Source organism: Eucalyptus grandis, chromosome 7, assembly GCF_016545825.1.
Source record: "Eucalyptus grandis isolate ANBG69807.140 chromosome 7, ASM1654582v1, whole genome shotgun sequence".
Lineage (NCBI taxonomy): Eukaryota > Viridiplantae > Streptophyta > Magnoliopsida > Myrtales > Myrtaceae > Eucalyptus > Eucalyptus grandis.
In genome coordinates, this window is record NC_052618.1 from 26,802,067 (window position 1) to 26,946,245 (window position 144,179).

At 38.5% G+C, this 144,179-nt stretch overlaps 10 protein-coding genes across 13 annotated transcripts in view; 8 read left to right on the plus strand and 2 right to left on the minus strand.

Annotated features, from left to right (window-relative positions):
• The first annotated feature begins 26,154 nt into the window (after positions 1-26,154).
• On the plus strand, positions 26,155-30,438 carry LOC104453198 (abscisic acid 8'-hydroxylase 4). Its single transcript, XM_010067718.3, has 9 exons — positions 26,155-26,591; positions 26,707-27,028; positions 27,367-27,516; positions 28,066-28,326; positions 28,771-28,860; positions 28,994-29,072; positions 29,192-29,298; positions 29,766-29,884; positions 30,037-30,438. Exons 1-9 carry the CDS (start codon positions 26,383-26,385, stop codon positions 30,140-30,142), a joined length of 1,443 nt encoding a protein of 480 aa, XP_010066020.2. The 5' UTR covers positions 26,155-26,382; the 3' UTR covers positions 30,143-30,438.
• Positions 30,439-46,757: 16,319 nt separating this feature from the next.
• Positions 46,758-48,611, minus strand: LOC104455365 (putative disease resistance RPP13-like protein 3). The gene has a single exon (XM_010070165.2). It carries the CDS (start codon positions 48,609-48,611, stop codon positions 46,758-46,760), a length of 1,854 nt encoding a protein of 617 aa, XP_010068467.2.
• An 11,243-nt stretch (positions 48,612-59,854) lies between these two features.
• Positions 59,855-64,942, plus strand: LOC120296021 (putative disease resistance protein At4g19050). Its single transcript, XM_039317671.1, has 12 exons — positions 59,855-60,080; positions 60,188-60,339; positions 60,408-60,623; positions 60,805-61,076; positions 61,177-61,443; positions 61,531-61,534; positions 61,701-61,787; positions 61,862-61,979; positions 62,133-62,188; positions 63,145-63,487; positions 64,161-64,228; positions 64,832-64,942. Exons 1-12 carry the CDS (start codon positions 59,855-59,857, stop codon positions 64,940-64,942), a joined length of 1,920 nt encoding a protein of 639 aa, XP_039173605.1.
• A 244-nt stretch (positions 64,943-65,186) lies between these two features.
• LOC104453199 (LAG1 longevity assurance homolog 2) lies at positions 65,187-70,422 on the plus strand. 3 transcript variants are annotated; one of them, XM_018859800.2, is made up of 6 exons: positions 65,187-65,379; positions 68,470-68,678; positions 69,145-69,300; positions 69,527-69,712; positions 69,799-69,977; positions 70,121-70,422. In XM_018859800.2, exons 1-6 carry the CDS (start codon positions 65,359-65,361, stop codon positions 70,138-70,140), a joined length of 771 nt encoding a protein of 256 aa, XP_018715345.2. In that variant the 5' UTR covers positions 65,187-65,358; the 3' UTR covers positions 70,141-70,422. The 3 variants fall into 3 exon arrangements, with proteins under 3 accessions (XP_018715345.2, XP_010066021.2, XP_039173922.1); XM_010067719.3 differs by lacking the exon at positions 65,187-65,379 and adding an exon at positions 67,561-67,843; XM_039317988.1 differs by lacking the exon at positions 65,187-65,379 and adding an exon at positions 67,859-68,285.
• A 1,941-nt stretch (positions 70,423-72,363) lies between these two features.
• On the minus strand, positions 72,364-77,371 carry LOC108960891 (putative disease resistance RPP13-like protein 3). The gene is made up of 4 exons (XM_039317672.1): positions 76,947-77,371; positions 75,760-76,885; positions 74,027-74,078; positions 72,364-72,548 (listed from the first exon to the last, which is right to left on the minus strand). The coding sequence occupies exons 1-4, from the start codon at positions 77,369-77,371 to the stop codon at positions 72,364-72,366; spliced, it is 1,788 nt and encodes a 595-aa protein (XP_039173606.1).
• An 8,197-nt stretch (positions 77,372-85,568) lies between these two features.
• On the plus strand, positions 85,569-91,260 carry LOC104453200 (LAG1 longevity assurance homolog 2). 2 transcript variants are annotated; one of them, XM_039318335.1, is made up of 6 exons: positions 85,569-85,763; positions 89,229-89,437; positions 89,904-90,059; positions 90,297-90,482; positions 90,569-90,747; positions 90,891-91,260. In XM_039318335.1, the coding sequence occupies exons 1-6, from the start codon at positions 85,743-85,745 to the stop codon at positions 90,908-90,910; spliced, it is 771 nt and encodes a 256-aa protein (XP_039174269.1). In that variant the 5' UTR covers positions 85,569-85,742; the 3' UTR covers positions 90,911-91,260. The 2 variants fall into 2 exon arrangements, with proteins under 2 accessions (XP_039174269.1, XP_010066022.1); XM_010067720.3 differs by lacking the exon at positions 85,569-85,763 and adding an exon at positions 88,295-88,597.
• Positions 91,261-119,082: 27,822 nt separating this feature from the next.
• LOC104455366 (ethylene-responsive transcription factor ERF109-like) lies at positions 119,083-120,070 on the plus strand. The gene has a single exon (XM_010070166.2). The coding sequence runs from the start codon at positions 119,083-119,085 to the stop codon at positions 119,929-119,931; it is 849 nt and encodes a 282-aa protein (XP_010068468.1). The 3' UTR covers positions 119,932-120,070.
• Positions 120,071-136,186: 16,116 nt separating this feature from the next.
• On the plus strand, positions 136,187-137,377 carry LOC104455367. Its single transcript, XM_010070167.2, has 2 exons — positions 136,187-136,738; positions 136,874-137,377. The coding sequence occupies exons 1-2, from the start codon at positions 136,187-136,189 to the stop codon at positions 137,375-137,377; spliced, it is 1,056 nt and encodes a 351-aa protein (XP_010068469.2).
• A 2,222-nt stretch (positions 137,378-139,599) lies between these two features.
• LOC104453201 (protein disulfide-isomerase SCO2) lies at positions 139,600-143,238 on the plus strand. The gene is made up of 3 exons (XM_010067721.3): positions 139,600-140,150; positions 140,832-140,958; positions 142,903-143,238. Exons 1-3 carry the CDS (start codon positions 139,608-139,610, stop codon positions 142,974-142,976), a joined length of 744 nt encoding a protein of 247 aa, XP_010066023.1. The 5' UTR covers positions 139,600-139,607; the 3' UTR covers positions 142,977-143,238.
• A 149-nt stretch (positions 143,239-143,387) lies between these two features.
• LOC104453203 (calmodulin-like protein 30) overlaps positions 143,388-144,179 on the plus strand; it is an 865-nt gene continuing 73 nt past the window's right edge. The window contains exon 1 of the mRNA XM_010067722.3: positions 143,388-144,179. This exon is cut by the window's right edge and continues 73 nt beyond it. Coding sequence (XP_010066024.2) covers positions 143,539-144,096 — 558 coding nt within the window. The 5' untranslated portion in view covers positions 143,388-143,538 and the 3' untranslated portion in view covers positions 144,097-144,179.

The window sequence follows — 144,179 nt, forward strand, 5'->3', positions numbered from 1 at the left end:
AATGAAATCTCCAGGTTTATGATAAAAAAATTATCTTACAATTCAACCCGGTATCAAATTATGACAAAATAAATGCAAAGACAATACTATGAGATGAATAGATGTGATAACTTTCTACAATAATATGTAAATGATGTTAACTTGTCAATATGACATAAAATTATTTATTCCAATGCAAGCAGATCACATGTTACTTCACCGATATACGCACGTAAGTATCTATTGTTACTCGTCTCTGTTCAAAACTCATCTTGACTAGCAAGGCATACTCAGCATTAACTCATGGAGAACGAAATAATAAACTCATCCAATCACACCTTTATCCATCTGTCAAGGTATCTTCTACATTAGTAAAGATAAATGCTTCACCCTATAACTGCATGATGATGGCTATCACATTCTTATTTTGTTTTATTTCCTCTATTTTTTACTGGGACCTCAAGTCCATAATACTGCATAACAGTTTACTAACCCTACGACATCCCAACTGCAAATTATAGGACCTCGTATCCCCTCAACGTTATAGACACCCGTCCTAGACAATACGACACTTGTCTTTTTCTAGAGTCTTACACATATACAAAAGAGTTCTCTTTCTAGTGAATAAATCATGAAGATCATTCACATGTATTTCATCATATGACATTGGTGCAATAAAAGCACATTAATCTCTTGGCTTTTTCCAAATAAATAGTGGCAACAAAATAATTTATATAATTTAATATATGACGTAGATAACATCAACTTCAAATATAAATAAATAAATAAACTAGGTGACTGAGTAATCAAAGTTTACGAAAAGGACTCGTTCATGTTCCGCTAAAATAAAAGCAAGGTGCCTTACTTGATTTGAAGTTATAAGAGTACATTATATATCACGCTACTTAATTTCTATTTCAAATTTAATGACTACCTCATTATTAATTAGATATTAGGCATTATTTTAGCTGACTCTAATTATATCATTACCAAGAGACACCCTGATTAATTTTGCCTTAATCATAAAAAATTACAACTATTGATCCATTAGAATTACATAACTGCCCCTACAAAATTTCTCATTTTACATTTTTACCTCTAAATTCCTTTTATTTTTTTGGTAATCTACCTATACTAATCAAATTAATTAGCTAAGGCAATTCATTTTCTATCTAATCCATATGAATATTTAATTATATTAAAATCATGCCTCATATTTATAAAATTACCAAAACAACTCACATTTGATTAAGTCATGCAATCAAATCTAAATTTTGACTAGTCACGTCAATTGTCTAAATCAAGTAATAAATTCTATAAATCGATTTAATCATTTATCATCATAAGATTTCTTACAATGAATGCCCCCAGAATTTTCATATTTAGCATATTAGCACCCTAGCATAGTGCAGTTACTAGTTTGCCCTTAAAGATTTTACACTAGTTATTTTAGGCCGGTTTGATTCCTTTTATTAAGCTAACTAAATAATCCACTAATTTACACTTTAAAACGTAAAACTAAACTGTACAGTGAGCCGTTTTACATATATAATTTTTGCAAATTTTCTCCTAGTCGTGTCGAAAGCTACTAAAATGCCACTCTTAGACCTTCTTTTAATATTTTCACACTTCTCCCATCCAATTGCAATGAAACCTGGACAATTATTCAAACATATTATAGGTATGTAGAAAAGCCTTTCCATCCACTTGGTTAATATATTTTTATATTTTAATTCTTCCATACATCCGGCAATATTTTAATCTACATAATTATGGATAAATGGATTTCTCATGCTCAATTAATAGAGATGGGCTGTTGTCTGTCCTAGATGGGCCTAAATGACCCTTGCAAACATTCTCAGACTAATAGGTTAAAGGCCGGCCGGGCCCAAGTAAGAATGTATTTTTTTAGGCCTTCCATCTAAATAATAATAATAATAATAATAATATTCAAGTCACCTGTATGATGGGCGGCTCCACTGGGCTCGTTGGGCGGCTAGCCCGTAACCAAGGCATGTGCATGCCAATTAATTATTCATGAGGGACTTGCAAATTCCTGGGTGAAATTGAGCCGTGGATCATGAAGCTCACAATTTGCTGCTTCTAGATGAAGATTTATGCCTCAATATACCAAATTAATAAGGACATGATAGACCAGAGTTACTACCGCGAGACAGTGATTTACCTATGGATTACGTGATTTGTGGTGATGGAAGTCAATTGCAATATCCGTGCGATATATATGGCACGGTCATAGCCAAAACATAGGATACTTTTGGGAAGTACAAGGCACTAGACAGTGGCATAGGGTCTTCTTGCTTTGTGGCTAGAGCTTAAACAGGATATGAAACAAGAACTCATTGCGGATGTGCAGCGTAAAATCACCAAAACAATTAAGCACATGTACATTAAAATATCGTTCATTGTGCAAATTGACGAAAAAAAGGAGCCATATGGTAAATTCACTCCCTTTTAACTCTAATATAATGTGGAAAGAAGATTAGTATCGACGTTCTGTATGATCTAGTATTCGATAACTGGAAATTTCAGCTAAATGTTAAGATTCTGTCATATGCTCAATATGGAAGTATCGTAGTGTTTATTTGATCTTGTAATCTGCATTATGAAGCTCTATACAAATGTAGCATAGAACTGTTCACGTGAAAAGATCGGTGTATTAATAGATTGTCTATAGAACCTAATTAATTGGAATCTTTTCAAGAACGGGAAACACTAGACTAGCTTGGGAGTTCTCATGGCTAACCCTGAATTTCGAAAATTATTCATCTAAGCAACTCATTGAGGTAAAGAAAAGAATCCAATTTATTTCTCTCGCTCTAGTGGTGCAAAAAGAGTATCTTGTTTGCTAAATTGGATTACTGTAATGGGCTTAGGACTTACAGTCGTTGCATCGTACTTCTTTTGTTGATCATCATGCAGCCCAACTAAATGAGAAGGCCCTTAAGAAATTGAGAAACCCTTGCTCACAAAACTACTCGTTTCGACAATCGTAAGCTATGAGGTGAAATTGGTGGCCAACAATTAATTTCTAGGGTTCAAAAACCAGAATGTGATGAGGGTCAACTTAGCTTCGTTAGAATATTAGGGAATTACATAAATATAGAAGAACAAAAGTATTGTTGAAAGATCAGTTAGCCTTAGCAAGTCATACTTATAAATCAAATTACACATTATTTGAACCAGAGTTGGACAGAGCCTTTTTTTATTCATGAATTAATTTTCAATAATAGGTAGATTTATAAAAGTTTATGCATTGTTTTATTTACAATTGGATGACAAATACAAGTAAATATTATGTAATTTATGAATTTGATGAAACACAGGGGTTCTTGGGACTATGTATATAGGCTGAATCATGAAAGGTACGTATAGAAAATGGATTCTAGCATCACTTAGTAGATTCGTGGCATACATACTCGGATTGGATCGGATGGAATGGAATCGAATGGATAAATTTGAACCCAGAATGGATGAATTTTTGACTGTTCAACACGGAAATTGTTCCTTCGCGCCAATATTCCTCATCCTGCCGAAAGGTTAATGTTAGTTGTCAGGACAAAAATACAAAAGAAGGAAAAGAGAAAGGAGTTGGGAAGAGCTGAATGTGAGATATGACAGGTCTCTCTCAAGCTAACTAAATTAACGTCTGATCCAATTTGGAGTCCACATTAACCTGTTGAAGCTGTAATAAATTGTCCTAATTACCATTTTGAGCTTTAGCTTTTTTGGCAATTAGGGTTTGTGCCTCTCGCTTCGAATAGGCTGCTTTCTTCTTCCTTCCTCAGGCCAATACAAACAAAAAGGAGACATCTCTTTGGGCACATATTTTGTAAGAATAACTTTTTACTAGTACACTGAATCCAGAAAGAGAAAGGAAGAAGAAGTCATATACACAACCTCTTGCTGAAAAGCATGAGGAGTCTTTTTGTTTCTTATAGGTCAAGAGTATATGCATAGGATTCTCTAGGTGACCACATGTCAAATTTTAACCTTGATTGCAACCATAAGAGCTTCGAAAGAATATTTAATTCAACACTCTCCAATAGTTTCAGTTGTGAAAAAAGAGTGTCGCAGCTTGTAAAAGTGTTTAGTAAACACTACAATAGCTACAACAACTTCAAAGTTATGGCAACTTACAATAGCTTTGGGAAACTAACTCACCCAATTTTGAAGTACTATGAATTTGAATAAATGTATAACTTATAAATATATTTCAACTTAGGGAGTGAGCATGGTTCTTAATTTAACCTGGGAATTGACCTATCCAGGTGAACCTAATAAGTTCTTCAGGATAAAACCTTCGAACCGGCCAGGCCGATTGGTTCCCTAGTTATTGCTCTAAAATGCCGTTTACTTAAAGGAATAAAAAGTAGCAGCCTTAAGGAGTGGAACCCATGACGTCATGCTATGAGATTAGCATGCATTTCCACTCGGCTACCAAGAGATCACTTGACATGAGCTAATCTATAATTCAATTTTCACACAATTCTTAGGTATAACTTGGGAACTGATATAGAATTGATCAGTTCAATTCCGATCAGTTATAGGCTAGTTACAAGTGTAATCGATTAGAAGGCGTTTAGTAATTGTCTGAAAATTCTATTCCCAAAATAGAAATACATTTGATATGATCCTTAAATTTTTTTGTGACTTAGAATTTGTTTAATTTTTAGTACTTTTATTTTATTTTTATCTTTTACTTTTTAAATAAATTTATTATATAATTTATCATACTTTTAATTTTATTATATAATTTTATTATATTTTTAATTATTATATCATTTATTTATTTTATTATATAATCTCATCATATTTTTAATATAATTTTATTATGTAATTTTATTATATTTTTGCAACTGGCTAGAAGAAGAAGAAGAAGAAGATAAAAGAAAAGGAAAAGAAGAAAAGAAAAGAGAGAAAAAAAGAACATGATTGGGCTTGATTATGGAATTATTCCCAGAAACAGAGAAGCAGCATTTTTCCACTTTAATTCTGTTCTAATTCTATTCTTGGGAATAAATTTGTTCTCAAGAACAAAAAACTTATTAAATAGATTTTTGTTCTTTTTTTCTTGAGGGAACAAAAGAATAAAATCATGGTTGTTTACCAAACTCTTCAGTTACTTGATTCCAAAAAATTGGAACAAGGACTTTTATGGTCAATTCCAAATTCTAGCATTGAAATCAATCCACCTTGAAACTCATTACCCCTTGGTTCAACTACAACTCTACCAAGTAAGCACTTAATTAAGTTTGCATGTAAGTAATACACATGACTTATATTCTACTGATCATAAATATGATTCAAAGAAAATATAGCCCTAAAAGAGGAGGCAATTGTGAACACTTTGCATTTCATTGGCAAATGGAGTCATTATTGTTTCCATTATTATTTAGATACATGTATAAGTTATGGCTCTCTCTTGGCCATCTACCTAAATGAAGGTATTGAATTTCTATCGCATGCTTTCAACAAATGGCATTAGAATCGATGGTAGATTGGTGGACTTCCAATTCTAGGGGTGAATATCTTAAGAAAGAAATTTGGTGATCGACATAGTTTCTAGGTAGTGGGTGTTGTGATATAACAACATAAGCCTGATGACATATTTCATGGTTTGGTCTATAAAAAGAGACTGAGGATGAAGCTGAGTGTTGGAGATTCTAATTGACATAAGTTGATGCAAAAGATATTTGGACTAAACAAGAACAAACCTAACACTGACCTCCTGCATGAGGGGAAGATTGTTGAGATACACTTATAAGTTGTGTTAGAAAGTCCCACATCGGTGAATTGATAAGTTGTGGAGCAGTTGATATATATATCCTTGTTGACCAATAACTCATTAGCTTAAATTTTTTTAATAGAGGTGAGTCCATATGAATATGTTGATTAACTCGGACTTGGGTTCCCTCTTGGTCATCTCCTTAAAATAAAGATATTGGATTTCTGTTGTGCTCTCTCAACAATTATACTCTTCATTATTGAAGGCTTACAACTCTATGGCACTAGGTAACTAATCTTGCAATGATATCTATGACATATGTTCCACGAAAGTCAAGGAATTTGCATTTACTCAAATCAAATAGCGAATGACTGGCTATCAAGAATATGAAGTAACTTTGGAGAAACATGATTCCAATACCGTAGCATAGTTTTATTTACTAGTAATGATTAATATCTATGGTCATTATCACAAGGAAGTATTTATGTAGATGTTACGCTGCAATTCATGAAATAACTATTACCTAAACCTAATTAAATAGGTATTACATTACGACTTTATTCCATTATCTAGTTGAACAAGTCAATAATATCCATTGATCACACCTCAGAATATCCAAACCTCTTTTACGACCCATTTGATAGCTCTAAAATGCACAAAAAATTTAACACATTCAGCATTTAATGAAATTAGGTACATTGGATAAACATAGTTTATTTTGACTTAAAGTATTCAATTAAGTAGCAAAATACTTAATTTGCTAAGTAAGATGGGGTATTACTTGATTCATTCAATAAAATAACATTTGAAAAAGGAATCAAAATCTGACCTATCACATTGCTAAAAGCCTAAAAGCTACTAATAATATTCTTCATATATATGGTAAGAGGCTAATATTACTCAAACTCAATATCCAGCTCTTGCAAAAACTATTTATACTTTCACGCTCAGTGCTATGTTATCGGCAATTAAAATTCAATAATTAATTGTTAGGCAAATGCCAAAAAAAAAAAAAAAACCGGAACCCCTAGAGTGCCAAAAGTTGGCACAAATGGACACATAAGTGCCAAAGTTACGAAAGTGACATTTAAGTGTCAAAATTAGAACAAAATAGATCACTTAAATGAAAAATGCAACCAAAATCTAGCTAAAATGCTGACGTGGCAATTTTCCGGCAAAGCAAGTGCAAAATGACGTCATTTTGGTGCTCATGTCGTAAAAATTAATATAAAAATTAATTAAATGAAATTTAAAAATAAATTTATTTAAAACATTTAAAATTTAAAATTAAAAAATTAAAAAAAAGGAGGGAGGCGGCCGAGGGCGAGCCCTCATCACTGCCGCCTCCCCGCCGCTATCGGGAAGGGCCGGCGACGGAGGGGGAGGGTCGACCGAGGTCGTTGGGCCTTGGCCGTCGCCTCCCTCCTTTTCTTTTAATTTAAATTTTTGTATTTTTATTTTTAAATGTTTTAAGTAAATTTAGTTTCAAATTTAATTTAATTAATTTTTATATTAGTTTTTTACCACATCAGCACCAAAACGATGTTGTTTTTGCATTGTCTAGCCACATCAACATGCAAATGATGCCGTTTTGCACTTACTTCGCCAGAAATTGTGCACGTTAGCATTTTGGCTAGATTGGCACTTAAATGATATATTTTGCTCCAATTTTGGGACTTAAGTATCATTTTCTTATTTTTTGACACTTAAGTGTCCCTTTGTGCCAACTTTTGGCACTTGAAGCGATCATTTTGCCAAAAAAAAAAAACTCTGAATTATGCTTACTGTGACACAAATATTCAAAATCTTTTTGTATTACTGAAAATCCTAAACTTAGCCACTATGACACAAATATCCCTAACTTTTTTTTTTTGGTGTCCCAAGAAAACCTAAACTTATACATATGCGATATACATACCGTCTATTTTAATTCCATTCATGGTATTTGCAGGATTTTTTATGACACAAAAAAGTTAGGGTTATTTATATCATAATGGGTAAATTTGAGGTTTTAGTGACATAAAAGTTTGGATTATTTGTGTTACCGTAAGCATTATTTGAGTTTTTTTTTTTTTTTTTTTTTTTTTTTTTGTATTAACCCTTAAATTTTCAACACTTGTTTTCTCCGGTCTTACCAAACGATTTTTCAACGGTTCAGTAACTATATGTCTTTAGTTTAACTGAAGATCTAGACTTTAGAGAGTACTCTTCACAATTTCTTTGGGATGAAGATTAGGGTCCAAGTGTCCCCGCACTACTGCGAAGCGCCTGCAAATGGACCATCACAAAGATCTCACCTCCCGAAAGTAAAGCTCTTCACATCTGCATCAATGACTAAAGTTTAACTGAAGATCTACAGAAGATCTAGAGAGTGCCTTTCACATTTTCCTTGGGATAAAGATTAGAGTTCCAAGTGTCCACTCACTACTGGGAAGGGCCTGCAAATTGCCCATTACAAAGATCTCACCCCACGAAAGTGAAGCTCCTCACGTCTGCATCAGCAGCATCGTGTTCTGAAGAGGGGAAGACAGCAGCGGAGTGCCGTATGCACCAAAAATGGAATCAAAATATCAGTAGAGATGGGGCCTTGAATAGGTTAAAATGGGTAAGATATGGATATCATTGTGGGAATCTTGAAGCAATCTTCTCCTTCATCTCTTTCTGTGGGTTTTTGTCTTTACTGTATGCAGATTTTTGTGTGTGGATTTTTTGACTCGCCAACTCCTGCTCATGGGCCCGTAAGCTAGTGCATCTGGTTGACTTGGCTACTCGAGATCTTGTGGATTGTGAAGACTTTGTTCAAGAGAAGCTCTCTCACTTGTCATTCTCTTATCAGCTTTGTCGTAAAAGCAGAGGTGGCGAAATGAGTCGATGATCAATTCTTAACCCAAGATTTGTTAGGCCACAACGTGCATGGGTTAGCGAGCATCTATTATATAAGGTTGAAATGTGAGTTATGAAACGTATGAAAGCCTTGAAATTAGTCTAATGGCTCTAGAATGAACCATTTTTGACTCGTTTTGACCAATTTGGCGAAATTGAAAATGCCGGAATTAGATTAAAAAAAAGAAAAAAAAAACCCTAATGAAAGGACCATGATTGTCACTTGGACTTTGCCTAAGAACAATGACCTGCGAGCCATCCCATCCTCGATAATGACTTATTCACATCCTATCGGCCGACACACACATACATAGGTTGATGATCACCACAATATTGGTAGCCTAGATGGCGACCACGATAAGATGATTGATCGCGTGCAATGACCACCTTGGAATGGTTATCGAGATTGTAGCACGCAAATCTACACGAGGCAAATTTGCCTTTTTTTCCCTTTAAAATTTCTTTGTTTTATTATTTCGAACTTCTTTAGCCAACAATGTGATTTTCTAATCTAGACCTAACATTTTTGATTTGTTAAATTTGTGGAATTTACTGTTCTACTTTCTATATTTTGCACCGATACTAAAGTGAGGACGACAACACATAGAAGTGGCGATGGCGATGACGATGGCAGTGGCCATGGCGGTAGGGATAGGTGTACAAGGGTGGCGGTGGAAACATCATCAATGCACTTTTAACAAGTCGTCTTTTTTTTTTTTTTTGATCTGAACAAGTCGTTTGCAAGAACTTGGGTTGGACCTAGGGTTAGTTGGATCGAGTTAGGGTCACTTTTAATTTATCGTATATAAATGAGTCCAGTTAAATTAAATAGATCAGTTTGATCTTTAACTTAACCCAACCGCACCCCACGCGCACACACAAAAACAAGACTTGAGACCAATTAGAAAGAGTTATGTGGTCATTCCACCATGGGAAATATCAATAAAGAAGATGCAGCTCCCTTCGTGTCTTGGTATGAGTAGGGATGAAATGATAACGAAATGACGTCGGATTTCCATCGAATATTTGCCATACAATGTTCCTATGTGGTCGGTCGCTATCACGTAGTAACGATGAAACACACATATATGAGACACCTCAGCTCATAAACACGGCTTTTACGTAAAGGAAGCACGATTCGATATCGGGAAGTATTCACTATGTTCTCGACGACAATTAATATCGAAAAAGAAGCAATGAGCTCCAATATGGGTTCATAAGGAGAGAAATGGAATGACTATTTTTAAGCTTTGTTTATTTCGTGAAAACTGTTTTATTTTTGAAAAATATTTATTAGGAAATCATTTTCTATTAAAATGATCATTATTTCCTATATTTGAAAAACTTGAAAATGAATTAGAAAATATTTTTTGCCATTCAATATGAATAATCTAATCTTGCAAAAATTTATCAGAAAGTTTGAATTTTTAAAATTTTTAACTTTTTTTTTTTTTTGCTTCTTCTTTGATTGATTGTTGGCCATAGGCAAGCTCAAGCTCAAGGTTGCTTGTGGCTGGTCGCTAGCTAAAGGAAGCAAAAAGGAAAAGAAAGAAAAGAAGAAAGGGAAAAGAAAAGAAAAACGAAAACAAAAAATTTAAAAAATGATTTTAAAAAAGTAAAATCAAAAAATCAAAAGTAGCGCACATGGTTGGTCTAAGTGAAAGAAAGAGGAGGAGAGGAAATTATTTTCTTAGGAGAGGAAATCATTTTCCCCACTTTTGATTTTTTTTTCCATTAATGAAATTTTTTTTCTTTGACCATTTATTTTCTGTGAACCAAATGCTAGAAAATCAGAAAAACTTTCTCTTGGAAGTTATTTCTGTGAAACAAGTTGAGCCTTAAAAGTATCTTGGAAGCTAGTTTGGAATAGAGCTATTTAGGAAAGTGTTAAACAGTGCTCATTTGGCACTTGTTAACGGTCATTGTTGGCACTCAAAAATTCGATGACAGACATTGATCGAGCTAAAGGGAAGATTTCAGATTAGGATAAGTCAAGGCAAACCAGAGCGATCAGTGAAAGATTAGTGAGTTTAGACAGAGACCATTAACCATGCCACATCAGGAACGGATAACGTAAGCAGAGACGGTTACCAGAGCAGTCATCGAAAACTTGGGAGCGGATATGGATGGCAACAAGTATAAAAAGGAGAGTCGGACCAAGAAGAGGCACACGCAAACACCTGGAGAACTGGAATTTCTACTTTTGCCCATGTCCTCCAGTGATTTCCGGCGGTTCATTTAGTCATTTGAGTTGTTAATTTCCCTTAGTTGATTCAACCTTCGCTCTTTTGCATTAAAAACCAATTATGTTGCCGTCAATAAATTCTTTTCGTCAGTATGGGAACCCAATCATCAAGTTCTCGTTCCTTTCCTAGTGCACAATTGTCTGTCCATATCGAAGCACAGGGAGTGTGATGGTAGGTCAGGATCATTGATCAGTCAAGGCCCGGTGATTTTCATTGCCGAGTCGATAAATTTGAGGAAAGTGATTTTCGAGCGAAACAATCAATAAATTGCGCTTTGCGTTACTTTTTTGAAAATAATAAGTCGCTAGTCTTAACTAGTGCCCTTGGAGCATTTGTGACTTCAGTTAATGAGGTCTTTTACTTTATACGGATGAGAGAATAAAATCAGTAGCTTAGACGAAACTCGTCAAAGATAATATTTGCTGTTAACTTCCAGTTAGTCCTGTTAGAATGGGTCATTAACCCGTTTCTTCACTCATATGAGTATTAAATGGGTTATAAATGAGTTTCAATACAATATGGGCATTAAGTAGGTCATAAATGAATCATAAATGGGTTGACAACTTATTTAGACCTAACTTAATCTATGACTTGCTCTTCATTATTTATTGTTCTTGCTCGATCTCTTGTTTGCTCACTCTATATTCTCATCTTAGTTTGAATATGATTTTTCATAGATTGGGTTAAATGTTGAAATGTTTTAATAATATAAGTTGGGTTGGGTATGAGTCGGGTCGGATTTGAGTTACTAAACTTGCATTATATAAAAATGGGTTAAAATGGATTAAATAGGTCTATTTGGGTAAGACAATTTTTAACCTAACCCGACTCATCTGTTTGACGAGTTTACTTTGAAGATCAAGGGTATGATGTCGGCCAAATGATAACTAGCATATCCATGCACACCATTTAAGATGGTTGACTTAGTGGTAGACAACCACTTGTCTTTCAATAGATCATGATTCAAATTCACATTATGAGCGTACTTCTGAATAGTTTGTGCTCCATTGCCTAGTTGCTATATATACCTTGAAGGAGATGTTTTGTGATTGCTAGAATCTTGGTAGGGTTATAACAACCGGTTTACCAACCTCTAACTTTAAAATCATAAGTGATGTTAATTTAGTCATAAACTTTCAATTTGGTCAATTTAGTCTAAAACATTGTGACGATTTTCCAATGCGGTCATCCAAATCAATTTTGGCTAAAAATTGCTGATGTGGATATCAACTATCTTATATAGTATGATCGGCACTGAAGTTAATAATTTTAACAATTCTTTTAAAAAATTTCTCTCATTTTTCTTTTTCCCCTATTTCCCTTCATCGATTGTTGGGCATTAGCAATGGCTAGCCACAGGCAAAGGAAAAAATGAAAAAAATGAAAAATTTAGAAAATTTAAAAATTGCAAAAATCATTCACGTAACTCTAATCGTGCTGTGTAAGACGATTGATGCTGATTGGACTATCATGTTAGTAATTTCCTATCAAAATTGAGTGAAAAGATATAATTGACAAAGGTTAAAAAGTTTAGAATGAAATTGAAAATTTTAAAATTAAATTAACTGCCATATAATAGATGTAGGAATTTTTGGATAATTTTTCCCAAAATAGTGATGACTTAATCCGAACTTCCGTAATGGGTGCTAGATTCTTAAGTGAACGCTCAAATGGGGCTGCTAATGCTATTCTGAGCTGATAATCTCCCGACCCCTATAGAATAATTGTGCCTAACGAGGTTGGAGGGGTATTTAGCCTTGTCAAGAGCTGCTTGTAAACCAGAAATTAAATAGGCCATTCATCCGAACTGCGACGGAGAGTCATTATTGTGGCGTCAAGGACAGAGACATCTGTTAGAAAGATCCTCTTTGAAATCACTGTTTTCTTTTGAGGCTATTACATCTTTTCCACATCTCACTTTTTTACTAAAAGCTTGCCTACCTTCTTATATGTACGTTACGGATAGAATTTGTCGACTTCAGACTAGAATCCAAAAAGGAGCAACGTTCAAAACCCTAACAACATAGATTTCTTTATAGGATAGAGATAGGAGATGTGAGCGTGGCCGCAATATTCAGTGCTTTGAAGGAAAAGGCTGAAGTGACAGCGTGGTGACCGGCGAGGGTGGCGGCGAGGGTGGGTGGAGGCTTGACCAAGCAATGTGAGAGACAGAGAGACTTTTTATTGGGTTTTATTTGCGAGGATGAAAGTCATTATGTTGTAAAATATTTTAAAGAACCCTACTAAGAGTTTGCTCTAATCAGGGAAGTAGGAAAATGGATAAGTGTATTTGAAGTCCTAAATTTATTGTGAAAGTGCAATTAAGTGTTAGAACTTTCAAAAGTACAATCAAGTTCTAAAACTTGTCAAATTAATACAATTATGTTATTTCATTAACTTCGTCCATTTCAACAAACGGAAAAAGTTAATGTTTTAGGATTTGATTGCACTAACTTAATAAGTTTTTAGATTTAATTGCAATTTTTGAATGTTTCAAGACTCAATTATATTTTTGTAATAAGTTTTATGACTTCTAATATATCTATCCCTTAATTAAAAGGTCATAAGTTTCTTAACTCCACAAGCAAATTTATTTGGGCATGCTTGAGCACAAAGTGAGCTTTTGAGTGTTGTTTTACTTCCCTTTAATGGTGTCAAAATTTCTTATTTAAAAATGTAAACTATTTGTTGGAGGAACATTATGTGCATGTAAAACTTATTGAATTCTCATATTTACGCAATGTGGGAGCGTATTTTAGCAGTCTAGTGTGCAAATTGGCTTGAATTCTTTGAAGAACACACATATTGAAGAATGAGAAACCCCGCACGAAATAAACCTAGAGGGAGCATGGCAAATTAGAACCTAGCCTTGATAGTATAGTAGAAACTCTAGACTAGAAGTTTAAAAAATTTGACGAAATGAGACTATATGTACAAGATTATGACCATTAGTGAAATATTCTATCTAAGTTTTCTTAGATATCATGCTACTAGTCTTGATGCAAAGTAGATGTATACTCGTGCATTCTGTGGATTATCATACCATATATAGTCAAAATGGCGTATGAAATATATAAATTTAAATACGTGTTATATTAACATATCATTAGATGATAAAACTGTAAATATTTTGATAAATATCATACCAATTCTATTGGATGTTTGCAAAGATAGATGGATATGTAATTATTAGAATAGAAATTAATTAGTGTACAAAAAAAACCAAGAACGTGATATGAACTATTCCATTTCATACATTATTTCCTATGTCAAAAAAGCATATGAGATAATCTCCATAGAAGCTTTGGTTTGCTAATTAAGAGGAAAACCTTAAGTTTTATTATGAAGTTATAGTAAATAATGTGCTAGCTTAGAGAGGGAGAGATAAGAGCATTAATATTGCCTACTAATCAAAATGGCAAGGAAATCGCTCCAAAACTCTAAACTGTAACCTACTGAATACACATGGCGCAATCATTGAGACTTTTTTGAAAGAACTTGTTCTCATATCATATATAGATATGATAATTGCTTATTCTTCATGAGGAAAAAAGCAAAACAATAATGCCAGATGTGTCGATCTTCTCATCATTTACTTGAACAAGCGAGATCTAATGCCAAGTGATGTGTCCATCTTCTCATCATTTGCTTGAACAAGTGAGATCCATACTTTTAATGATTGGCGTTTCCAAAGATCCATCGAAACTTGACACGTCTTTAAAAAGCAAGCTTTGTAAGAAATCTTAACGTCTCCCATGTCGCTACTAAAGAAAAAGGGCTCATTCATTCAGGACGACACAGATATCTATCTTCGGGAAAGTTACATTTCATTTTAGGTCACAGTTATAGCAGCTAAAGGACAAAAGGGGGTGATGAATTATTCCCCATCCTAAAATTTACCCATCCATATCCTCTTCCTAGATGCCCTAGATCTTGCCGTTTCTTTCCAGCAACACCTCCATCCGGAAGTCGGGTCACGTGGAAATAAACTCTTGGTCGAGCTGCTCGGATGGAGATGGAGAAAAAAGCAATCATTCGGGGGCAGGAAACGCCAGAGAGAGAATCATCTCCCTCTGGTCATTTCTGCTCCTTACGATTGATGTATGACCACCGAGACCGGGCACTCCGAACCATCTGTTGGCGTGCCTTTGGCAGGAGGAGGTAGGTAGTGCTTCACGAAATACAGCAGAAAGTAAGTGAAGAGGGAGCCGTGGCGCATCCGCGCACGTTGATGCAGTATTAGCGTCATCGAGTTCGCTTGGACTATGCATTTCCCCCTTTTTTCTGTTCTCTTTTCCTTTATCTAAAGACGTGGGAAATACGAACACTGACAGCACATGGGACTCTTGTGTTGAGTAGACTTTTGATTATCGCATGAGGAGAGAACTCGACTTAGATTAGATGGCTCAATGGGTTGGTTTTAGTGGTTAACGATTTGATCGCTAGTGCGTGGATTCCGTGAGGAATGTGAGTGAAAACAAGACTCGAGCTCAGGTGGTGGAATTCGAACGATGGAAATGATATGTGGCTGGGGGCGCCTGATTTCTTCCTCAAGGTTCGATTGAAATTGATAGAGAATAAGACTTCGCTTAAAATTTGATCGAAGGACATAGCTGGGTAGTACTCATCAAGAGCATTCCAACAAAGCCTAATTTGCCTTCATTGGATGGTCGGATCTCAAAATTCAGCACTGCAACATGTGGCGCGCATTGGTGCACCGGTAGCGGGGACGTAGGGGCACACAACCTGTAGTGTGCTTCCAGCACCATCAGCCTGGCGTTGCTTTAGTGCCAGGTAGTTGGCCAGTTGCTAGGGCACTGTGGGCTAGCATTCGACGGCTTTAGGGGTGAGCATGATTCAAATGGCAGTTTTCATTTTGGAACTGAGAATCGTTTACTAATGACTGGTTCCGAAAAATTGGAACTATGAACTGCCTATTAATTTCATGGATTCACTCAGTAACCGAACTGTTATGAAACTAATCCCACCAAACTTCACACACTTAGTGCAACATTTTCCAGTAAATAAAAAATAAAGCAAGAGGCAAAGAACTTGCCCATTCTTATTTTCAACATCATAAAAAAGATTAGGCTCATATTGAAAATTAAGAGATAAGGCTGTGAGTTAATGCGCATTGAGCTTGAGATTCGACGCTGTGAGTGAGAGATGGAGAGACGATTTAGATGAGATGAAAGTGAGACAAGATACTTAGCCAATAGATGTTGAGTTTCAAATTAAAAATTTTAGGGTTTTCAATTTTCTTATATTCTTCTTGTTGAAAAATTTTCTTAAAAATTATATATATTACTGATTCGATTTGAATGGGAGGTGTTAGAAAAAGTTAATGAAAATAAATAAATATGTTTGAGGCGTGCAAGTGCAAATATTATTCTTAAGGATAATTCTAGCTCTTAGGGTACGAAACTCGGTGCGATAGACTTTTGGCAGGTACCCTTCCAAGATACAACAGACATTCTTCTATTTAGAAGGAACAAAAACAACATTATGTATAACCTGATAAGGAGAAGGAAAGGAAATATTTTTAACAGAAATGACATTCTCTTTTTCATTCAATGTATATGTCAAGATTGTTTTATGAGATTTTATTTTTATATTCAGATAGAATAGAGCTGTTAAAAGAGCCATTGTAAAATAATTGATGATTTATTTGAGAAATAAATTAAATGTTACAAAGCTATTGAAAAGTAGTTATATGACTATTAAGAAACTGTTATATGACCGTTAAAAATGATTATGATTTTCAATGTGGTCATAACTTTTATCAAAGCTATTATTGTAAATATTTCAAAATATTATTGAAATATCTAATAGAAGGTTGGGTAGTTTCACAACTTGAACCAAGAATCATATTGATATCCACTGGTCCGAATGGTCTAGACAGCTCTTGATTCCTTTATAAACCTCCAATACAAATGTAGAAAATATGGAGGTAACCGCCAATGGTAGCATATCTCTCTCTCTCTCTCTCTCTCTCTCTCTCTCTCAAGAATGGTGGCAACAACTAGGGTACCAAAGGGTGATGGGTAGGATGAGAGTAGCAAGATGACAAATGTAGAAGATACGAGTACATCAAGGTGTACAATTTAACTGTGACTTCAAAAGTGGACGTCTCTCTCTCAAGCATGGTGACAACGATTAGGGTAGCAAAGGGTGATGAGTAGGATTAGAGCAGCAAGATGATGAGTGCAAAAGATACGAGTACATTGACATATACAATTTAATTGTGACTTCAAAAGTGACGTCCATTACCTCGAACCAATCTAGTTTTCAATAGAAAGATCATATCGAGTTACAATTTGAATATCCATACACTTAATTGGAAAGAAAAGAAATTTAATGGCCAACAATAGTTATTGTAACAAACACTACCATCATGCTGTGGCAATCACACGTCAAAGTTATCAGGCCGATCAAACAGGCGATGATCGATGATCGATGATCCAGCAATCGACATGGTTGTCGGTATCGATCAAAAGTCATCATCCGTTAACTTACTTTTTGGGAGCCCTTTTATTTTATTTTATTTTCCTTTACTTTTGTCATTTCGGCCGATGAAATCAGATTGGCATTGAGGTAAAGTCAACTTTGTCTTTTCGTTTCTGATATACATGGAAAATGTCGGCAAATCAAGGGCCACTCTTCCCTCGACCGCCCGTGGACATTACCGCACCTCACCAGCCCCTTCTCGCAGGGTCTCGATCCAGGAGACCTCCCGATCGCCGACGCGTGTCCTTTGCCGCGGCCCCACCTCGACGCCGACCTCTCTATGTCGTCCGTCTCCGTGCGCACGTGAATCCGCACGCGGGCCCTCCGATTAGCTGGATCCCACGTGCGTCCGCCTCATCCGACGTCGTACCGCTGAGCTGGACTCCACGCTCCGGCCTCGGAGATTTTCTCGCGGGTTCACGCTTCTTCTGTGGTTTTCTTTTTTGGGGGGGCCCACGCGTGGGTCGAGAAGGTTCCACGTCGGCATCAGGAGAGGTTCCGTGCCGTACGTTTCGAGGCAGGGGCGTGGGGACCGTCGGATCTTTTTTTTCCGGGGGTTGCGAGATCGCAAGGCTCCAACGTGTGAGCCAGAATGCACCGCCGTTTGCGGCGGGTCCCACCCCGGCACATGAAGGGGCGCCGGCGAAGCTACGATCTCCATTCGAAGGCTTTCCATGTCATTTATCACAAAAACGTCTTTAACTACCTTCCTCTCCTTTTTTTGACTCGATTTCTTCTTCTTCTTTAATTTTTTTTGGCCATATTATATTTTTTTGGCATTTGTACTCTTAGCCCGAAATTCAATCTTTTCTATTTCAGTCTTTCCTGAAACGACGTTATCCTCCCTTCTCTTGTGGCTAGTAACAGATGACGAAGATGGCGATCGTTGGCTAAGGCGGGAAGGAAACAAGAATGGGTGGTCCTTTTGATTTCCGTGCAAAATCGAGTTTATCTTCATTCCTAATTGCGTACACTATGAATTTAATAATTCGTTGAGATAGGTGTGGTGATCCTCAACTGGGAGAACTGGGTCAACCTGTGGTTGATGATAGTGCCGTAAGGCGTGTCAACCCAGCTATAGGTATTTAATTCATCCTCACTTACTCCAGACGCAGGAGGCTACTATACCTACATACCCGGTAGTAATTAGAGTAGAAGTTCTGACATGGTATTTACCTTCACCATCGTGAGGCCCTCTAATTCCCCGTTTATCTTTGTTTTTCTAACATAGAAGAAATAGGAGGACAGTGCGGGATCTTTCACTCCCGGGCGATTTTCCTGCATATTTCCTCCGTGAACCTTTTAAGGACCTGCTCATATCCAAATCTCCCTTCTCTTGTGGCTAGTGACAGATGACGAAGATGGCGATCGCTAGCTAAGGCGGGAAGGAAACAAGAATGGGTGGTCCTTTTGATTTCCGTGCAAAATCGAGTTTATCTTCATTCCTAATTGTGTACGCTATGAATATAATAATTTGTGGAGATGGGTGTGATGATCTCTTAGGGCGCGTTTGGTAACGATTCTTCTCCTGAACCGATTCGACTAGAAATGATTATTTTTGATTCATTCCCGGAACCGATTCGAGTAAAAAGCGCGTTTGGTAAATCCGTCCAAAATTTTGATTACGGAATAGAATTGGGTTTGATACCGTGTTAATTGATTATGTTTCAAATTAATTTCTTTTTAATTTTTAAATAAATTTTAAATAATTTTTTTCTTTTTTTTTCCCTTTTTCCTATTCTTCTTCTTCTTCTTCATGGCGGCGACGCTCACCGGAGCGTCGCCCTCGGCGAGGTCGGCCTTCGTCGGCCGAGCCTCGGGCCCCAGGCGAGGCTCGGCCTCGCCGGATCTGGCGAGGCCGAGCCTCACCGGTGGCACCGGCCGGCCTCGCCCGGCCTCGGTGAGGCCGGCTTGCCACACGGCGGGCTGGGCGAGTCTCGCCGGTGGCCGGGCGAGCTTCACGGCGCTAGGCGAGGCTCGCCCACCACCGGCGAGGCTCGACCTCGCCTGATTTGGCGAGGCTCGCCTAGCCACCGGCGAGGCTCGACCTCGCCGATTTGGCGAGGCTCGCCTAGCCACCGGCGAGCTCGCCCGGCCCGCGCCAGTCTGGCGAGGCCGAGCCTCGCCGATGGTCAGGCTTGCCTCCGGCGAGCTCGTCGGACCTTGCCCCTGGCGAGCCTCGGCGAGCCTCGGCGACCCGGGCGGCGACCAGCGCGACGGCGAACGGCGGGCGGCGGCGGGCGGTGGCGGACGGGAACCGGGATGACGAAAGGGAAGAACGAGGTTTCACCGTTTTGATTATTTTTCTGATTCTCGGACGGAGAATCAAATTTTTTATTCTCAAAGCTTGTCCAAAATTATTCCCGAACAAAAATTTTACCAAACGCGATTCTCGTCCTAAACTGATTCTGGAACAAAAAATCGGAATGCACCGTTTTGGCACGTTGCCAAACATGCCCTTAGATTGTCATTGGATCATCTTTATTTATCGAGTTGTTTTCAATTATTACATTGCAATCTTTTATGATTTTTATTGTTTTAGGTTCTTATCTGAATTAGAGCTTTCTAGCCAAACTTTTATTTTCTTTTATTTTATAAAGATTCATTTTCAAAAGTTATCACTAATATGCCAATGTTTTCCGCTATTTTCTTCTTCTTTTTTTAAATACAAATATTTGGTTCTTAGAGATCTTTTCATCTTTTGATACGAATTGATATTTATTTAGTTATATACTTTGAAGATATAACTTTGAGTCCCTCATTGTTAATATTCAATTGTCTTTGATTCTCTTGGGGAAAAAAAACATTACTTTGCAACCATAAGGGAGGGAAAAAGGAAGGGTGGAGGGAGATGGTTGCCGTGGTACCAAGGCGCTGCGAGGTGGGCATAGACAATGATGATTGACGGAGCGCACTAGCAACTGGGGAAGAAGGAGGAAGAAGGACGGGACATAAAAGGATAAAAAGAAAAAGAAAAAAAAGAATAGATTTCACTAACTTGGAAAGGTAAAAATAAAATGTAGCCCAGTCACAGGTCATCTGTTTTATAGTGGGTTAGTTTTAATAGATTTTGATAGTGAATCGAATTGGTCGAGTTTGGAAAATGTCATGTTTTGGGTAAAACTGCAATTTTTTATAATAAAAAATAAAATCTCACTAAAAAAGAATATGTTCATTGAGTGGTTATGTTGGCGTTTGTTCATGTCAAACCATGATTTCAATTATCCATAAGAGCTCTTCTTCTAAAAGATGCTTCAAAAATGGTTTAACCTAAGAGTTGGATTAGTTGAACCAATTCCACAGTTTGGAACTAAGAACCAAACTAGTCCTAGCCTGCTTCTAGGTTCGTGGAGCCAAAAATTGAACCCGTTCTTCTTAGAATTGGCTTGGAACCGTTCAATCTAAGTCAGCTAGATCCGGTTCTTAAGTTGTACCACAGTTAATGCTCACCTCTACTGTCAGCATAATATTTTTTTTTTCCCTAGTTAACACTCACCTCACAATATATGTTGAAAAAAAAAGGCACGTCACCTAACGTTGCACTTAACATATAAGAACACATAGAGCTTTCATGAACTAATTAACAAAAGGGATTATTTTTAGGGACGATATTAGAAAATGCTGGGTGAGCAGAGATTATATTAACCGATTTTTTTTTCTTATGCTCGGTACATTATTACATCATTTAGATGGATATGATAACTGATATAATCTTTCTCTCTCTTGCTCAATTTATGTGATTGATGAGGCATTTTTTGCATAGACATAAAAACAATGGAATATCCATCCAAACAATCAATTTTTGGAAACTATGATGGGCTCTAAACGTACAAAACCCTCTAAAGAAATAGATGTACCGAGCACATATTGTGCAACACATATTAATTGATTAAGAGAAAAATATATCAATAATTGATGTACCTCTTTCTAGTTATAGCATGGATTTGACATGGGGACAAAAGTATGAGTCACAGTGGGGGCTTTACTCTAGGAGGAGGGGACAATCATCTTAGCTATAAATCTTTTTCGTACGGATTTTACCTTTGATAAATCATGATAATAAGTTACCGACCATATTATTAAGATATAGACATCCCACATATCACAACTCTCATACAATACTCACTTAAATGTCGTAATATTTTTTTTAGCATTTGAGTATCATCATTTCTTAAAAACATTTACTTAAATGCCACAACTTTTACCTTAACGTTCAATTTTTTTTTACAAGTGAGCGCTTTAAGAAATTATGTCACAAAAGTGATTAATTGAAAAGTTATAATACTTATGTGACTACTATCTAAAAGTTATAGTATTTGTAATGTTTTTTTTATTAATAATTAATATTATTATAAGTCAATATTAATATCTTTCCAAAATTTAATTATGAGTTGTCTTCTATGAAATGTTTCAAGCATTCACTGAAGGAAGAACTTAGAAGAAAATATTTTCTAAAACTTGATCGAATAAACTGTCTCTACATAGTTCTTCTATAACTTGGTTTCCTCAATTTTAATCAAAGAAAATACAAAAATCATGCTAATGTTTCTCTTAGATAAATTTGCACCTTCTAGCTTCAAAATCTAGGAACTGTATGTTTCTCTTAGATAAACATACTTATTTTGGCCATCTAGTTTTTCCAACATTTTCGTAATTGAGTTAGACTTCGAGTTTAAACGGGAAAAGTACTCCATCCTCACCTTTTAATAATTCATCTCCACCTTCCCTCTTTTTCTCAACATACCATTTTGCATCCAAGATAAAACTTCATGGATAAAGAGACCAAATTAGCCTCCAAGAACATCCTACCTCTCAAAACCAACCACACTCGGTAACCAAACGTTTATTGAGTCTAATCCATTCGCGAACTCCCATGTTTACTAGATGGGGTCATGCTTAGGCACTATCTGTAATGATTTGATCGGCTCCACTTGGGTCAACTTTCCAAAAGTCATATTCTTGAGTAACTGGACAAGATGGTGACCGTTTGGGAGCATGTATATATTTATTAATCACCCAATAGAACCTCATCCATTTGATGTGAAATTTCAAGATGTTGCATGTCCTAAGAAAGAAATTTTGGTTAGGCCAATCTTCCAGTAGCATTTGCCAATGGAAATGGACTCAACGTGCTAAGCATTTTTAAGCTAGGTAGGCATAGGCATATACATTAGGCATATGTGTAAAGCGAATAGCTTTTGTAAAAGAGACGCACGAACCATGTTGAGACACCTGTGATAAGAAGTGTGATCTGCTACAAGGACTGAGCACGAGCGCTCATGTTGGCTTGTGGCTTATCTTTTTCCTCTTGCTTCCTTTCCATTTGGGGATCAGACAGAGGCTCACATCAAAGTTCCATACTCAGTGTGGAAGAAGATGTTGAAGTCCACCGGTTTTGCAATCCGCGACCGCCCCCTGATTAGCATTTCAGCTTGGATTTTCAGCCAAAAAGAATAAGAAGAATGAGTTCATTGTGAAAATCCGCAACCGTCCCCTCATATCGTGTTAAGATTTTCGCAGTTAATCATCGATTAAAAGTTAAGTCACATGTAAGTGTCCATAAATATATTTGAAGTGTCAGTAAGCTGCTAAACAAAATCAACTCGACTACCAACTTGTCATGTTAAATAATCAACTAGTTTTTGGTTAATAATTCTCGTATAAATTACTAACCAACCTTTACTAGTTTTCGATCATTTTCAACTTTTCTATTGAGTTACCATTTTTTTTATGTACATTAATCAACAACCCTTCATATATACCAACTCCCTTTTCGAAAACCAATTAAGATTAGTGTGACTCACTAACTTTCTCCCATTAAATTACGGCCAAGGCTTGAATTACCCATTCTGATTTGAATTTGTTTATCTACGTCTAGTTTCTTCTTAATTTTTCTACTTTGCTTATCATTAGTAATGCTTTTAATTTACTTAGAACTTTTATTTGTGTTTCTTGGTAGTGCCTCAAATTTACCAACTCGTTTATGAAATTACCTACCTCAATTAGAGTGACCTAGCAACTTTTCTCTATTAAGTTACAAATTAATTTGGGTTGCCAATTCTTGTTTGAGTTACTTAACTAAATGCATTTTTTTTTCCTAATTGCCAACTTTTCTATCTTTCACCAGATTTTATCGACATTTCTTAACAATTAGTTAATTCTAGGTTACCAACTATTATTTGAGTTATTTATCAACATTTTTTTGGTTTTAAATTAACCAACTTCTCTTTTGGATTATTTGATCGGGAAAAGGTTAATAAGTTATACAAATAAAGGCAGTAATTGTGTATAATACTTGGTAAAATAGTAAAGAAATGTAAATAAAACTTAGTAAAAGATAAGAGAGTTTTCTTAGCTTTTATTAAGTTTTATTTGTCAGAGACAAAAAGGTTTGTAATTTAAAACAAGCAAATTAAAATTGACAATTAATTTTTAAAGTGAGTTGGTAACGCCAAACTAGTCAGTAGCTATATTGTAGAAAAGGGTTGGTAAGCCGGGCAAATAAATAGAGAAGTTGATAAGTGAATATATATGTGTTTGTGTGGGCGCGCGCACGCTCTCTAGCAAGAAACTTAAATTAGAACTATAACTCAAAAGTAATTGGTAACTTAATCAAAGAAAAGTTTATAAGTAACATAATCTTTTTTTTTTTTTGATAAGTCCTTATTATAATTGGTTAAGTTAAGCCATTGGTGAGAAGGGTAAATAAAAGTTGGTAAAAGATTAAAAAAAATAAAAAGAAAAATTTCTTGTTGAGTCATAAATAAGAGAAGCTTGTAATTAAAAATAAAATGAAATAAACATTACTAAGCAACTCAAATAAGAATTGATAATGTAAAACTAGTTGGTATCAGAGAAAAGTTGGTAATAACTCTAATTGAGGTACACAATTCCTAAAATGTGTTGGTGAACTCAATAGGAGACTTGGCAAATTTGACAAAGAAATCCATGGTAAGCAACTCAAATTAGAGTTGGTAATTCAAAACTAAATGTGGACTTAATTAGAGAAAAGTTAGTAATTCACACAAATAAATGCTGACACTTAGACACTTTCATAAAGCCATCAATAAGAAAGTCAAATTAAATTTGGCAAATGATAAGGGAAGTTCTTTTTTTTTAGAGATAACAGAAATTAATTATTTTCTAAACAAATAAATACTAATAACTAACTTAGATTTGTCAGGAACACAAAACTAGTTTATTCATCGGAGAAAAATTGGTATTTACTCCGGTTAAGTTTGATAATTTCAAAAAAAAAAAAAAAGATTGGTAAGCACCGCAATAAAAAGTGATAACTCAATGGAAAAGTAAGTGACTTAAAAATAATCAAACACATGGTAGGTAACTCAAATGAAAATTGATAAAAACAAGTTCGTAACCTACTAGAAGAAAAAGATGATATGTCACGCAGATAAAATTCACATTAACAAATATAAAGTTGAGGCGTTTGTAAGATAGAAAAATAAAAGGGAAAATTACTCAAAGCCCCTTTAAACTTTTTTCAACTATTACGCAATATCCCTCTGAAATAAAAAATTTTATAATCAATAACACTTCCTTATTTTTTCTGTCGACTTTGCAATGCGCATGACGTTTAGGGCTACATCTATACTTTCATCTAACATTTGAAGGTAATCTCTCAAACCTTAATTGCTGTAAAGAAATGAAAAAGAAGATAGAAAATGGGAGAAAACTAAATAATAAAAGACAAGAAGAAATTACTATTTTACCCCTTCATGTGCTTTGCACATACTAACGTAAACTACAATTAAGCGTGTTAATGATTGTAACAAAAATGAAAGTTCGTAGGGTAAGGTGTCACGATTAAAAGTCCATAGGCAAATGTGTATTACCCCCAAAGATTGGGGATTGTTCTATGATATTTCCTAAATAAAAGTTGGTGAATGATGACAAAAGTTGTTAAAGTGAAAAACCAAATGAGCTCCGGTTAGTACCTCAAATGGGAGTTGATAATTCAATTGGAAAAAAATCATGGAGTCACTCATATAAATTTGGTAAATTCACATAAGAGTTAATAACTTTAAGGCATTGATAGAAATGCTAATAAAATTTGGTAAAAGAAAAAAAAAGTTGGTAAATTTCAAATTGTTAAAAAGAGTTAGTAATTTGCCTAAGTTTTGGTATTAATAAGTCATCAGGAAATTTGATGACAAGTTATTTTTTTTCACCATCAACGTTTGATGCTTACCAACTCTTGTAAAAATCTAGTAGCAAAACAAAAAAAAAATTGTTTTTGGGGATCGTAACAATGAAATTATATATATAGCACACGATATTCAAATCTTCGTCTTGATTAATCCCTACGAACACATGTAAACCATCTCTCTGTGTACATCAAATACGAAATTCCTCCAAAAAGTGGCTAGTGTTCCCCCTAAAGTTTCTTTAAGAGGGTAGGAGACACAGATTAAATTCACCGCGTCCAAATGATTTCCTTGAGGCTTATTCTGATTCTTTGAACTCTTATGCTTTTCAATTTAAGTGAAGAAAGATGAAACACTGACGGCCCTTGTATAGTAGTAGAGTTAAATTAAATGGTGCGTATGCATAGTTGCAGTCTGACATGATAACTCCTAGATTTTCGGACAGTTTTGCTGTAGAGAACCGCTTATTCATTGCATCAATATTTTAACCAGTAATTTCTAGTAGCAGCTTTCAAATCCAACTTTTCCTTTGCGTTCTGTCAGCATTGTGTGCGCGTGTCTTTTCCATCTAACCCAGCTGCATATAAATTGGATTCTAACCATGCAAAACAAAGAGCAATCCCTCAACAACATTTGGCGAATCTCCTTCTAAAGCGAATTGTCCACTCCCACTCTCCACATCGTTTCTCATAGCCGAAAGACAGTTATCTCCAACTCCTCTATAAATTTGATCATCTCTTCCTCGCACGACCCTCTTCAACTCAGGAACGCTTGATTCATCCCATCTTCTAACTCACAGAGAGAGAGAGAGAGAGAGAGAGAGAGAGAGAGAGAGAGTTTTTTCATCTGCACTTGCATGGAGACTATTATATCTGTTTTGCCGTGCATATTTCTTCTTCTCTCAGCACTCATTCTCTGGTACCCATTAAAGCTTCAGAAGCAAACGAAGAAGCTCAAAAGAATTGCTAAGCTACCTCCTGGTTCAATGGGTTGGCCTTATGTCGGAGAGACAATCCAACTCTATTCTCAAGACCCAAACATCTTCTTTGCAACGAAGCAGAAGAGGTTTAAACTCACGCTTGCTTTGCTTTTCAATTTTGAATTCCCATTTTTCAGAATCCTTAAGAAACCATTAGAGAGATTATACAGAACCGAACTGATTTGGCGTCATAACTCACAGATATGGAGAAATATTCAAGACCCACATATTGGGCTGTCCCTGCGTGATGCTGGCAAGCCCGGAAGCAGCTAGATTCGTGCTGGTGACTCACGCTGACTTGTTCAAGCCAACCTATCCCAAGAGCAAAGAAAAGATGATTGGGCCCAACGCTTTGTTCTTTCACCAAGGGGAGTACCATACACGCATTCGAAAGCTGGTTCAGAGCTCGTTGTACCCAGAAGTGATCCGAAAGAAAGTTGCCGACATCGAGGCAGTAGCTGTTTCGGCATTGGAATCTTGGGCTGATCGGAAAGTGATCAACACCTTTCATGAAATGAAGAAGGTTTGATTTTGTTCCTTTTTCTCTTTAGTTTCCCCCCCACACAGGTTAATTTAAACACGCAGGATGTAAACGTGTTTCACTGTATGATGTGCTTGTTTTCCCTTCTTTGGCTTATGTGCGTAGCATCAAACCCAGTACTTTCTTCTTCTTTTTTGTCCTTTTATTCCTGTTCATTTAATACATGACTTTTTGAGCTCATTCTTTATGGATTGATTTATTTTGTTCTTATGAATTTCTTAAGCACTAGGTTTCTCCATTTTATTTCACTGCGTACATGCTTGCTTTGTCTTATTTTCTTTTGTAAAGTGAAATACTTATTAACAAAAGTATATACGCAGTTCTCCTTCGAAGTTGGAGTTTTGTGCATCTTTGGGCACCTGGATGAGTATTACAAGCAAAAGCTAAAGGAGAACTATTGCATAGTGGAAAAGGGTTATAATTCTTTTCCCACAAAAATACCAGGAACAGCATATCAAAAGGCCCTCTTGGTAAGCAATAAATCCTTCTTATGCAGTCCTATGATGGCATGATATCTACCTTACTGTACTTTCATAAATTTCCCATTTGTCTCTACATACTTTCACCAAGCTAGGAGGAAAAGTAGTATCTACCACTCTACTTATGTGACAATAACGTCAACAAATTTAAAGTCAGTAACTGTTTCAACTTGGGGCTATTCGGCTTTTCATTAGATTCAGACAAATATGCTTTTGATCCACTCAAACTGTTCGGTTGAAAAAAAGATTCCATGGGTAAAATATGGACAAAGGGACTATTAATTTACTGCGCAGGCAGTGGAAAGTGCGCTTCTATCATGAGCCTCGCGATAAATGCGCGCACTAGCAGAAATACTGGACCAAATCAATACTCAAATAGCACTGCTAGCGCCGCAAATGCATGTGGTTACACAACATCTATGTTCACTCCGTAAATCCGTGCATATACGAAAGAAAACTAAAGTCCCAAATGCTTCTCGTCACCCAAGGGCCTTTTCCTAATCAACTAATCAACTCCACACTTTTTGTTGCATTTTGCAGGCAAGAAAGAGGCTCGGGGAAATATTGCGGGAGATCATAAGGTTGAGGAAGGAGAAGAGGATAGTGGACAAGGACATGTTGGGCCAATTCATGAGCTTCGAGCTCGAGGACGATGAAGACCGTGGTAGTTTGGGGGAGGATGAGGTGGTGGCCGATAACGTGATCGGAGTGTTGTTCGCGGCCCAGGACACGACGGCCAGTGTGCTGACATGGATCTTCAAGTACCTTCATGATGACCCGAAGCTTCTGGAGGCTGTCAAGGTACGTATCTCCATGTGTTGCTGTGACCACTTTTCGATTAGTGTAGGGCTTGTCCGTGGGCCCCCGTTGGAGTCGTAGTCTTTGATTTGAAGAGATGTCTATTCTAGTCAATTAGTGATTGCTAGGCATGTGGTCTTTCATAGTGAATCCTTATTCTGCTCGCAGTTCGTTTGAATAGGTTAAATTCTGCAAATTTTACTGTACATGAATGATAAATATTAGAACATAAGTGATACCCTAAAAGGATAGTTGTCTCGCACACCTATGGAGTTAACAGGTTGCCTCCCAGATTTATGTCATGCTTTATATTTAACATTTTGAGAATCAGAGTCGAAAGTCTCGATTTTAAATGCATATTACTAAGTTTGGATTCGATTTAATTTTCACTAATGTTATTAAGAAAAGGATGGCCCTCTAAGACATTTCTCAACCCTTTTTCAACAGGCAGAGCAAATGGCAATATTCAATATGAATGGTGGAGGAAAGAGACCCCTGACATGGGCACAGACTAGGAATATGCCACTCACTTACAAGGTATGCGCAGCTCGGATTCCTGAATTAGTCCTATATTTATACATATAGAATGTCAATTACTAGCTTGTTTAATCATCATTATTTTCATTTGATTTATTCTGATGCTTTTGTTCATGTGCTTTGGTGGAATCAGGTGATACTAGAGAGTTTGAGGATGGCAAGCATCATATCTTTCACATTCAGGGAGGCGGTGGTTGATGTGGAATATAAAGGTGACATAATTAAATTTCAAGATGTGGTCGTTATCTACCAAGATTTTATGAGAATCTCTCTCTCTCTCTCTCTCTCTCTCTCTCTCTCTCTGAGAATTGTTCAACGCCATAAATTGCAGGATATCTGATTCCGAAGGGCTGGAAAGTGATGCCACTTTTCAGGAACATTCATCACAATCCTGAATATTTCCCTGATCCACATATCTTCGATCCCTCTAGATTTGAGGTATGTATGTTTGCGTGAGTATGTATATACATAAAGCAAAAGCAGCGTAGAGGATGAGCTATACCTAACTTGATGATTCTTTTTTCTTTTGAGTTTTTATCACACAAGGAATATAGTCGGATAAGACTTTCTTGCAAAAGCTGATATAATTAAGATAAAACCCTGTTAAACTTTACACTACATATTCAAAAAGTAAACGCACATCTACTAAAGCTTGCAGTCGTATTTTCTGATGAAGCATGAACAAAAGTTAACTCTAACTTAAGTAGGCTCCTTATTTAACTAATCTAATCAAGTATGCGAGTTATTTTTGCACTTCCGTGACTGAACACGAAACCCTAATCAAATAAGATCTTGATGACTAAACTAAGGGAACACAAATTGACCTAGAAACCCTGATTGCACTTATTTCCGTCAAAAGCTAATTCAAGAGTTTCCATTAATTTTCTGGTTGTGGGTGGATGCAGGTAGCTCCAAAACCCAATACCTTCATGCCATTTGGCAGTGGAGTCCATTCTTGCCCTGGAAACGAACTGGCCAAGCTAGAGATACTCATATTGATCCATCATCTGACAGCCAAATTCAGGTACTATAAACATTAAATTAATAATATTTGTTTTTCGGTTTTCTTTTCCAAAATTTCTAATAATTTACTTTATTCCTTCTTTTGACATCTATCTGCATATCATTGGTCTCTCTTTAATGAATGGATTAATTAATTTTTATGTTTTTGCGCAGGTGGGAAATCCTGGGTACTCAAAGTGGGATTCAGTATGGTCCATTCCCAGTCCCACAACATGGACTCCCAATAAGAATATGGAAAGATTGGAGCAGTGAAGCATAAGATGCGTCCCCTTAATTGGAACATATATGGCCTACCCCCACTTTTCACTTGTCTAAATTCTATTAAGTTCCTCCCTAACGAGTCCAATTTCCAATTATGAAAACTCACCCATTTTTTTCCGGGTGGGTAAGATATTAAGAATTTAAGAGAATTACCATGACTCGGTATCACCCTGATGTAGTCAACTTAGATGGTTGGCAACTATCAGTTCATTTCCCTACTAATTTCGACATGGAGCATGTAGCCAATGCAATGTAAAGTTCAATAAAATGGAACCTTTGGTTTCCCACCTAGAATCTCGATCCTAACTTTTTCCTTGTTGAATCTTGGTTAGTATTTCTTGCTCCATATCAAAAGCAAAGTATCAAGAAAGGAGAAACACAAAACGGCAATGTTGTACTTATGGTTGGAGACTAAAGAGAGAGGAACCTTTTTGATTCACTTCTTCGTGCCCGCCTTTTGTCTCTAGAAATGTGGCGGTCTATGTCCATTTAGGGTTCTGGTGGAGGTTGAAAATGACCGTGGGTTCTTGTTGATTAGCATAAACGTGGCCGGCATAAAAGAAAATATAGGAGATTAGGGTTTTTGGTAGATAGAAAATCTTTTTAACGGTTGAAAACTTTAGTGATATGTCTAAATTTGAACCCTCAATGATGAATCGCCACCGATACATGGAGAAAACCAGCCAGCGAATAACAAGGGTATATACTTTTCCTCGACGAATCAAATTTGGAAGCGGTTGTAAGATTCGCCTCCTCATTAGGGAGAGATTGGAGGAAGCACAATTGCATAGAGTTCAACAAATTTATAATGCTTTGTATCTTTAAGATGAATTTTTCACCTCAACATAATCACTTCGGATTTTATTTTTTTATTTTTTATGTAATGATAAAGTAAGCCAATAAAATGAATACATTATTTCCATTTATCACGGAATTCCATATAATCCCGCAAACACAAGCATACAAAGCTAGTCAATGTGAGATTAAAGAAATAAGCCCCATGCGTATATGAATCAAACATGTGCATACCTTAGGAGAAAATAACCTAATTAGTTTTAATGTACGAATCTTAATTTAGTCATAAATTTTTTAATTCTGCTAGTTTAGTTCTAAACTTTTACGCAAAATCTTAATATTTAATTTGGCCAACTTTTGTCAGAAGTCACTGACATAGTAATCCAATGATTCTTAGCCATCTTATGTAGCACATCACAATATCAACGATTTCTAGGTAAAAATTGACTAAAAGGATTGCATTGAAGTTTTGTGCAAAAATTTAAGATTAATTTGGCAAAATTAGAAAATTTAAAATTGAATTAATATTTGTACAATAATAAGTTAAGAACTCATTGGACGATTTGTCCGAGAAAATAAACGAAATCTCGTATTATAACATATACACAAATCATTAAACACACATATATTGTTCCTATAATCCCATTGAAGTACGGACATATTGGAGGGGACATCTGCCACGTGGCTAATTCCACTTACGCCAGTGCTGATTTGGTTCGCGTGGAGGGAAGTCACTAGGAATGGCCGAGGATGAGAAACGTGTCCACACCATGTGACTGGAACACGAAGAAGAGACCGGTAGGACTGTCCACAACTAGGAGGGCAATGTGCAAAACGGCACATCCGAAAAATTGAAGCCAAAATGCTTTTGTCGGTGGTCCCACAAGTGATTTTTTTTTTTCCTTTTTTATTATATAATTTTATTTATTTATTTGTTCGTTTTCTTTTCTTTATTTTTCTGGGGAGAAATTATGTGATTTTGGGGGCGATTGTGCTGAATTTATATCTTTTCCGGAGACTTCCAGTCCTGTGGAGTAGTTTTCAGTTCCTGCTCGTGCTCTTGCGAAATTCAGGAAGTCCACTAATCGAGGGAAAAGGTCCGCAAGAATCTAATTTCGGGATTTCGTCATTTGCCCATCCGACCATGAATGGACGATTCGTTCCATCGACAAATGCACCAGACTTGATGCGGCGTTTTCAACGTCCAATCAAGACAAAAGACAAAATCGCGACAGACGTATGGAGCAAGATAGGGTTGGCATCTAAGACAAAATCAGATCGCAAGATTAGGTATGAGAAGCTAGAAAAAATAGAGGAAAGAGATGGAAAATAGGCAAAATCACGTTAGGAATGTCATAGCTTTTATACAACACTAACATTAGTATCGATTTTTTTTTTTGTTAGATCACTTAAATGTCAAATTAAATAAAAAATAATCACTTAAGTGAATCCAGTGACAAATTCTAGTCAAAAGTCTTACGAGACTGTAACAATAAATCATTTATCCGTACATGACTTTTCTATTCTAGAAAAAGAAAAAGAAAAAGAAGAGTCCAACGTGGACTATGAAGTGGTTGGCTTAGCCCTAAATGATGTTGCACCTTGTCTTCTCTCAAACACACACATGAAAGGCTTGGCCTTGACAGACAGATCTACGAAATGACCCCCCATCTCCCTCTTACTTTGGTTGGTTGTTCAAAGTTGCCAACTAGTCGCCTCGCACTTGCTCGCGCGCCATTTCTCTTTCTCACTCAGTTACTTGCTCGACCATCTTCCCCTCTCGCTCACAAATCGCTAACTTGCAACCAGAACAACCCAATGCAGATAACACCTTATCCTTTAATGGTGTAGATATGCTAATCATTGACTCTAGCAACTCGGGACTTATTCCTATCAGTTTAACATATTGCTCTGTAATAGAAGAATGAGTTGCTCTAGGGTCAAATAAAGCATAAGCAACATGGTTGTTCAGTGAAACCGTACCTGTAATCACATCAGGCGCATCCTCTACCTAACCTCTAGTGATGACATACACCGTTCCCTAAGCTAGGGGTCTCATTTGTCCACCCTGTGGTGCATTCTATGGCATGTACCCTCTGATCTATCCCAACGGTGGCGATAGCAACAATTGCAGTTGTCCTCTTGGTCGTCTAAGACAATCCCTGGCTATATGACCCTATTTGCCACATTCAAAATAAGCACCCGTCCTTCGAGGGCACAGGGCCATATCATGTCATCTTCCACAAAAGCAACATATGCTATTCTGACTTGGCCCTGACTTTCTAATTCCACCCTTCCTATTAGGCGGAACATGGAACTTACCTACAATCATGGGCCTCTTCCCATGTCAAATCCCTTCTCTGTTTGAATTAAACCTCGATCCAAACGAGGTGGCATGCTCGTTCAAACTTCTCTCAAGCAGTTGAGCTCGATGGTAAACTTCTTTATAGTCTTTTAGATCCAACGGTATCAGGAGTTGTTTCAGCTCTACTAAAAGGCCATTCCCAAACCTTCAAGCCTTGTCCTTTGGATCCTCAATCAACCTCGGAGCATACTGAGAAAGCTCCACAAACTTGACCTCGTACTGGTCAACCATCATCATTCCTTGGTGGAGGCGTTGAAATTCCTCCATCTTCTGTTCTTAGGCACTACCTGAGAAGTACTTATCATTAAACGCTCTGAGGAATGCGTCCCACATCAGAATTACTCCTCCTGTGAATAGTGAATCTTTGGCTGCGCTCCACTAGGTGTTTGCGTTACCTTGCAATTAATACATTGCCAGGACAACTCTTTCTTCTTCATTGCACCTCAGAATTGCAAACACCTTTTCTAATTCCTGAATCCATAGCGAGGTGGTCTCGAGATCTCCAGTACTAGTGAACCTCAATGGGTTCAGCTTCAGAAATTGCTCCACCAACTTGTGGATTGGCCTCTCCCTTTCCACAACTATGTTCCTAACTGGAACTTCGGCAAGTGTAGCAACAGGCGCGGCCTCAATGGCGGCGACAACGGCAGCTTGAGCTGTAGCGGCTTGATTCTGGGCTTGCTACCCTATCGGATCTCTCATTCCTTCAAGCACTTGCATGATTCCCTCAAACCCAGGATTACCAAGGGCTGCAACCCCAGCACCAATTGGAGGTGGTGCTACTTCACTAACGCTAGCCTAAGCTGGCGCTCTACCTTGGTCTCCTCGGGTACCAACTATTGTCAGCATCCTACCCCAAGTCACCATCCCTATAGTACGATTCCTAGGAGTTCTCTGCTCCCGATCACTCATTCTGAAGGTTCTTTAAAGAAGCCTACTTCCAATTCTACACCGAATTAGAAGTCAAACGATCCACACAAAACAATAATTCTATCAACCAGCTATCATAGGCATGCACCGGCATGAAATAAAAACCATTCCTACTGACTATCACATTAACCATCGCACCTTATCACTCTAATCTTAAACCACGCTCTGATACCACTTAAAGGGGGATGTCACGCCCCGATCCTCCGAGTGCATGCCCATCCCTTTGCAGTCAATTAAACAGCGACATCCTAAGATGCATCGCCAACCCATTCAATTTTTATGCACATGCGGAAGCGAATAAATAATCCCCAGATAACAACAAGATGTGATAGAAAAGTAGGGCTATAAATTTTTCTTTTCAAAATCAAACCACGTCTTAATATATACATATATCAACCAAGTCTTATACAACTATTCGATATATAAACAAATGAGGTCTGCAAAACAAGAGAGGTTTCATAAAACTACAGGTCCTTTGCCTCCACCTCCTCACTCTCATTTGATCCTTTAGAGTACATCATAGTTCCTGGATTTGCAAGATTCGAGTCAACTGGGTCTACCACCAAACCTCCAGGGGGATTTGATATGCCTTTCCCAAAAGCAATATCCAGCACGTACACAAGTATCTTAGATTCTAGTATGGGACCTTCTCTCTGGCCATGTCGCTCACGACAATACCATGATCTGTATCGATGAGGTACCTTATGGGGTAGAGCCTCATCAACCCAGACCATGGACTTCATGAGCTCATAGACCAAACCCCTTAGGTGCCCATGAATTAGAATATAGGTTACTTGGTCTGTAACCTTCTTCGGCTGACCAAACCGGGACGAGCTACCATCTAGGGACCTAAAAATATTATCCCACAACAGGGTGAGATGATGTCTCAACAAGTTCAACTCCCTAAAACCTGACTAGGAAGAAAATACACCCCAAAAGCCACCTAAGCGCAACCATGAAATAGAGAACTTACCTTTACCTCCACTTCTTCCTACAAGTCATTTTAATTTATAAACTCAACCAATTATTACAACATTTCAATTCCTCAAATCAAATCGAACCATCAATCAATTGACTCGGTCAATTACATGTCATCACGACTTTCCCTTGGTCGGCCCACTCAATACTATCTATAAAGTCTGATTATATTAGGATTGCTCACTTTAAGCTGATAATAGATAGTATAGTTTGCACTAAGTTGATAATTTGTATACTGCTCCCTCTAAGCTAATATATCAAGCTTGCAAATGGATATAGTATACTAATAATACTCACCGAAAGCTGCTCGCTCTAAACTAACATTTTCAAGGCCCTCAGGCTGATATAGTATGCCGGTATACTGCTCGCTCTAAGCTGACATATCAGAGCCCGTAGGTTGATATAACATACCGTCCTGACCATCTAACAAAGTCATAATGTTTATCATACCCGATAAAAATAATCGTGTGTAGGTACATGGTCGATCTTAGCTAAAATATTATATTTTCACTTTTAAAAATCCCACTAATTTTCACCGTCAAAAAACACATTTTTGGTGCTGTAAACCGATGCGCGATAATTTTCTAATTAATTACAGAAAATAAATTTTTTTGGGATAAGTACCCAAAATCACAAATCCCACTCTAATTGCACAAATTAACAGCTAGATAAATAAACCATCCACACTATTTGAATCAGCATGAAATTTCGGTCACCAACTATCCCGGTCTAATTTCCAGAAAATAAATAAATAATTAAATAATTACGGAAATTAATTATTAAATATTAATAAACAGCAAAAATGCACACTTAAGCCAGAAAAGTCTAATTAAATACCAATTCGAGTTCGGAAAATTTCTAAACCTGTCTAAATAAATACTACGGCCTATTCACTTGCTAATTATGCGATTCTAACGACCTAACATGCAATAATGAACGATTAAATCATTAATCCATTATAACTAACCACCTAATCCTAGCTTAGCATAAACTACTCAACCCTTAAGCATCATTAACTTACTAAGCAATGATTAGTGAGTTAAACTCAGTTGATTAATGATCCGCTCGGACCAAGACAACGGTGAGGTGGAGAGGATCTATAAACTCCAAAGTGGGTGCGCCTTTCGAGGTTCGGAAGGGCACTAAGGTGGGCCAAATAGTGGCTGAAAATCCAGAGGGTCTTGGCTTTGTTCGGTGGGCCAAGGAGAGAGTTAAGTAGACAGATGGGCTAGAAACGGTAGTAGCAAGTGGTGGATAGGTTGCAGTGGGCTTCAAGCGGCTTAGCAAGCGGCCAGGCAACTCCAGTGGCAGCGAGGAAGATGCGACTGGTTCGATGGATGTCCTGGGGTCACGGCGGAGGTAGAACAGCGGCTGAGGATGCGTAGGTCTAGCGCGCGAGCGAGCGGATGGCAAATGGGCTCCGGTGGCGCGACGATGGCGTGCTAGTGGTCCGATGGGCAGGGAGGCTTGGCTGTTCGATTTTTTTTGGGTTTTTTAGAGCTTCATGGATGCTAGAGGTGGGGGTGCTCGATGGAAATGGAGGGGTAGGAGAAGGAGATAGCTTTGGGCTTTGGAGGGCGTTACCTTAGTCTTCTCTCATCTCTTTGTCCCCTTGACCTTGGTCCACCACATCCAGTTGGTTTCCTCAACAATTTCCAGCCACCAAGCTTGTCTAGGAAGCTCTTGAAATGGTCCAAAGTGGTAGCCATGGGGAGCTACGAATTTTGATTGAATTTTCCCAAATTGGATTCAATCCTCACTTGATCCAACTCAATTCGGCCTCTATAAATTTAACCATCATACCCTCGATCAAATTGATATTTTTTCTCACCAATAAAACCTACTTGCATCTCAATTTCACAATAAATAAATAAAAAGTCGTTGAAATTTTCTAGACAAAAATGGCCTTATCTCGACTTTTCGCCAAAAATCTCAGTTTGCAGAAAAATCTTTGGAAAATGAGTCAATGTTCCTAAAATGACTTATGACATAACAGAACTTTCAATTTCTGAAATCAGATTCAAATTCGCGGTTAATTTCAATCTGGCGTGATTTTAGCGTGACCTAAGCTACTAAGTAGCTCTTAGAAATTTTTAGTGCAAATGACCTGTTTTCAATTTTCTTCGAGCCACAATGAACTTCTTTGACACATTGGCGACTCTCAGGGGTCATGAAAATCTCGATGTTTTAAATACGGACACAGAGTAACAAAACGACAGAAAAATCAATCTAGTGTCGATCGACGAGAATTTTTCGATTTAGTGGAATCACCCACATTAACCACACATCTCAATCGAACCGATCTATTTATGATTTCTAATTGATCTTTACTATGCCGAAATAATCTCTGCAAATGAGCATGGCTAAGTAGTTGATTCCTAGTCAAATTCTCAAGTCTATTGCATTAAAATTCCTTAATGACTTCCCTAGATAGTCTAGTTATCTCAGGAATGATCAGCTCTGAAGTGCGTCGATGAAATGCCTGATTTATTTAATTGAAAATATAATTGAAAATTCAGGATGTCACAGTTCACAACTTCTAAAGAGCACATTTCTTGCAATTATGCCCTCATCCTCAACATGTTTCAAGAACTCGAGCATAAGACCACTGCAAGTCCCACTTTTAACATCATCATCACAAGTTTTAAATTCTTTAATCTTCCCCAACAACTCAAGCTCCCCCCTCGCCTATCGATATGCTTATTTGCTTAACACAATGCAAAGAACAATTCAAACTAAAGCGAAGATCAAAATAAAGAATCAAGTGGCAACAACCATACATTGCTTTAGCTTGGATGAGCATGTCTTCCAACTCTCAAACTCGATTGTGGACATTCACCTATTCCAGAACAAGCTCAAAGGTGGTGAATTGGGCAGTAACATAGCGTACTCGTTCGGTAGCATTGCTAACAATGGAAGCGCAAGGTTCATCGTTAGCAAGAATTAACAAAACTAATCAAACCTGCGATTGTGCGAGGAAGAAAAAAGACGAAGGGCGAAAGGAGTGTTGAATGATGAGGTTAGAATTTAGGGGAAAAAGAAACTAGGGTTTTTCTTTTGAACTTATAAAACCGGTTCCAAAACCAATTTCAAAATGGATTCAGGTGGTCCGGTTCCCTATCTCATTTCAAGTGTTCCAATTTGGTTCATGAGTAGAACTAGTCCGATTGCACACCCTTAGCTGCAAATCTATGGTGGAAATGAAAAAGGTTGGAATTAATTAGCTATGAACACTTACAAGTTATTGCTTAGTTGTGTATTCTCAATCTTGGTTTGCTTAGATTTTGAATGGGATGATTTGATTTACTATAATGGTTTGCTGGTTTGTTGCAAACACTAGTCAAATTAAGGGGTGGTAACAAATTTATAAGTGATTATTTCAGTGCCATAAGTTGTAAATAGTGATTGTCTGAATGCCAACTTTTGTTAAAAGTGATTATTTAAGTGCTAGTCGTGACTGAAAAGTGACCACTCATGTTGCACAAGAATTTTAAAAATATATATGTTGGTTTCATTTTATTTTATTTTTTGTTTCACTTGTACTACCCTAGCACGTAGCTTGTGCATTTTGTGCTTGCACCAACACATTCAACTGCTTGTGCAAACACTACACTAGTGCCAAGCATAACCAACACAACCAACATAATAAGCACACCAACACAACTAGCACAACCAAAAGCAAAATATGGAAATGGCAAAAGTATAAACAAAATAAACATCTGTTCATTGACATTGAACTTAGTTTTTACATTTGGTCAATTTGAATAACCAACTAAAATATCCACATCCAAAGGTTGGCTTCCCACCAAACAAAAACATTCAACTAACTCAACACTTAACAATATCAACCCCATCATAAGCATAACCTCCTAACAAAAGTAAAAAACTACCATATCAAGCACCCTCCCATCAGTCAATGTGCACAAGCCCCCGTTACTTTTCCATTTGATGGACTTTTGGCTTGATTCTTAATCCTTTCACTCTTTCTAACTAGAATTGGAGTTGCAAATTGTTCTATCGGCCATCTTGTTCCATGTATCTTCTTAGCTGCAGTCATTGTCTTCTTAAGAGAACGAAATGTCATTTGATGAGATAGGTCCTTGGTAGTGGCGTTGGTCGGCTGTTTTGGAGTTGCTGCCATCAATTAGTGGAGATAGAATTGGTGTTGGGTCCTTTGTTGGTGGCTGCAACACCAATGCAGAAATCAACAACCCCAATTCCATTGTCATGTGACTCAGCCATATGTGCGCTAACAAGTTAACCCAATTTTTTCCCCTCGCAAGTCCTAATTTTCTCTTACAAACCCTAATTTTTCCCTCCAATTAGGCCATAGAGAGAGAGAAATGCACCTTACAGAGTGCAAGCAATGGCTAGCGATTGCGAGCAAGCAAGGATAGGCATGTGGCGACAAACAAGCGATCGGGGAGAGATGTGATGAGGCTAGCCTTTTTACTCAAGTTTGAATGACATCGCTTTTGCCATGGATGTCATGTGATGTCATTTTTTTCATCACCCAACCATGTTCAACGTCTATTCGAACATCCACGTGCATTGGGTTTTTAAAGAATCATGACACGTCACTTAAAATTTTTATTTATAAATGCCATGCATTTTTTTTTCTTTTTTGCTTGAAATTTCTCATTGGAGGCACTTAAGTAATCTTTTTTTTTTTAATTTGATACTTAAATGAGCCAGTGAAAACTTTTGGCACTAAAATAATCGTTGTACATAATTTTGGCGCTTTTAATGTCCTTTTATCAATACTTCGAAATCAATAACTTTGGAGAATCTGCCGGTTGGTCAATAATTGGTAAGTTGATCAAGAAATCAATTTAGTTAGAGAAAATTGATTATATGTCAAAATCGGCAAAAAGGTCATTATTGGTGAACTAATCAGAAAATTGATAGTTTGGTCAAAATTTGATATTTTGTTAAAATCAATGACCGTCAAAAATTGGAAATTGGATCCGAAATTGATATAATGTTCAAAATCGGCAAAATGACAGTCAACCAACACTCAATCACTATACGACCAAGCATTTTGGGGAGTCGGTCAAATACTTATTAATTTAGGTCAAGTAAACACCATCTCAACATGCTATTATCAAAGTTCGAGCACACTCAAGAATAACAATCAAAGTAAGTTAACAAACATCAATCAATCAAGTCAAAAATACTAAATAGATCGATCTAACTTTTTCTAGAGTTTCAGTTATCTGAAGAAAGACAAGGACAACCTTGATGACTTTCAAAAAAATATGTTGTTTTTTTTTTATAAAAATTTGATTTCTACGTGGTCGGATTTGAACCAGGAAACAAGTTTGAGTATGCTTTTCCAATCGCTTATTTATCACGTTTATCTTAGATCGATTTAGATCCAGCATCTCATTTAGGGATGCCTGCTGGGACATTTATGTCTAATTTTTTTTCCCCCAAAATGGCGAGGAAGAAGCATGAACCTGATCTATGGGTGGACTTGATCAGGATGAGTTCTTGTATTTTCGACTTACCGTGGATGGTGGCGGGTGACTTCAATGCCCTAAGAGACCCGTCTGATAGGCTAGGGGGTACTAATGCCTGGCCGCCCTGCTTTGATGAGTTTAATCAGTGTCTGCATCAGGCAGAGCTTGAGGATTTGAGATATGTTGGACTTAGGTTTACTTGGTCGACGTCTTCGGGGGCTAATTGGAAAGCGAGGAAGATTGATCGGGTTCTAGTTAACGCTCTCTAGAGCTTGTATTTCTCTTACTCAGAAGCTTCCTTTTTACCTTATGGTATTTCAGACCACTCTCCTATGGTGGTCAAGGTGATCCAGCCAGTTTTTCGAAGAAAGCCCTTCAAATTCTTTGATTTCTGGATGGAGCACCCATCTTTTCAGGATATTCTTACCCAGGTGTGGCAGACCCCGAGTGATGGAGTACCCATCTTCAGGTTGGTTACCAAATTGAAAGCGCTCAAGGGGCGTCTTAAGCAGTTGAATAGAGACTCTTTCTCCAACCTGTCCGAGAGGGTTGCTCAATCCAGAAATGCTCTTACACTAGCTCAAGTGGCCCTTCAGCACGACCAGACCAATGTCCTCTTGGCAGAGCTAGAAAAAAGTCATCGGAGGATGTTCGTTGAGTTGAGGAGTCAGGAGGAGGCTTTCTTCAGACAGAAATCCAGAATCCGTTGGCTTGAGAGGGGTGATAAAAACACTAAATACTTTCATCACTCGTGACTACGAGGCAACTAAGGAATAGGGTTATATCGGTTCTTGATAGGAATGGCAACCTTGTCTCCGAGCCGAGCCTTGTTCGGGATACATTTGTCACTCATTTTAAGGAGTTGTTTGCATCACGCTCTCCTCCTATTGGACCGGCCTTCGGAGACCTTCAGCAAGCCATCCATCGTCCGCTCTCAGAGGATCAAATCGCTTCTCTTGGTCGTCCTTTTTCGGAGACGGAAATTAAGGACACTATCTTTTCTCTAGCACGTGGGAAGGCACCGGGTCCGAATGGGTTTGGTGTCGAATTCTTCAAGAGTAATTGGGATATTGTTGGACCGTTGACGGTTGAAGCTGTAAAAGATTTCTTTGTTACGGGGAGACTATTAAGGGAAATTAATTCCACCATCCTGGTGTTGATCCCTAAGATTCCTAATGCTACTTCGGTTAATGATTATAGGCCCATCGCTTGCTGCAATACGATCTACAAATGCATTACCAAGGTATTGGCTAACCGCATCGCCTCGCACTCCCGATGCCATAAGCCCTTCTCGAATGCGTTCGTGAAGGGTCGACGGATTAGTGATAATATCCTCCTAGCCCAGGAGTTATTTGCCGGCTTTCACCTGCAGCCATATCTCCCCAAATGTGCGGTAAAGGTAGACTTTCAGAAAGCTTACGATACAGTGGATTGGGATTTCCTCGAATCAGTTCTTCGTGCCTTTCGGTTCCCGGACCACTTCATTCGCCTTATCATGATATGTGTTCGTACCCGATGTTTTCTATCTCCTTGAATGGGGATTTCCATGGATTCTTCCCTAGTAGCCGCGGCCTTCGACAGGGTGACCCAATGTCTCCTTATCTTTTCACCTTGGTTATGGAAGTCTTCTCCGGGATCCTTACTTCTAGTGCGGAGCAGCCGGGTTTCAAGTTCTCTTGGAGGTGCAAGGCCACTCGGTTATCTCATCTTTTCTTTGCGGATGATGTCTTCCTCTTTTGCCGTGCGGATATGGTCTCCATCCGGCTGCTAAAGGATGGGCTGGATACCTTCTCGAAGTGGAGTGGACTCAAGCCGAACAATAGCAAAAGTGAGGTATTTCTTGCAGGGGGATCGGATGAATTGAGAGGCCATATAAAGGATACATTCGGTTTTGTGGAAGGAAAATTGCCGGTACGTTATCTAGGAACACCGATTATTTCCTCGAGGCTCGGGAAGGCGGATTGTGTAGGTCTAGTCGATCGCATAATGGCTAGGGTGCAATCTTGGACCCATCGATTTCTCTCATTTGCAGGGAGAGTTCAGCTCATAAGGTCAGTGCTCCATGCAATTCAAGCCTATTGGGCTAGTGTGTTCATTATTCCTGTAGGAGTCCTGGACCGTATCGAGCAGATTCTTAGACAATTCTTATGGAAGGGACCCACCTTGGCGGGAGGAGCTAAGGTTTCTGGGAGGATGTCTGTCTCCCAAGGGAAGAAGGGGGCCTTGGGATTCGATGTTTGCGAGAGTACAATAAGGCGGCAATGCTCAAGCACATCCGGATCCTATTCACGGACAAGGAGTCTCTTTGGTGCAAATGGATTCACTCTACTTTTCTTCGTAAGGCGAACTTACGGGTGGCTAAGACGCCGGACAGCTGCTCATGGGCTTGGAAGAGGATCCTCCACCTTAGATCCGAATTCCGCCTCAACTTCCACTAGAAGATTGGAGATGGCCAGGGGACATCCCTTTGGTTTGACCATTGGCATCAGAGAGGTCCGCTGGATCTTATATGTTCTGAGCAGACTATCTCTGATTCGGGACTACCGTGGTATGCAGTTGTCGCAGACCTTTTTTCTTCGGCGGGTCGGGAATTCAGGCTAGTGATGGATTCTTGGAACCATCCCCTTCCTCTTCTCACTAGGGTTCCGGATAGATTTGTATGGAGAGATGATCCTTCCGGGGTCTTCTCGATTGCCTCGGCCTTGGCATTTACTCGAAAAATGAAAGATAAGGTGGTATGGTCATCCTTTATTTGGAACAAGGCCATCACTCCGAGATACCAATTCAACCTCGGGCGATCACTAAGAACCGACTTCCTACCCAAGCTTTTCTTATGTCTTATGGGAGAATTGGGAATGAAGTATGTGCATTTTGCAAGCTCACGCCAGATTCTATTGACCACCTCTTCTTTAGTTGCTGCATCACGGCTAGCATGGCCTACTTTTGGGCGGCCAGGTGCAATCTCCCATGGAGAAATGGGACTTGGACAGAAAATCTTCGTGGGCAATGAGATTCCTTACGGTAAGGATTTCTATCACGCCATTGGTCGCTTCTCTTTTGGAGCTTTGTGCCATCTCATTTGGAAGTATAGAAACGACATCCTCTTTAGAGATCATCCGGTTGTGGTTGCGGCTATCAAGAAGCATCTCATTAAAGTTGTGAAGGATAAAGCCTTAACGTTCAAAAGCGTGGAAGATTGCCCAAGGAATAGGAGGTTACAAAGAAACTGGGGCCTTGACCCATCTATCTTCAACTCTCCTATGCCGATCGTCGAGGTCGCCTTAGTCTAGTTTTGCGAGTTGTTTCTCCTTGGCCCTTCGTGGCCTTTTGTTTAGTCTGTTTGTTTTTAGTTGTTGCTTCGACCCTGCGTCGCTGTTTTGGGCTTCCTGTTTCGGCCCTTGCTTGAGTTGACCGCTTTGCGGTGTTTTGTGTCCGGCGCCCTTTCACTCGATTAGATGCTTCTGTCTTGTAGAGTGCAAGTTTTGTGGTGCCGGATCCTGTACATTTGTTGGTTAAAGCTCAATATATAATTACCCTTTACCAAAAAAAAAAAAAAAAAAAAAAGCATGAACCTGATGCTTCAAGCAATCAACCACCCTTAAACATTAATTCTGAAGGGCCCAATGAAGTGGTCCTACACGATGTCCCTATCCAACAGGGACCAAGCCAAGGACATCGAAGTAGTAAAACCCTGCAGAAGATGAGGGAGATCCTGTGATTCAATCTACTCTGGCCCCTTCTCACCATTTCTGAGCCGGGGGCAAAGTTGCTAATATTGCCCCAAGGTTTGGATCTCCACCTGCTCGATCTCCTAAGTCGCAATGAGGAGTTCCCGGTACACTACACCACCGTGAGGGACTATCGGGACGCAAGTGGAGCGAGAACTCGAATGGCTTGCTCAGAGGATGTAGCGTTGTCCATTCATGCATGAAAACAGAACTCCATTTAGTTCATTGATGTTGATAATAGCAGTGATTCGCGTCATGGACTGCATGTTTGTGTAGATAAAATTCCTGAAACTTGAGAAAAATCCTTAAATGACCGAGGAGTTTAGGGCTCTTGATCCTAGCTCTAAGGGAAGTTATTCACCCCTTAACATGTATCGCCCAGTGACGAATGATAACACTTCCGACATTTGACCCAATGCTCTAGAAGCTCCAGCTCCAGTTATGAATCCAAGACGAGTTAATGTTACTGTTCCCATTCAGAGTCTAGAGATAAGTTCAGATCCTCATAACAGTGTGCTTGGATTAGGTTAAATGGAAAATATAGTTCAACTTATGGGGGAAGTAGCTCGAATCAGATTCCACGAGGGCATAACCCAATTGATATAGTATGGAACCATTGCTCAGATGAATGGTACCGTCATGGGTTGATACTGAGCCAATTTGTGGCTTGAACACTGGGCAAAGTTCTTGGGCTATAGGAGCCCTCCCTTCGCCTTGGACAACGATGTGGGCCATGAACACAAGCCGCCAAGCTCCGAATATTCCGGAGATGATGAATCCATCTCAATCCTTTGTGGGTGATGCTAGTTCGCCCCCAGTGATGGGTGTCGCTGGTGCTGACACCCAAAAATGGTAAACATGCGTCTCCTAATGTTTCACCTGGCAATAATCCTCTCCCAAATCCAAATTATCAGATAGGGTGGAGTCCCTCAGGTAGTGTCCGAACGTCGACCGAATCCTGTGGTTGGAACCTCGACTGGTTCCTTAGGTCGATGAGTTAGAAGGACCTTTACATAGTATGGTTTAGTAGTAACAATGGCAATTCTAATAATGAAGTAATGTTAAGGAACCATGTCAGGGAGATCATCCTTACACAACTAGGTCAAGGCCCAACATCCTTAATTTAACCAGTTTATGGGAAGCTTTACCCAAATTCGATTGATACTTGTCATCCATTCCCAAAAAGCTATAGGTTCCATAGTTTATTGCACTGAAGGGGGAGGGAGCTCAGTCAATTGTCGATCTCATATATATTCCTACTTAGCGTTGGATGACTTTGTAACCTTTGGGAATTCTTTGACTAAGAATGCTTTCAATCGTACGTAAATTTACGTTTCAGCTCCGTCCGAGTCTTGAGGCATTTAGAACAATTTCATGCTCAGTTTTTCAGAACTAACTTGAAGGGCAGACTTAGCTAGAACTAAACAAATATTAGGTGAAATTGTGAAAGTAGACTTTGTCGCGAGATTTATAGAGCAAGAAACAAATGTAGAACCCAACTTCTTGAATGAGAGTTTGTTAATATGGCTAAAAGTGGCTTACATTTTGAGCTAAGAAAGATGTTTGAAGTGATTTTACTAATTCTTCATGTTATAGTATTTAAAAAATAAGTCATGCCTTACCCACCAGTGGGCAGCTGTGTTGGCAGAGACGTGCGAATAGATCTAGCGTCAGGTTGAAAGTTTGAATCTCCGCGCTGTTATACACGTCTTAAGTAAGGGACTATGGTGGTGGGGTCATGTGCTAGCCTCCCTCCAGGTATAGTCGATGGTCTCCATTGGGCAAGTCGGGCCAGTAGTGGTCGTGAGCACTCATAATGTGTGTCAGGCCAAATCCTTGATATAAAATAAATAAATAAATAAATAAAATAAGTCATGCCTTCGTCCAATGGCGTGAGCTTTGAAAATAGTTAGTAGTGGTCCATAAAATTTCATATATTATTAGAGCTGAAGATCTTGATTTTGAATCTTTCTAGGCCCCATTTACCTTCCTAATTAAATTTCCTCACATAGTACTAGGTAAAAGACCAGATTAAGCATGAGGCAAAGTGTTCCCACAAAATCTCATACTTCCAGTAAGCAATTTGTGTTGCAGAGTATGAGACTTTATTAAGGGAAGAGGAACAAAGAAGGTTTTCTTCAAAAGGAACCTGGCCATTTTTAACCTGTTGTTGCAACTTCACAGTCTCTCTTCCCTTCTTGTTTTGTGGGAAAAATACATTTGATCAAAGTCTTTGATCCATATTGATTTGCTCCTTACAGCATATTTAGTCTACTTTTACCCTTGTGCATGCATAGCATGCATAAGCTTTTGTCTCAAGTTCTTGTCCCTGGTGAATTTTTCGAGAGGAATGAGTCAATCTTGACTGGTGATAAGCAAATGTGTACATTTGTCGGAATAGCTTGTTTGACACCAATTTCTGCAATTAAATGTTGGACTTTTAGCCAAAACCTTTTGGATGTTGCAGTTCAAAGATTTCTTGGAATGCAGTTGAGGATGAACGGACTTGTTAAAGGACACCTCATTCATGTATAGGTGTTGCAGACTCTCTACCTCCCAAATAGAAACTGGCACTTGGGTTATGTTAGTGTACTTCAGATCCAAAGTTTCCAGGCAAGACAATCGCACCACTGACTTTGGAAGCGATTCAAGAAGAGTCCATCTGAGTCCCATGTACTTTACGTTCGGCAATATGTTGCCAAGCTCCTCCGGAAGAAAAGGCTTGTAGACACCCTCAAGATCAAGTACCCTCAGCAAACTCAAGTCCCTTGTCGGCACTAATGGTTTAAGTAACGCGACTATCTCTCCGGCCTGTGTTCCCAGCTTCATGGTGTTGAATGACACATAGGAAAGGAGTTGTTGGACACCGAGCGGCGGCGTGGAATTTTCACTGGTGGACAGTCTTTGATGTGGCTCGGCAGGTGTGATCTCCACGCGTGCTTCTTGTGCATTTGTTTCTAATCGCTCTCGTCCTGCTTTGGGCACATTCATGTGCGCATTTGCTTCTCCTACTCCTGAAATATCCCTATGTATGGCCATACGCGGGGCATCGAAATTCTTTTTATCATGAATAGAACAGTCAAAGATCTTGAGGAATCTTTCATTCTCAGCCATCTGATAAAAGACATCGTGCAACAATCCAGGCAAGCGACACGATTGGGCACTCCTGTCCCATTTCTGTCGAGCTGCCTTGATCATGTGTCTAGACACCAGAATCTCAAAACATGCCTCTGCACCGTTCTCCAACGCTGAAGATACGAGATTTTCAGCTAACCAAAGTCTGAAGAGCCTCCTTGTGGGAATCTCAGATTCCTTAGGGAACAGAGTCAAGTACAGAGCACATTGCTTTAACCCTTCTGAAAGGTCATTAACGCTCAAATGCACAATATCTTGGAGTGTGGGACGATCGGTAAGCTGATCGACAAGCTTGGTGCATCCACTCCACGTGGTGGTGGATAAAAGTCCTCCGAGTAGAACGATCTTGGCAGGAGAACCGCCCGATTTGCTAAGAATCCTCTCTTTGAGAGGGAGGAGTTCTCCGTCCGGATTGACCCCATCGAAAGCGCTGCTACTTTCCTTCAATAACTTGTTGCTCTGTTCTTGGTTGAGGGGGGTCAACTCGAGATGCGTGGCATACCAGGGATCGGTGGAAGAGGGTATTTTGCTGTTACGAGTCGTGATGATTACTCTGCTCCCGTTCCTCGAGTCTGCAAGCACCTTTATCAAGAGCTTGTCCATGAGAAGAAGATCGGACAAGTCATCCAGGACCGTCAGATAACAGCACTCCATCAGGAATCCTTGGAGCACGTCGGACAGCTTTTCCTCGTTCATACGATCCACATCTCGCAATTCCGGGACCCTCAGCTGCTTGAGCAAGTCGATCATGAGATGAACCAGGTTAGGCTTGGGCCCGATCCGGACCCAAGTGCAGCAGTCGAAATGATGCTTAACATCCGCTCTGCTGTAGACGCTCCTCACTAGAGCTGTTTTGCCGATGGCTTCCTCGCCGAAAACCGAAATCACTCTTAGGTTGGCGCCATCGTCTCTTTTATCTATCAACTGAGGCACAAGTACATTCACGAAATCTTCGCGACCGACAATACAGGACTCATCCTTCATTTTCCTTGCTTGGGTCAGGTTGCCTGGTGATGAAGCTACAGTGCTTCCCCCGGCATTTAGCGGTAAAGCTTCGACTTCTTGCGCCAACATCTTGCCTTTCTTGCTGTTTCCTCGTCGTCGGCTCCAAGAAGACAACGAATAGACCAAAGAAAAAGTCTTTGCCAGCGGATTTTGCAGTCTCGGTCCCTCAGATGCCTCCATAAGGAACCGATCAGAGGAAGTCTGTGTAACACAAGCGGGCTCGAGAAGGACGTGATCGTGCAGCTGGGAATGGAGGCTCACGGTCCTCGCCGTACGGTTTCGAAGTGCCCAAGCCTCAGGATGTGTGATTCGCCCAGGACATTGGAAAAGGCCACTTCAGGTAGAAGAAGATAAGAAAGACGAAACTGGAGGTCCGAACTTCAATTATTGGAGAAGAAGGTTTTTTGATTGTCGATTTGCCCCAAACAAGCATAGGATTTATGGGAGGTGTCAATCACCACCAGCTTCTAATTAATAAATACATCATCTCTAACTCTTATAATTGTTCATATTCTTTTATCGTTTTCTGTTTTCTTAAATTGTGAGATGTCTTTGTTAGTAAAGTCAGGTCATGTTCACATATGCAAAGTCGTCCAAGAAATAGTTGGACTTGAGGGAGCCAGATAGGGTTGTGCTGGTTTTCTCGTTATTCAAAGACCAGAAAGTCATTCCTTAGGTCGATGTTATTCTACGCATAAACCCCAAAGGAAAAAAAAAAAAAAAAACAGATTAAGATATCAACTTAAGTAACAGTAACGATTACAGTGGCATATTCCTATGTGCAAAATTTTGTAACATGGCTGCTCTTCTTGGGAAAATTATCAAAAAAGTCATATATCTATTATAATAGTATCAATTCAGTTCTAAACATTTTTCTTTAACCAATTGAGTCATGAACCTTTGAATTTGTGCTAATTTAGTCTATCCCACTAATTTTAGCCAAAAATCACTAACATAGACACTAGTTATCCTATGTGACACGACCAACACTAATGTAGATAAATTTTAAATAATATTTTTCAAAATTCCTATGCATTTTCTTTTTGTTCTTTTTTTGTTTTTCTTTCCTTCTTTTGTTTTTCGCGGTAGCCGGTGAGCTGTAGCCAGCAAGCTGTGGCCAGCGAAGGTTGCCGGATCTTGCAGGCCACTAGATGAGAGCAGCCTCGCCTGCGGCGAGTGAAGGACCTCAGTTTAGCGATGGCTTTCAACCATATATAGAGGCTCTTCCCAGTTCCCTTTGTCAACGTTTTCGCATTAACCCACACACACAGTCACAGGCAACAGAGGAGAGAAGCAAAGCAAAGTGGAGCGACCCTATGAGGACTCATTTCGATGGCGACCAAAGTTTGCATTGTGTATGTTTCTATATCCTTCACGAGACTGATTTCTCACCTGCTTCCCTGCTCGCTCGCTTTCCAATTTCATGTCTTTTCGCCTGCTTTCATGGCTGCCTTGGCCTAGATTTGGGTAAGGGCTTCGCAACCCTCACCCAGTAACTGGTGAGCTCCAGCAATCCTTGCTGGCCATAGCTCACCGACCACGGTGGGAAACAAAAGAAGGAAGGAAAAATGAAATGAAAATAAAAAAAATACATAAGAACTTGAAAAAAATAACAAAATATTATTATAAATTGCACGAGTAAGTGCCGGCTACATCATGTAGGACAATTGGTGTTCACACCAACGATTTCCAGCCATAGTATTATAGGACTTTTTAAATAATTCTTCCATCCTCTTTAAGCAGCATCGTGTTCAATTTTCAAACTTAAGTGTTGATTTTATTCTATTTTATTTTACTTTTCATTTTTAACATCAAAAGTGTGCCACCTTTTACTCCAATCTTTCAATTTTTCTTATATATATATATATTGACACGAACACTTGAACTCTGTCTCAATTTTTTTCCTAATTTCTTTTGACCTCTTGAATATTATCTTGTCCGTTAGTATTGAGATAAGAAACAAAATAGAGTAACAAAACAGACCCTAAGCCTTTTCGGCAGAATGGAGTAGGTCAAAAATTTTTCAAGAAAGTGGCTCAAACTTCATCAACAATCACAAGTCTTGAAGGATACTTCATGGGCAGTGCAATCTATTAAAAGCATTTTCCTAGATCTCCACATCCGCGCCTGTGAATAATCGGAAAAAAAAAAAGAGAAAGAAAAAAGACTGGCATAAATTCAAGGGGAAGATGTCCTTTGCTATGGCGAACTTTACCTTTAAAGTCCTCTACGAACTCACCTTCAAAGAGGGGCAGCCGTTGACACCTAAATTTTGGCGACTCCCTTTTGCATGCTAGATATTTAAACCTAAGTCGCGAATTGGTATGGGTTTAGGAGAACCCGAGCTAAGTTAGACTTAGTAGTCTATTAACCTAATTTTAGGTGATTCACCCGAAATTTTGGTCGCAAAAATGGGAAGTGAAGCCCTAAGTCTTGCTGATTCGCCGACCATATGGACTTAGTGAGTTAGCATGTCTTGGCTTGGCTGGTGTGCCAAAACAACAGAACTTGGGCTGATCTAGGGAGGGTTATCCAGGCAGATGAGTTTATAAAAAAGAATGGTGGCAATAAGGGTTAAGATGTCCACGCTCCTTATAGATGGTGCTCGTTTTTGCAGGGAAGTCCCTGAAACATTCTTCGAACGCCTGAACTCAGTTCTGGCTATCTTTAGTCCAAAGCCAAAAAAATCTTCCCTCATCACCGTCCGAGTTGAAGGAGCTACAAGCGCTAGTTCTGAGGAGTCGTCCCCAGTCGGAGAAAATAAATGAGATCCATGAACTTACAACGAGAAACCGCACCAACTTAAAAGACCTTCCTCCCCTGGATACCCTTTTTAGCCTAGACGTAATCGATCTCTGTGGAACAAAACTTTGAGTAATACAAAATATGAATTGCTTCAGCATATGAGCAAACTTAGTATTCTCAACCTATCTGAAATGGAATTTTAAGAATTGCTTGCTGTCTGTATCCCACCTCAGAGAACTTTCACTCAGAGGATGTTCCTGTGCATTGTCTGACGTGGGAGTACTTAGAGACCTCGGGTGCTGAATTTGTTAGTTACTAAAGTTGGATCTTTTCCACCCCTTAAGAACTTGAGCAACCTCAAACAGTTATCGCTAAGAGGTTGTGCTCATTTTGAAGAACCGGAAAAATTGAAGTCACTAAATCAAGTTGGAGGGTCAAGATCTTTCAGGCAAAAAAATAGAAGATGGCACCATCTAATCTCAAATCTGACTAGTCTATAGAAGCTTCATTTATAGGAGATGAAACATATTAGAAGAATTGACTTGAAGAAGATCGAGTATACGGAAAGGAGTTCAACTTAAAGGGTTGCAGATCCCCTAAGTCCTATAGAATTCGGCTTCTCCTAACAATGACTGGCCTTATATTTCAATCTGTGGTGCTCAATCAATCCAGCTTTTGGAGGACACGTTCCGACTTGTAGCATACATGTTTCTGAAAGTTTTATTTATCATTTTGCCTTCCAAAAGTTTTATTTATCAATTTAGTACTAAACTCATCTTTTTTCAATCCTATTTTATGCAAGAAACATGCTCTCAACAAATCATTCTATATTAAAATTCTACCATTTTTCAAAAAAAAAAATATAGGATAAGCTGAAAACTAACCTACAATTATTAGTCGAGCCCACAGCCTTGAATTCCGATATCAAAATCCACGTAATACACTACTCTAACGAACGACTCGACTAAACTGCACTTATTCATCCATAAAACTATTTCTATCACAAACATTCATCTCTGTCTATTATGCGTATTATTCATTATGCACATGAAGCTTTAGAATTTCATTCCAATTAAATCATACTTTAAAATCGATTTCTGTCCAGACTTTTCCACAATGTCCTAAACTATCACTTTCATGTATAACTCCCCAATTGGATCTCACAGTTCAAATTCAGGTAACTTCGAATTTATGATATAACTTAAAAAATTACTCCAATTAGACTTACGCGGACTTCGATTTCTCTCGGCGGAGTAATAATTGCAGAAGCGTTAAATGGGGAATGCCCGATGTCTGTTCAATTGGGGAATGAGTTTTCTTGTGTTCCGGGATTGATACAGTGTTTCTTGAGTGCATGTTCTTGGGTTAGACTGCACGATGTTTGTTCAGTTGGGGGAATGAGTTTTCTTTCTTTCGTCTCTATCTTATTGGCGTTGGTTGTGTTCCGGATCGGTACAGTGTTTTTTGAGTGCATGATTGATCCATAGGGAAGTGCTGCATCTGACTGATCTTGTCGCATTGGAACGATGGATATGGAATTTGAGAGTTTGAGATTCGCATTCACTGATCGAACCTGCCACATTCCTGTTTATCTGTGCATTCACTTTCTGATGGGGTCCTCATCTTGAATATTGCACATGATTTATACTCGTTAGTGTATACATTCAATGAAATGATATGAAAAAAGTAGATTTGACCTAATGAGTCGAAGCATCAAAAGGTATAAAAGATGCTAGACATGTTGAAATATTCAATTCTGACCCGACTAAACCCGAAAGACGGAAAACTGATTTGGGATTATCCAAAAGCCTCCGAGCACTTCCTGAATAGTGTTCTGCGCTTGTCTCCAGAGAAAGTGAAATACAAGATGATTCAGAGCCAAGCCAGAACCAGACTTGTATCTGAGAAAGCAGGACCAGACGTCACCAACCCTAGAACTATATGAATGCGAAGCAGAGCCCACCTGCCCATTGTCAACCTGTAGTTGCAACTTCGCAGTCTCTCTTCCCTTCTTGTTTCGTGGGAAAAATACATTTGATTAAATCTTTGATCCATATTGATTTGCTCCTTGCAGCTTATTAAGTCTACCTATACCCTTGTGCGTGCACAACATGCATCAGCTTTTGTCTCGAGTTCTTGTCCCTGGTGAATTTTTCGACAGGAATGAATCAATCTTGAAGCATATGACTTGTGATAAGCAAATGTATACATTCGTCGGAATAGCTTGTTTGACACCAATTTCTACCATTAAATGTTGGACTTTTAGCCAAAACCTTCACAGTTTTGCAATCCTGCTTCTGGAGATTTACTGTCTATTGGCAGGATTGGCACATGGATAATCTTTTGGCATTTCACTTAGTGTTGGAATTATCTCAATGCTGCTGTTTTCAGTCGTGTTTCCTCTGTTTTTTTTTTTAAAAAAAAAAACAGCCAAGTAAATTAAGTTATGCAGTTAGTGTTTTTGCTATTTTCTAGGAAGTTAATAGCGCGTTTGTGTGCAATTATGTGTTGCACGTATGTGAGCAGTTTCTGCTTTGTATTTAGTTATTGTACTCGATAGTTTTTTCCTTCGCACAAGACGTATGAAGTGCTATGCTCTGTTTTTTATCCTTTCTCTCCCTCAAACAACAGAGATGTTTTTTGTTTTGATTGTTGTTTTATGAGCTTTAACAGTGGTATCAGAGCATTTGTAGGATCTTAAGGGACTGTGAAGTGAGGGTAATTGAGTGAAGATTGCTTCCAATCTGCAAAGAAAAAGCTAATGGAGGCAGGACCGAGTAAATTCTCTGCAATGGCTGCTCCAGTCTTTACTGGGGAAAATTATCAGGTTTGGGCTATCAAGATGACAGCATTCTTGGAGGGTCATGATTTATGGGAGGCTGTGGAGAATGATTATGAGGTTGCTCCACTTTCAGACTATCCGACCTTGAATTAGATAAAGTACCATAAAGAGAGAATCACAAGGAAGGCTAAGGCAAAGTCTTGCCTGTATGCTGCTGTTTCACCCACTATCTTCACAAGGATCATGAGATGTGATTCTGCAAAGGCAATATGGGATTTCTTGAAGGATGAATACGAGGGAGATGAGAAGATAAGAGGCATGAAGGTGATGAATCTCTTGAGGGAGTTTGAGAGACAACAGATGCAGGATTCAGAGTCATTAAAGGAGTACTCTGATAGGCTGGTTGAGATAGCTGAATAAATCAGAGTTTTAGGGACTGACTTGAAGGATGAAATGCTTGTTCAGAAGATCCTGGTGTCTCTTCCAGAGAAGTTCGAAGCCACCATAGCGTCTTTAGAAAATACAAGAGACTTAGCTGATATAAAGCTTGCAGAATTGTTAAATGCTTTGCAAGCACAGGAAACAGAAGACTGATGAGAAGAGAAGAGTTTGTAGAGGGTGCGTTGCAAGCTAGAGTGAAGTCAAATGATGGAGGCAAAGGGAAGAAATAGATTCAGTCCAGAGAAAATGCTGGTGACTCCAAGTTTGTAGCAAAAGAAGGAAATTCTGGTGGGTTTAGCAAATGGAAGAAGAACAAAAGCCTTGTCAATACTTGTGGTGGAACTAATCATCGCTTTTAGATGTTGGAGAAAGCTCGATGCTAGATGCGAAGATGTCACAAGTTGGGTCACATGGAAGCAATCCGCAAAGAGAAAAATTACCAGCAAGCGGGAGAAGCATAGGTAGCAAAGTGAATGAAACGAGGAAGAGCACTTGTTTGTAGCTTCATTTCCTGGATCTTCCGTGGGAATGATGCATGGCTGGTGGATAGTGGTCGTACCAATCATATGATTGGCAATTCGAAGTTGTTTAGGAGTCTAGACAGGGTCGGTCGAGGTCCGAGTCGAATTGGCAACGAACAGTATATCGAAGTGCAAGGGAATGGTACAAAGGGCTATTGAAAGAAATCAGGAGGTGAAACTGATCAATGATGTTCTTTTTGTGCCAAATATTGACCAGAATCAGTTAAGTGTTGGTCAATTAATTGAGAAGGGCTATAAAGTGAAGTTCGAAGGGAATGAATGTCTTATTAATAATGTAGATAGCAAAAAAGTGCTAAGAATCCCAATGAAGGACAAGAGTTTCATGTTCAAGCCACAAGAGATACAACAAATGGCTTTAAAGTGAAAAAAGAAAATGCTGAGTTATGGCATAAAAGACTTAGGCATGTTCACAGAAAGAGCATGTCGTTTATACAGAGAAATAGCTTGCGATGACTTGCCAAGTTTGGAGGAGGAATTTCCACAAAGGTGCGAACTTGTCTTCTTGGCAAGCAAGCCAGATTTTCTTTCAAAGGAGGAGGCTGGAGAGCATGTGAGAAGCTGCAATTAGTCCACACAGATCTATGTGGACCTATGTCTAAGTCTTCTCTCAATGGTAGCAGGTATTTTATTACTTTCACTAATGATATGACTAGGATGAGTTGGATTTATTTTCTGCGAGCCAAGTCTGAAGTTGCTAATGTGTTTATGAAGTTTAAAGCCTCAGTTGAGAATCAGAGTGGGAAGAAAATTGAAATGCTCAGGTTTGATAATGGTTCTAAGTATACTGCTCACAAGTTTAAGTTGAATTGTGAGCAAGCAGGAATTGTGCAGCAGTTCACTACTCCCTATTCACCTCAACAGAATGGGGTCATTGAGAGAAAAAACAGAAGCATTATGGAGATGGCTAGATGTATGATATAGGAGAAGAAGTTACCTAAGAAGTTATGGGCTGAGGCAGCTAATACTGCAGTGTTTCTATTGAATAGATTGCCCACAAAGGCCTTAGAGAAGTCAACACCTTTTGAAGTCCGGCATGGTGTTAGACCTTTTGTGAAGAATTTGAAGGTTTTTTGGTGTTTGTGTTACACTCATGTTCCTAAGGTTAAGAGGGACAAGCTGGATAAGAAAGCAAAGCTTGGAATCTTTATTGGGTATAGTCTTCAATCAAAGGCTTACAAGATTTTCCATCCCATGATAAGGAAGGTGACTGTGAGCATAAATGTTATTTTTCTAGAGGAAGATGAGTGGAATTGGATGGAAGGAAAGAGTGCAGAAACGAAGAAGGTTCGAAAAACAACCCGCAATGATGTAGAGGTTGATGAAGTTATAGATGGATTGGAAGATAGTATGGATGATTTACCAGTGAGAGGCACAAGGTCACTTGCTGAAATCTATGAAAGAAGCAATGTGCAATGCTCGAACCATCTAACTATGTGGAAGCTAAGAAGGATCAGAGGTGGATTGCAGCAATGCAGGAGAAGATTGCAATGATCCAGAAAAACCACACATGGGAGCTTGTTGACAGACCATCTGATAAGAATGTGATTGGGGTTAAGTGGGTGTTTAGAACAAAACTTAATCCTGATGGTTCTGTCAATAAACATAAAGCTAGACTGGTGGTGAAAGGCTATGCACAAATATGGGGAGTAGACTATTCTGAAACATTTGCTCATGTTGCACTTTTTGATACAATAAGGCTACTATTAGCTATTGCAGCAAAGAAGGGGTGGCCTATATTTCAATTAGATGTCAAGTCTGCATTCCTAAATGGAGAGCTTGAGGAGGAGATTTTTGTTGAACAATCCGAAGGCTTCAATATAAAAAGGCAAGAAGAGAGTGTATACAGGTTGATGAAAGCTCTATATGGACTGAAGCAAGCTCCAAAAACTTGGTATGGGAAGATAGATCGATATTTGCAAGATTTTGGCTTTGTAAAAAGCTTAAGTGAGTTCACTCTTTATGTCAAGAAGGTGAATCACAGTATTGTAATTCTGTCACTTTATGTAGATGATCTATTAGTGACGGGGAATGATATGGAATTGATAGAGAAGGTGAAGCAAGATCTATTTGTAGTTTTTAAGATGTCAGACTTGGGAAAGATGGCTTATTTTTTGGGTCTGGAAGTCAAACAAGCTTCATATAAGATCTTCATCTGTCAGAAAAAATATATTAAGGAAATTCTAAAGAAGTTCAGATGGAAGATTGTCGAAGTGTAAGCACTCCTATGGCTGCTAAAGAGAAGCTACAGAAGAATGATGGAACAAATGCAGTAGATGCTTCTTTGTATAGAAATCTGAATAGGTGTCTCATATATCTTACAGCAACCAGACCAGATATTCTATTTGCTGTAAGTGTTTTATCCAGGTTTATGAGTAGTCCTAGTCAGTTACATTTGGTTGTAGCAAAAAGGGTCTTGAGATATCTTAAATGAATATTGTTCTTTGGTGTGAAGTTTAAGAAAAGTCAGAAGTTTAATTTGCAAGGATTTTTTTATAGTGACCGGGCTGGTTCAGTAGATGACATAAAGAGTACGTCTGGATATTGTTTCAGTTTTGGTTTTGCTTATTTCTCCTGGTGTTCTAAAAAGCAAGAGATTGTAGCTCAGTCTACTGTAGATGCTGAGTTTATAGCAGCTACTAAGGCTACAAATCAAACTTTGTGGCTGAAGAAGATAATGAAAGATTTGTGGTTGAGAAGGATTTGTGGTTGAATTCCAGTGATTGTATCGAAGTCAATGTCAACAATCAGGCTGCTCTAACAATATCACAGAATCCAGTTTTCCATGGCAAAACCAAGTATTTCAAAGTCAAATTTTTCTTTTTGCGTGAGATGCAACAAAGTGGCGAAGTCAAGTTGGCCTATTGCAAATCTGAAGATCAGCTTGCAGATATGTTCACAAAACCACTTCAGGCTAGAAGATTTGAGCTGTTAAGAGAGAAAATAGGAATTTACAGCAGCAACTGATCCAAGGAGGAGTTTGTTGGAATTATCTCAGTGCTGCTGTTTTCAGTCGTGTTTCCTCTGTTTTCCTCTTTTTTAAAAAAAAAAAAAAAAACAGCCAAGTAAATTAAGTTATGCAATTAGTGTTTTTGCTATTTTCTAGGAAGTTAATAGCATGTTTGTGTGCAGTTATGTGTTGCACGTATGTGAGCAGTTTCTGCTTTGTATTTAGTTGTTGTACTCAATAGTTTTTTCCTTCGCACAAGACGTATGAAGTGCTATGCTCTGTTTTTTATCCTTTCTCTCCCTCAAACAAAAGAGATGTTTTCTGTTTTGATTGTTGTTTTATGAGCTTTAACACTTAGTAATTATGGGCAGTCTTTAGGCATGACTTTTATATTTAAAGAGAAAAATGAGGCAAAACTACTTCTGGGCAGAGCGAGACAGTGAGAAAGCTTTAGGGAAAAGGTGTTTTTCCACTTCTTTTTGTCTTTGTCATCATTGTGAAATGAACAAATGTCAAATTTCCTTGTGCATGTGACGTCAGATGTAGGACTCTGGTCTACAACTACTGTAACGAACTTCAACTTATTTTCGATGTCCAAGTGCTACAATTCAATTGTAATCTGCGTGATGAAACAGATGTAAACTTTTCCCAAATCAAAGTTGTTTTTGCGAGTAATACTCTAGGGAACAACTATTGTAGCAGAAGATTTCCTCAGTAGCACAGGATTTTTTTTAAGTCCTGTTGATAAATAAGTGGTTTAGTAATACAATGGTGCATCCATGTAAAAGCCTCGAATTTTGATATTGGCACATGTTTAAAGCTGATGATCTTGACTTAATTTTCACAATGAACTCATTGGAAGAAATTCAAGTCTCCCATAGGACAACCATGGAGTGCTATTCTTTTCTCCTGGCTGACTGATCAGAACTTAACAGAATGTGGAAGTTAGATCATAAGCTCCTTCATGCTGACTTTTCTGACGACATGGCAGAGTATGGTGATTACTTTAGTTTTCCATTGTTTCTATATTGGATATGTGAGGATGGCTGCAAGAATTTGAAAAACCACATGGTTAGGCTATAATCAACTTATCGCATTCGGAAAATATCGGGCACGTTGGTTATAAGTAATGCAATCATTCTTATTGTACCAGGGGCCTCCTAGAGGCTGGAAGTAATGATACATGATATTCGTGTTTGATGAGACAATAAACTTTTTTACATCGCTGGTTTCCAGGTTGGAGTAGTTAAATTTTCTTCCTGAAAGGTCATTCACACCCCAACCCCCCGTTACCCTTTTGGAGCCTTTGCAGTTGAGATTTGACAATGCATGCTTGTATTGAAGCACTACCATATTAAGTGGTGTATGTGGAACAGTTGAGCTATGGTTAACTTAGAAGTATAGTCCAGCCAAAAAAGAAAAAGAAAAGAAAACCATCCTTAATCAATGTCCTATTTGTACAGTTGCCCTTGCCAGCAATGGCCAACCCAACAGATGCTCTGGAAACTCGGAAAAAACATGTTTCAGCTCTTCAAAGTGATGGTAACATGAAAACAGTTGATTTTTGGGAGAAGCTGAAGCGGGTAAAACATGGATGGCAAAACAGATGTGTAAGTCTGCCATACTTGAGGGCTCCTCCTGTGGAACTATTTGGGTGGTCCCAGGATATAATTATGAAGTCAAATCTCTTGTTGAAACTATTGCCATTCAGCTGTCTGTGTTTTCTTCTAATGAGGAGTGGGAAACATATGATAATGTTGAGATTGAGCAACAGGAGCAAGAAGTGGACTTGGAAAGTCTGAATCGGAGAATACTGAAAAAGCTTAACTTGATGAAATCTGCGTAACTTGAACAAATGAAAACTGCAAAGACAGAAGAGAAGAAATCTGGAAAGCCTGAACCAAAAGCAACAGTGAAGGTTGATCAGAAAGATGCTGCTGTGGCTGGAAAAGATCCATATCTTCTTGCAGTTCTGGATGATATTATTAACAAGGATGGAAAGAAAATTCTTTTTTCTTTAAGCAACATCCTCCATGGGCACCTTCTTAAGGCTTTAATCACAAGAAATGGCAGTGATACCGGTATTGGCAATGAGGGAAAATGGGGATGCAATTTGGACTGAAGATAGAAGATCATATGAAATCAAATTCCTGTCTGATGTTGACTCATCAAATTTACTGCGGAATAGGGTCAAGGCGGCAGTTTCTAGGGCAACTGCGTTTGAAAGACTGTCTGCAGCTATTGAATAATAGCTCAGGTCATCCTGGGGCAATTATTATGATGGCAGAAGCCATGAATAATGTGAAGGACTTTGAATTGGACAATGCTGTTGAAGAAGCGGTCTCTATACTTGAATCTGCTGATATCGAAACATTATTACAGCATGTGTATAAAATGTTGCCAATAAGTGCTGTTGGCACTGCAGATGCTTGTTTCTCCATCATGATAGCATCCACGACAATGAGCTGATAAGTCACTGGTTACTGGAAGGGTATTTTGATCACCATGATCATATTGAGAAGGCCTATGAGGAGGGACATCATACTCTGATGGAGCTCAAAGATCGTGGATTTCTAAGAGAAAAGGAGAATAGTTATGTTTATACGGAAAGTAATGCTTTGGGAGTCACTGATCACTGACGATATGGACTTAGCAGGTCTGCATCTGTTGGCACGGCTAGTGTGCTGAGTGCCCAAACTTGGGCTGGTCTTGGATGGTTATACAGACCAATGGGATGATCAAAACACGTAGTGGGAAAAGGAGCGAGATGTCCACGCTCCTTGTAGATGGTGCTCGTTTTTGCAGGGAAGTCCCTTACGCATACAAAGACTTACAGTTCTGGTCATCTTAAATCCGATGTTCAAAAAGCTGCCGTTAGAACTTTCAACATTGAAGGAGCTTCAAGTACTTGATCTAAGGGGCTGTCGCCTGCTGGAGAATGTAGATGAGATCCATGAACTTACGAAGTTACTCATTCTTCAGATATCTGGGGCTCATTTTGTGGAGGAAATCCATGATGATCTTTTTGAGCATATGAAAGATCTTAGATCTCTTAGCTTATCTGAAGTTGGCATTAAGTGGCTTCTTGCTTCTGTCTTAAATCAGAGTGAACTCCATTGGCTCATTCTTAGAAATTGTCCAAATTTGAAACAATTGTGTGATTTTAAATTATTGAAGACAAAGGAATCAGCAAAACAGGAAGTGCTTTCATTGGCAAAACTTGAAGTGTTCGATTTCTTCTGGTTCAGACTCTTTCACAAATATCCAGGTCAAGACCCTCTCTTCTCTCCAGAAACTTCAAATTCTCAATCTATCCAAAACCAAGCTTGGGCGCTTGCCCTACTTTCGCGATTTGGGAGAGCTCACTCAACTCCACTTAAGTGACTGTCCATCCCTGGCAAGAGTTCCCACCCTAAAACCATTACCTAAACTAGAGATTTTTTAGCTTTCGAAGGCAACATCTTTGAAAGAGTTACAAGCAGATTCTCTGCAAACTCAGATTCACTTTAGAATTCTGGATCTCTCGGGTAGTGCTGTAAATAAGCTACCTCGCAACATCAGCAGCTTATCTCATCTTCTTTTGAGTGGTTGTGTGGAGCTTCCAAAATTGCCATTCACGCAGGGCCTCCAAGGCCTTGAGGAGCTGAACCTTTCTGACATTACTTTCTGAAAATTCTGAACTTCGTTTGTGCTCGGTGAAGAATGGTAAATTCCTCACTGGGTTGCCAAACTTGAGTAAACTTCAGAAACTGGAAGTTCTCGATCTCTCGGGATGCTCGGAGTTGGTGGTAGCAAGCAATGACTCCTTTTGGGGCATGTCTCACCTGAAGACCATCAATCTTTCAGAGACTACAATTAAAAGCCTTCTTCAAATTGCTTTCCTATCAGCCTCCATCACCTAATAATGAGAAATTGCGCCTACTTGAAAGACCTTCCTTCCTTGGAAGCTCTGTTGAACCTAGAGGTACTCGACCACTGTGGTGCAAAATCTTTGAGCATAAAACCCTAATTTTTTCGCCATATGAGCAATCTAAGAATTCTCAACCTCTATGAAATAAAATTTGAACAATTGCTGTCTCTGTCCTACCTCACTAACCTTAGGGAACTGTCTCTAAGAGGTTGCTCCTGTAAAGTATCTGAGCTGGATGCCCTAAAGGAGCTTGAGCTGCTGGATCTATCGGGGACCAAAGTAAAGTTTTTACCTACCCTTGAGTCTTTTAGCAACCTCCAACAACTACTGCTGAGAGATTGTGCTGATTTGGAAGAAATGGAAAATTTGAAGTCTCTTACCGACTTGGCAGTTCTGGATCGTTCAGGGACAAAAATAAAAGAATTTCCTTATGATGTCTAAAATCGGACTAGTCTAAGGAAGCTCAATCTGCAGGATATGAAGCACATTAAAGAAGTTGACCGGAAGAAGAAATTCCAGAGGAGTTCCACTTGGGAGCCTGTGAATCCCTAAGTTCTGAGATTTCCGCATCTCCTGACTGGTCTTCCATATCAATATAAAATGGTAGCAGATTTCTCCAATTCTTGGAAGAAAATCCTAAGTTGTGGGATGCATGCTTCCAAAAATTCCACTTTTCTATTTGGCTTCCCAAAAATAAAAATGGAAGGATATATGACCTTGGAGACGGGCCTACTGATGGATATCAACTCTCAGGGAAGAATTCCTCATCCTAAAGAAACAGGGCAGTATCTGGAGATCCACAGATCCTATTGCCTTTCCAGTCTACCTGAACATGTTCTCGAGCATGCTGACCACATATCACTAATCGATGATAGCTCTTTAAGTCACTTATCTGAACTTGTTAAAGAGAATTTGACTTCAAAAAGGGTTGTTGGCTTGATAGGTGCACGAATATCTGTCGTATAGTCGATGGAGAAGAAGATGCCAAAGCTTTGGGAAATCTTGACTTTCTTTATCTGTGTAATCTCTCCTCCTTAAGATGTGTCTGCGATGATAAACTGCAGTCTGAGGTCTTCCCAGGTCTTAAGAGCTTGTTTATAGATTGTTGCCCAATGCTCACTGACATTTTCCCATTTTCCAAGCTGCCAAAGAAGCTTGAAAACCTCAAAATCAAATTTTGTGCTGAATCAAAACAGCTATTTAACCCTGGTATGTCTGCGGAATGTAACTTGCAGACCTTGGATCTTCTGGAATTACCAAAGCTTGTGAGAATTGGGGTTATAATGGTATCGCTGCGAGTACTGAAAGTGAGACAGTGTCCAAATCTGGAGAATCTAGAGGTAGTGCTTGGAGAAGCTGAAAATCTGGAAATCCATATTTCCTATGCTGCTGGGCTGAAGACCGTACGCAGTCAGAAAGTGAAGCCAGGGAGCTTAAAAAATCTAGAACAGCTAAAAATAGAATCTTGTCCTCAGCTCAAAGAAGTTTATCCCACATCCTATTTGCCGCCGAACCTGGAGATTCTTGTGATAAATTCATGTGAAAGCTTGGAAACTATATTCAGAGGCAGCTCAGCAGGTTCTTCATTGTCAAGATTACGATTCTGCAGCTTGCCTTGTCTAAGCAGCACTGCATTCAAAGTACCAGGTCAATGTCATGTTGACAGCGACTGCCCAAATCTGCAAATAGAACGATCTGGTTAAGTGAGAAGTAAGTCCTCACTGATCTATACATTTAGAATCTCATTCACTTTGCAATTCCCATTTCAGCATCTCCGGATCTCATTGCTTTTGCAGGCATTTCTTCCGTCATGAATGTGATGATCCATTGAATGCAAGAGAAATTGCAACTGAAATGTCTGGCAGCTTTTTTCTTCCGTGATGTATTAACACTCATGGCCATCGTGAATGGATAGAGAAATCACTGGAGGCTTACGGGATGCAATGTCCAACCACACTTGTTCTGACTTAATGCATACGTTTCCTTAAGAGATGTGCTGCAGCATAGAATTAGATACTGGATGTCAAATGTCAATGTTTTATATAAACGAGTCTTTGAAGCCTATGCCATTCTTTCATGCTTGGTTTCAGGTTCCTCGTTTTGTGTCGATACTTCCATATTTCTACTGATTCAATCCCACCTATATTGAGACCTTTGTGATGGTAGCGGTGTCATACTTATCTACCCGAACTCACCAATTTTAATTTGTTACATTATGAGGCTATTATTTACATTTCTAAACTGGATTCAGGTTCCTATTGGCAACCCTTAATCTACATTCAGGCTGAGATAATAGCTGATTTTGTTCATAAATACCAGGTTAGACATTACTTTTACGAGCTGCGTCATTTATAATTGTAGAACCAGTTATATGCGTATATTAGACTTTAAGAGAATGTATGATCAATGAAGTATCACTCGAGAAAATCATATTCTGAAGTTTTGGGAAGATGCAGTTATCTCCATATTATTATTATCAGAATTCTATATGTGAGAGGAGAGCTGTAGTTTTCCTCCCTGTAATGTTTCTATCATGATACTACGTAGAAGGCCCTAAGTGTGAGAGGGTGAGTGAATATCATCATGTCATGAAGAAAGATGCTTATAGTTTCATGAATTTGTCTGTTTTTCTTTTTGTTGAGCATGTGCTGTGGAGGAAGAGTTCTCTTGACTTAATTTCGTTTTTTCATTTCTTTTATTTCTGTTCTGTTGTTCACTGTCAAATTACATAGACATACAGGGGAGAGAAGTTTGGGATCATAGACATATATAAAGCTTCAATAGAAGATTCTACTAGGAAAAACAAAATCTGTTCATTCAAGATGTGAATTTGCATAAACTTTTCAATTCTCTGAAGTACCCAAGATTCAGAAAAGCCTATAGAGACATTTCATAATGTGCATCTGTTATCCTTGTTACCAGAATCGAGAGCATGTGCCTAGTGATACCATGCCTATCGTGTCACGTGATGTAGGCATCAGCATGCCTTTCAAAGGAAAAGGGCTTGAAGGTTCCGCGACAGGCAAAGAATGAGATGGTTGAGTGAGGGTGTTGGTACAGAACTGTAGTGCAAGAGTTCAGTACAACGAAGTAGTACAGGACTGGACTCCCACTTCTTCCGAAGCACTTGGCACTTGCCAAGCAGAGACAAGACCCAAAACTCCACTTGTTTAGCAGATCAGAAGGCAGTACAAGCAAATGCAAGTCACCTTGTACTGCACTTTCCTGGTGACTACATTATAAAAGACTGACTCTAAATATTGGAAAATTGCAAGATGTTTATGCTGCTGGCTGCTTGAGGAGAGTAGAGGCTCCCATGATGCAGAAACGTTATTGAGTGCAGCGTTGATGAAATCACTTCCCATTTCTATGGCCCTTCCTCTTCTTTTCCCCATCCAAGTCTGGGGGGATAATGGAATGGGATCGTTTCGCCAACGTTGCACTCAAAAATGTTTCTATGTTTGGGTCAGGTATGTCGAGATTCTTATTTTTTCCAGGTTTATATTCGCATACAATCCGCTTGCATCTGTACTCCTGTCCTATGGATCTACAGGCAGCAATAAATCTAGAGCTCCTTCTATGGTTTGCTGCATATTGACTTCTGATACAAAGTTCAGTTGTGATTGTATATTTACTGCGAAGTATTCATGTGAAAATGATGGGTTTGTCGCTAAACCCATGTTATACGTTCATCTATGAAGATAATCATCATGAAGTCGTCAATATTTTCTTCTTTAGATAATTCGGAAAAAGTTGCCTATCGAGTAATGAGCTCGAGTTTGTTCGCGGGAGATTCTCAACTAGTCAAAAAGATAAATGAATAATTTTGTGCTTCTTATGGAGAATCCAATTCAAATTAAAATAAAAAATGGTCAATTTAGTCCTAAACCTTTTGCAATTATACTAATTTAGTTCATCCGACTAAATTTGGCATGCGAGTGCTAACGTGGATGCTGGCTGTCTCGCCTCGTGAACGTTTACGTTGTAATTTTTGAATAATATTTTATATTTTTTTCGAATTTGTTATTATTTTTTCCTCTTTTTTTCTTAACGGGTCATTGCGGGTAAGAAAGTCAAAAGTCAAACAGGAAGAAGAAGAAGAAAAAAAATGAAAAAGAAAAAGAAAAGAAAAAAATAAAATATAAATTATTATTAAAAATTTGTCATGTCAACATTCCCTAAATAGCCTGCGTCGGCCAGTGTCCACGTTAGTACCGACGAACCAAATTTGTTTGAATAGACTGAATTGGCGCAATCATAAAAGATTTAAGACTGAATTGATTAAAAAAAAAATTTAGAGCTGAATTGGCATAATTACAATAAATTTATAACTCTCTTAGTAATTCTTCCCATTGATCAAGGCCCAATTAACACATTTTCCTTTCCTTTGTGATTAGACCTTTCTCCTATGACAAACGAATTTGCGGTAAAACTATAGTAGAACTTTGTGTGCCTACGCTGTCTTTATGTTTTGGGTCATCGAATATAAGGCCTTGGCAATAACAACAACCACACCACGGCTGTGAAGCTTGCTTGAGCTGGATGAGGTGTTGTCGATGTCTAGGTGATAGCCCATGCCCTACTCCCTCTCATGTTTTCCTTCAAGTTCACTCTCTCTATTTCAGATTTCTAATGCATGACATGGAGTTTTCATACAAAAATACCCTCAGATTGTGCATCCGGAGAATCAAATGCACCACGGCCACTTCTTCCATCGAAGTATGAGCATAAGTGGCTTTTCTTGCCCGCTTGCCAACCATGGATGATGATTTGTAATGAAAAATGATATCTCCTAAGGTATTTTGCCAATTGCCAGATTGAATTCTCCACCAATAGAATTGGCACATAGCAAATCATATCCAAACTAGAGAGCAGCTCCTCTCAACACACAACATCTTCACTTAAAGATATTTGGTAAAACAATGGCGACAGTTCTAATTTGCACAAATCTTTTCATTTTGCAATTGAATCCGATCCATTCAACCCCCAAAAATTTCAATTTTTCCCTTACCAACTTCCTTGATTGTTCTGACCAAAAAAAAAAACTTCCTTGATTGTTTTTTTTTCTTCTTCTTTTTTATGCCCAGGATTCACCGAGCCTGCCAAACTATAGAATGCACGGTGCATCCGAGACCAAATGTTAATATTTAGGGAGAAGCTAGTATAGGATCCCATCACCATAGCCCCCACTTAAAACGTGTTACTAGCTGCGAAATTTCGATTCTATGACCTATGCGGTGAAGTATCCAAAGTCGAACCAACTTACCTACTCACCGATCAATTCCTTGATTGTTCCAATCCAAAAAAGTAAAAAATAAAAAGAAAAAAACTTCCTTGATTGTCAATTTGCCATCAATAAACAGGCGACACAGCCAGCTTTTTCTCAGGCAAATTGAACCGGGGTTGGGTGAGGGGCTGAACTCGTCACGTGTCAACCTTCTCCCCATCCTAAGTAAAAATCACCCGTTGCTTCCAAGCAAGAGCGCCTCCCCCATTGGCCCATGACGGGCCCCACCCCTCCCCCGCACCCCCACGCCACGTGGCGGTATCTCAGTCGAGAGAGAGAGAGAGAGAGGGGAGGGAAAGAGGAGCGCTTGCAGGAATCTATAAATGGTGAAGATCGCCAGATTCAGAGAGGCCCCCCGCGCTCTCCGCCGTTCTTCAGCTTGCCTTCCTTCCCACGCCGAGCGCTGACTCAGGGCAGAGGCGCGGACGGCGTTTCCGCTCGCCGGAGGAGGTCCGGGAAGCCGGAATCCTGCCCCCCCCCCACGCCCCCGGTCGGATCTCGGGTCGGGTCGCCCCGCCGCCGGGCCCCACATGAGCTCCTTCTTCGATCGGGACGGCGGGCCGAGCGCCCCGCATTTCCTCGTCGCCGGCTGCTTCGCGCTCGGCTTCGTCGCCGCCAGGTCCTTCCTTGACCGGTTCGTCTTCCGTGTAAGGTTTCTTTGCTAGTCGGGTAGGCGTCCTTTTGCGCGTGTTCTTGTTCTCGATCGCCGTTTGCATATGTGGGGACCGGCGTGGGAAAATGTCGTGCTGGGTATTGCTAAAGATCGCGCGTTTAGATTTGTGAAGCTGGGAGATGGGTTTTTCCGTACGATTCGTGAGGCCGATTTCGCGTGTCCTGCCTGAGCATGTGATCCGAGCTATACTTAGATTGAGGGGGAAGGTCAGATGAAGAGATGGGATTTCCAGGAATTTAGAGATTAATGGTTGTGGAGATGGCATTGTTGTGTGACGGCTTGCCTGAGCCGACGAAGCATTGAAGCTTACACAGCAGCATTGCTTTGGCAGACCTGTTGAGGAGATGATGGTTATACATCTGCGATCCGGAAATGGCTCGACGCTCGCGGTGCTGATACTAGGGAAATTTATTCATGTGCGCGCCATTACCCATTGGTCAGATTGTGTGCCCCCGATTCGTGTGAGCCCGATGCATGCAAATACTGCTTAGGCTAGTGTTTAGCCACTTGTATAATGCTCTTTACACCCAGCAAATCTTACTTTGTGGATTTTGTGACTTCTGAAATTGTTTCATTGTTTTTTTTTACAATATCTTGTAGAGGCTTGCGATCTCGTTGCTTTGTCTTGGATCTGGGCAGTTGAAAATCAATGAGGCGGTCCAGGCGAAAATTGTAAAAAGTTCAGAATCTATGTGGAAGTTGACATACCACGCCACTGTTGAATCTTGCGTTCTCAAGATCACTTATCACGAGCCATGGTTCTGGGACACATCAGAGTATTTTGAAGGCTGGCCTAACCAGGAGTTGAAGTAAGTAATTTTGTGCTTGTGAGATTAACAGCTTTGATGCATTTCTGAGTTCTAACTATCGACATACTCAGAATTGCATTTTCACAGTGATCTATTGTCATCTTCAGTGTGTTTTTGTCGTTCGTGGCGAGTTGTTAAGCTCTCTCTCTTCTTTGTCTTTTCATTTGTGTTATTTGCTAGCATGCTTAAGTTGCTAAATAACGTAAGCTAGCAATAATGAAAAGGTTGGAGGGCTCTGTGAATGTGTTAGCTCAGCAGACATGCCAAAAAATTATTGTGTTACTGCTGTGAATTAGAGTGCTGATAAAACAAGCAATGCTATTTCATTGTATATACACCACTGCTTCTCACCTATTTTACAGTACAAAGAGTCCTTTCATTTCAAGTCGTATGCAAGAACGTTGGTCAAATTTTAAAGGTTGCAATTGCAGAAGCACGTGTACTCATCTGTTTTTCATCATTTCAGGCTTCCTCTAAAGCTTATCTACGTATGCCAATGCGGATTCTACCTTTACAGTATTGCTGCTCTTGTTACCTGGGAAACTCGAAGGAAGGACTTTCCTGTCATGATGTCCCATCATGTAATCGCGGTCTTCTTGATTGGCTACTCATACTTGACTAGGTATTTGTCTCATCTATACCCTCAGAGAATTACAGGCCGTGTCAATCCATATCTAAAATGCACTTGCAACTTGTAAATGGCATATAAACTAGTCATTGAAGATCAACTTTGTCTCATCTATACCTCTACAGTATTGAACTTTTTTTGCCCATCTTATCCGCTGGCACAATCTATTTTATGAAAACGTGCGTCTTCTTATCACAAGACACTTTCCTTGCTTGTGCAGTTTCTTTCGAGTTGGCGCGATTGTCCTGGCACTTCATGGTGCGAGCGATGTGTTCTTAGCAGCTACCAAAGTTTTCAAGTACTCTGAACATGAGCTTGGAGCGAGCGTTTTCTTCGGATTATTCGCCCTTTCATGGCTCGTGCTACGTCTAATATACTTCCCATTCTGGGTCATCAGAACAACGGGGTGCGACCTCATGTAATTGATCTCAATTCATTTACTTCTACAGGTTTTAGGATACCTTGGGCTTACGATTGCTTTAAATTGTGCAGCACCACTCTTTGTGATTACTTGCCAATGGGGGAAGCTTATGCCACACTGCTTTATTACATATTCAACTCAATGTTGCTGATGCTGCTCATCTTCCACATTTATTGGTGGGTCCTAATATGCTCTATGATCAGAAGGCAGCTAAAGAACCGAGGAAAAGTGGGCGAAGATATACGATCCGGTAAGCCTTCAACTCAACTTCCTTACATAGTGTGATACACGAAGTCATGATGTCCAAAGAAACAGGCTGTGCCATATCGGTGTGTTTATAACCTCAATTATGGAGTGTGAATTCACTACTGATCTCTATATATACTGGTGCAGATTCGGAGGATGATGATTAGATTGCAGATTGTGTCAAGCCAATTCAGTTCGACAAGCTTATTTGTAGATGCAGAGGTTGAGAATGTACCGTCGGTTAGGAACTCATTTTGAAGTGCATACACAGTCCAACTAAGGACACTTTTCATGAGTTCTTGTGTATAAAATGAAAAACAGGCATTGTGTAAGTTTCCCCCTTGGCTCCATGGATAAAACTTCAGTTTATTTCTTTTTGGAACTAACAGCATATAATGCCATGATCGGCATACCATTACGAAAGAAAATAATCATTGTTGAAGTGGCTACAATTTAGTTCTTTGAGGTTTCTTGGAGCATGTAAGAGGTGACAAAGAAAACTGTCAAAACTTTCGCCATGATAATCAAAGGTTATTTGAGCTTTAACGAGGAGAAACCCAAGATAGAAGATGGGAGGGAGAGTAGTTGCTCTGCTCACCATGTTCTGGGATAGATATTAGAGTTCATATTTTAAATCTGATGCTTTCAGCCAGATGTACCCCATTTTGAAGAAAAACCCCTAAGCCAACCTTCAAAAACAGAGGAATTTTAACTCAGAACAAGAGAAAGCAGGAGATGAGATGTTGCAAGGATGAAAAGTGAACAGAAGAAGCCGGAGGAATTTTAAATGGACGACCACTATACTGAAAATTTTGCATGAACAAACCTGTGCAAGAGTAGAAGAAATATAACAGTTGGTCGAGATCTTAAATGACAAATATATACTGAGAAATGCAGAAGACTTGTGAATCTCGTGAATATGGCGGATGCTGGATTATTATGTCAGCGCATCGAGGTGACCCCTCTGTGATCATCACTGCGAACATTTTGGCGTGTCAATAGAAGGGATCACATAACCAGCCCATCAACTGGACGTCGAGTTCTTCACATTTAGGGGCCGATTCGCATGTGCAGATCAACGTGCATCAAGTCGCAGATTATGAGTGTACCAGATGCAATACGTGCAGGAAGCTTACCTCTTGCCTCATACAGTGCAGGAACTTACTGAAGTATGAAATGTACAGCAAATTTAAATGTAGACGGGATGGAAGCAAACATGGCTAATCGCGCATTCACCCATCAACTTTCTCCGTTGCGGGTATTAGAGGGCGTGATGAAACTATACTTCTAAAGCCTAAAGAGATTGCGTTTGAACAGGAAATTCGAGCATGAAGCATCACTTCTCTGTTGTGGGTATTGATCCGATCAAGATCAATTTCTTCTACTGATTGCACCATTTAAAAGTTTTAGAACTTAATTATACTTTCGTAACAAATTTTTAAATATCGAATGCACTTATCATCTTTATTTTAAAAAAGAAAATCTCATTTTAAAATTTACTTTCCAATGTACTTTTCCATTGTGTTTATCAAATACTATTTGCTTTAAAAAAAAAAAAATCTTTGGACTCAAGAGAGATGCTAAATCTAAACAGTCGAAGCATTTGCCAACCTCACCCTTATTCACCTGCCTTATTTTAAGACGTGTCCTCTATGATATTGGTAACTTATTTATCTAAGACAAAAAAAAAAACAAAAAACAAAAAAACAAAAACAAAAACAAAAACAAATAAAAGAGAGAGGGAGGTATCGACAATGCCCCCACCCCTCCTGCCAAGGGCGGTCATGGTGTGACCGAGTAACCCTCGCCGGCAACATATGAGTATCGTCGGCCTTCACTAGTTAGTGATGGAGCAAGTTGAATGTGGTGTGCCATGTCACCACCGCGTTTACACCACATGGCAATCTTTCACCACTGAGAAAATATTGGGTAAGCCAGCGACATATGAGTATCATCGGCCTTCACTAGCTAGTGATGGAGCAAGTTGAATGTGGTGTGCCATGTCACCACCGTGTTTACACCACATGGCAATCTTTCACCACCGAGAAAATATTGGGTAGGCTGGCGACATATGAGTATCGTCGGCCTTCACTAGCTAGTGATGGAGCAAGTTGAATGTGGTGTGCCATGTCACCACCGTGTTTACACCACATGGCAATCTTTCACCACCAAGAAAATATTGGGTAGGTCGAGCACTCCAAGTCAGTAAACGCTCCATCCACTCGCTGATCGTCACGTGTCTCGCACGAGACTCACTTTTCAGGCAACGTCCTCTCTTCTCTCTCCTCTCTCCTTTACCGGTCTCCGTTACTTCTCCCACCCCTCTCCGTCTCAGTCACCATTTTTTTTCTCACCCTTCTCGTCTCTCACTCTTGCTTTTTTTGACACCCTCAACCGGCAGCTCCACGACGACTTCTTTCTGGAAAGGAAGAAGCAAACCCATCAAAAAGTGCTAGAGACACTGAGGCCGTCACCTCGACAACGCCCAATATGACAGCCGCAAGCTCTGCTTCAGGGACTTGTGAATAATCCGGTCCAGGAAGAATATCGCAGTTCTCTGTTTTCCCATCTTCCTCTTCATTAGCCAGAAAATAAAATCTTTACACGTGCTCAGGATTTGGCGATAGTTTGCTCGGCAATGTTGATTATTCAACCAAAATGGAAAACTCCATTTTAATCCTCGAGATGGGGTTTCCCCAGTACCCCAGTTGGTTTGTTCTTCTTAGCCAAGAAAATTCAGAGAAAATTTGGAGATTTAGGCTCCGTTTGATAACATTTATATTTCTTCCAATTTATGTTCTTTTATTCCTCGAAAAAAAAAGAATGAAAATAAATAAAAAACATAAATATGTTTGTCAATTAATTTTTCTATTCTTCAAAATAGAAAAGTAGGCGAGGCATAAATTTGAAATAGAAGCAAGAAATAGAACAAAATAACGCTTCTCTATTTTACATTTCTTCCACCAAAAAAAAAAAAAAAAAAATAAAGTAACATTTTGTTGTTGGGAATAATTTTTAAAAATAAGTAATTTTTTTCTTTCCTTTTTTCTTTTCTTCTTCTTCCTTGCCGCCCGCTGCCGCTCGTCGGCCACTGTCATTCGCTGGACACTGCCGACTAGAGGAGGAGCAAGAAGAAGAAGAGATGGAAAAAAAGAAAAATCTAAAACAATTATTAAAAAATTAAAAAAAAATCTACATTATAAAAAATTTGTGAGTCGTACCATTCTTATTCTTTTTCTATTTCAAGAAAAAAAAAATTGTATAATTACCAAACTCATTCTTTTACTCTGAAATTGTTCTAGGAAATAGAAATATAAAATGACTATTTTTGTAAAAAAAAAATTGTTCCCAAAAACAGAAATATTACTAAACGCGCCCTTAAAATCCTAGTGAGAGAGAGCAAACAAAAGGTAATGGAGAAGGCTATTAGAGACAAAGAGAGCAACGGAGACACTGAGGAGAGAGAAAAGAGACAAGAGGGTTGCCTCTCCTAACAAGTGGGCCCGCGCGGAACATGCGATGATCAGCAAGTGACCGAGGCATTTGCTAACTTGGAGCTCCGGACCTACCCAATATTTTCTCATCTTTTACTATGCCAGTGTTGCCACGTTGGCAAGTATGGGAGGACCGCATGATTTAGATGAAGATATATTTCACAAAAAAAAAAAAAAAGTTTGATTGATTCGATTGCCAATGTGCGTGAATAGTCAAAACATCAAAAGCATACTTAACCCTCGTTGTATTATTTTTGGAAAAAAAAAATCTATACTTTTTATCTCTTAGGTTGAATTTTGGAAATTTCGCTTTCATGTAATATTTAAAAGTTGCCTACTTATCTATCTATATGGATCTGAAATTAAAATAAGGATTATTGATTTTTAGTAGAATTGATGCTAATTAGATTGTCAATATGAATGCATATAAACTATAAGTAATAACTACCCACCCATGAGTAGCGCAGTTGGTTGAAATCTCTCCTTCCAGCGCATGGAGGTTGAGGTTTGAAATCCTGTGTTGCTAACGATTAAAACAGGGGGCCCGACGGTGGGTTACTAGGCCACTTTCCCCCGACGTATAGTTGCTGTTGGTCCTCCACCGCGGAGGCCTGTGAGACCCCAAATCGGCGTAAGCTAACAAGGACATGCTCTGGCGAATCCTCGATGTGACATCCTGAAATTTGATCCCGTTTCGATAAAATGAAATGTGCATATTGTCGGCACGCCTATGGTCCTTTTTCTCTAAGCTGATCACTCACGAGTTAACTAACATATTGGGTGAAGCCGTTAAGGGATATATCCGCGGTAAAATCCCTAAAAGCTACTTAATTGGTTGGATTGGACTAAAATCACGTTCGGTCGATTTTAACCATGGAATTTGATTTGGTTTCAGGAATTGAATATTCGAGCGTGTCACATTTAGGACCACGTCTCATTGTCCGTCAAATTATCGACGAGTCCGAAATTTCAATAAAGAAATTATCGGAGGAAAAATTGAAGACCAAAAGAAAATAGAAAGGGAAAGGGAAAGAGAAAAAGAAATAGAAAGGGAAGGGGGAGGGAGCTCAGTCAATTGTCGATCTCATATATATTCCTACTTAGCGTTGGATGACTTTGTAACCTTTGGGAATTCTTTGACTAAGAATGCTTTCAATCGTACGTAAATTTACGTTTCAGCTCCGTCCGAGTCTTGAGGCATTTAGAACAATTTCATGCTCAGTTTTTCAGAACTAACTTGAAGGGCAGACTTAGCTAGAACTAAACAAATATTAGGTGAAATTGTGAAAGTAGACTTTGTCGCGAGATTTATAGAGCAAGAAACAAATGTAGAACCCAACTTCTTGAATGAGAGTTTGTTAATATGGCTAAAAGTGGCTTACATTTTGAGCTAAGAAAGATGTTTGAAGTGATTTTACTAATTCTTCATGTTATAGTATTTAAAAAATAAGTCATGCCTTACCCACCAGGTGGGCAGTCAGGTTGGCGAGACATGCGAATAGATCTAGCGTCAGTTGAAAGTTTGAATCTCCGCGCTGTTATACACGTCTTAAGTAAGGGACTATGGTGGTGGGGTCATGTGCTAGCCTCCCTCCAGGTATAGTCGGTGGTCTCCATTGGGCAAGTCGGGCCAGTAGTGGTCGTGAGCACTCATAATGTGTGTCAGGCCAAATCCTTGATATAAAATAAATAAATAAATAAATAAATAAAATAAGTCATGCCTTCGTCAATGGCGTGAGCTTTGAAAATAGTTAGTAGTGGTCCATAAAATTTCGTATATTATTAGAGCTGAAGATCTTGATTTTGAATCTTTCTAGGCCCCATTTACCTTCCTAATTAAATTTCCTCACATAGTACTAGGTAAAAGACCAGATTAAGCATGAGGCAAAGTGTTCCCACAAAATCTCATACTTCCAGTAAGCGATTTGTGTTGCAGAGTATGAGACTTTATTAAGGGAAGAGGAACAAAGAAGGTTTCTTCAAAAGGAACCTGGCCATTTTTAACCTGTTGTTGCAACTTCACAGTCTCTCTTCCCTTCTTGTTTTGTGGGAAAAATACATTTGATCAAAGTCTTTGATCCATATTGATTTGCTCCTTACAGCATATTTAGTCTACTTTTACCCTTGTGCATGCATAGCATGCATAAGCTTTTGTCTCAAGTTCTTGTCCCTGGTGAATTTTTCGAGAGGAATGAGTCAATCTTGACTGGTGATAAGCAAATGTGTACATTTGTCGGAATAGCTTGTTTGACACCAATTTCTGCAATTAAATGTTGGACTTTTAGCCAAAACCTTTTGGATGTTGCAGTTCAAAGATTTCTTGGAATGCAGTTGAGGATGAACGGACTTGTTAAAGGACACCTCATTCATGTATAGGTGTTGCAGACTCTCTACCTCCCAAATAGAAACTGGCACTTGGGTTATGTTAGTGTACTTCAGATCCAAAGTTTCCAGGCAAGACAATCGCACCACTGACTTTGGAAGCGATTCAAGAAGAGTCCATCTGAGTCCCATGTACTTTACGTTCGGCAATATGTTGCCAAGCTCCTCCGGAAGAAAAGGCTTGTAGACACCCTCAAGATCAAGTACCCTCAGCAAACTCAAGTCCCTTGTCGGCACTAATGGTTTAAGTAACGCCACTATCTCTCCGGCCTGTGTTCCCAGCTTCATGGTGTTGAATGACACATAGGAAAGGAGTTGTTGGACACCAAGCGGCGGCGTGGAATTTTCACTGGTGGACAGTCTTTGATCTGGCTCGGCAGGTGTGATCTCCACGCGTGCTTCTTGTGCATTTGTTTCTAATCGCTCTCGTCCTGCTTCGGGCACATTCATGTGCGCATTTGCTTCTCCTACTCCTGAAATATCCCTATGTATGGCCATACGCGGGGCATCGGAATTCTTTTTATCATGAATAGAACAGTCAAAGATCTTGAGGAATCTTTCATTCTCAGCCATCTGATAAAAGACATCGTGCAACAATCCAGGCAAGCGGCACGATTGGGCACTCCTGTCCCATTTCTGTCGAGCTTCCTTGATCATGTGTCTAGACACCAGAATCTCAAAACATGCCTCTGCACTGTTCTCCGACGCTGAAGATACGAGATTTTCAGCTAACCAAAGTCTGAAGAGCCTCCTTGTGGGAATCTCAGATTCCTTAGGGAACAGAGTCAAGTACAGAGCACATTGCTTTAACCCTTCTGAAAGGTCATTAACGCTCAAATGCACAATATCTTGGAGTGTGGGACGACCGGGAAGCTGATCGACAAGCTTGGTGCATCCACTCAACGTGGTGGTGGATAAAAGTCCTCCGAGTAGAACGATCTTGGTAGGAGAACCGCCCAATTTGCTAAGAATCCTCTCTTTGAGAGGGAGGAGTTCTCCGTCCGGATTGACCCCATCGAAAGCGCTGCTACTATCCCTTCAATAACTTGTTGCTCTGTTCTTGGTTGAGGGGGGTCAACTCGAGATGCGTGGCATACCAGGGATCAGTGGAAGAGGGTATTTTGCTGTTACGAGTCGTGATGATTACTCTGCTCCCGTTCCTCGAGTCTGCAAGCACCTTTATCAAGAGCTTGTCCATGAGAAGGAGATCGGACAAGTCATCCAGGACCGTCAGATAACAGCACTCCATCAGGAATCCTTGGAGGACGTCGGACAGCTTTTCCTCGTTCATACAATCCACATCTCGCAATTCTGGGACCCTCAGCTGCTTGAGCAAGTCGATCATGAGATGAACCAGGTTAGGCTTCGGCCCAACCCGGACCCAAGTGCAGCAGTCGAAATGATGCTTAACATCCGCTCTGCCGTAGACGCTCCTCACTAGAGCTGTTTTGCCGATGGCTTCCTCGCCGACAACTGAAATCACTCTTAGCTTGGCGCCATCGTCTCTTTTATCATGGCACATCCATGTAAAAGCCTCGAATTTTGATATTGGCACATGTTTAAAGCTGATGATCTTGACCTAATTTTCACAATGGACTCATTGGAAGAAATTCAAGTCTCCCATAGGACAACCATGCAGTGCTATTCTTTTATCCTGGCCGACTGATCAGAACTTAACAGAATGTGGAAGTTAGATCATAAGCTCCTTCATGCTGACTTTTCTTACGACATGGCAGAGTATGGTGATTACTTTAGTTTTCCATTGTTTCTATATTGGATTTGTGAGGATGGCTGCAAGAATTTGAAAAACTACATGGTTAGGCTATAATCAACTTATTGCATTCGGAAAATATCGGGCACGTTGGTTAAAAGTAATGCAATCATTCTTATTGTACCAGGGGCCTCCTAGAGGCTGGAAGTAATAATACATGATATTCGTGTTTGATGAGACAATAAACTTTTTTACATTGCTGGTTTCCAGGTTGGAGTAGTTAAATTTTCTACCTGAAGGTCATTAACCACCCCCCCCCCCCACTCCTTTACCCTTTTGAGCCTTTGCAGTTGATATTTGACAATGCACGCTTGTATTGAAGCACTAACATATTAAGTGGTGTATGTGGAACAGTTGAGCTATGGTTAACTTAGAAGTATAGTCCAGCCAAAAAAGAAAAAGAAAAGAAAATCATCCTTAATCAATGTCCTATTTGTACAGTTGCCCTTGCCAGCAATGGCCAACCCAACAGATTCTCTGGAAACTCGGAAAAAACATGTTTCAGCTCTTCAAAGTGATGATAACAAGAAAACAGTTGACTTTTGGGAGAAGCTGGAGCGGGTAAGACATGGATGGCAAAACAGATGTGTAAGTCTGCCATACTTGACGGCTCCTCCTGTGGAACTATTTGGGTGGTCCCAGGATATAATTATGAAGTCAAATCTCTTGTTGAAATTATTGCCATTCAGCTGTCTGTGTTTTCTTCTAATGAGGAGCGGGAAACATATGATAATGTTGAGATTGAGCAACAGGAGCGAGAAGTGGACTTGGAAAGTCTGAATCGGAGAATACTAAAAAAGCTTAACTTGATGAAATGATGCAGCCTACATTGAAGACCGGCTCTCTCGACCAAGAAGATTGGCCCGCATTAAAGCTCTACGAAACCGAGAAGCCATAACGACATCTTGAGTCCATCCTGGAAGCTGGAAAGACACCTTGGGAGCATGAAGACGTTATGTTTTATTATTTCTCCTAGTTTTAATGTTCTGTCTTTATTTCTCCTAGTTTCAATGCTCTGTCTTTATTTCTTTGACGATATAAGCCATCCAATTTCTGGTAGAAGACGAACAGCTTTTGATGAATGAAAAACTTTGCTTGAAGCAAGTATCGTGGACCTTGTAGAGTTCATCTCCTTGAAAACCTAGAAGAGTTTTCACTCCGTCCTTGAAGAGTCGGAGCTTTTGAAATCTGCATCCTTAAAGAGTTGCAGTCATCAATCTAGAAGAATCGGTGCCCCCTCAACTTCCCCGGAGGCCTAGAAGAGCAACCAACGGAGTTTCTATCTTTTTATATTTTGTTCGTTATTTCCAACCCAATTTCGACCATCCTACAGTGCTTATTTCAGAAAACCCAAAACATAGAAATTGTAGATCCAAAAGTCTTTGTTCATTTGGTTTTAGAATTAGGTCGATCCGATCTGTATCAACAAAGATACGACTGTTCTCCTGAGCTTGTGCAGTGCTGAAATTCCTGTTTGTCCTGTTTCCCGTGCACGAGTCATTCTCCCGATCCTATTGTTTGAGAAAACCTACCCTAGGCTTGCATCATTTGGTATCAGAGCTTTGGAGGAGAGGACAATGCCTCCAAGACAAGCTAGGCATCGTGGCGGCAGAACCCTTCCCCTCAATGAATTACACACACTCGCTGAGAATATGCAACAACAAATTGATGAATTGACGCAAGAAGTTCAGCGATTGAGGGCTGAAGCAAATAATTCTCCACCCCGTTCCAGGACTGAAGATTCCCATGGTGACTCTTCCTCTTCGGAGAGTGTTCAATCTATTCAAGGTCGGAGGCATGTTCGACATCGTTTACAACATATTCGTGAGCCAGATTGGGAAAAGGAAATCAAGAAAGATGTTCCAAAATTTACAGGTAATGAGTCTCCGATGAAATTGTTGATTGGCTAACACTTGTGAATGAGGTGTTTGAGCATCGAAATGTTCCGGAGAATCGTCGCGTTGGGATCATTGCTATGCGATTCCGAGGCAAGGCGATTGCTTGGTGGAGACGTGAAAAACAAACTCACCAAGCCATTGGCAAAGCACAAGTCACTTCGTGGAGAAAGATGGAGGGCAAGATTCAAAAATATTTTCTTCCCAAAGGATATAAGAGAGAGCTCTACCAACGGTACCAAAATCTAAAACAAGGTACACGAACGGTGGACGAATACACCAATGAATTCAATGAGTTGGTGATTCGTAACAATATCCAGGACCCAGAGGATGTGCTTGTGAACAAATACTTGAACGGTCTTCAATTTTATATTCAAGACGCCTTGGAAGTCCTCAACATTTGGGACTTAGGAGATGCACACCAACGGGCACTCAAAATGGAGCGCTCTCATTCTCGGAGACAGCAATTTGCTAGTAAGCCTTCTACCCTACCCCATGTTTCAAAGCAACCTGCTACATCCGAGACATGTTGCTATTCTTGTGGGGAGTTGGGTCATCGTGCTAGTAATTGTCAAATCAATAAGAATCGACCGGCCGGTAAAGCCTTTTTGGTAGATGATGATTCTGATGAGAATGCTGAGAATCCACTTGAAGAGGAGTTGAAAAATGATGAAGAAGCTGCGGATGATGAACAAATAGTGCATGCTGACACCGGCGAACTTCTTATGGTGAGGAAAATTTTCCTACTCCTCGAGATGACACTTTGAGATAGGTGGCTGCGTACCAATATTTTCCATTCTGCTTGCACAATCATGGGAAAGGTATGTCAATTAATTATTGACTCTGGTTGTTGTGAGAATATAATTTCTAAAATAGCAGCAAACAAGCTGAAGTTGGAATTAAAAGCGCACCCTACACCTTATAAAATGTTGTGGTTGAAGATAGGTGCTGAGGTAACTATTTCAAAACGCTACCTTGTTAATCTATCCATTGGTTCTGTTTATAGTGACAAAATATGGTGTGATGTTCTGCCGATGGATGCTAGTCACATTATTCTTGGTCGACCATGGCAATTCGATAAGAGGACTATGCATGATGGTTATCGAAATACATATTCTTTTGAATTTAGAGGCAAGAAGATTACGTTGGCACCTAGTAGGGTGGGAGATTCTTCGATGATGATGGCAAGAATTCGAGGACGAATTCTTTAAAAGATGGGGAGGATGATGCAGCCTACATTGAAGACCGGCTCTCTCGACCAAGAAGATCGGCCTGCATTAAAGCTTGACGAAACCGAGAAGCCATAACAACATCTTGAGTCCATCCCGGAAGCTGGAAAGACACCTTGGGAGCCATGAAGATGTTATGTTTTTATTATTTCTCCTAGTTTTAATGTTCTGTCTTTAATGAAGACGTTATGTTTTTATTATTTCTCCTAGTTTTAATGTTCTGTCTTTATTTCTCCTAGTTTCAATGCTCTGTTTTTATTTCTTTGACGATATAAGCCATCCAATTTCTGGTAGAAGACGAACAGCTTTTGATGAACGAAAAACTTTGCTTGAAGCAAGTATCGTGGACCTTGTAGAGTTCATCTCCTTGAAAACCTAGAAGAGTTTTCAGTCCGTCCTTGAAGAGTCGGAGCTTTTGAAATCTGCATCCTTGAAGAATTGCAGTCATCGATCTAGAAGAATCAGTGCCCCTCAACTTCCTTGGAAGCCTAGAAGAGCAACCAACGGAGTTTCTATCTTTTCATATTTTGTTCGTTATTTCCAACCCAATTTCGACCATCCTACAGTGCTTATTTCAGAAAACCAAAACATAGAAATTGTAGATCCAGAAGTCTTTGTTCATTTGGTTTTGGAATCAGGTCGATCCGATCTGTATCGACAAAGATACGAATATTCTCCTGAGCTTGCGCAGTGCTGAAATTCCTGTTTGTCCTGTTTCCCGTGCACGAGTCACTCTCCTGATCCTATTGTTTGAGAAAGCCTACCCTAGGCTTGCATCATGAAATCTGCGTAACTTGAACAAATGAAAACTGCAAAGACAGAAGAGAAGAAATCTGGAAAGCCTGAACCAAAAGCAACAGTGAAGGTTGATCAGAAAGATGTTGCTGTGGCTGGAAAAGATCCATATCTTCTTGCAGTTCTGGATGATATTATTAACAAGGATGAAAAGAAAATTCTTTTTGCTTTAAGCAACATCCTCCATGGGCACCTTCTTAAGGCTTTAATCATAAGAAGTGGCAGAGATACCGGTATTGGCAATGAGGGAAATGGGGATACAATTTGGACTGAAGATAGAAGATCATATGAAATCAAATTCCTGTCTGATGTTGACTCATCAAATTTACTGCAGAATAGGGTCAAGGCGGCAGCTTCTAGGGCAACTGCGTTTGAAAGACTGTCTGCAGCTATTGAATAATACCTCAGGTCATCCTGGGGCAATTATTATGATGGCAGAAGCCATGAATAATGTGAAGGACTTTGAATTGGACAATGCTGTTGAAGAAGCGGTCTCTATACTTGAATCTGCTGATATCGAAACATTATTACAGCATGTGTATAAAATGTTGCCAATAAGTGCTGTTGGCACTGCAGATGCTTGTTTCTCCATCATGATAGCATCCATGACAATGAGCTGATAAGTCACTGGTTACTGGAAGGGTATTTTGATCACCATGATCATATTGAGAAGGCCTATGAGGAGGGACATCATACTCTGATGGAGCTCAAAGATTGCGGATTTCTAAGAGAAAAGGAGAATAGTTATGTTTATACGGAAAGTGATGCTTTGGGAGTCACTGATCACTGACGATATGGACTTAGCAGGTCTGCATCTGTTGGCATGGCTAGTGTGCTGAGTGGCCAAACTTGGGCTGGTCTTGGATGGTTATACAGACCAATGGGATGATCAAAACACGTAGTGAGAAAAGGAGCGAGATGTCCACACTCCTTGTAGATGGTGCTCGTTTTTGCAGGGAAGTCCCTTACGCATACAAAGACTTACAGTTCTGGTCATCTTAAATCCGATGTTCAAAAAGCTGCCGTTAGAACTTTCAATATTGAGGGAGCTTCAAGTACTTGATCTGAGGGGCTGTCGCCTGCTGGAGAATGTAGATGAGATCCATGAACTTACGAAGTTACTCATTCTTCAGATATCTGGGGCTCATTTTGTGGAGGAAATCCATGATGATCTTTTTGAGCATATGAAAGATCTTAGATCTCTTAGCTTATCTGAAGTTGGCATTAAGTGGCTTCCTGCTTCTGTCTTAAATCAGAGTGAACTCCGTTGGCTCATTCTTAGAAATTGTCCAAATTTGAAACAATTGTGTGATTTTAAATTATTGAAGACAAAGGAATCAGCAAAACAGGAAGTGCTTTCATTGGCAAAACTTGAAGTGTTCGATTTCTTCTGGTTCAGACTCTTTCACAAATATCCAGGTCAAGAGCCTCTCTTCTCTCCAGAAAATTCAAATTCTCATTCTATCCAAAACCAAGCTTGGGCGCTTGCCCTACTTTCGCAATTTGGGAGAGCTCACTCAACTCCACTTAAGTGACTGTCCATCCCTGGCAAGAGTTCCCACCCTAAAACCATTACCTAAACTAGAGATTTTTAGCTTTCGAAGGCAACATCTTTGAAAGAGTTACAAGCAGATTCTCTGCAAACTCAGATTCACTTTAGAATTCTGGATCTCCCGGGTAGTGCTGTAAATAAGCTACCTTGCAACATCAGCAGCTTATCTCATCTTCTTTTGAGTGGTTGTGTGGAGCTTCCAAAATTGCCATTCACGCAGGGCCTCCAAGGCCTTGAGGAGCTGAACCTTTCTGATGCCTCTATATTGGAAGAATTCAAAGATGAGTCATTCGAACATCTTAATTCCCTTCGCTAACTCATTCTCTCAAATTCTAAAATAAAAGCTCTGACATTACTTTCTGAAAATTCTGAACTTCGTTTGCACTCGGTGAAGAATGGTAAATTCCTCACTTGGTTGCCAAACTTGAGTTAACTTCAGAAACTGGAAGTTCTTGATCTCTCGGGATGCTCGGAGTTGGTGGTAGCAAGCAATGACTCCTTTTGGGGCATGTCTCACCTGAAGACCATCAATCTTTCAGAGACTACAATTAAAAGCCTTCTTCAAGTTGCTTTCCTATCAGCCTCCATCACCTAATAATGAGAAATTGCACCTACTTGAAAGACCTTCCTTCCTTGGAAGCTCTGTTGAACCTAGAGGTACTCGACCACTTTGGTGCAAAATCTTTGAGCATAAAACTCGAATTTTTTCGCCATATGAGCAATCAAAGAATTCTCAACCTCTCTGAAATAAAATTTGAACAATTGCTGTCTGTGTCCTACCTCACTAACCTTAGGGAACTGTCTCTAAGAGGTTGCTCCTGTAAAGTATCTGAGCTGGATGCCCTAAAGGAGCTTGAGCTGCTGGATCTATCGGGGACCAAAGTAAGGTTCTTACCTACCCTCGAGTCTTTTAGCAACGTCCAACAACTACTGCTGAGAGATTGTGCTGATTTGGAAGAAATGGAAAATTTGAAGTCTCTTACCAACTTGGCAGTTCTGGATCTTTCAGGGACAAAAATAAAAGAATTTCCTTATGATGTCTAAAATCGGACTAGTCTAGGGAAGCTCAATCTTCAGGATATGAAGCACATTAAAGAAGTTGACCGGAAGAAGAAAAAGTATATTCCAGAGGAGTTCCACTTGGGAGCCTGTGAATCCCTAAGTTCTGAGAATTCCGCATCTCCTGACCGGTCTTCCATATCAATATGTGGTAGCAGATTTCTCCAGTTCTTGGAAGAAAATCCTAAGTTGTGGGATACATGCTTCCAAAAATTCCACTTTTCTATTTGGCTTCCCAGAAATAAAAATGGAAGGATATATGACCTTGGAGACAGGGGCCTACTGATGGATATCAACTCTCAGGGAAGAATTCCTCATCCTAAAGAAACAGGGCAGTATCTGGAGATCCATGGATCCTATTGCCCTTCCAGTCTACCTGAACATGTTCTCGAGCATGCTGACCACATATCACTAATTGATGATAGCTCTTTAAGTCACTTATCTGAACTTGTTAAAGAGAATTTGGCATCAAAAAGAGCTGTTGGCTTGATAGGTGCACGAATATCCAACGTATAGTCGATGGAGAAGAAGATGCCAAAGCTTTGGGAAATCTTGACTTTCTTTATCTGTGTAATCTCTCTTCCTTAAGATGTGTCTGTGATGATAAACTGCAGTCTGAGGTCTTCCAAGGTCTTAAGAGCTTGTTTATAGATTGTTGCCCAATGCTCACTGACATTTTCCCATTTTCCAAGCTGCCAAAGAAGCTTGAAAACCTCAAAATCAAATTTTGTGCTGAATTGAAAGAGCTATTTAACCCTGGTATGTCTGCGGAATGTAACTTGCAGACCTTGGATCTTCTGGAATTACCAAAGCTTGTGAGAATTGGGGTTATGATGGTATCGCTGCGAGTACTGAAAGTGAGACAGTGTCCAAATCTGGAGAATCTAGAGGTAGTGCTTGGAGAAGCTGAAAATCTGGAAATCCATATTTCCTATGCTGCTGGGCTGAAGACCATATGCAGTCAGAAAGTGAAGCCAGGGAGCTTAAAAAATCTAGAACAGCTAAAAATAGAATCGTGTCCTCAGCTCAAAGAAGTTTATCCCACATCCTATTTGCCGCCGAACCTGGAGATTCTCGTGATTAATTCATGTGAAAGCTTGGAAACTATATTCAGAGGCAGCTCAGCAGGTTCTTCGTTGTCAAGATTCCGCGACAGGCAAAGAATGAGATGGTTGAGTGGGGGTGTTCGTACAGAACTGCAGTGCAAGAGTTCAGTACAACGAAGGAGTACAGGACTCCCACTTCTTCCGATGCACTTGGCATTTTTATATTCCGATGCCAAGCAGAGACAAGACCCAAAACTCCACTTGTTTAGCAGATCTGAAGGCAGTACAAGCAAATGCAAAAGTCACTTTGTACTGCACTTTCCTGGTGACTACATTATAAAAGACTGACTCTAAATATTGGAAAATTGCAAGATGTTTATGCTGCTGGCTGCTTGAGGAATGTAGAGGGTCCCATGATGCAGAAACGTTATTGAGTGCAGCGTTGATGAAATCACTTCCCATTTCTATGGCCCTTCCTCTTCTTTTCCCCATCTAAGTCTGGGGGAATAATGGAATGGGATCGTTTCACCAACGCTGCACTCAAAAATGTTTCTATGTTTGGGTCAGGGATGTCGAGATTCTTATTTTTATTCCAGGTTTATATTCGCATACAATCCGCTTGCATCTGTACTCCTGTCCTGTGGATCTACAGGCAGCAATAAATCTAGAGCTCCTTCTATGGTTTGCTGCATATTGACTTCTGATACAAAGTTCTGTTGTGATTGTATATTTACTGCGAAGTATTCATGTGAAAAAGATGGGTTTGTCGCTAAACCCATGTTGTACGTTCATCTGTGAAGATAATCATCATGAAGTCGTCAATATTTTCTTCTTTAGATAATTCGGAAAAAGTTGCCTATCGAGTAACGAGCTCAAGTTTGTTCACAGGAGATTCTCAGCTAGTCAAAAAGATAAATGAATAATTTCATGCTTCTTATGGAGAATCCAATTCAAATTAAAAAAAAAAATGTCAATTCAATCCTAAACCTTTTGTAATTATATTAATTTAGTTCATCTGATTAAATTTGGCATGTGAGTGCTAACGTGGATGCTGGTTGTCTTGTCTCGTGAACATTTACGTTGTAATTGTTTAATAATATTTATATTTTTTTCGAATTTGTTATTATTTTTTTTCTCTTTTTTTCTTCATGGGTCATTGCGGGTAAGAAAGTCAAAAGTCAAAGAGGAAGAAGAGGAAAAAATAATAAAAAATAATAAAAAATAAATTATTATTAAAAATTTGTCATGTCAACGTTCCTAAATAGTCGATGTCGACCAGTGTCCACGTTAATACTGACTAGCCAAATTTGTTTGAATAGACTGAATTGGCGCAACTATAAAAGATTTAAAAATGAATTGATCAAAAAATAATTTAGAGCTGAATTAGCATAATTACAATAAATTTATAACTCTCTTAGTAATTCTTCTCGTTGATCAAGGCCCGATTAACACATTTTCCTTTCCTTTGGGATTAGACCTTTCTCCTATGACAGACAAATTCGGGCTAAAACTATAGTAGAACTTTGTGTGCCTATGCTGTCTTTATGTTTAATATAAGGCCTTGGCAATAACAACAACCACACCACGGCTGTGAAGCTTGCTTGAGCTGGATGAGGTGTTGTCGATGTCTAGGCGATAGCCCCATGCCCTGCTCTCTCTCATGTTTTCCTTCAAGTTCACTCTCTCTATTTCAGATTTCTAATATGTGACATGGCGTTTTCATAAAAAAATTAAAAAAAAAAAAAAAAAAAACCTCAGATTGTGCATCGGGAGAATCAAATGCACAGCGGCCACTTCTTCCATCGAAGTATGAGCATACGTGGCTTTTCTTGCACGCTTGCCAACCATGGATGATGATTTGTAATGAAAAATGATATCTCCTAAGGTATTTTGCCAATTGCCAGATTGAATTCTCCAACCAATAGAATTGGTACATAGCAAATCATATCCAAACTAGAGAGCGGCTCCTCTCAACACACAACATCTCCACTTAAGATATTTGGTAAAACAATGGCGACAGATCTAATTTGCACAAATCTTTTTATTTTGCAATTCAATCCAATCCATTCAACCCCCAAAAATTTCAATTTTTCCCTTACCAACTTTCTTAATTGTTACCACCCATGGTAGCGGTGTAGTTGGTTGGACGCTGATTCCTCTCACAAAGATAAGGGTGGTGGTGACTCTACCTGTTGTCCAGGGTTTACCCTCTGGCTGCCGGTTGTACGAGATTCCCTGGGTCACAAAAAAAAAAAAAAAAAAAAAAACTTTCTTGATTTTTTTTTTTATGCCCAAGATTCGCCAAGCCTGTCGGGCTTACGCTAGGCAACTCATGGCCCGTAGAATACACAGTATACCCCGGACCAAGCGTTAATACCTGGGAGAAAACTAGACCTCACTATCATGGCCCCTACGCGTTAATACCTGGGAGAAAACTAGCACGGGACCTCACTACCATGGCTCCTACGCGTTAATACCTGGGAGAAAACTAGCACAGGTACGCGTTAATACTTGGGAGAAAACTAGCACGGGACCTCACTACCATGGCCCCTACGCGTTAATACCTAGGAGAAAACTAGCACAAGACCTCACTACCATGACCCCTACGCGTTAATACCTGGGAGAAAACTAGCACATGACCTCACTGTGCCATGCCTCCTACTTAAAACGTATTAGCAGTACAAAGTTTCGATCCTATGACTTATGCGGTGAAGTTCCCAAAGCCGAACTAACTCAACTACTCACCCGGTGGATTCATTGATTGTTTCGACCCAAAAAAATAAAAAATAAAAAGAAAAAACTCCCTTGATTGTCAATTTGCCATCAATAAACAGGCGACACGGCAAGCTTTTTTCTCAGGCAAATTGAACCGGGGGTTGGGTGAGGCGAGGGAATGAACTCGTCACGTGTCAACCTTCTCCCCGTCCTAAGTAAAAATCACGCGTTGCTTCCAAGCAAGAGCGCCTCCCCCATTGGCCCATGACGGGCCCCACCCCTTCCCCCCACACGCCACGTGGCAGTATCTCAGTTTAGAGAGAGAGAGAGAGGGAGAGAAGGAGGAGCGCTTGCAGGAATCTATAAATGGAGAAGATCGCCAGATTCAGAGAGCCCCCCCGCGCTCTCCGCCGTTCTTCCGCTTGCCTTCCTTCCTACGCCGAGCCGCTGACTCAGGGCAGAGGCGCGGACGGCGTTTCCGCTCGCCGGAGGAGGTCCGGGAAAGCCGGAATCTTCCCCCCCCCCCCGGGTCGGATCTCGGGTCGGGTCGCCCCGCCGCCGGGCCCCACATGAGCTCCTTCTTCGATCGGGACGGCGGGCCGAGCGCCCCGCATTTCCTCGTCGCCGGCTGCTTCGCGCTCGGCTTCGTCGCCGCCAGGTCCTTCCTTGACCGGTTCGTCTTCCGTGTAAGGTTTCTTTGCTAGTCGGGTAGGCGTCTTTTTGCGCGTGTTCTTGTTCTCGATCGCCGTTTGCATATGTGGGGACCGGCGTGGGAAATGTCGTGCTGGGTTTTGCTAAAGATCGCGCCTTTAGATTTGTGAAGCTGGGAGATGGGTTTTTCCGTACGATTCGTGAGGCGGATTTCGCGTGTCCTGCTTGAGCATGTGATCCGAGCTATACTTAGATTGAGGGGGAAGGTCAGATGAAGAGATGGGTTTTCCAGGAATTTAGAGATTAATGGTTGTGGAGATGGCATTCTTGTGTGACGGCTTGCCTGAGCCAACGAAGCATTGAAGCTTACACGGCAACATTGCTTTGGCAGACCTGTTGAGGAGATGATGGTTATACATCTGCGATCCGGAAATGGCTCGATGCTCGCGGTGCTGATATTAGGGAAATTTATTCATGTGCTCGCGCCATTACCCATTGGTCGGATTGTGTGCCCCTGATTCATGTGAGCCCGATGCATGCAAATACCACTTAGGCTAGTGTTTAGCCGCTTGTATAATGCTCTTTACACCCAGCAAATCTTATTTTGTGGATTTTGTGACTTATGAAATTGTTTCATTGCTTCTTCTTTTTTCCAATATCTTGTAGAGGCTTGCGATCTCGTTGCTTCATCTTGGATCTGGGCAGTTGAAAATCAATGAGGCGGTCCAGGCGAAAATTGTAAAATGTTCAGAATCTATGTGGAAGTTGACATACTACGCCGCTGTTGAATATTGCGTTCTCAAGATCACTTATCACGAGCCATGGTTCTGGGACACATCAGAGTATTTTGAAGGTTGGCCTAACCAGCAGTTGAAGTAAGTAATTTCATGCTTGTGAGATTAACAGCTTTGATGCATTTCCGAGTTCTAACTATCAACATACTCAGAATTGCATTTTCACGGTGATCTATTGTCATCTTCAGTTTGTTGTTGTCATTCGTGGCGAGTTGTTAAGCTCTCTCTCTTCTTTGTCTTTTCACTTGTGTTATTTGCTAGCATGCTTAAGTTGCTAAATAACGTAAGCTAGCAATAATGAAAAGGTTGGAGGGCTCTGTGAATGTGTTAGCTCAGCAGACATGCCAAAAAATTATTGTGTTACTGCTGTGAATTAGAGTGCTGATAAAACAAGCAATGCTATTTCATTGTATATACCCCACTGCTTCTCACCTATTTTACAGTACAAAGAGTCCTTTCATTTCAAGTCGTATGCAAGAATGTTGGTCAAATTTCGAAGGTTGCAATTGCAGAAGCACGTGTACTCATCTGTTTTTCATCATTTCAGGCTTCCTCTAAAGCTTATCTACGTATGCCAATGCGGATTCTACCTTTACAGTATTGCTGCTCTTGTTACCTGGGAAACTCGAAGGAAGGACTTTGCTGTCATGATGTCCCATCATGTAATCACGGTCTTCTTGATTGGCTACTCATACTTGACTAGGTATTTGTCTCATCTATACCCTCAAAGAGAATTACAGGCCGTGTCACCTGAAACCATCCATATCTAAAATGCACTTGCAACTTGTAAATGGCATATAAACTAGTCATTGAAGATCAACTTTGTCTCATCTATACCTCTACAGTATTGAACTTTTTTTGCCCATCTTATCCGCTGGCACAATCTATTTTATGAAAATGTGCGTCTTCTTATCGCAAGACACTTTCCTTGCTTGTGCAGTTTCTTTCGAGTTGGCGCAATTGTCCTGGCACTTCATGATGCGAGCGACGTGTTCTTAGAAGCTGCCAAAGTTTTCAAGTACTCTGAACATGAGCTTGGAGCGAGCGTTTTCTTCGGATTATTCGCCCTTTCATGGCTCATGCTACGTCTAATATACTTCCCATTCTGGGTCATTAGAACAACAGGGTGCGACCTCATGTAATTGATCTCAATTCATTTACTTCTACAGGTTTTAGGATACCTTGGGCTTACGATTGCTTTAAATTGTGCAGTACCACTCTCTGTGATTACTTACCAATGGAGGAAGCTTATGCCACACCGCTTTATTACATATTCAACTCAATGTTGCTGATGCTGCTCATCTTCCACATTTATTGGTGGGTCCTAATATGCTCTATGATCAGAAGGCAGCTAAAGAACCGAGGAAAAGTGGGCGAAGATATACGATCCGGTAAGCCTTCAACTCAACTTCCTTACATAGTGTGATGCACGAAGTCATGGTGTCCAAAGAAACAGGCTGTGCCATATCAGTGTGTTTATAACCTCAATTATGGAGTGTGAATTCACTACTGATATCTATATATACTGGTGCAGATTCAGAGGATGATGATTAGATAGCAGATTGTGTCAAGCCAATTCAGTTCGACAAGCTTATTTGTAGATGCAGAGGTTGAGAATGGACCTTCGGTGAGGAACTCATTTTGAAGTACATACACAGTCCAACTAAGGACACTTTTCATGAGTTCTTGTGTATAAAATGAAAAACAGGCATTGTGTAAGTTTCCCTTTTGGCTCCATGGATAAAACTTCAGTTTATTTCTTTTTGGAATTAACGGCATATAATGCCACAATCAACATACCATTACGAAATAAAATAATCATTGTTGAAGTGGCTACAATTTAGTTCTGAGGTTTTCTTGGAGCATGTAAGAGGTGACAAAGAAAACTGTCAAAACTTTCGCCATGATAATCAAAGGTTATTTGAGCTTTAACGAGGAGAAACCCAAGATAGAAGATGGGGGGAGAGTAGTTGCTCTGCTCACCATGTTCTGGGATAGATATTAGAGTTCATATTTTGAACCTGATGCTTTCAGCCAGATGTAGCCCAATTTGAAGAAAAACCCCTAAGCCAACCTTCAAAAACAGAGGAATTTAAACTCAGAAACAGAGAAAGCAGGAGATGAGATGTTGCAAGGTTGAAAAGTGAACAGAAGAAGCAGGAGGAATTTTAAATGGACGACCACTATACTGAAAAATTTTGCATGAACAGACCTGTGCAAGAGTAGAAGAAATACAACAGTTGGTCGAGATCTTAAATGACAAATATTACTGAGAAATGCAGAAGACTTGTGAATCTCGTGAATATGGCAGATGCTGGATTATTATGTCGGCGCATCGAGGTGACCCCTCTGTGATCATCACTGGGAACATTTTGGCGTGTCGATAGAAGAGATCACATAACCAGCCCATCAACTGGACGTCAAGTTCTTCACATTTAGGGCCGATTCGCATGTGCAGATCAACGTGCATCAAGTCGCAGATTATGAGTGTACCAGATGCAATATGTGCAGGAAGCTTACCTCTTGCCTCATACAGTGCAGGAACTTACTGAAGTAAGAAATGTACAGCAAATTTAAATGTAGACGGGACGGAAGCAAACATGGCTAATCGCGCATTCACCCATCAACTTTCTCTGTTGCGGGTATTAGAGGGCTTGATGAAACTATACTTCTAAAGCCTAAAGAGATTGCGTTTGAACAGGAAATTCAAGCATGAAGCATCACTTCTCTATTGTGGGTATTGATCTGATCAATTCCTTCTACTGATTGCACTATTTAATAGTTTTAGAACTTAATTATACTTTCGTAACAAATTTTTAAATATTGAATGCACTTATCATCTTTATTTTAAAAAAGAAAATCTCATTTTAAAATTTACTTTCCAACGTACTTTTCCATTGTGATTATCAAATACTATTTGCTTAAAAAAAAAAAAATCTTTGGAGTCAAGAGAGATGCTAAATCTAAACAGTCGAAGAATTTGCCAACCTCACCCTTAATCACCTGCCTCATTTTAAGACGTGTCCTCTATGATATTGGTAACTTATTTATGTAAGACACAAAAACAAAAACAAATAAAAGAGAGAGGGAGGTATCGACAATGCCCCCGCCCCTCCCCGCCAGGGGCGGTCATGGCGTGACCTAGTAACCCTCACCGGCGACACATGAGGATCGTCAGCCTTCACTAGCTAGTGATGGAGCAAGTTGACTGTGGTGTGCCATGTCACCACCATGTTTACACTGCACGACAATCTTTCACCACCAAGAAAATATTGGGTAGGCCAGGCACTCCAAGTAAGCAAACGCTTCATCCACTAGCTGATCGCCACGTGTCCCGTGCGAGGCCCATTCGTTCGGCAAAGTCTCTCCTCTCTCCTTTACCGGTCTCCGTTACTTCTCTCACCCCTCTCCGTCTCCGTCACCGTTTTTTTTTTTTCTCTCACCTCTCTCGTCTCTCACTCTTGCTTTCTTTGACAACCTCAACCGGCAGCCCCACGACGACTTCTTTCAGGAAAGGAAGAAGCAAAGCCATCAAAAAAGTGCTAGACACACTGAGGCCGTCACCTCGACAACTCCCAATATGATAGCCGCAAGCTCTGCTTCAGGGACTTGTGAATAATCCGGTCCAGGAAGAATATCGCAGTTCTCTGTTTTCCCATCTTCCTCTTTACTAGCCAGAAAATAAAATCTTTACACGTGCTCAGGATTTGGCGATAGTTTGCTTGGCAATGTTGATTATTCAACCAAAATGGAAAACTCCATTTTAATCCTCGAGATGGGATTTCCCCAGTACCCCCGTTGGTTTGTTCTTCTTCGCCAAGGAAATTCAGACAAAATTTGGAGATTTAGGCTCCGTTTGATAACATTTATATTTCTTCCAATTTATGTTATTTTATTCCTTGAAAAAAAAAAAAGAATGGAAATACTAAAAAAAAAAAAATATGTTTGATAACATCAATTAATTTTTCTATTCTTCGAAATAGAAAAGTAGGGAGGCATAAATTTGAAATAGAAGCAAGAAATAGAACAAAGTAACGCTTCTCTCTTTTACATTTCTTCCACCAAAAAAAGAAAAGATAGAACAAAGTAACATTTTGTTGTTGGGAATAATTTTTAAAAATAAGTCATTTTTTCTTTCTTTTTTTCTTTTCTTCTTCTTCCTCGCCACCCGCCGCCGCTCGTCAGCCACCGTCATTCGTTGGACACCGCCGACTAGAGGAGGAGCAAGAAGAAGAAGAGAGGGAAAAAAGAAAAATCTAAAACAATTATTAAAAAATTAAAAAAAAAAAAAAATCTACATTATAAAAAATTTATGAGTCGAACCATTCCTATTCTTTTTCTATTTCAAGAATAAAAATTTTGTATAATTACCAAACTCATTCTTTTACTCTGAAATTGTTCTAAGAAATAGAAATATAAAATTACTATTTTTGAAAAAAAAAAATTTGTTCCCAAAAACAGAAATATTACTAAACGCACCCTTAAAATCCAAGTGAGAGAGAGCAAACAAAAGTAATGGAGAGGGCTATTAGAGACAAAGAGAGCAATGGAGACATTGAGGAGAGAGGAGAGAGACAAGAGGGTTGCCTCTCCTAACAAGTGGGCCCGCGCGGAACATGCGATGATCAGCAAGTGACCGAGGCATTTGCCAATTTGGAGCTCCGAACCTACCCAATATTTTCTCATCTTTTACTATGCCAGTGTTGCCACGTTGGCAAGTATGGGAGGGCCACATGATTTAGATGAAGATATATTTCACAAAAAAAAAAAAAGTCTGATTGATTTGATTGCTGATGTGCGTGAATAGTCAAAAACATCAAAAGCATACTTAACCCTCTTTGTATTATTTTTGGAAAAAAAATTTATCTCTTTAGTTGAATTTTGGAAATTTCGCTTTCACGTAATATTTAAAAGTTGCCTACTTATCTATCTATATGGATCTAAAATTAAAAGAAGGATTATTGATTTTTAGTAGAATTGATGCTAATTAGATTGTCAATATGAATGCATATAAACTATAACTAATAACTACCCACCTGTGGGCAGTGTAATTGGTTGAGATCTCTCCTTCCAGCGCATGGAGGTCAAGGTTCGAAATCCTGTGTTGCTAATAATTAAAGCAGGGGGCCCGATGGTGAGTTACTAGGCCACTTTCCCCCGACATATAGTTGATGTTGGTCCTCCACCAAGGAGGCCTGTGAGACCCCAAATTGGCATAAGTTGACAAGGACATGCTCTAGCGAATCCTCGATCACCAAAAAAAAAAAAAAAACTATAAGTAATAGCTTGTTTTAGTTTGACATTCATAAGATTTAAGATAGAAATAAAGGGGAAATAGTTTTTTTTTTTTAAAGTAGTATAGATTGATCTTGTCAATAAGACGAAATATGTTGGCTAAAATTGATCATCTATAAAGGTATAATGATCAAAAGTATATATTGTTTCATCGGCTTGCGTGCGTAGTAGGCTTTACATGTCAATATAACCGGTGTTGGTTGCAAAGTTTGCGGCAAATCATCATTGAAAATTGGACGAAAAAACTAAAATAATTATTGAAGAATATTAAAAGGACTAAATTTGTTATAGATGAAAATATCCAAACCCAAGACCTAATTTACTCTTGGAGAAATCACATATAACCCCCTTGAACCTTGAGAGTAGTACATGTTTTGCCTTGAAACTTTCAACGAAAGAAGTACAAAAAAAAAAAATGTCATAAACCCATTGCAATAGTGCTAATTCAATCACAAGTCTTTCAATGATGTTAATTTAGTTATAAATCTTCTCACAATTTATCAATTCACTAATTTCAATTAATTTTAGCCAAAAATTGTTGATGTGGACACTGACTACCCTACATGGCATTGCCGCTTATGTTGACAATTTAAAAGAAAAAAATGAATTTCTTTATTTTCTTTATTTCTTTCATTTTGGCAAGCAACTTTGCTAGCCATAAAGAGAGGGCCGACAAGCCCTCACCATCAGCCTTTGAGGACTTGTTGACGCTTGCCAGCCAAAATAATAGGGGGAAAAAGAGAGAAATAATAAAAAAACAAAAATATTAAAAATTAAAATTTTATTAAAAATGTCACATCAGTTATGCCTCATAAAATAGCCAATGTCCACATCAATGATTTCTAAACAAAATTAGCCAAATGGCAAAATTTCAAAAAAATTAAGATTAAATTGACACAATATTCAACTTGACTCTCATTTTGTTACAAATGTTAACTCTGTTTTCCTATTAGCGTGGCAACGTAAATGACTTTTAATGGACCAAAGTTGTCGTCTTCTTTCTTTTTTTTTAAAAAAAATCTCTTTCGCCTTTATTTGCCGTAAAAGTATATATATATATATAGGAAATGGGATAAAATTAATTCAAACAAAATTCTAATAATACAAAAATAAAAATCAATAATGATAGTAAGCAATTAGAAATTGTTAAAATTTGATAAATACATGCACCTTAATATAAATAAAATAAATATTTTAAAGAAATAAACGCAAATGAAATAAATAGGGAAAAGGCCTCAATAACAAAAAGGTCAAATGACAAATTACTCATTATGTATTTTATTGACTAATGGAAAAAATGATTGATTAATAAAAGAGTACTTCTAAATTCACTCTTAAGATGGCTCCATCCATCCCTATAGAGGATGGAAATAGAGGACGGAAAAGACGGAATTAACTCATGGGTCACGTTTCTCACCTTCTCTATATCTACTAAATCTTCATTCTTCACCCACTAACCTCTATTTTCATCAACCAAAAACAAACCTCTATTTTGTTTATTTATTTATTTATTATTATTTCATTCTCCCGATAATGGCAGGCAACAAGCCCCCCTTTTTTTTTCCTAATGTTTTAAAGTTGTGTTTTGCTACACAAGAGCAAAGTACATGATCAATAAACTTTGTCTATGAGTCAAAGTCGAGCGTGTCACTGAAATTGCCAACGACGAATTCAAACATTGTTAAATGCTTGTTACTGATGGAGGAAGCAGCTTGATAAAATTCAATAAAAACCCACAAAAGAGAGGAGAACAAGAAAAAATTGGACGAGAAAAAGGACTAAAATATTTATTGAAGAATAATAAATTGACTAAATTTGTTGCAGATGAAAATATCCAAATTAAAGACCTAACTTACTTTTGGGGACATCACATATAACCACCTTGAACCTTGAGAGTAGTACATGTTTTTCCCCAAAACTCTCAATGAGAAAAGTACAAAAAGGAAGTCATAAAACTATTATAGTGGTGCTAATATAGTCTCAAGCTTTTCAATCGTGTCAATTTAATTTTAAATATTTTCATAATTTACTAATTGAGTGTTTCCTGCTAATTTTGGCAAAAAAATGCTAACATAAACGCCGACTACCCTATGTGACATTACGGCCGCTAACATTGATAATTCTTACAATTAAAAAAAAAAAAATTATTCTTTTCTTTATTTCTTCCATTTTGGCTAGCAACCTTGCTGGCCATTGGATGAAGGTTGGCAAGCCCTCGCTGTCAGCCTACAAGGACTTATTGAACGTCACCAGCCAAAATGATAGGAAAAAAAAAAACAAAAAAAAATATTAAAATTTGAAATTTTATTTAAAATGTCCACATTAGCTAGGCTCCATAAAATGACTAGCATCCACGTTAGCGAATTTTAATCAAAATTGGCTAAATAAACTCAATTGGTAAAATTTGAAAAAAAAAAAAAAAGATTAAGTCGACACAATGTTTTACTTGACTCTCATTTTGTTACAAATGTTAACTCTTTGTTATTTTTCTGTTAGTGTAGCAATGCACATGACTTTTAATGAGTCAAGGTTATCATCTTCTTTCTTTTTATAAAATCTCTATTTCACCTTTAATTGCTGTAAAAAGTAATATATATATATATATATATATATATATATATATATAGAAAATGGGATAAAACTAATTTAAATGAAATTCTAATAATTTAAAAATAAAAACCAATAATGATATTAGACACTAAAAAATTGTTAAAATTTGATAAATACATGCACTTTAATATAATTAAAATAGATATTTTGAAGAAATAAATGTGGATGAAATGGATAGGGAAAAGACCTCAATAACAAAAAGGTCAAATGACAAATTACTCATTATGTATTTTATTGACTGATGGAAAAAAACATTGATTGATTAATAAAAAGGATACTTCTAAATTCACTCTTAAAATGGCTTCATCCACCCCCTTAGAGGATGGGAAAGACGAAATGATCCAACTCATGGATCACATTCCTCACCTTCTTTGTCTCCACTAAATTTTCATTCTTCACCCGCTAACTTCTATTTTCATTGACCCAAAAAAATACTTTTTTTTTTTTTTATAATTTCCTTCTCCTAATAATGGCAAGCAATGGGCCCTTTTTAATGTTTTAAAGTTGTTTTTGCTATGGTAGAGCAAAGTGCATGATCAACAAACAGCGTTTGTGAGCCAAAATCGAGTGTCTCACTAAAATTCCCAACAACAAGCTCAAACATTGTGAAATGCTTGTCATTGATGGAGGAAATAGTCTGATAAAATCCAATAAAATCCATGAAAAAGAGGAGAAAAAGAAAATTTTGGGCAAGAATATAGGTGTTTTTTCGAGGCCTATTACTTGAGAGGAGAGAGAGAAGAAATGGTGTCTCGTTGCATAGTGAGGATGAGATACATAAAGCATTTCGTGAAAGCAAGACAGGCATCACTGATCTCACATTCCATGTATGTCCAAGCACTTCACAACACCAAATCCACCCTTCATCAATTCATCAACAACAAGACTAGCCTTCAACTCCACATCTGTCTCACATCACTCGTAGTCGGTACGACCCTCTTCACAATGGTTGAACCTTTCTCCTTTAATTTCCAACTTCAACACCTAGACTTCCAACCTCATTATTGCCTCCTTGGCCTTGTTGCCCCCCACGTCTTGTCTTTTAAAAAATTTTCCCTAGTTTTTTTTTTGGGGGAGGGGGGGTAAGGAAATGACATCATTCTTCATTCGACTTTGCAACCTATTGCCATATCAAATTCTTAATCCATGAACAATACAACAAGACAAATAATATAAAACAAATATTCAAACAACTAGAATCAAACTCTCGCCATGAAAAAGAATGATTATTGTTTTCAGTAGCATTGGTGTCAATTAGCTTGTCAATTTGAACACATATGAATTACAAGTAATAGCTAACTTTAGTTTGTCATTTTCATAAGTTTTAGAATAGAAAAAGGGCGAAAATAGTTATTTTTTATTTAAAAGTATTATAGACTAATCTTGTCGATAAGATGAAGTATGTTGGCTAAAAATGATAATCTCTAAAGGTATACAAATCAAAAGTTTTCATCGGCTTGTCTATGTTGTAGGCTTCATGTGTCAAAATAACAGTGTTAACTAAATAGTTTGTGGCAAATTACAAAAGAAAATTGAACGAAAGGACTAAAATTATTGTTGAAGAATAATAAAAAGACTAAATTTGTTACAAATGAAAGTATATGAACCAAAGGCCTAATTTATTTTTGGAGAAATCACATAAAACCCCCTCAAACCTTGACAGTAGTACATGTTTTGATTTGAAACTTCTAATGAGAAAAGTACCAAAAAAAAGTCATAAACCTATTATAATGATGATTATTCAGTCTCAAGCCTTTCAATCGTGTCAATATTGTCCTAAACATTTTCACGATGTACCAATTGAGTCTTTCGGGCCAATTTTGGCCAGAAATCGATAATGCAGACGTCATGCAATATTTAAAAAAAAAATTGAATTTTTTTCCTTCCTTTCTTCATTTCTTTCATTTTGGCTAGCGACTTTGCTATCCATTAATTGAGTACATGTAAGCCCTCGTCATCACCCTATGAGAACTTGTCGACCCTTGCCTTGTGATGCCCTAAGTACGTCACGTGATATCATATCATTTCCAATTATATCTTATAATTATGTATGTGGAAGTACTATAAAATACATTACCACATACCATACAAGAAGGTCGCACTAGCTTAATACATATTACTTCTTTCTTATACAAACGCTAGTACTTATTACCAAAATATATACACTTGGAAAAATGGTCAGGTTGACGATCACTACAACTCCGGTACCATTCCACAAGTGAGCCACCATCCAACTTAGGGATTAATAGTCTCAGACATCACCTCATCTCCTCCACCGTGTACAAATGGATCATCTTACATACTAAAAAAATAAGGAATGAGCCGAAGCTCAATCAATAAAATCCCTAGATCTAAGGGAGGAGATCTTCTTAGTACTCAACATAGTATCAATCAAATAACATAAGTTCAAGGCAATGCAAAATAACCAAGTATGAACAAGATCTCTTTCTTTTCTATCATGATGTGCCAATACAAAACCATTAACAATAATACAAGTTCATTCACTTATAAACAAGCATATGACATAATATTTCATGATATACCAGTATCACCTAGTGGTTCAACACCATACATAGGATTATATTTAAGGCAAGTTCATACTCATCATGTATTTCATCACTACTCACACACAAGTGAAATCATATTTGCCATGCATTTTACCGCCTATATATATATATATATATATATATATATATATATATATATATATACATATGTAAGTTCATACTTGTTAAGAATCTCACCATCACTTACAAGTGAGTCCATATTGCTCATGAAGCTCGTTGATATCCATATAAGCTCATGCGAGTCATGCACTCACCAACACACTTACATAGGTAACTTCATACTTGTTGCTAGAAATGACTCATCTTAACTCACGATGCATCCTATCACATAAGACATCGTCACCACCAACTTTTGGGGGGACAAAACCATAATATTTCTTTGTCAAGCTACATAGCCCAATCATCATAAGCCTCCTCTACATTAGCAAGAATGAATACGCCGTTGTACAAATCCATTATGATGATCAACACACGCTTACACAAACCAACTCTTATTGTTTGTAAATTATATGACTTGTAAGTCTCTTCAAACTTATAAAGAACTGTCTCATATGATAGAACATTTAACTGACTCTAGAATCTTTCACATATACTCATATAAGGGTATCAGCACTGGCAAAAAATTTCCTTACATTGCATCATAGCCATACACATCATTATAACATATTAATTGTCGTGATAATATGTCATTTCTCATGAAATTAATAATGAACAATCATTACATGCACTTCAACACATATACTTTCATTTTTAATGATAAATCATTACATGTATTTCAACACTAATGCCTTAGTCTCACACTCATCAACAATCGGCATCCATTTCATAACACATCTTCATCTATATCTTTACCTCACTCTTTCAATAATCACATATATTGATAATGATAACCATACACTTACCTCTTATCCATTACTCACAAAAACACATTCAATGCATAATAATCAACATGTTTGGTAAGTGAATGGATAGGCAATTTTGAATATAAGGAAATGGTTATGATCAAGTGAGTTTGGACTTAAGTCTAAACATACGTATAAATGCAAGAAGTGAGTCTAGGCATATGAATAGATGTGGGAAGTGAGTTTGGACTATAGTCAGAACATACAAATAAATAAATTCAAGGGTTAAATCTAGACTTGAATCTAGACATGCAAATAAATATACTCATGGAAGGACTCTAGGCTTAAATCTGCACATACAAATGAAATTACTTCGACTCAAAAAGTATGCATACAATGATTTAGAAAGTGACTATACTCAGGTTTAGAATGTAATTATACTCAGATTCAAAACGTAAAAATACTTGGATTCATAACATAAATATACTCAGACATAAAAAAAAATGATAGAATTTATGAATAGATTCTAACTTAATCAAATCTAGTAGACTAATGGACAAATTTATGTTTAGTAAAATTCAGCAGCTCTGGTAAAACGAATTAAAAGATTCTAACTAGATAAAGTCTGATAGAAGAAATGAAAAAAATTCTAACTAGATAAATTCCGGTACAATGAATAAATTTATTTTGATTCAGCAAACTTTGGTAGAACGAATGAATAAATTCCGAATTAGTAAACTTTGGTAGAACAAATGAAAAAAATTGTGACAAAATAAACTCTGGTAGAATGAGTGAACATATTATAACCTAGTAATGTATGGTAGAACTAATGAACATGAGATGAACTAACTCGTAATAGATTAACTTATAGCCCGATGGATTTGCTTCTCTTTTAGCCCAACAAAACCGAAAAAAGAATATTACCATCACTTGCTCACTACAGCATTATTGAACCGACACCCATAAACACCTGTTATTGACAAGAAATTATAACCATCGAATAATCGAAAAGAGCTTCCGAACAACTAAATCTGCTAGCAAATATTGAAAATGGCATCCAAGCGAAATCAAACCGAACAGTCATAAAGCTCACGCTCAGGAAAGAATAAATCATCATCTATACCAATCAAGCAAATAACGAAAATAGCATCCAAGCGAAATCAAACTGAATAGCCATGCAGCTCATGCTTAGAAAAGAAGAAATCATCATCCATATCATCAGGTTTAGAACGTAACTATACTTGGATTCAAAATGAACAGATACTTGGGTTCATCATATAAATATACTCAAACTTAAAACAATTTGATAGAATTTATTAATAGATTCCGACTTAATCAAATCTAGTAGACTAATGGACAAATTCATGCTTAGTAAAATTCGATAGCTTTGGTAAAACGAATGAAAAGATTCTGACTAGATAAAGTCTAATAGAACGAATGAACAAATTCTAACTAGATAAATTTCGATACAACAAATGAATATATTTTGATTCATCAAACTTTAGTAAAATGACTGAATAGATTCCGATATAGTAAATTTTGGTAGAACAAATAAACAAATTGTGACTAAATAAACTCTGGAAGAACGAGCGAACAGATTATAACTTAGTAAAATATAGTAGAACTAATGAACATGAAATGAATTAAGTTGTGATGAATTAACTTATGGCCCACGGATTTGCCTCACTTTTGGCCCAACGAAAAAAAAAATTACCATCACTTGTTCACTACGGCATCATTGAACCAGCACCCCTAAACATTTGTTGCTAACAAGAAATTTTAACCATCGAATAGCTAAAAGAGCGTTATAACTGCTAAATCTGCTAATAAATAGTGAAAATAACATCCAAACAAAATCAAACTAAATAGCCATGCAACTCAAGCTCGGAAAAGAATAAATCCTCATATATACCAATCGAGTAAGTAACGAATATGGCATCTAAGCGAAATCAAACTAAACAACCATGCAACTCACACTTAAGAATGGAGAAATTATCATCTATACTATCAAGTTTAGAACGTAACTATACTCGGATTCGAAAACGTACAGATACTTGGGTTCATAACATAAATATACTCAGACTTAAAAAAAATATGATAGAATTTATGAATAGATTCTGACCTAATCAAATCTAGTAGACTAATGAACAAATTCATACTTAATAAAATTTAATATCTTTGGTAACACGAATGAAAAAATTTCAACTAAATAAAGTTTGATAGAATGATTGAACAAATTCTAACTAGATAAACTCCGATACAACGAATAAATATAATTTGATTCAGTAAGCTTTGGTAGAACGAATGAATAGATCTTAATTTAGTAAATTCTGGTGGAACAAATAAACAAATTGTGACTAAATAAATGCTTGTAGAATGAGCGAACAAATTATAACTTAGTAAAATATGGTAGAATTAATGAAAATGAGATGAATTAACTCATGATGGATTAACTTATTGCTTGATGGATTTGCCTCACTTTTGGCCCAACGAAACAAAAAAAAGTTACCATCACTTGCTTACTACAAAATCGAACCAGCACCCTTAAACACCCATTGCTGACAAGAAATTATGACCATCAAAGAGCCAAAAAAGTGCCAAAACTACTAAATCTGCTAGCAAATAGTGAAAATAGCATCCAAACAAAATCAAACTAAACAGCCATGTAGCTCAAGCTCGGGAAAGAAGAAATCATCATCTATACCAATCAATCAAGTAGTAAAAATGAGATCCAAGCAAAATCAAATTGAATAGCCATGCAGTTTATGTTCATGAAAGAATAAATCATCATATATACCATCAAGTTTAGTACATAATTATACTCAGATTGAAAACGTGCAAATACTTAGGATCATAACATAAATATGCTCGGACTTAAAAAAAAAAATTGATAGAATTTATGAATGGATTTTAACATAATCAAATCCAGTATACTAATAGACAAATTCATACTTAGTAAAATTCGGTAGCTCTAGTAAAATGAATGAAAAGATTCCAAGTAGATAAAAGTCTAATAGAACGAATGAACAAATTCTAACTATATAAACTCTAGTACAATGAATATATATATTTTGAATCATCAAACTTTAGTAGAACAAATAAATAGATTTCGATTTAGTAAACTCTGATAGAACAAATGAACAAATTGTGACTAAATAAATTCTGAAAGAACGAGCAAACAAATTATAACTTAGTAATATATGGTAGAACTAATTAACATGAAATGAATTAACTCATAATGAATTAACTTATGGCCCAACAGATTTGCCTCACTTTTGGCCCAATGAAACAAAAAATTACCATCACTTGCTCACTACGGCATCGTTGAACCAGCACCCCTAAACACTCACTGCTGACAAGAAATTTTGATAAGAACTACTAAATCTGCTAGCAAATAGCGAAAATGGCATCCAAGCAAAATCAAACTTAATAGACATGCAGCTCACACTCAAAAAATAAGAAATTATCATCTATACCATCAGATTTAGAATGTAACTATACTTTTATTCAAAATGTACAGATACTTGGTTCATAATATAAATATACTCAGACTTAAAAAAAAATGATAGAATTTATAAATAGATTTTGACTTAATCAAATCTAGTAGAATAATGGATGAATTCTTACTTAGTAAAATTCGATAGCTTTGGTAAAACAAATGAAAAGATTCCGATTAGATAAAGTCTGATAAATCGAATGAATAAATTCTAACTAGATACTCTAGTACAACGAATAAATATATTTTGATTTAGTAAATTTTGGTAGAACGAATGAATAGATTCTAATTTACTGAACTCTGGCGAAACAAATGAACGAATTGTGACTAAATAAACTCTAGTAGAATGAGCGAATAGATTATAACTTAGTAAAATATGGTAGAACTAATGAACATGAAATGAGTTAACTCTTAATGAATTAACTTATGACTCGACGGATTTGCCTTGCTTTTAGCCCAACAAAACAAAAAAAGAAAATTACCATCACTTGCTCACTACAGCACCGCCGAACTAGGACCTCCAAACACCTGCTGCTAACAAAAAATTCTAACCATCGAAAAGCTAAAAAGAGCACCAGAAGTACTAAATCTCCTAGCAAATAGCGAAAATGGCATCCAAGCAAAATCAAACTAAACAACCATGCAACTCACGCTTAGGAAAAAAAGGATCATCATCTATACCATCAGGTTTAGAATATAACTATACTCGAATTCAAAAGGTACAGACACTTGGGTTCATAACATAAATATACTCAGACTTAAAAAATTTGATGGAATTTATTAATAGATTCCGACTTAATCAAATCTAGTAGATTAATTGACAAATTCATACTTAGTAAAATTCGATAGCTCTAGTAAAACGAATCAAAATATTCCGCCTAGATAAAGTTTGATAGAACACTTAAACAAATTCTAACTAGATAAACTTCGGTACAACGAATAAATATATTTTGATTCAATAAACTTTGGTAGAACGAATGAATAGATTTTGATTTAGTAAACTCAGGTGGAAAAAATGAGTAAATTGTAACTAAATAAACTCTGGTAGATCAGCGAACATATTTACCTCACTTTTGGCTTGATGGATTTGCCTCGCTTTTGACCCAACGAAAATGGCATACAAGCAAAAAAAAAAAAAAAAAAAAAAAAACCATAACTTGCTCACTACGGCATTGCTAATACAATACCCCTAAACACCTACTGTTGATAAAAAAATTCTGACCATCGAAAAACCAAAAAGAGCGCCGGAACTGCTAAATCTGCTAGCAAATAGCGAAAACGGCATACAAGCAAAATCAAACCGAACAATCATGCAGCTCACACTCGGGAAAGAAGAAATCATCATATATACCAATTGAGTAAGAAAATAGGTACATTCAAACATTTCACAAAGTTCAAGGTACTTTGATTTGATCATATTGCAAAATTAGACACAGTATATTGGCATTGGTTGGACAGGATTTGAACATAAACTTTTGATATAAGTATCTGCTTGCTTCCTGATGCCACTATGGGTAGCTATTTTGATTTAATCATACCGTAATATTAGACACAATGTGTTGACACTAGTTGGATAGAATTTGAACCTAATCTATTGATACAAGTATTTGCTTGTTAGCTAATGCTGCAATAGGAATGTACTTTGATTTGATCATACCGCAAAGTTAAACACAATGCACTAGTTGAATATGATTTGAACCTAAACTATTAATACAATTATTTGCTTATTAGCTAATGTTGTAATATGAAGGTACTTTAATTTGATCATACTACAAAGTTAAACACAATGTATTGGTTGGATATGATTTGAACCTAAACTATTTATACAAATATTTGTTTGCTAGCTAATACTGCAATAGAAATGTACTTTGATTTGATCATACTGCAAAGTTAAACACAATGTATTGGTTGGATATGATTTGAATCTAAACTATTGATAAAAGTATTTGCCTCATTATTGATGGAGGAAGTAGTTTGATAAAATCTAATTAAAACTCATGAAAGAGAGTAGAACAAAAAAAAAAAAAATTGGACGAGAAAATAGGTATTTTTTCGGGGCCTGTTACTTAAGAGGAGAGAGAGAATAAATGGTGTTTCGTTGCATGATGAAGACAAGATACATAAAGTACCTCATGAAAGCTAGACATGAATCATTGGGCTCGCACTCCACGTACGTCCAAGCACTTCACAACATCAAATTCACCCTTCACCAATTCAGCGACGACAAGACCACCCTCCAACTCCACCTCTATCCCAGATCACTCATTATTGCTATATCATTTTCACCATAACTAAACTTGCCCTCTTTAATTCCCAGCTTCAAATTCTTAAGCCATGAACAATACAACTATAAAAATAATACAAAGCAGATATTCAAACAACTAGAATCAAACTCTCACTGTGAAAAAGAAGGATTGTTGTTTTTAGTAGCATTTGTACAAATTAGATTGTCAATCTAAACACATATGGATTAAAAGTGCTAGCTAACTTTAGTTTTTCATTTTCGTAAGATTTGAGATAGGAATAAAGTGAAAATAGTTATTTTTTGTTTAAAAGTAATATATACTAATCTTGTCAATAAGATGAAGTATGTTGGCTAAAATTGATCATCTCTAAAAGTATTCAAATCAAAAGTTTTCTTCAGCTTGTGTACGTTGTAGGCTTCATGTGTCAATATAACTAGTGTTTATTGAATAATTTGAGGCCGATTACAAACAAAAATTGAACGACAAGATTAAAATTATCATTGAAGAATAATAAAAAAAACCAAATTTGTTACCAAAAAAAAAGGATCTATACCAAAGACCTAATTTTTGGAGAAATCACATAAAATTTTCTCAAACTGTGAGAGTAATATATGTTTTACCTTAAAACTTTCAATAAGAAAAGTACCAAAAAAAATTCATAAACCTATTATAGTGATATTAATTTAGTGTCAAATCTTTCAATTGAGTCAATTTTGTCCTAAACCTTTTCACAATATACCAATTGTGTGACATCCCAAATTTTCAACCCTGTCTTCTACTGAATAAATCGGGCATTTCATTGACGCGTCTATAGGGTTATTCTCAGAGCCGATCACTCTCGAGATAACTAGACTATCTGGGAAAATTATTAAGGAATTTTAAGGCAATAGACTTGAGAACTCGATCAAGAATCGGCTTCTCGACCGTGTCCATCGTTAGAGGTCATTACGGCGCAGTTAAAAATCGATTTGAAATCAGAGATAGATTGGATCGACAGAGATGTGTGGCTAATCGTGGGTGACCCCACTAAATTAGAAAATTCTCGTCAATCGACACTAGACTGATTTTCTTATTGTTTTGATACCCTGTGTCCGTAATTGAATCCTTGAGATTTTCACGACAATCAAGAGTCGCCATTGAGTCGAGTGGGTTCATAGTGGCTCGAAGAAAATCGACCACGAGTCATTTGCCTTAAAAAGTTCTGAAAACTATCCGATAGTTTAGGTCACGCTAAAAAACGCGCCGAATGAAAATTAACCGCCAATTCGAGTCCGATTTCAAAAATTGAAGTTTTGGCCATGTCACAATAAATTCTAGGAGTATCGACTCGCCTCGAAGATTTTTTCGACAACCGACACTTTTTGGAAAAGTCGTCGCCGAGTCATGTTGGTACGAAAATGTCGAAGATGGTTTTCGATTGTGAAATTGAGAAGCGTGAAGGATACTTGAGTGAGGAAAAATGCCGAGGTAATTGATGGATGACCAATTGATTTTGTGAGGGCCAATTGAAATGAAATTTGGATGGGATGAATGTCCAATCAAGTTCGAGATTTTAAAATTCGTAGCCCTCCCTCCTACCATTTTGAATGGAATTGGAAAGTCTTGGAGAGGCCTTGGTGGATCATTGGAGGCCAGTGATTATACTTTGGCTTAGGATAGCCTTGAAAGATATTTGTTGTGGAAAATCAAGGCTTTGTGGAGCCCTCACTTCTCACTCTTATCCATCTCTCTCTCCCCTCTACCGCTCCATTGGACGACCTCAGCCAGCGGAAGAGAGAAACTGACGCTGCTTCTCCATCCGTGTCTTCTGCCGAGCGTCCACCAAACTGCCCGAGAAGCTCAGCATCCGCCGAATTCTCCACCGCTTCGTGTCTTCAGCCAGCTCACGCTCGGTCAACAACGAAACCAGAAGAAGCCCCGTCGTTGACTGAAGATCCTCACCGCACGAAGTCAAGACCGCCTGTTTCTCCACTATCTTCTTGCGCCTTCTGCCCCCAAAGACCCGAGCTCCACGCGGCTTCAATTTTCGTGAAGCCTTGCTGACCGAAGACTCCACCGAGCTTTCTTCATGCCGCCACGAGTCCAACGTCTTCAGCCCGTGCATCTCGTGGAGTCCATGAAGACCGAGCAACCCAGTTGCTGATCGCCCCGTCACCACACGTCCGTGAAGATCAAACCCCACCGAACGAAACAGCTTGTCTCCACGCCAGCATGCTAGTCAACTCCAACGCCCACGGAAGACCACCGATTCAACCAAGTCTTCATCTGCGAAATCCTCCGAGCATCCTCACGCCGCCAGCAACATCCACCGAGCAACACCACCGAAGAGAAGCCGCACGTATCCACCGAATTCTGCCGTTTGTCCGTGCTTCCCTCCACGCGTCCGAGCCCCAACTCATTCGGTCCATCATCTCGCCGTGAAACCTCGAGATCCACCGAGTTGCCAACCGTTGCCAGCGTCTTCGGTCTCCTCAGTCAGCGAATCCAGCTGCCTGAAGCCCAACAAATCCTGCAGTTTCAGTCTTCTTTTGTTCGTGGGCCAACCACAGCGAGCCCATTCCATTTTTCAGTGGCCCAACGTCAACTCTTTGGAAGCCTGTGATCAAGCAGCCCACAAGCCCAGTTCAGTTCAATGACAACCCAGACCAGCAAGTTTTAGTTTCAGCTTTGGGCCGCAGTTCAAGCCCAATCAATTTCTCACCATCAGCAGCCCATCTGCAGAGGCATTTCCAGCCCAGCATCAATTGGATTGGAAGCTCAGCAATTTCAGTCTTTCGGGCCCAGCAAAGACAGGCCCAATTCAGTTTTATTTCAAGCCCATTTTCTGCAATTGCAGTCTTCAAGCCCAGTTTTTGAAGCCCAATCGCAGCTAGGCCCAAGTCCAAGAGCAAGCCCATTCCAGTGCAAGAACAAATCTCAATTGGGCTGAGATTTGTTGGGCCAAGCTTAAGGCCCGGTCCAAGTCCGCCGGTGTCGTCGTCGAAAGTCCGATTTCGGCCGCCGTCGTGTCGCCGTTGCGGTGATTCGATCTCCGCTTCGTCAAGTGAGTTTTACTCACTAATGCTTTATTAGTTTGCTAAATTCGTTTAGGGGTTGGTTAGATTTAATTAAATGCAATTAGGTGGTTAGATTAGTTTAGATAAATTAAATTAGAGACTTAATGATGCATGTTAGGTGGTTATAAATAGACATTAGCAAGAGGACATGCCATGTTATTTATGGAATGAGTCTCGGTAATTTTCCGGGTTCGTATTGGCTTCCAATTAGGCTATAACGGGCCTAAGTTGGATTTATTGCATTTATTTAATATTTTTCGTAATTATTTAATTAATTATTTATTTTCCGGAAATTAGGCTGGGATAGCCGACGACCGAAATTTTGTGCTGATTCCAATGGTGCTTTCTGTTTATTTATTCGAGAATCAGATTATGAAATTTTTGTGAAATTGGTGAATATGAGAATTGTCCCAAAATTGGGAAAATGTCAGTACTTGAAGGGAAAGTAACTGTGTGAGGTTGTGAGTTGGATTAAAAATTGCCAGGTGGGGCAAGTGATGAGAAAAAAATTGCCAAGTGGGGCCGTGATGCCACCAAATCTAGAACATTTGCCGGTGGGGCCATGATGCCACCAAGTTTAGAAAATTTGCCGAGTGGGGCCGTGATTCCACTAAAAATAAATTATGCCTATAGGGTTGTGATTCAGAGTCAAGAATGAAGAGTCGGGATGACCGTGTAATGTTTTGATGACATGTAATCGACTGAGTCGATTGATCGTTAATCCGATTTGATTGGGTGATGTGATGTGATGATGTATACTTGATATATATACATACTAACTTGCAGGAAGGAGCTGAGGCCAAGGTAAGCCCTCTGGCTCATGATGTGCTTAGGCAGCCCTCAAGGCGTATTAGTTTACTAATCGAGTCGTAGGGGGTAGGACTCGCTGAGACGTGGTCTCATTGGTTATTGAATAACCATTTCGGAACCTGAGGAGAAGCTAAGGAAGAGGAACTGAAGGGGAGAAAGACTTTTGAAGAAGAAGATGATCCGAGAGAGGGATCTTAAATATAACCCGTATGTGGACCGAGATCCCATCCCTTTTGTAAACCCTGTCTTAGTATAGATAGGTGTGAGACAAGTATGTTGTGAATAGTATTGTAAATATACTATGAGTTGTGATGTTAACGAAAGTGTGGTTATGAATTTCAATATGAAAAATATGGCATACTTTCCTATCCCATTGTTTTATTGTCTGGGATTTATAATCGCTTCCGCGTGTGCTTAATAAAAAGAAAGGGTCGGCGATACATAGTCCTGGGATATCGCATTCTAAAATCGACCAAGTAGAAGGATGTGCGCACGTCCGAGGATCGGGGCGTGACAAATTGAGTCTTTTGTGCCAATTTTGGCCAAAAATCGATAATGTGGAAGCCAAACAATATTTCTTTTTAAATAGAATTTATTTTCTTTATTTCTTTCATTTGGCTAGCAACTTTATAGGCCATTGGTTGAGAACATGTAAGCCGTCGTCGTCACCTTGCGAGAACTTGTTGACCCTCACCTTGTGTTGCCACAAGTATATCATGTGCTATACATATCATTTCCAATTATATCTTATAATTACGCATACAAAAGCACTACAAAAAACATCATCACAAGAAAATCGCCTGACACACAAAGCACGCGCACACGCACATGCACATGCACACGCACGCACGCGCGTGCGCACACAAACAACGGAGAAGCTCACCTAATATCAATTCAAACACACATACACGCATGCGCACGCTCAGGAAATGAAATCCCTAGATTTAAGGGAGAAACACACACGCGCGCTCAATAAATGAAATCCCTAGATTTAAGGGAGAAGCTCACCTTAGTATTCAACCTGATATCAATTCAAATAACACGAGTTAAAGGCAATGCAAAATAATCATGCATGAACAAGTTCTCATTTTTTTCTATCATGATGTGCCAATATAAAACCATTAACTATAATACAAGTTCATTTACTCATTAACAAGCATATGACTTAATATTTCATGATATACTAGTATCACCTAGTGGTTCAACACCATACATAAGAATATACTTAAGGCAAGTTCATACTTGTCATGTATTTGATCACTATTCACACAAATAAAATCATATTTTACCATTCTATACTTGTCATAAAACTTATCAATATATATAGGTAAGTTCATACTTGTCATAAATCTCACTATCGCTTACAAATGAGTTCATAATGGTCATGAAGCTCATTGATATCCAATTGAGTTCATTTGGGTTATGAAACTCACTAACACTTATACAGGTTCCTTCATATGTGTCGCTAGCAATGACCCATCTTAACTTACAATGCATCATGTCACAAAGGATATTGTCACTACCAACTTTTGCTAACAAAACCATAACTACATCTTTTCTATGCTACATAGCTCAATCATCACGAGCCTCCTCTACATCAACGAGGATGAATACGACGTTGTACGAACCCATTATGATGGTCAACACATGCTTACACCAGCCAACTCATATTGTCTGTAAATTATGTAACTTTTTAAGTCCCTTCAAACTTGTAAAAAAAATGTCTCATATGGTAAAATATTTGGTTAACTCCAAAGTCTTTCATATATACTCATATAAGGGTACTAGTACTAACAAATGTCTTCCTTACATTACATCATAGCCATACACATCATCATAACATATTAATTGTCATGATAATATGTCATTTCTCATGTAATTAATGATTAATAATTATTATATGCATTTCAACATTTATACTTTCATTTTTAATGATAAATCATTGCATGAATTTCAACACAAATGCATTGGTCTCACACTCATCAACAATCGGCATCCATTTCACAGCACATTTTCATCCATATCCTTACCTCACTCTTTCAATGATCACATAAATCATTAATGATAACTATACACTTACCTCTTACCCATTACTCATACAAACACATTCAATACTTAACAATCAACATGATTGGTAAGTGAATGGACATATAAGTCTAAATGTAAGGAAATAGTTATGATAAAATGAGTTTGGATTTAAGTCTGAACGTATGCATAGATGCAAGAAGTGAGTCTAGGCATATGAATAGACACAGGAAGTGAGTCTTGACTATAGTCAAAACATATAAATGAATAGATTAAAGGGTTGAATCTAAACTCGAATCTAAAGCTGGAAATATCCCCAGGAGATTATTTAGCAAATCCAAAACGACAGCAAGGAATGAGTTTGTGCTTAAATCGATACACATACACGAATATATTCGGACTCAAAAAATACACATATTATGATTTAGAAAGTGACTATACTCAAGTTCATAATGTAATTATACTTAGATTTAGAATGAATAAATACTTAGGTTCAGAATGTAAATATACTCAAACTTAGAAAAATCTAATAGAATTTATTAATAAATTTTGACTTAATCAAATCTACGAGACTAATGGACAAATTCATAATTAGTAAAATCTAATAGCTCTGGTGGAACAAATGAATATATTCCAATTAGATAAAATTTGGTAGAACGAATGAATAGATTTTGATTTATTAAATTCTAGAAGAACAAATGAACAGATGAACGAATGAACATATTCTAACTAAATAAACTATAGTACAATAAATAAATAATTTTTTTTTCAATAAACTTTGATAGAACGAATGAATAAATTTCGATTCAGTAAATTCTGGTAAAACAAATTAACAAATTATGACTAAATAAACTCTGTTAAAATGAGTGAATAGATTTTAAGTTAGTAAAATATGATAGAACTAATGAACATGAGATAAATATTGCCAATACGGTTGAGTTTAAAATTCGCAATATACTCCTTTCAGATTTAGATTCAGCATTTACATTACCAATTATACCATACTTTCAGAAAACCAATCACGCATCTTCTAAACATGCATAAGATCAACAAGGCAAATTTAACAATTAAGATCCATAACACTATTGCACATTAAAATTACACATCTTAACCAACCAACCAAGTCCAAAGTGTTAACTAGATTGATTAACTTAGCACCCCATTCATTCTTTCTACACGTAACATGTTACCACCTTCTAAGGAGACAAATCGAACACTTGTTACACATGTAAACATTCATCAAACAAATGAAAACATTACAATATATCAACACACCACCACTAAACAAAGTCATACGACAACCAATCATGTTAAAAGCACCAAGTGGATCAAACCAACTTAGCATAGAGGATTTTCACTTACCTTGAAGGTAACTTCAGATTTAGAATCGAAGACACCTTCAAAAAGAACATATACAACCAAAAATCAATGAAGCTTGATTTTAAAACGACAAAATCCATTGGTAGAGAGTACGTGAAAATCAATGATTTACCTCACCCAAACCAGAAAATCAAAACAGAATCTTGATAATTCAAGAGTAAAACCTCCACCTCTATTTTACTTACCAAAAAAAAAAAACTCCACCTCTATTTCTTTTTGAAAGAGAAAGAAGAAATGGAGAATGGGTGATCAGTAGTCTTGGATCTTGAGTATTCTTAAGGATGCTTCTACATGGCCAAGAATTACAAGAGAATGAAATGGAGTAACTAAGGTTAAATTCTTAATGACCTTGGGTAAGTTGCCAAGTGCCGCAATAATTAAATTTCAAGTGTCCCCTATGAGGCTATTTAGTAAACAAATGGCCCAATAGAATTTTGTCATGAGAAGTTATTTTGAGGGGATGAAAATAAGGCTCTCTCATTGGGCCAAACAAGTGCATGAATCATATATGCATTAATGAATTAGAATTAAAATTGGTGATCTCATGCATTATGTCAAGCTACCAAGTGTAAAGTATTAAAATAAAGCATGTGCTTAAAATATTTGATAGAAGATGAGAAGTGGCGTGTGAATTGAGAAGGAGTAAAGATTTAGAAAGCTAATTTTCATTATGAACATCTAGTTTTGAACATATGTACAGTTGAAAAACATATTCAATCCACAAAAATGAATAAAATTATAAAAATTAGGAAAATTAGGAAAATTAGGAAAATCTCAATGTAGTAAATTTAAAGCCCTAGTATCTTCTAATATGAAATTCAGAACATACCGACCAAGTTCTACCAATAGTTTAGCTGCGAATTAATATCGTCGTCCTACGCCACAAACATACACATCAAAACCTATTAACTAAATTTTATTGCTTCAAACTCCTAGCGATCCAATCATGAAATTAATCCTAAATACTATTAAAATTTTGAAATGTCTAGATGTCACATGCCTAGTTGCTAGCGAAGGTCACTGACAATCCTCCTTAGCCAAAATGAAGGGGAAAAAAGAAAAGAAAAAAGTAAACTATTCAAAAAAGAAAAACAAAAAATATTAAAAATGTCCACGTCAACTATGCCATATAAGATCATTAGTGTCCACATCATCAATTCCTAATTAAAATTAGGTAGATAGACTCAATTGACAAAATTTGAAAAAAATTTAAGATTAAATTGACACAATGTTCAACTTAACTCTCATTTTGTTACAAACGTTAACTCTCTGTTATTTTTTCAATTAGCATAACAATGCACATGATTTTTAATGGGTCAAAGTTTTCATCTTCTTTCTTTTTATAAAATCTCTTTTTCACCTTTAATTGCTGTAAATATATATATAGACACACACACACACACACAGAAAATAGGATAAAATTAATTTAACTGAAATTCTAATAATATAAAAAATAAAAACCAATAATGATAGGAAACAATGAAAAATTGTTAAAATTTGACAAATACATACACTTTAATATAAATAAATATATATTAAAAAAATAAACGCAAGTGGAATAAATAGGGAAAAGACCTCAAAAACAAAAAGGTCAAACGACAAATGACTCATTATGTATTTTATGGACTAATGGAAAAAATAATTGATTAATAAAAAGGGTAATTCCAAATTCACTCTTAAAATGGCTTCATCCACCCCCCCTAGAGGATGGAAAAGACGAAATTATCCAATGCGTGGGGTCACATTCCTCACTTTCTTTGTCTCCACTAAACATTCATTCTTCATCTGCTAACCTATATTTTCACCGACCAAAAAAACAAAAAAAAACTTCTACTTTTGTTTTTTTCTTCTTCCCTCTCCTAATAATGGCAGGCAACGAGCCCACTTTTTTTTTTTTAATGTTTAAAAGTTGTTTTTGCTACAGTAGAGTAAAGTGCATGATGAACAAACAATGTTTGTGAGCTAGAGTCAAGCCTCTCACTAAAATTGTTAATGACAAGCTCAAATATTGTGAAGTGCCCGTCATTAATGGGGAAGTAGCTTGATAAAATCCAATAAAAATGCACGATATAGACAATAACAAGACAAATTTGGACAAGAAAATGGGTTTTTTTTTTTTGCCTATTACTTGAGAGGAAAGAGAGAAGAAATGGTGTCTTGTTGCAGAGCAAGAAAGAAATACATAAGCACTTTGTGAAAGTGAGGCTTACTTTATTGGTTTTGCACTCCATGTAACTCCACACGTTGCATAGCATCATCGAACCCACCCTCCACCAATTCATCAACGGTAAGGAAAACTTCCAACTCCATCACTATCCCACATTACTTGGCGTCGCTGCTACCCTCTCTTGCCAATTATGCCACATGAGATGACCAGCGTCTACATCAGTGATTCCTGATTGAAATTGACCAGATAGACTCAATTAATAAAATTTTTCAAATTTTAAAATTAAATTGACACGATGTTCAACTCGACTCTCATTTTGTTACAAATGTAACTCTCTGTTATTTTTTCTATTAGCATGGCAATGCACATAACTTTTAATGGGTCAAAATTATCGTCTTCTTTATTTTTATAAAATCTCTCTTTCACCTTTAATTGCTGTAAAAATTAAATATACATATATACATATATACATATATATATATATATATAGAAAATGGGATAAAACTAATTTAACTGAAATTCTAATAATATAATTAATAAAAACCAATGATACTAAAAAATGAAAAAATGTTAAAATTTGGTAAATACATACAATTTAATATAAATAAAATAGGTATTTTAAAGAAATAAACACAAATGGAATAAATAGGGAAAAGACCTCAATAACAAAAAGGTCAAATCACAAATTTATATTGACTAATGGAAATAATGATTGATTAATAAAATGGGTAATTCTAAATTCACTCTAAAAATGGCTTCATCCACACCCTAGAGGATGGAAAAGACAGAAATTATTCAACTCATGGGTCACATTCCTCACTTTCTTTGTCTCCAATAGATCTTCATTTTTCACCTGTTAACCTCTATTTTCATTGACAAAAAAAAAACAATATTTTGTTTTTTTTTTAATTTCCCTCTCCTAATAATGGTAGGCAATGGGCCCACTTTTTTAAAAAAAAAAAATGTTTAAAAGTTGTTTTTGTGAAAGTTGAGCCTCTCACTGAAATTCCCAATGACAAGCTAAAATATTGTGAAATGCCTGTTATTGATGGAGGAAAGTAACTTGATAAATCCAATAAAAAGCCACAAGATAGAGGAGAACAAGAAAAATTTGAACAAGAAAATGGGTGTTTTTTTGGGCTTGTTACTTGAGAGGAAAGAGAGAAAAAATGGTGTCTCGTTGCAGAGCAAGAAAGAGATACATAAGCACTTCATGAAAGCAAGGCTTGCTTTATCGGTTTTGCACTCTATGTAACTCCACACATTGCATAGCATCAGACCCACCCTCCACCAATTCACCAATGGTAAGGAAAACCTTCGACTCCATCACTATCCCACATTACTCATCATCGCTGCTACCCTCTTCGCCAATTATGCCACGTGAGATTACTAGTATTCACATCAGCGATTCATCGAAATTGACCAAACAGATTCAATTGATCAAATTTGAAAAATTTTAAAATTAAATTGGCACGATGTTCAACTTGACTCTCATTTTGTTACAAATGTAACTCTCTGTTATTTTTTCTATTAGCATGGCAATGCACATAACTTTTAATGGGTCAAAATTAACTTTATTTTTATAAAATCTCTCTTTCACCTTTAATTGTTGTAAAAAGTATATATATACTAAACAATGAAAAAATGTTAAAATTTGGTAAATACATACACTTTAATATAAATAAAATAGGTATTTTAAAGAAATAAACACAAATGGAATAAATAGGGAAAAGACCTCAATAACAAAAAGGTCAAATCACAAATCTCATTATGTAGTATATTGACTAATGGAAATAATGATTGATTAAAAAAATGGGTAATTCTAAATTCACTCTAAAAATGGCTTCATCCACCCCTTAGAGGATGGACAAGACAGAAATTATTCAACTCATGAGTCACATTCCTCACTTTCTTTGTCTCCACTAGATCTTCATTCTTAACCTATTAACCTCTATTTTCACCGACCAAAAAAAAACACTATTTTGTTTTTATTTCCCTCTCCTAATAATGGTAGGCAATGGGCCCACTTTTTTTATAAAAAAAAAAATTAAAGTTGTTTTTGCGAAAGTCAAGCCTCTCAGTGGAATTCCCAATGACAAGCTCAAATATTGTGAAATGTCCATTATTGATGGAGGAAAGTAACTCGATAAAATCCAATAAAAAGCCACAAGATAGAGGAGAACAAGAAAATGGGTGTTTTTTTGGGGCCTGTTACTTGAGAGGAGAAAGAGAAGAAATGATATCAATATGCAAAGCAAGAAAGAGATACATAAAGCACTTCGTGAAAGTGAGACAAGCTTTATAGGTTTCACACTCCATGTACCTCCAAGCACTACAAGAACATCGAACGCACCCCCACCAAATCACCAACAGCAAGACCACCCTCCAACTCTGCCACTGTCCCACATCACTTGCCGTCATTACTACCTTCTTTGCCACAACCGACCCCACCCCCTCTAAGTCCCAACTTCAACGCCTGCACTTACAATCCTCTGACTGCCTCCTTGGCCTTGCTGCCCCCAGCTCCTCCATTGTTCAAGAAATATTCCCCTATGTTTTTTTTCTCTTTCTTAATGATACGATGTCACTCTTCATTTAACTTCGTAACCGAGTGCCAGATCAAATTCTTATGCCACGAACAATACAACTAGACAAAAATAATATAAAACAACTATTCAAATGGCTACAATCAAACTCTCGGCACCGAGATCACCAAGCAAACAGCTACAAGGATTCTAGCTGAGCGACCTCACCCCGAGCAACGCCGGCTTCGAGCTCAAAGCAGGCGAGTGAGGTTTGGCAAGGCGGGGGCATAATTTTAGGAGCAGAACACACGCCATCTCGGGGGACTTACTTGTAATTTCACCTCTGCTTCTCATTTTACTTTTTATTTATTTTTTTCCGGTTTCATGCATCTTGTCAAATTCCAGGAGCTCCCCCCTTCCTCCATTAGGAAGCTTCGGGTCCCAGCTGTACTCCAGAAAATTGGCGAATAAGCGCTTTCTGGCGTACGGACCCCGTCGCGCGGGCCTCCCTCGCCGCGTGTACCCGCAACACGCCGCCACGTCATCCCTCCCCACGTGTTGAAAAATAAACCGGGAAAGGAGACCCTCTGAATCCGCGGGGCCATGCTTGGCTGGCAAGTGCGTGCCAAGTCAGCATCGCCCCACGTTTGACGACGCCTATATGAACCCTTTCGCACTCCCTCTCTCTCTCCCGCCGAGAACGATTCATGAAGAAGTCCAAGTCCAAGCGACCCAAGCTGGACCCGCCCCCGCCTCTGCTGCTGCCGCCGCGGGCGGAGGACCACCCCTCTCCACCGCGGCGCTGCCTCCTCACTCACGAGCAAGAGCTCTCTGTTATGGTCGCCACTCTGGCCGAGGTCATCTCTGGCACTCCGTCGGCTCGCAGCGGCAGCGGTGAAGATCCCGCAGACCCCGCCTCAGGGTCGGGCGGGCTAGTCACGTGTCGCGAGTGCGGGATCGAGGGCTGCCTCGGGTGCAGCTATTTCCCACCGACGCTTGAGCGCGGTGGCGCCTCCTCCTCTCAAGCGGAGGCGAGTTCCACGCACGGGCAGTCCGCGTCGAACGCGGCGGGCGGGTCGGGCCATGCACCTGTAGCAGCTGACGCAAGTCAAGAGTACGGAGCGAGGAAGAATCGCTATCGGGGCGTGCGGCAACGGCCATGGGGGAAATGGGCGGCGGAGATCCGCGACCCACGGCGCGGGGCTCGGGTCTGGCTCGGGACCTTCGACACTGCAGAGGAGGCGGCCCGCGCATACGACAACGCGGCCATCGAGTTCCGGGGCCCCCGAGCGAAGCTCAACTTCCCCGTCGTCGATCACAGCCTGTGGGAGAGCAGCGCGCCTTCCTTGCTGGAGAGGCGGGAGATCACTCCGAACGAGAGCGAGCAATATCCAGAGACGGAGCGCGCGCCGGCAGAGGCGGAACAGGGGAATGCCAGGGGGAGCGAGCTTTGGGAAGTGTTCGGCGACGACGAGATACAGCAGTGGATGACGACGATCGGCTTCGGAAGTGACCATTCATCGGATTCATCGAACGGAAATGGCCACAGTTCTTGAGTTCCCAGTTCTTGAGTTCCCGGGCTTTCGTCTGTTAATGTTATCCGTTCCCATGTTGCTGCTTTTTCTACTGTTCATCGCTTGAATCCGAGAAATTAAGGCTCTTTGCAATAAAATTCGTTGCATTTTTTTTCAGAAATTATGCAAAGATTGCTTGACAAACCTGTCAAAACAGACCACCGCCCGCGGTGGCCGCAATGGTTAAAGTTTGGTACCCCATCCGCAGGGGGAAAGGTTCGAGACTCCGCATCCGCGTTGCAAAAATGCGCGATTCACTTGTGGCTGGGTCTGGGTGGTGGGCGATTCACCTGTGGCTAGGTCTGTGGTAGTAGCGCGATCCACCCTGAGTTTACTCTCCGCCACGGCGGCGCACGTTCACGCAGTCGCCAAAAAAAAAAAAAAAAAAAACCTGTCAAAACAGGTCATACACCCATTTTCGTACCCCAAATTTAATGGGTTTATTTATTAAATGAATTAATTATATTCAATCAATGGATTTAGAAAGATAAAACTCAAAAATAACGTGAAAGTAAATTATATCTATAATTTATTTAGACCTCATATATCTATAAATTTCTACTTACTTTTTCACGCTCTTTCTTTATCCTGTGTTCACTCACTCTGTGTTCTTACCTCAATTTAGGATTGATATTCATAAATTTAATTAAATGAAAAAGGTATGTTAACAATATGAATTGATAGGGTATAATTTGAATTGGGCACGCGCCACTTGAAAATTTATGGACCGAGGATATCTTATTTTCTTCGAACGCTTGGTTGACCAGTTGACCAGAAGACCCCGCGATTGGTCGGCAGATATTCCCGTGGGACTCACGACCGAGATCTCACCTGACCGAGGTGGTGGGGCCCAGTGACTATTTTCTCCGGCCACTGCCACCGCACGTGCTTGAAAAGACTTCCAGTGTGAACTGGGGGCGGATTTAGAGCACGTGGAGAAAAACGACCCGGGTCGACGCACGTGGGGGGCAAAAGGGGGACGGCCCCCTCGGCCACGTCGATGATGACGTCAAGATCGACCCAGGGCTTTTCCCTTTAGGGACCAAGCGAACCCAAAAAAAAGAACACGTGATTATTAAGGGGGGTGGACTGGTGCGACGGCGCTTCGGGAGGGTGCGGTGCTTATCATCGAGACGAGAAACGTAAGAGCTTTTCAAGCACGTGATTTATGGTGTGACTTGCCAACTTGATTAGCGCCTAATGAAGTTGGAGAGGGAGGTCGGTGATTGTGAGAGTTTCGTGCACAGCACATTTACCGAGCAACGTGATGGGGGCATGTTACATGATTTCTTCTGAAATCATGGCCTATGTCATGAACCTAATGTAGCTAGATATTCCTTTGAATTGGTTGAACCTAATCGGGGAAAAGGAAATAGCACAGTCGACATAGGTTGCGTTCGGTAGATGTGCATTTTGTGTAAAGCGACTTTGAAGTAAAAAGAACAAAGAAAAAAGAAATGAAGAGAGGGACCAACTCGAGGTCGGTGAGGGTGGCTCTCACTTGAGGCTAACGGGTCGCTGACCATTGACTTGGCTCAATAATGGCTGATAGAGTGAAGAAGGGAGAAAGATAAAAGAAAAAGGAACAAGAGAAAAGGGAAGAAAAAGTAAAGAAGGAAATAGAAGAAAAGAAAAAATGAAAAATAAAATATTATTAAAAATTATTCACATCAGCATCGACCATACCATGTAAACAATTGATGTTCACATTAGTGATTATAACTAAAATTGATCAGATAAACTCTATTGACAAAACATAAAAAGTTTTATGACTTAATTGACATGCAAAAAAAGGGCAAAATTAAAATGTTCAGAATTAAATTGATAAAAGTATAATAAATTTTTTACTTTTTAGATAATTTTTTCCAAAAATTTGGGTCGGACAGAGAAGAGAGAGAAGAGCTTCTTAAAAAAGGGAAATAAATGTTGAATTGAGGAGGATAAGAGCAAAATGAAGTGCTTTTGCCATCAAAAGTATGGATACTTCGTTGGGAGTGCATCAAGCAAAAGCAAAGTTGATCTTTATTCTAGCTTTGTGATGCTCCCTAAATCTTTTCCTTTCCTTTGTAGATTGTAAGCTCGAGCGATGGACCGTGTCACGAGATACTGAGGGTCCTTTATGGAATAGCATCATATACCTGCCAAAAGCAAGAACTCGAGTTGAAGTTGAAGGAGCTTTGGGAAATTGAGTAGTTGTTCCTAATATGTAAGGTGTGGCTATATAGGAAATGTGAGCTATGCTGATTTCGTGTTCTCTTGTTCATAGTTGGGATGATAGCACAAATGATCCATGAACTTTTATCCAATACATAATGTTGTTCTTGAATTTTGAATTTGTGCGTTGTTGTGTTTAGATTTTAGCCTAATATATAATGTCATTTTCATAAATTTTTAATTTATCTAATATGGTTCTTAAACTATTGATAAATATTTAATGTAGTTCTTATATTATATGAAAATATTTTAAAAGTTAGCGAATGTATTGCATATTGAGTTAAAATTCAAGGATTACGTTAAACAAATTAAAAATTAAGGGACAACATTGTATATTGAATCAAAATTCAAGAATCATATGTCATTTTCTATTCTTAATCTTATGATGACTAGCTGTATCGCTTGGGAAGCCAACACAAAGTTTGATGTGGGTACACACACGAGGAAAGCGAGCACGACCAAGACAGCTCTCGCCGAGCATCAAGGCAAGTACATGGCCTCGATTGCTAAGAGATCTAAGCCATGATCTCGTGGATGCATATCCAAAAACATGCCATTGAAAGCACCTTTATAACATTGGATTCTCTGCACGTGCTATATATATTTTATCTCCTGCTTGGAGATAAGAAGTCTTTTCTTTAAGTTTCATCATATTGCTCATCTGGGTATCGATGTCTATTTGGCATGGTACCCTTATGGTGATCTTTTAAATTGTGCATTTGCTTGAAACAATTCAGAAGCAACTGTTTTCCGCCTTTGATTATCTCTCGATGACAATCCGATCGTTGCAAATAAACGTATCGAAGCCACTTTCATCTACTTGACAACGATGATTAGTGTTTTTTAAGCTATTAGCATCATCAGCACGTCGTTGATTATTGGTAAAAATCGCTGCACGTCTGGCTGTTCTTGAACGGATCTCATGGTCTTCTGCCACGTTTTCTTGATTTTTCTCCCTCCTGCCGTTCCTGTCAGATTGTCCAATTCTATTTTTCTCGCAGGTGCTGATGCTATTTCGATTTTTTTGTCTGGTGGGACCACCATCTTTTTTTCTTTTTTTTTATCCTTTGTCATGGACGAGGTTGGACCACTTTTACTATATTTGCCTCAGTCAGCTTAAACATCACCGTACATCCACATGACAATGAATATAATATTCTTATTTATATCAAATAACTCGACTCATGCCACCTCATGGAAGTAGGTCGCAAATAGGGGTGTTAGGGGTCGAGTCAAGTTAGGTTTTCATAGTACTTGACTAGACCCAAAACTTTACAGGGGCACAATTGATTTGGCCCGGCTCGCACAAGACCTGAATATCATACAATCTCTAAAAATAAGTTGGGCGGACGTAGATCAGCTCGACTCAAATTTAGGTTTTTGTCTTTGTCATGCTCGCACAAAGAGAGAGAAGGGGACTTCGGACTGCGCTTTATGGGTGTCAAAAAGCCTACATGGGCCTAACTTGGACCATAACAATACTAACATCTAAAATTCCCTATTCGAAGAAGATTAAGACTCAACCCCTAAGTTTTTCGACTGGACTAGGTCGGGTGGGGCCAAGGCGGGCTTTTTTTTACGGTTCAAGTCACAATCACATTTCATGTATGTATCATAATGTTGTCTTCTCCTCTTAACCTAGTGGGAAACCGTCTCAAGCGATGGGACATCTATTTCTTCTCGAAGTCTCTCATACCATGCTCGCACATGGGAGTTTGCTATTTGACAAATAAGCCATGGCATACACGTCTTCCCAGTTGGACTATTAAGGTGGCTCCCTGCTTTAACCATGTAGCGGAATTGGAATTCTAGATGTGCCGCCAGACGGAAAACCTATGGGGCACTTTAGTTTCATCCTTTTACATTGTACATGCCATCAATTGTTGGGGCCGATTGCCGATGAAAATAGAGCAATAATTTATAATTCTTTGATATTAAGACGCATGATAACAATCATGGTCGTCAAAGTGTTATTTACCCCCACTATTATTACTTTCAAATTTAAAATAAATATACTTTTTAGAGATATATATATAAATCACAGATAAATCACTTCAACAATTATTCTATTTCTCTTTTGGAATTTCAATTTAATTGTGTCATGAAACTTGTGTGTGGAAAGGGAACAAAAGAGAATTATGAAGAATAAGTTGATATTATTATGAATAGTTGTGATGAAAAATGTATAATTTGATGCTATTTACAGACAATCAAATAAGACATTTCTTGAACCTAGAGGTGAGTATGGTTTGGGTAGACAATTCCCACCTTGAAATCAAGAACCACTTACTAAGGATTGGTTCCAAAAAATTGGAATCATGAATTGTCCGTTGGTTTTATAGATTCACCCAAGAACCGAACCGCCGATCTAGTCCGACTCCCAGGTGGGTTCATGAAACCAGCCCCCCATCCCTCTAGAATTGCATCCATCAATTAATATCATGGAAACCTAGTTTGTAAATTAAACATTAGAGCTTGTTCAGCACTAACCATCTCTAAACGATCTCCTCCATCTTCTTTGGTTGTTTATTTTGTTTTGACTAAGAAAACAAGTAAATGAATTATTAGAATGAACAAAAAGTAGAGAGTTTAATCCTATTATGCATCCGAGAGACAAAATGAGTCAATAATGTCAAATACTACAAATATATATGTACACATACATTGGTCAAAAAATTACAAAATAATTAACTAATTGAGTTGAAATTTCTTTTTAAAAATATATATACTAGTCCAGTCTAGGTAGGCGGTTCCACACTCGGAACCAAGAACCAAATCAATACTCACTAGTTCTAGCAAATTGGAATCGAGAACCGGACCGGTCCCTATGAGAACCGCTAGTTCCAGACTAGTCTGAGTGATATGGGTGGTTCCCAGTTTCTTTGCACACCTCTACTTGTCTCCACCATCATCACTTTATATGATTAACCATAGTCACTTTTCATGATCCATCATCACCTCTTATAATGTCAATAATGATTTCTTTTCATATCCAACAATCATCTCTTTTTATATAACAAAAATTTCAACACTAATCAAATGCAAGCATAACAACATTAATATCACCATGTACGTGTCACCGTAAGATTAACATGGACCTCTCCTTATCATAATGCATCAATAGACAGTACATTCTAATCACTTTTAGCAGATTAAAGCTAATAGGATTTTTTTTTTTAACAGTAGCTAGTAGGATTGATATCGCGCTTTTAAACTCAGCCCACCACTAACCGGACACTTGATTTTGAGAGCAATTGTATTATTGTCCAAAGGCTCTTGTTAAATTATATCTTGAGTTTGAGTGTTTGCAAAATGTGATTCGCATGGATAAAAATTTTATTATTTGATCGTGAAGATATTTTTTTTAGTGAAGATAATATTCAAGATCATGCACAAGAAAAGAAATTCGATTTTTTTTTTTTTTTGGGGTTTTGGATGTTTTCAATCTACTGAAGAAGCTTCGTTGGATTCCTTGAACGTTTACAAAAAAAATGAAATATATGAGATAAAAGAAAAAAGGAAAGAAAAATGAAGGTTTTCTTCCCCTCAATGAAAGGAGCGAATCCATGTTGAAGAAAAGAACCCACGGTGGAGCCCAAAGTCAAAGTTTTGACTTAAGGCTAGGTTTCTTTTATCAACATAAGGAGCTGCACGTAAGAGTAGCCGCAAGTTTTCAGAAGTCGCACGAAGAAAAAAACGTGTGGAGCTGCAAGACTAGAGAGCCGCAAGACTTGATGCGTGAAGCCTTGAACAAGAACGCGAAGCCGTACATACATGGACGGTGGACCAAAGACGAACGCTGGAATTCTTGATTTTGTCGACAGAAATCAAATCAACAAAAGACTAATACTACACCCAATGCCTCAATTTCTTCCTATGTAAAATGACCATGGAGCTCACGCAACTTCCATCCAGATTCTGAATCATCCCATCGTTCCTCTTCTTTCTAATTCCATTATGGTTCCTCTGCCAAGAAGAGTTATCATATTATTAGTCTAGGGTTTATCTTTTTAACCATAGAATTTATTTTGAACTTGAACGCGCGGTAATTTTGTGCAGTAAATTTATGTCCAAGTGGGTTGTTTATTTATAAATACTTTTGGTTTGAACTTAAATTTATGTGGGAAACACTCAAGCGTGTGAGCAATTATAAACTCTGATTTTCTGATTATAGTGAATTATTTGCTGTTGGCTCTCCCCATAAACGTAGGTATCGATATTTGGACCGAACCACGTAAATTTATGATATTCTTATTATTTCTCATTTATTTCTCTGGAGTTTGCATCTAAATTGTTAGATTATGTCGTTTCCGCGTAATATATTCCAATAGATCTAAATTTCTAAATTTGCTAATAAGTCCCTTAAATTTTTGGATTTCACCATCATTATCAAAGAACCTTCTCTCAATCTCGCCCGCTATTACAAATTTATTAGTTAGAGCTATTTCAAGCTATCCAACCTCCATGAACTTCTTATTTATATGAAATGAGTCCCATATTAAGATAAAATTATAAAATAGCCCCTTAATTTATTGATTCACTGATTTATTCAATCTTGAGTACTTTTAGTGATTTATATGTCCGAAAAATCAAGTACAATTCATCAAAATGTTCATAAATAAGTAATCAGCCCATAAAGTTTCTAGCTTTAAATAATGAGACCACAATACAAATTAGTCGTTATTCTATAAAATTGGATTTTTTACTTGGTTTCATTTCCTTTGATTAATCTAACTTAGTCATTAATAAAATGTCAGTGTTCATAGAGGCATTCAAATTCTGTGAATTTACCTTTTTACCCTTGTATTACTCAAATTAAAATTTTACCATTGACACGCATAAAAATATTTTCTAGCACCTTCATTCATCAAAGTCATCATAATCCTCTTGTAATGGTTTAATCATGTTTATATTCATGAGGTATAGTCATGATCTATAAAATGACTCATAGCATATTCACATGGAATCGTACAATAGATTTCTCATGTTATATTAGCAACGATCTTATGACAAGATCACAAGTAGGCCTCAACAAACATCAAATCTTACATCAACAAAGAAGTAACCATTGCAAAATCATATACGATTCATGCATACATAGTCTTGACTCTCTATTAGTTTATCATAAATTATTGATTTCTTTCAATAGCTTGGATCTACAAGAATTTCTAAGGATAGCTTAAGCTTTAGTTACTAAATTCAAACAAGGATTAAAAGTGCTACATTACAATTGGTACGACGGAAATGAATGTTACAGAATGAGAATGGAATAAAATGATGATTCAAGTACATTCATTCTGTAAACTTTTGCAATGAAATGAAATGAGACCTTTTGTGGTTGGTTGTAAGAAAAAAAAATATTAGAATGGAACTAAATATATATTTTTGGTGAAATGAATTAATATTTTACTTGCATTAATAATAAAAATTGATATTTTCTATTATAATTTGTAATTAGTAATAAATGTTTATCAATTATTAATTATCAATTTTTATCGATTATTGTAGTTAGTATAATAGTATAATAATTTATATTTATTAAGTATAATTTATGATTATCAATTACTTAATATTAGACATATTATTCATTAATTAAAAATGATTTTTATTTAAGAAATATATCTTATAATACAATTTCAAAATAGATATTTGCCTTATAATTTATAATTTCAATTTAATAAGAAATTACAATTAAAAATTTCTATTAGATATATATTTTAAAATTATATTTTTTTATTTTAGTAATAATAATAATAAAAAACAACAATTAGTTTTTATGTAATGTTTTCTTTACCTACTTTTTGGTTTAAAAAAAAAGGAAAGGAATGTCGATTCCTCCATCCCATCACGTGATGGAATGCACACTCCACTTCTAAGTACGTTGGAAGGAAGGGTTTTATTATGAAAATAATATTTTTTATGAATTACAAATTCTTAAATAAGTGTATCCCATAATAATTTATAAATTTATTATGTGGTTTTTTTTGGTTCAGTGTAAACTATTATTTTCATAGTACATTAAATACTATTTTATTTAGATTATATCTTTTAGTTTAACTTAATAATTAAATATACATAAAGTAGATTTTTATATTGTTTTGCTTTACCAACTTTTTAGTTAAGAAAAAAGGAAAGGAATGCTCATATCCTCATTCCATCAAAAGATGGAATGCGCACCCCACTTCTAAGTGTGCAACCAAACACATGTTGGAAGGAATATCCCTTCCAACCAAACACAAGTGGATGAACCCACTATAATATGTAGAATTCACTTATCTTGAAAATGAAACCTTGAAGTAAATTAGAGCTTGATAAATCTTGAATTCAAGAAATGATAAAGAACTACTCACTTACTTGTACCAAAATACAACTCAGTTTAGAAACCTATGAGAATCAAAATCTCCCAAGATTATCCTAATAAACTTTCTCGAATCAAAGGTAAACCCATTATGGGATTCCGTATCCTGTTCTAATAAGGAATTTGGGGGGAGAAGTACACTATTGGTGTCAAAAGTTGTGTACAGCGCTCATTTTGGTGTCAAAAGTTTCAATAGGATCACTTAAGTGCCAAAATTTTTGAAAAACGCTCACTTTGGTGCCAACTTCGATCTAGTTGGTCGGAAATCCGACGTGGCATTTTTTTTTATTAATATTTAAAACCAAGGTGGATCGCCAGAGAATACAATCAGCATGCAAATAACAAAACGACGCCGTTTAGCGTCTTTTCCCCCCAAATAAAAAACCCTAAATCCCCAAATTTGAGTAGAATCGGAAATTGAAAACCCTAAATCCCCAATTCGATCAATTCGAGTGCATACTTCGATTTTCTCTTAAAGTTATCAACTCACTCTTGCGAATGGAGGGCAGAAACTTCAGCAGCGGCTCACATTCCAATAAAAAAAAAAAACAAATTAGATGGTGAGTATTACTGTTATTGTGGGTTACCGAGTCCAAGAATAACATCTTGGACTCGGTTGAATCCCGGGATAAGATTCCATGGGTGTGGCAGATATAGAGAAGGCTCAAAGTGCAAATATTTCAAATGGGTTGATAAGAAATTTTTTGATCGAGCGACAGAGGTGATCCTGAAGTTATTTAAAGGCCGAAATCAACCTCCACCTACGTTAATGGACAAGTTGGAGGATGTCGACTCAATGCAAGCTTAAATGAAGAGTTTAACATCTCTCGTCGATCATTTGAAGAGGGAGGTTTCAAGACTGAAAATTGAAATTTTTTTTATTGAGCGTTGATTGTGTTCTTATTCTCTTGGGTAGTTTATTCAAATGTGAAGTGAGTAATGAGAAGAAGTTTGTATGTCTACCATAGTCGAAGTTTGTATGTCTACCATTTTTGTATGAAGCAGACGGTTTTGTTGTAATCCATGGTAGAAATGCAAGGTTGGAGTTGGAATGCATTAATTGTGAGCACTTTAGAGATGCAATGTTTGCTTGCTGCATTTTTTATTTGCCCTCCCGATTTGCTAGTTTGTTGGTTTACTGCAATTACAAACCATGGCGAAATGGAAGGTTAGAGTTGGAATGCATTAGTTGTGAGCACTTTTTATTGTTTAGTTGTGTATTGACAATATTTGTTTTGGTTAGTTTTTGCTTCAAATAGAATGGTTGCTGCATTTTTATCGTTGTAACGGTTTGCTAGTTTGCTGATTTGCTGCAACTGCAAACCATGGCAAAATTAAGAGATGGTGGCAAATTAACGATTGACCATTTCAGTGCCAAAAGTTGTAAATAGTGATCGCTTGAATGCCAAGTTTTTATAAAAGTGATCATTTAAGTGCCAGTCGCGATTACAAAATGATCACTTCTGTTGCACAAGTTGTAAATAGTGATATCTTGAGTGCCAATTTCAAACTTGCACCAGTCGTGGTGCATCTTGCATCTTGTTCTTGCATCAGTTGGGTTGCTAGTGCATCTTCTTGCAACACAACAGCCCTACAATGAGATGCACCGGCACCCAAAACTACATCTTGTTCCAACACATACAACCAGAACCCCACAAATAGCATCAACGCATCAACAACTTCAACCAACAACACTATATGCACACATCTAAATTAAAAAATAATAGCAACCTCATAAAAACATCGCACCAATAGCAAAAAATATACATCATAACTGATAACTATCTTACTAGCTATTAGCCGAAACCAAGCCAAGAGAAAATAATAGAAACAGCTATTGCCATTGACATTGATTGATTGTTTACAAAAGAAAAGAAAAATATGAACTTCACTCTCCAATCACTGAAGGCTCAACACCCTCTTAAAAAAAAAACCAATGGCAATATAAAGACAGCAACTACCATCAGTGATATAATATCCAACAACCTCCTAAAAAAAGAAAACATAAAAAGAGACACTATATCCAGCACCACATAAAAAGAGACCATGTCCAGCACCCTCCCATCAGTCAATATGGACAACACCCTAATCTCTTTTTCGTCTTGGAGCTTTGAATTGATTCATAATCCAAGCACTCTTTCAAACTGAATGTGCAGGTTCTTTAACTTGGCGTTTTGTCACCTCCTTTTCCTTATTTTTGACAGTGGCTATTCTTATTCTAGCACGTGTCATGTGTTGGTCTAGATCATCACTATCGCGCCCAATCGTTGGTTGAGATAGAACTGGTGCTGGGTTCTGTTTGGATGGCTATTTTGCAGCTATACCCACTGTCTTCTTCTTTGGAGCACTTTTCTTTGGATGCGCCCTTGATTCTTGAGTTGGCCCACCTTGAGAGAGAAGTATCTCCGAAGTTCTCCCATGCTACAAGAACATAGCGATATTGTCAACCAAATGAACTGAAGTACAACAAATTAAATGCATAAGACATATGTTCGTGAAATTCTAAACGCAAGTGCACGTATCGAACAAGTAATATAATGATGAGAAAAAGTATCGTCCCACGAAGATCGATGATTAATAAACTAATTAAATACTAAAATAGATTAATTCTAAAATTTATCTAACAAATCAAAATATAATTTAGAATAAATTAAAAACAAAACTTGAAGACTTAATGTAGTAAAATCAATCAGATAAATATGTTAGAGCATCTGATTTCATCATAACCACTAGATATGAATTTCATATTGTTGTAAATACAATAACAATATCAAACATGTGATAGCGGAATTTCCTAATCTATTTACTATCCTATCTCTAGGTATAGCAAATCTACTCAACTTATTAATCCACTATATCTCTATATGAATTAAAATAAACATGAGTGCATTAAAAACTATGAATATTCCCGATTTATAATAAGTCTTTTGGATCATCTTATTACCGAAAGCTACACAAATAACGCGGTATATTTCTATCTACGTTTAATTCATGGTTATATATTATAATGAGCAATTGCATATTATCACCTCTCGCCTCAAACATGCACATCGATCATTCAAGTGGTGGCCAGTCACTCAAAAGTATTAAACGCAATAATATATAACTCACATGAATGAAATCAATTGTAAAATATAAAAATCATGAAATTCATATAATCATGGTTAGGCTACATCGTAGCCCTAACAAAAGAAAATTAGAACATAGTATAATAAGAAATAAAAATATAAATCAAACCCAGCATCTTGAATCAAAGAACAAGAATTTTGTTACCACTTTTGTCTTCTCTTCAAAATACTTGAAAAACTCTCAGAAAAATGAAAAACAATATGACCCCAAAAACCTCGCTTCTCTCTCCATTTCCATGTTCTCCTATTTATAGGATATATCCAAAATATCAATCTCCCAACACTTGCAGATAACATCAGGGAAAAAAATCAAGAATTTCCTTATTTGATATCCATCTTTTACTGCTGCTTTTATTTGAATTCATAATAGTTGCCATTCTTTTCCTTATCTTCTCCATATCTCATTATTCTGCATAAACAAGGAAAATTCAAATAATCAGAAGGAAATCCAAATATTTTCTCATAGATAATGCATTAATTGTTGCCTAAAATAGGTAAAATAACTCTATTTTTATAGAGTTATCAGCCTACAAATCTCACATTCAAAATAGTCATATTTAGTTTGTTCATCTATGTAAATCCTATAACCATATTACTTTAATATTTTTCTAATAGCCACTCTTGTTCGCTGTGGTGCATCATTTTCAACAACAATTGATAGGGGGGCAGCCTCTGCAACTTGTGCAGTTGCTCGTCTTCTTACCTGAGAAACACATAACAAATTTAAAATTCAGCCCATAAAAGACAAACATAGCAATGTACAACTTACAGGAACTTTTTTTCTTCTCGTTTGTTCAACAATGGACTCAGTTGTTGTTATTGTTGTCCTGCCTGTTCCAGTCCATGTCCCTGCACTTAAGCCTACAACAGGACCTTTTTCTAGCCATTTAAAAAGCCTTACAACAATGTATTATATCATGATCATGACCAATTACAATGAATAATTAGACACCTACTCATTTTCATGGTGGAAACAAATGGAGAAAACTTATCAAATTACAATTGCATGATAGAGGGAAAGCACAAGAGAAGCTAGTACACAAGGTCAACCATCAAACTCTATCGAATAGGAAATGTAAAGTTACTGAGGTAAAAAGGATACTTACCTTACGGTAGGGCTTTCTGTTTGCCCTTTAGTAGGCATTACTGCAAGGCCTTCTGTTCTACCTTTAGCCATTACATTTTGTTGTTAATGTTGCATTTTCAGCTCACAACCTTTATTGTTGTGCCCTTCCTTGCGGCAATAGGAGCATTTCATCTTTAAGCCAGTCCTATTCATCCTCTGACTTGATGCCTCTTCCTGCTGCATTCTTATTTTCTTTTTTGGCCTTCCAATTTGCTTCTTGAGCAACAAAAGTAGAGGGCTTTCATGATTTGTTGGCTCCCAAAATTTACTACTTCTGATAGGCTGCATCATGAATTGATATAAAGCAAGGTATGAGCTTTTTTTGTACCAATCATGTAAATAACCATCTGGGTTTTCTTGCTTCATTTGAATAGCACAAATTGCATGGACATAGGGAATTCCATTCGGTTGCCAGGCTCGGCATAAACACTTTCTTCTATCCAAGTTGACAACATACTTATCCTGATTTTGAATAATCTCATATCCATTATCTCCATTCCAAACTGAATGGCAAAACCTATTAGTAACAATGTTTGCATCTAATCTCTTCATAATCCTAGGGCCACAGTCTTTAGTCCATTTCGTAGCCTCATCTCTTTACCTATGCAGTCTAGTCATCACCATCACTAGAATATCATCAAACATGCTGATGATTGGTTTGCACCTGACCTCTAAAATTCTACCATTAAAAGCTTCACTGAGGTTGTTATCAATGATATCGCATTTGAACTCTTCGCTGAAGAAGGCCCGACACCAGTGCTTAGCTTCTGTCTGGAAGAGTACATCAAAACCTTCCTTTATCAGCTACAACAATCTTTATTTGGCTAATCTGAAATCAACCATGTTGGTACTTTTTGCTATCTGCCAGAACTGCTTCTGCAGCCTATCTCCTTTGAAGTTCCTTGACCAATTTGCATATATGTGTCTCGCGCGCATTCTATGCTCAGCATGTGGTATCAACTCAGCCAATACAGGAATAAGTCCCTACAAAAATTCAAACCAATAAATACAAGTTAGGAAAAATATGCAAATGACTAATATTAAAATAGAGTGAATTAATTGACAATGAAATTGACTTTTGTTGGTTGTTCATGAATGTCCATCCTCCCCCATCGGTTATATCAAGGTCGGCCATTAAATTTTTGAGAAACTAGGACCAAATATCCATGTTCTCTATCTTCACCACTGCCCAAGCTATCGGAAACATTTGATTATTGGCATCTCTCCCCACTGCAGCCAACAACTCCCCTTTGCACAAACCTTTTAGAAAGCATCCATCTAATCCTATAACTCTTCTACAACCAGTCAAGAAGCCATGTTTGAATGCATCAAAACAGATATAAAATCTATCAAATCTATACCCAAGATTAGGGAGTGGCCTCTCCACAACCTCTACATACACCATACTAGATGGGTTTTGAAACATGCATTCGCCAGCATAGTCTCATACATGCGCATATTCTTCCTTATACCCACCCATCAGTATTTTCATCACCCTCATCTTAGCTCTCTTGCATTGATTCCTTAACACATTAACGCCTATTTACTCCTTCACTAACTGTTGAAATTGAGGACTCTTGATCTCGGGCATTGCTTTGATAGTGTTGAAAAATTGCTTCGATAACCACACACATGTTATCATTTTATTATTAAAGATAATTGGACAAGTATGCTCCTCTTGCAATGACCTAATATGGAATGACATATTCTTACTCAGCGCGCCATAGAGCTTCCATGGACAATTGGGTTGTGAGCACTTAGCTCTCACAAATTCCTTCGTATTTCTAATTAATTGAATACTCCTCTGTTCACCAATGGAGTTCTTCACAACAGCTTCCTTGAATTGTTTGGCATCGTCAAATCTCATGCCCATAGACAAAATAGGTTTATCAACAGTCGGATCATAGCAATGGTACTTACTTTTTTTTTCGACAAGTAGGTTTTTCATCATCATTGTCAAGCTCATTCTCCAAACCAGTAACTTCATCTCCACAGCTTTCTTCATCTTCACTTCTATTACCTTCAGCTGGAACTCCATCCTCATTTACTAGCTTGGGCCTCTTTGCTAAAGGTACAAGTTTTTTTCTCAGAAATTCCATTTACTTTTGTCTTGATTGTGCGAGTTCATCATCATCTTTATCACTTGGGAAATTTACTGAAGCAAAATATTCATCTTCCGATTCACTAGATAAAGCAATTTCCCATTCTAATCTAATGAAGTCTTCATTGCCCACATCTTCACCCAAATCTTCACCAAAATCTTTACCCAAGCTTTTAGGACATCTCACTGTTTGTTCATCTCTATCAATGTGAGTTCTCTCACTTTCATCTCTTTTATTCCTGACTTGATTACTTGCTTGAATAGGATCCCTCACTTCTCCTCTTTCAGTGGTGGTCTGCTCATCCCCATCCATATCCTCATCCTCATCATCCTCACCATAACTATAATACTCAATATATACCTTAGCTTCTTCGCCGTGAAGATAATGGTAAATAATATCTTCAATACCATTATCGTCATTAAAAAATCTCAAATCATCCTTCAATTCCTTCCTAGGAACACAGTAATATAGTTTTTTTATTTTTGGTAAAAGGTAAGAACACAGTAATGTAGTTTTTGCACTTTGCATTGTAAAAAAATACACTAAATCCCTTAGAAAATCAATATATGATGGCTTCCGAACATTGACATAAATAGTACCTTCATTTCCACCAGTATATTCCCAATCATCAGTGCTAATAATAAACTCTCCACTATAGCAAACAATGATGCATACCTGATTCGCGTCCATGTCGATGCTGCACCCAATGAAAAAAAAACAAATGTCATTACTTGTTGGGACCACATGACAGAATCAACAACTTCACATGGAGGTCCTTGTCGTTTTGTTGTCATCAATTGAAGTGTCATCAATTGACGTCTAGGTGATTCATGGGAATCTTAAGATGCTCTCTTCGGGTGTGGATTGTTGTATATCAGTGGTCTATGGACAGCACACTTTCCCTTCCAAGAAACCTCTTTGGGAGGACCTTATCCTTAAAAGTGCAGCTATGCAGGATTCGCTTTGACTAATTGCCGATGACTTCAACACTATTAGGGACCCGTCTAATAGACTGGGGGGCACGGACAACTGGATCTCGCACTTTGATGAGTTTAGACAGTGCTTACTCTAGGCTGATCTAAATGACTTGAGGTACGTTGGATTCCGGTTTACTTGGACTACCTATTCTGGAGCTTCGCGGAAAGCAAGAAAGATTGACAAGGTCCTAGTCAATTCCAAATTGAGCCAGGATTTCTCCTACTCGGAAGCTTCCTTCCTTGCACCAAGTATCTCTGATCATTCTTCTATGGTGGTCAAAGTGTTAAACTCGGTACCTCAAATGAAACCTTTCAAGTTTTTCGACTTTTGGATGGATCATCCGGATTTCAATTCAATTGTCAACCAAGTTTGGGAGGAGCCTGGTGAGGGGGTGGCAATGTTCAGACTGATGTGCAAGCTCAAATCCCTCAAACCTCGTCTCAAGGTTCTCAACAAAGAATCCTTCTCCAACATCTCCGTCAGGACTTTCGAAGCGAGGGTTGCTCTAAGGACCAAGCAGCTTGACCTCCAGCAAGACCCGAATTTTGTTGCCCTTGCAAAGTTGGAGAAGTGTCAACGGCGAACTTTCTTGGACCTGCACTCTAAAGAAGAATCATTTTTCAGGCAAAAGTTCAGAATTAAGTGGTTTAAGGAGGGCGATCGCAACTCTAAATTCTTCCATCATTATGTCAATAAGAGACAAGTGAGAAATAGAATCCTCTCTGTTATGGATGCATCGGGTATCCAAATCACTGACCTTGAGCTAGTTCACCAGCACTTTGTCAGTCACTTCCAAGATCTTTTGTCGCCACGGGTAGTGCATGGAAGACCCTCGGTTCGGGAGATCCAGGAGGTTATCCGGCTTCCCCTCAGTGCTGACCAGGTTAGCTTCTTTGCTTAACCCGTTTCTAACTTAGAGATTCGAGACACTCTCTTTTCCTTGGCTAGAGGCAAAGCTCCTAGACCTAACAGTTTCACAGTAGAATTCTTTAAGCATAACTGGGGGATGGTTGGTCAGTTGGTCACGACGGCGGTGAAGGATTTCTTCATCTCAGGTAGGCTCTTAAGGGAGATTAACAACGTCATTTTGATCCTAGTACCAAAAAGCCCGAATGCGACTTCTGTGGATGACTACAGGCCCATCGCTTGTTGTAATATCATCTACAAATGCATCACCAAAGTTATGGCCAATCGGATTGCAGCAGTTTTTCAGGATGTCATTGGGCCTCTTCAAAGTGCATTTGTTAAAGGCCGACGGATCAGGGATAATATCCTTCTAGCTCAAGAACTCTTCTCTAGTTTTCACCTCCATCCCTACTCACCTAAATGTGCAGTCAAAGTGGATTTTAAGAAAGCCTACGACACAATCGACTGGGAGTTCCTTGAGACTATTCTTCTAGCCTTCGGATTTCCTAATCATATGACTCGACTCATTATGACTTGTGTGAAGACTCCTAAATTTTCTATTGCCTTGAATGGGGAATTACATGGCTTCTTTGCTAGTGGGCGTGGACATCGTTAGGGGATCCATTATCTCCCTATTTGTTTACTCTGGTCATGGAGGTATTATCCAATATTCTTTCTATCCGCTCTTCGATGCTGGAGTTCAAATATTTTTGGAGATGCAGAGCGACAAGCCTCTCGCACTTATTCTTCGCAGATGACGTCTTCCTTTTCTGTGAAGGATTTGCCTTCGGAGGAGCTATTTAAGGAAGGTCTCCAAATATTCTTGGAGTGGATTGGTTTGTATCCAAACACAAACAAGAGTGAGATCTACTTTGCGGGAAGATCGTCTTCCTTAAGGAACCAAATTCTCCTTGCCCTTGGTTTTCAAGAAGGAAGCCTACCAGTTCGGTATCTCGAGGTCCCCATCATCACCTCCAGGCTCAGCAAGGCGGATTGCTGCGTTCTTGTCAACCACATCACAGCAAGGGTTCAATCTTGACTCATCGCTTTCTATCCTTTGCCGGCCATTTGCAATTGATCAGGTTAGTCCTTCATGCCATCCAAGCATACTGGGCTAGTGTCTTCATTTTACCTATAGCCGTGTTAGATCAAATTGAACAAATCATCAGACAATTTCTATGGAAATGACCAGAGTTGGGTAGAAGGGGCATGAAGGTGTCCTAAGAGGACGTCTGTTGCCCAAAAGAGGAGGGGGGCCTTGGCATTCGAAGGCTTCGTGATTATAACAAGGCCACCATGCTAAAACACATTTGGCTTCTATTTTCGAACAATGAATCATTATTGTGCAAATGGGTTCACTCGACCTTTTTAAAAAGGATGAACTTCTAGGTGGCCAAAAAGCCGACCTTCTGCTCGTGGGCTTGGAAGAAGATCCTCCAACTCATGACTGAATTTTGAAGCTCCTTCTACTAGAGGATTGGGGATGGCCAATCGGTGTCTCTTTGGATTGATAATTGGCACCTCAAGAGTCCCTTGAACTTACATTTTTCGGATTCAGCTATTTATGGCTCTAGCCTTTCTAGGCAAGCGACAGTGGCGGACCTGTTCACCAACCATGGCTTGACGGTCAAGATGGTCTTGTATTCCTGGGAGCTTCCCCTTCTAGTCCTTGGCCAGAACTCGGATCATTTTAGCTGGAAGGGGAACACTTCTGAACTCTTCATGGTGGCTTCGGCTTGGGAGATCATTAGGAGGAAGAAGGCTCGTGTCTTCTAGCATGCGTTCATCTGGAACAAATCGATCACTCCAAGGTACCAAGTAAAGCTGTGGCTTATTGCCAAACGCAGACTTCCTATCCAAGCTTTGTTATTATCTTATGGTAAGATAGATAGCGCCTTGTGTCCTTTTTGCAATGGAGTATCGGATTCTATTAATCACCTATTTTTTGGATGTCGCATCACTACTGGCATCGCCTTCTTTTGGGCCACGAGATGCAACCTTCTATGGCGGAATAGATCGTGCGATGAGAATCTCAATTGAGCCGTTTCCTTTCTTGCGGGTAAAGACTTCTATAAGTACATTGCCCAGTTCTCTTTTGGTGCTCTCTGTTATTTTATTTGGAAGCATAGGAACAACATCCTCTTTAGGGAGCAGAACTTAGCCATTCCAACGGTGAAGAATCATCTCTTTAAAGTCGTTAGAGACAAGGCCATCACTTTCAGGAATGTGGACGATACTTTTAAAAATAAGAGGCTGCAGCGTAGTTGGGGTATCGATCTACTTATCTTCTCTGCTAGGGACTCTCCTGCTTCCGTAGGGCCTTAGCATGTCTTCAATTGCCGAATGGCTGCTCTTCCTATGTGTGGCTATCACCTTAGTGGCTCTTCACTTTTGTCGTTGGCGGATGCGGCCTCGGCAATGGGGTCTATTCGGCCTTGTGATGCCTAGTGTTATTTCTTGCTAGGTTCCATTTGCCTGTTGTTTAAGCTATTTTGTGCTTGTTTTGGTCCACGTTGTTTGCGGTCTTCTATTTTACTTCAGCTCCCATCCACTCATTCTGATGCTTCCACTCATTCTGACGTGCTGTCTCTTTGAATGTAAGTTTTTGACTCCGAACTTTTGTAAATTTGGTTCAAAGCCCAATAAATTATTACATTTTACCAAAAAAAAAAATAATAATTTTTGATAAATTTATAACAATTATTTCAATTTGAGATTTTTCATAATATCAATCATAAATAATAATTTGGATATTTTTTACCAAAAAATAAAAATAATAATTTGGATAATTGTCATTTGATACGCATGGAAGAAGATATTCAAAACCTTCGAGTTTTGGTACTGCCATGCTCCTCCCTCGGTTTCTCACCTTCCATCTTCGTCCTCTCTCTCTCTCTGCAAAATCCACGCCGACCCATTTTCTCTCGGCCCGAAGGAATAACCGCCGGCAATCCGCCAAGACCGGTCAATGCGTTGACCCGATGTTCCCCATCAACCCTAGCTCCGCCTTCGCCCTCCCCAAGCCCTCCACTCTCCTCGCCGCCCGCCCCTCCCTCGCCTGCCGCGCCGCCGGCGCCGGCGACGTCCCCGCCGGCCCCGCGTTCCCGAGGTGGCTCCAGTTCCCGGCCGCCTCCGCCGGGGACGCGGCGAGGGTCGGGCCGAACTTCGACGGCGGCGCGGTGGCGGACGCCCCGGCGGTGGCGCGGCGGGGCGGCGGCGGCACCGGCGGGGTGAAGGCGAATGCGAGGGAGAAGAGGTGGTCGCGGGACAGGGAGAGCTACTTGACGGACGACGGCGAGCCTCTCCCTCTCCCAATGACGTACCCGAATACGTCGCCGGTGTCCCCGGATGAAATCGACAAGCGACTCCGCTGCGATCCTGTAGTTGAGGTCGGTACTCTCTCTCTCTCTCTCTCTCTCTCTCTCTCTCTCTATGCGCTTAATGTAGCTTCTTACCCTCGCTGGTATGTTGAATTGCACTTCGGAGGTCGCTGCAGATTCGAAGTTTCGTTTTGAGGAGAATGGAAAATGATTATGTCCCACTGGACTAGGTGCGGAAAGATTAGCTCTGCTGTGTCCTCTTATGATGGGAGAATTGAGTAATGGGAGAACTTGACTGCAGATTTTTTTTAAGGGAATTATGGTTCTGATGCAACCGTTTGCGGTTTCTGGTGCATTTTGCTGGTCTTTGTTCTTACAGAACCGTACTGTTGCTTGTCGAATTATTTCTTTCAAAGCAGCAAAGCGATAGCAAAGAGTAATGAAGAACACAAATATGTCGTGCTGTCTGGTGTGATTCGTGGTTACAGATGCCGTGAACTAATTTTGCACCGTTCTTTAGCTAAAGATTTTTAATTTGATACTTGAAACTGAGGATGAATTTTGAGCCAACCATCTCTGCTCATGATGCTTTTAGCTGTCGCGTGTTACTGGAAATTTGCAATCAAGCATTTTCATCTGGATGACTTGTGCAGCCATCTCATTTCTTTCTAAATTTACGACATTCTCATGTAAGCGATTTAGAGTGACTCAGTTGAAGTGGATTTTTTGTCTTGGGTGTTCAAATTGTAGGATTGCAAGGAAGTGGTTTATGAGTGGACTGGGAAATGTCGAAGTTGCCAAGGTACAGGGTTCGTCAGCTACTATAACAAAAGAGGGAGGGAAACTATCTGCAAATGTGTACCCTGCCTTGGAATTGGTACAACTCTGCCCCCTTAGTAAATTGGGCTCTTGCTCTACCTATTATGCTTTTGTTGAAAACTAGTTTTACCTGGGCAAAACTTTATTCTCTCTGATCATGATATTCAAGGATAGAAGCATAACGAGGCAATAAGCCCATCCTAGAGAAAAGAATGTCTACTCATCTTTTTGCTAGCTGTGCTTCTATTTCTCACTTAGATGTTGCACATTGTTCTTTATTTTCTCCTTTTTTCCCAAGCCATCGGATTATCTTAATGAGATATTGTGCTACGCATTATGCTAATTTTATCCAGGATTATTTGTTCTTATTCTGTTTATTAGAAGAGATTCTTTTTCCTGTTTTGCATCTTTGAAATGGACTTAAAGCAGTTCCATTATGAGAAGCTAAGCAAATCTTCCATTGTAGGGGCATGTTAACATCACTAAAGGACTTTTTGAAGGAATATGATGAGATGTCACTTTTTTGTTTGTGATGTGAAGGCTGCTCGAAATATGTAGAAGCATTATGATGTTAACTTATAGATATATATGGTGGGACAACCTCAATGCATGAGTTCTTTCTGTCTTGGACTATCTTATATTGTACTCATAAGTGCATGCTCACACAATTTGATGTCTTAACAATTATATGTTAATGTTCGCTGATAGTTTCATTTCCTGTAAACAACAGCAAATTCTAAAATGTTGCATTATGCTTTGTTTGGGAAGTTAGGAGGTGGAGAAAATTGGGGGAATGGGGATTGAAATATGCATAGATTTAAATTTTCCCTCTATATCTCTCTACTGAAATTTACAAATATGCAAACTTCATACCCACTTCCTTTCTCCCCCCTTTCATTAGTTTTCCAAACAGAGCCTTGGAGAACAACTTATCAAATGAATCGGGTATAAATTTTGATGAAAAATTTTCTCTCTATATCTCTCTCATGGAAATTTAGAAGTATTCCAAACTTGACACCTACTTCCATTGCCCCCTCATTCCTTGTTTTCCCAATCAGAGCCTTAGAAAACAACTTATTGGATGTGTTGGGGTTGACACTTTGTTTATTTGCTATTGTGTGAGTCATGAGGTTAAAGCTTCTTAACAGTTTTCTCTTACTTGTGAAAGCAAGTTGAGTGTGATGCAGGCTCTGTCCTATGTGTCTGCATCATATGTGTTCTGGGCTGGTCAGAGGCTGCTCTTCTGATTCAGTTCACGCAATAGATCAGTTGGGGCCAAGAAGTGAAGCCTATATTGCAGAGCTTATTTTTATCTGGTTAAAGCTGAGTAACTCAAGCTCATAGCATGGGCATAGTAAGAGTCTAGAATACTTTCTTTCTCTCTCCTTTGGAGAGAGTGAGCTAGATAATCCATATCTAGAGCTCTTAAGGCTTGTTTTATATTTCAAGGAAATTAAACTGGAGATCCACTCTCAAGATGTGTTTATGTCTATGAGTCTTCTTTAACTGATAGACCCTCTTTGCATTAACAACTTTTTTGGCTAATGCAACATTTTCTGTGACGTCACACTCTGGTTGCAACTATGTGCCTATGGTATTAGTATAATTGTTATTTGAACTGTTTCAGAATATAGTAAGTGCAGTACGGTACTCTGAAGGATGGTGTAAGCCTTTCATATTAGAGAAAATGTATTGACCCTTCGACTATTTCTGATACTTCTTTACCACTGTCTGTTTCGCATATTTCCGTTTTTTCCCTTTAAAGCCCACTCAGCCGCATGTTGTGTAAATAAAAGCTTTAAATTTTTCTGTGATTTTTTTGTTCGTGGATGTGATAACTGTGAAGTATGTCGATTACTCCAGATAATTACCACTGAGGAGATGTTTTAGCTTGTGAGGTCAGCAATTAAATGCGGGAATTTGCATCGTGCTGGTTCTTGTTTGCCATCAATATACGATGTGAGCACCTCCAAGGCTTCATCTTGACGAGTTCTTGCTGCAGGGTATGTGCAGAAGATAACAGCTCGCAAGGATATTGAAGTAATGGAAGATTTGGACAATGGAAAGCCGCCTTGAGCAACACCTATCCGGATTAGCATCTCCTGGATTCATTGCTCTCTTCTTCTGCCATTTTTCCGCAAATCAAGCGATTTTCCAACCACACATCCATGCCGTTATTTTCCCTGTAGATTAGAAAGAGGATTCTTGTAATACAATAATCTCCAGGTATAATATGGAGAGAACGTAGGCAACATCTCTGCAATAGTGTTGATTGGAAGTCCCGAAAGAGGATACTGCACGGCTATTGAAAGGAATATATTCTTTTCTCTCTCTTTTATTTGTGCTCTGCGCGGGGTGACCACTGCTTTTGTCTCTCCGCGTCTTGCTTTGTAGTTTTGGAATCTATGCTTTATTCTTGACCTAAATTGTTCTGCAAGTTGAGAGATCGGGAATGTTTATCCGATGGTATCAGTACAAGGTACCTGTAACATGCGCACATGGAATGAAAGCAAAGTTATGCCCACTTTAGATTCGGAACAACCCAGAGACGCATGTATCTGTCGTCAATTCATTGCTATAAATACCAAGCTTGTTTTACTGTTTCCTGAAAAGTTTTGTAAATTTTGCATCCTGGAAAATGTCAACTTTCAATTATCTTGATTTGCAGTACAAACTTTCCAAGAAGAAGATCCTGCGAGGGCCATCCCGGCTCTTCTCTTCACGGTCCAGACAGAATTCTGGTCTCTTGCCTACCTACCAACCGAATGCCGACGAGATGAAGCGTGTCTTCGACAAGTTCGACTCCAATAAGGATGGCAAGATCTCTCAGCAGGAGTACAAAGCGGTCCTACGAGCCATCAGCAAGGAGAACCTGATCGAGGAAGTCCCGCAGATATTCCGGGTGGCTGATCTGGACGGAGATGGGTTCATCGATTTCAAAGAGTTCATGGAAGTACAGAAGAAAGAAGGCGGGATAAAGACGAAGGACATCCAGAGCGCGTTTTACACGTTCGATCTCAATGGCGATGGCAAAATCACGGCCGACGAGGTTCTGAAGGTCCTAGGGAGCCTCGGCGAGAGGTGCAGCATTGAGGATTGCCGGAAGATGGTGAGGGCGGTCGACCGGGACGGGGACGGCGCGGTGGACATGGACGAGTTCATGACCATGATGACTCGGACGCTGAAATCTAACTAAAAGGGGAGAACGAACGCTTGTGTTGTAATAGTCCTTGTGCAAATGTTCGCTCTTAGTGTCATGGGCTCTGCAAATAGCTGTTG

Bases quoted from the DNA above. Each gene is read 5' to 3' on its own strand.
- LOC104453198 (XM_010067718.3), top strand. From the start codon at position 26,383: ATGGAGACTATTATATCTGTTTTGCCGTGCATATTTCTTCTTCTCTCA. The intron at 29,073-29,191 runs GTGACATAATTA...CATAAATTGCAG, and splicing joins GGTTGATGTGGAATATAAAG to GATATCTGATTCCGAAGGGC. The intron at 29,885-30,036 runs GTACTATAAACA...GTTTTTGCGCAG, and splicing joins CATCTGACAGCCAAATTCAG to GTGGGAAATCCTGGGTACTC.
- LOC104455365 (XM_010070165.2), bottom strand. From the start codon at position 48,611: ATGTTGGCGCAAGAAGTCGAAGCTTTACCGCTAAATGCCGGGGGAAGC.
- LOC120296021 (XM_039317671.1), top strand. From the start codon at position 59,855: ATGAAAACTGCAAAGACAGAAGAGAAGAAATCTGGAAAGCCTGAACCA. The intron at 60,624-60,804 runs GTCACTGATCAC...TCGTTTTTGCAG, and splicing joins CGGAAAGTAATGCTTTGGGA to GGAAGTCCCTTACGCATACA. The intron at 63,488-64,160 runs GTTCTTCATTGT...AACTGGATTCAG, and splicing joins ATTCAGAGGCAGCTCAGCAG to GTTCCTATTGGCAACCCTTA.
- LOC104453199 (XM_010067719.3), top strand. From the start codon at position 67,727: ATGAGCTCCTTCTTCGATCGGGACGGCGGGCCGAGCGCCCCGCATTTC. The intron at 68,679-69,144 runs GTAAGTAATTTT...TCATCATTTCAG, and splicing joins TGGCCTAACCAGGAGTTGAA to GCTTCCTCTAAAGCTTATCT. The intron at 69,978-70,120 runs GTAAGCCTTCAA...ATACTGGTGCAG, and splicing joins GGGCGAAGATATACGATCCG to ATTCGGAGGATGATGATTAG.
- LOC108960891 (XM_039317672.1), bottom strand. From the start codon at position 77,371: ATGTGCCATGATAAAAGAGACGATGGCGCCAAGCTAAGAGTGATTTCA. The intron at 74,079-75,759 runs GTTTTGGCTAAA...GGGGTCTCACAG, and splicing joins TGAACTGCAACATCCAAAAG to GCCTCCGCGGTGGAGGACCA. The intron at 72,549-74,026 runs GTAACCCACCGT...TGGCTAATGAAG, and splicing joins CGTCGGGGGAAAGTGGCCTA to AGGAAGATGGGAAAACAGAG.
- LOC104453200 (XM_010067720.3), top strand. From the start codon at position 88,481: ATGAGCTCCTTCTTCGATCGGGACGGCGGGCCGAGCGCCCCGCATTTC. The intron at 90,483-90,568 runs GTGCGACCTCAT...TAAATTGTGCAG, and splicing joins TGGGTCATTAGAACAACAGG to TACCACTCTCTGTGATTACT. The intron at 90,748-90,890 runs GTAAGCCTTCAA...ATACTGGTGCAG, and splicing joins GGGCGAAGATATACGATCCG to ATTCAGAGGATGATGATTAG.
- LOC104455366 (XM_010070166.2), top strand. From the start codon at position 119,083: ATGAAGAAGTCCAAGTCCAAGCGACCCAAGCTGGACCCGCCCCCGCCT.
- LOC104455367 (XM_010070167.2), top strand. From the start codon at position 136,187: ATGGATCATCCGGATTTCAATTCAATTGTCAACCAAGTTTGGGAGGAG. The intron at 136,739-136,873 runs GTTAGCTTCTTT...ATGGTTGGTCAG, and splicing joins TTCCCCTCAGTGCTGACCAG to TTGGTCACGACGGCGGTGAA.
- LOC104453201 (XM_010067721.3), top strand. From the start codon at position 139,608: ATGCTCCTCCCTCGGTTTCTCACCTTCCATCTTCGTCCTCTCTCTCTC. The intron at 140,151-140,831 runs GTCGGTACTCTC...TTCAAATTGTAG, and splicing joins GCTGCGATCCTGTAGTTGAG to GATTGCAAGGAAGTGGTTTA. The intron at 140,959-142,902 runs GTACAACTCTGC...TTCTTGCTGCAG, and splicing joins TGTACCCTGCCTTGGAATTG to GGTATGTGCAGAAGATAACA.